Source organism: Colossoma macropomum, unplaced genomic scaffold (genome assembly GCF_904425465.1).
Source record: "Colossoma macropomum unplaced genomic scaffold, Colossoma_macropomum, whole genome shotgun sequence".
NCBI lineage: Eukaryota > Metazoa > Chordata > Actinopteri > Characiformes > Serrasalmidae > Colossoma > Colossoma macropomum.
The window spans coordinates 24,767,125-24,911,303 of NW_023494798.1; the positions used below are offsets into that span (position 1 = coordinate 24,767,125).

The 144,179-nt window shown below is 38.5% G+C and overlaps 3 protein-coding genes across 6 annotated transcripts; 1 reads left to right on the forward strand and 2 right to left on the reverse strand.

Moving 5' to 3' along the window:
• Positions 1 to 12,869: 12,869 nt before the first annotated feature.
• Positions 12,870 to 57,054, reverse strand: hipk3b (homeodomain interacting protein kinase 3b). The gene is given in 16 exon segments (XM_036584631.1): positions 12,870 to 17,253; positions 17,940 to 18,094; positions 20,557 to 20,789; positions 20,984 to 21,130; positions 21,589 to 21,918; positions 22,155 to 22,322; positions 22,476 to 22,600; positions 22,700 to 22,821; positions 22,937 to 23,051; positions 24,896 to 25,052; positions 26,001 to 26,185; positions 26,494 to 26,580; positions 26,692 to 26,811; positions 35,850 to 35,973; positions 55,827 to 56,436; positions 56,439 to 57,054. Coding segments are annotated over 16 exon segments (3,783 nt in total). The 3' UTR covers positions 12,870 to 16,764.
• An 11,400-nt stretch (positions 57,055 to 68,454) lies between these two features.
• Positions 68,455 to 74,233, forward strand: iqcg (IQ motif containing G). Its single transcript, XM_036584788.1, has 9 exons — positions 68,455 to 68,620; positions 69,414 to 69,616; positions 70,697 to 70,825; positions 70,931 to 71,012; positions 71,935 to 72,096; positions 72,212 to 72,286; positions 73,010 to 73,141; positions 73,832 to 73,933; positions 74,117 to 74,233. Exons 1-9 carry the CDS (start codon positions 68,492 to 68,494, stop codon positions 74,231 to 74,233), a joined length of 1,131 nt encoding a protein of 376 aa, XP_036440681.1. The 5' UTR covers positions 68,455 to 68,491.
• Positions 74,234 to 76,002: 1,769 nt separating this feature from the next.
• Positions 76,003 to 111,485, reverse strand: lrch3 (leucine-rich repeats and calponin homology (CH) domain containing 3). 4 transcript variants are annotated; one of them, XM_036584634.1, is made up of 22 exons: positions 111,211 to 111,485; positions 98,256 to 98,400; positions 96,346 to 96,472; positions 94,982 to 95,087; positions 94,470 to 94,606; positions 93,759 to 93,868; positions 92,818 to 92,911; positions 91,854 to 91,980; positions 91,619 to 91,761; positions 91,450 to 91,526; positions 91,110 to 91,158; positions 90,882 to 91,013; positions 88,531 to 88,578; positions 88,356 to 88,409; positions 86,689 to 86,769; positions 85,397 to 85,468; positions 85,057 to 85,090; positions 84,779 to 84,892; positions 82,489 to 82,595; positions 81,238 to 81,375; positions 81,033 to 81,110; positions 76,003 to 76,496 (listed from the first exon to the last, which is right to left on the reverse strand). In XM_036584634.1, exons 1-22 carry the CDS (start codon positions 111,452 to 111,454, stop codon positions 76,338 to 76,340), a joined length of 2,376 nt encoding a protein of 791 aa, XP_036440527.1. In that variant the 5' UTR covers positions 111,455 to 111,485; the 3' UTR covers positions 76,003 to 76,337. The 4 variants fall into 4 exon arrangements, with proteins under 4 accessions (XP_036440527.1, XP_036440526.1, XP_036440525.1 ...); XM_036584633.1 differs by lacking the exon at positions 76,003 to 76,496 and adding an exon at positions 79,861 to 80,482 and having other exon boundaries at positions 91,110 to 91,155; XM_036584632.1 differs by lacking the exon at positions 76,003 to 76,496 and adding an exon at positions 79,875 to 80,482.
• Positions 111,486 to 144,179: the final 32,694 nt, after the last annotated feature.

Here is a 144,179-nt window from a genome sequence, read left to right on the forward strand (position 1 = left end):
TAAATGGTTCTTTGCATGGTAAAATGGTTATTCAGATTGATGAAGAATGTGTGTATGTGATTCTATATAAAACCTTTTTGAGAATGGTTCTATATAGCACCAAAAAGCGCTCTCCATTGTTACAAGCTTGACATTGTAACAATAGCAGAACCCTTTTTGGTGCTATATATATATATATATATATTCTCCGTCAGTCTGAAGAACCATTTTATCATGCATTTATGCATGAAATGGTTCTATGTAGATGTCAAGGTTCTAAATAGAACCCTTCCCTTTGCTAAAGAACCTTTGAAGAACCACCTCTTTTAAGAGTGTACATCTACAACCATTCTTAACCATAACCATGGCCTTATCCATTAAATTAGCCCCAGTTGGTTTCAGATTAGGTGCATGGAACAATATAACACAGTTTACAATTGAACAGCAGCTGTGTGGTTTGAAATGACTGGTGCTTGTAGCAAAAACAGATCAGACGCTAGTGATCAATGTATTGGCGAGTCTGTAATCTATTCTGGGTTTGCTGATGAGTAGATGGGAGAGAATCAGCTGAAGTTCTAATGAACAGTCACATCAATCTGGAGAACCATTTTTCCATGCATTTAGGCACTAAATGGTTCTATATATAACTCATGGTTATATATAGGGTTGCTAAAGGCTAGTGTAGCTAACAAGGGCTTAACAAGAGATGGAAGCTTTCCCTCATCTTGCTCACCTGATTAAACTCATTAAAAAGAAATTCCACTTATTTTTCAACATTTCTGCCTAATTAAATGGTTAATATGTAAACGATCATTAAGAGTGGTTTAGTGCAAAAATGCTCTGTTCTAAAGAAACTTACCAAGTCTGAATTTTTCACAATGGTGGTGATTAGAACCAGGCGTCTGAAGAGTTTAATGAGTGTAATGCCTCTAAAAGCTACATCACATTTTTACACGAAATGGTTATGAATATGCTGCCAGATGCCTGAGACGTTTTACAATAGTTTTGAGATGAGATTTTGCCATAAAAATATTTAAAAATGTGTATTGTAAAATATTTTCAGGGCAGAGAGGCACATGGAGGGCACAGTAAGGCAAAATAATCCTCAAAGAAAATTAAGGTTTTCAGATTTACCACTATTTTATCATTGCATAAAACTCACACAAGTAGGCTCACTGGTCATTTTGGATAGTAAATAAAATCATCAAGACTTCTGGTTCCTATCACCAGTTGGTAAGTTTATCTACACTCTATAAGTGCATCATTTCACAACAAATCAGGCCTGGTGTCAGGAATAAATCATGAGTAGGCCATCCGAAAACTACTGGAGGTGGGGTGGTGGTGCTGTATACTTACAGGCCACAAAAAAGCTAAGGAGCCACATCTTGATTTGATTAGATTTTTTTATTGAACAATGCCTTTAAATGTCCCTCACTAGCAACGCTGGCAAGTCAGTATCACCTAATTTACAACAGCAGCAGAGTCTGAAAAACAAGCCATGTGCTGGTTTTAACAGTCTGTGGAAACTTCCAGCAGGCAGGAGGAGAACATCCAGTGGAAATGTGCAGTCTGGGATTATGTTGTACATCAATCTACTTTTGTTAGATTCTACCGCTTCTGACCTGAAGCACAGCACTGAGACGCGCCATTATACCATAAACTTTTTAAAGCCCTACTGCTTTGACACTCATGTCATCTCTTACTGACTGCAGCAAATCATGAGCGCGATGATGTGGACAGGCCCAGTGACAGGGCTAATTAGGTAAGAGGGTATTACCGAGAGGTCCTGACTGCATACACCTAATAAATGTTCATTACACAATGGCTTTCTTTAAGCATTATTATTACTGCAATGCAGTGGATAGTTACATAATCTAGCTGTATCATAACCTACAACTTTCGATTTTCAGAATTTTTTGTGTTCAAATGTACTGATTGTGCAGAGCTCTAATTATACACTAAACAGATTTATTTGGCTCAAATAAGTAAAAGTTCCCAAATACAAGTTTTTCAATACCTGCACCACCAGCCTAAAAATATCCTGAAAAGCCCTATAATTTACAAATGACATTAAAAAATCATTTGAGCATGGATGCATGTGCAATTACATTTGAAGGGAAGACTACTTTGCATGACTAAATAGAAACGCAAAGCTGAGGCGGCACAGATGGCACTGACCTCCTATGTCTGTCTGCCGGTGCGTGGATGTGCTAGCAAAAATGCCACAATTAGGGAAGCACTGATTGTGCATATTTTAAGGCAGATTTAAATTTTTTACAGCCAAGGTGGCTGATTTTTTTAGCCTCTTTTTTTTTTTTACCTGAAGCTCACATAGCAGCAGATGCGTCAGGAGACAGTGACCAGAGACAGCGGTGCCACTCAGCATCTTTGCTGTACTATATTAAATCCAGACCCAGACCACAAATCCATAATAGGAGGCATGTGGCTTGAAATTTACACAGAGAAAGGAGTCGATCTAAAGTCTTTAAGATAAACACACAATATCTAATGTCTGTTTTTACCTCAGCTAACTTTACTGGCTCATTCACATCTTATTTCACAAGTATGTGAAGCGTTAGCTGATACCTTCATAACTTCACTAAATGATGTTAGAAATTTTATTCCATTAAATTCATGAGTGGGACATAAAATGAGCTTGAGTTTGTTGTTTATCTGTGCTTTTCTGTGATGCTTATGTGCTATAGCTGTGCTTTGGAGTAAGCAGAAAATATCTAACCAAAATGTAAGACATGAGCTCAACACTTCACTCTGATGGAGTATAGAGCTCAAACAGCTCATGATTCTTATGAAAATGTATAACGTTAGAGACAAGCTAATTTGCATATCCAAAGTCTTAATTTACTATTAGATTTTTTTTTAACATTTTTGAATAGTTGAACATTCTGGCTCATCCTTAACTACCACATTTCCAGTACTTTCTTTTAGCCAAAGTAGCAATATAAACAATATTACTTGCTCTTTAATGGGCCAAACTGGCATTTTTCATTCATAAACCAAAAAAATCAGTTGCCTATTTCCATAACACAAGTCATATAAAGGGCTAAAAAAGTGGAAGTCAACAGGTTATTTAACGTTACAACGTTTGAGTACCTTTACCTGCCTTACATTATTTATAGAATTAAAAATGCACCACAGATTAGACAGAATAAAAATAATAAATTGGCCAGTTGTCAATTTGCACGTTTAAAGTATAAATCTTCCGATTTCCATTCTTGGCCGATTCCAATCGTGCATCCTATAGTCACAGGGTTTTTGTCCATGAGTGCACATTAATATGCGACCAGTATCCAGTATGTGTCTGGTCAGAATCTTTGTTATGTGCTGAATGTCGGTCATGATTTTTTGAGGGGTGTTGAGTGATGGTATGAAGACAGCTTGGAGGAACTAATCGTCTGTAGCCTATCTGGCATTTTGTTCTGACTAAAAGGCCTGCAGTCCTCACCTCCCACTCTCTGCATGCGCTGCCGCTGCTCTGTATAGATGTTGAGGAAAGCAGTGGGAGGGTAATCCTGGGCAGATGGTAGAGGATGCTAATTAAGGGCCAAGCTAGCACTAGCAGCTTCTCAGCCATTATGTTTATTACTTATGTTAGAGAGGCACAGAAGGGATAGCGCACTATGGCCGCAGTGGAACCCGACCTAAAAGTACACATGCAAATACAAGGCAGGAACTTTTGGATCTTTAAATATACTAAGAAAGTTAAACAGAAAAAGATGGTCATGTTCCTTAGATCAACTGCCACTTATGATTGGGGCTAAGCAAGATATCAAGAGTTAGAGAGCATGTCATCTGTATTTACATGTTTTAGAGAATACACTATGTATAAAGTTAGTCAGGTGTAGTCAAGTATTATTTCCTGGGACCTCCGCACAGAAATCAGGGACATCATATCAACTGTTTGTGGCTTTCCATTTAAAGGTATTCACATATAAGGGTTTGTATATCAATAAGGAGCTTATTTACAGTGTGATGCTTACATCTGTAGGTCCAAGTTTAGTTTATGGTTATGTTCCTTTAGTTATATAAAAACTTGAAATTAGGTTCCTTTTACTTTTGGACTTTCTTTTATAGATGTTGACCCTGATGATGTTAGAAAACATGTAGTAAAACTCCACTGATTTTTTTATTATTATATCTGCATTGCATTATTCAATGGTTGAGATGTAAGCAAAGTCATTCAGAGAAGTTTGATAAGAAACGATGTACTGCAGAGAAACTTACCGACCCAGATTTCTTTACAGTAGTGGTGATAGAAACCAGGGGTCATGATGTCTGCAACGCATATTTTGTCATTTTATTTACTATCCAAAATGAACAGTGAACTTACACGTGTCTTCTGAGTTTTATATGTCCTGATAATAATAATAAAAGTGTAGGTCTGAAAAGCAGACTATTCTGCCTTTCCACACAATGCGTGCACCCCTTTGTCATGAATGTATTTTAAAAATTATGCTTTTGTTTACACCTTAACAATTTAATTATGCTGACATCTGGAAGAATCGGTTGATTTCCCCTTTAAATTACATACATTACCACTGTTTACTTAATACATACATCATATTGCCCATCCCTAGACAGACGTGCAGATGCAGAATTCAAACCATGATGATGAAAACATTAAGTTCGAGATGACAATTAAAACAGCTTTAAAATGACCTGTGAATTTTATTAACTTCTAAAAATTCCAGGCTTATTATATTCTAAGGCTTATTATTCAGCGGAGGGACTTTAATGCAAACTGGCTGAGCAGACACCATAACAGAAACTAAAAATATGAGTAATGATTAATGATTAACCCTTTGAATGGCCAGGTCCTACCGGTGGGCCCAAAGTTTCATTACACACTTCTGTAACTTAAGTTATACAAGTGTTAAATGAAACTATGGGCCCACATTTGGGCCTAGCCATTTAAGGAGTTAATCATTACTCATTTACTTTCATTTTTGTTTCTGTTGTGGTCTCTGTCTGTTCTCTCCTTTAACACTAGAGAGCCCAGACTCTGAAATGGTAAAAGCTACACATACATGCAATTTTCTGAGCTACCAGTGATGCAGCACTGTGGAACACTGTAATCCACTCAGGGAAGAATGCGCAGCAGAAACTGACTGTGTGCGCCCGAACATGCAGACGCCTGGATGGTGTGCCCCTCACTGGTATCCAGCCAACCTTCATTCCCAAAAAGAACGCAGTCAGTTGTGCTTTCAAGGACCAGTGGCACAACTGAAAGTCATCAGTAGGGCTGACCTCTGCACTGCTGAGCTATTATTTGGTGCACTTGGAGATCAGGAATGCTGTTGTCAAAGCGGACAGGCAAGCAATTCAGGACCGTTAATGAGTAAAGAAGTAGTACATTTTTTCCTAAAGCATTTGGATTTTTGTGCTAAAGCAGATTAAAGTTTATGCAAAAAGGCATACTCAGGTGACTTTCTCCAGGAAGAGTACCATCCAAATAAATCTTCATTTATTTCATTTCCAGTGTAGATTCAGTGTAAAAAAAAAATATATTTTTCAGGAGACATTTCTGAGGAGATAAGATTTAAGATACTCCACTTGCATAAGGAAGGAGAAAGTCAAAGGGAAGTAAGTGAAAACACACAGTTTCCAAAACTGGAGTTCAAATAATTATTAAAAGATACAGAGAAAATGAAGCTCCTTACAACCATACAAGAACTGGCAGACCACCAAAACTGTCTCCATCAGATAAACAGTACTTAAAGCTTTCATCTCTGAGAGAGAGGAGAAAATCAAGCTCCACTCTTGCTTCAGATCTGAAAAAAAAAAATCCACAGGTGTTTCTGTCCGTCCTTCCACTGTGAGCACACAACTCAACGCTATGAGTCTGAAAGGATGTGTAGCTGTGAAAACTTCATTACAGAGAAAACAGACAAAAAGAAGGATATTTACAAATCAATCAAGCCGCTGGTGTTCTCAGAACAATGGATTGTCCACCCCAGCGTCCAGACCTCAGCATTACTGAATGTGTCTGGATTACTTGGACTGTGAGACGCAGAAAATGCTACCAATTTCTACGACTGATCTTAGGTGTGTAAAAACATCCCTGCACATTTCTCTGGAAAACTGAAATCAAGTCTCCTGAAAAGAATGGAAGGTGTGGTGAAAGCAAAGGATGGAAACACTAAATGTTGAAAAAAAATGATATTTAGTTGCTGAGGTGTCATTTTCTGTTTAATATACGTTTTCTGCTTTTTTCCATTGGCTAAAAAATTAATACCTTTTTTCTCAGTGAGAGAATGTGAAAAAATTTAGTAGCGTAGTAGTAATGTAAATGTACACAGCACTGTATGTAATGCAGTAAGGTAAAGTAAGATGCTCTTTTTATTGCCAAAGCTGCATATACTGATAATAAAAATTCACTTCTTACATATTATACTTAATAAAAAAGGCCTTTATTTCCAGGGCAAATCCATTTAGGAATGTTAAACAGGCTGAGAAAGAACAGAGGAAATGACCCACACATACAGCAGCAGCCAGTGATTTCATCAAGGTGCAGTCTCCCAAACAAAGAAAGGTGTATTCATTCAAGTTGCCTACAGAGTAAATTACAGATTACAAAATAGAAAGACAAATTATAAATCCACCAGAATAAATGAACAAAAAGACATCACAAAATGTCAAGTTTAACATGCAATGTGAAATTTGACAAAGCTTCCAAAAAACACCCAAAATCTACTCTACCTCATTCAATCCTGGGCACTGAGGACACTTAAACTTCCAAATCCAGAACGTTCCACCTTGCACTGTTAAAGACGAAAGATCACTCTCATCTGTCTCTTCGTAATATTTTGGCTTTAGATATTTTTTGTACAAATTGCATATTAGTGCTCTGTTATTTTTAGTTTGCTCTTAGTTATTATTTGTTTTAAACAAGGTTTTTAACAGTAGTTTTCTTGACTACTTCTAACAAACTACTGTCTTTAGGAAGAGACGGCTAAAAAAGCAGAGGTTCAAGAAATTTTTGAATGGGTCTAGAAGTGGAGCAGATGGAAAACCTATCACAGGACCTTGATATTTAACAAGGCCACAGCGTCTATACATATGTACAAGGACCTCCAGATTATTGTTGCCCTTGGTAAATCTGATTCAACAAAAAAGCAATGAAAAATTCTTTGCTGTTTTTCAGCATGATCTTGCCCTGAAAAGTCAGAAAAATGTATTCAGAAAAAAATTTCATTCATATTTGCCAATAATTCTGAAGGTCACTGTATGTACTCCAGTCCTCCACAACACCACCTAACTGCACTCTCTGTGAATGAACCCGATCAGTCTGGCTGCAGAGCTAAGCTGAAACAAAACCTGAAGATATTGCGGTACTTCAGTGAATTTAGCAGAGCATCCAAAATGTGGAGCAACCTTTCCACAAAAAAGGTCACTACACTTTAAATCCTCTGTGTGCTTTTGTTCCAGCCAATCAACGACATGTCTCATTCTAATGACAGGGCTGGTTAAGACTGATTCTGCAGTCCTTTGTGGAGAAGTCTAGAAACTGGTGACATGGAGGACAATAAGATTTAGGTATGAAGTTTAGTGCTGTAGCCATACAAATAAATCAAGTGTGTTTCAGTGGCTGAAATAACTAGCATACATCTCAATGCACACATTCTCTCAGTAAATGTATGAGACACATCAACAGCTTTTTTTTTTTTAGAGCTGCCACATAACATGAAGGAACACTGGTAAGAAAGCAGCTATCCATCAAGTTTTCTCCAGACTCAGCCCATTTCTAGCTGATCTCTAACAGCCCTCTCAGCACCATGACCCAGTTCTGCTTCTGCTGTGCCCTGCATACAGCTCTGCTGTTCTGGAAACACACCAGCACCATCTCCACCACGGTCTACATACACACTGCCTACATTTACGCCACTGAAAGCCTGTCTCAAAACTTTGGCCTTACAGATATTTTGACCTATATTGTGTCCAACTCATCAAACAAATTTCATGATCTTAGTGTAGTGTGGAAGTCTAATGATTTTTCAGCACTACAATATATGGTACACAGTTCAGTACTCTAATTTTCAATACTGTAACACAGGCAGAGGCAGAACCAGAACCAATAGAAATGCTCATTATTAGCTTGCTCACACTTACAGAGGCTGAGCCTATGCTTGGTGGCTAGCCTAACTGCTTGGGGAAACTTGCAGGATTCCACAAACTCCCTGTACATGGTAACAAACAATAATGGTCAAATCTTGCTTAGTAGACATATAAACAAACTTAGTAGTGCATACTGTTAACAATAACAGTTGGCAATTATGGCAAAATAGACAAGTAACTGGAGAACTAGAGAAGTCAAAAGGGGTACATGACAGACACCTGGTTGAATAATTAAAACTGAACCTAATGATTTCACAGATTTTAGTGACATTTTCCAATTTAAGTGACCAAATTCTCATTAACCAGTAATATTAGAAGATACATCTGTAAATATATTTTAAATATTTTATGCAACTATTCACACTTTGTATGCTGGTGTCAGACTAAGTGAGTATTTTAAAGAGAATTAGTTAAATATATATGTTTTACAAAATGTAGTATTTTGATATTTTATCTCATCACTAGGCTGCAAGTGTAAGCCATCATTTACTGATGCCATAGGGGTCCCTTATTCCCTTGCCTTGTATGGGTTAATGATGGGGCCAAGGTGGGCTACAAGTGGGGCCTTTATGGGCAGGATGGCCAGATAAGGACCATGCAGGACCCACACATAGACAGGAACGGGCAGCTTAAGTGGGGCCTGCAGCTGTAACCCAACTGGTGCCCACAACTGTAACTCAACGCATGCCCAGTTAAAACCCACATGGGGCCCACATGGACATGTTAAGTGGAAAGCATACTAATTTGATTTGAATGGACAGACATAAGTGTTCAATCCAATATGCATCGAGTGTTCAGATGACAAATGACAATATTTTGCCATAGCATCGTTTTGGTTTTGCGCAGTGATACTGCACTTGGTATTGTGACAACCCTAAAAGAGTCAGTGTACAGTTTCTTGAATGCTTAAAAGAATATCCATCAGTGATGGTCACTTGTCCACTCGCACAAGCCTCTGTCTCTCAAAGTGTGCATCCCTGCAAGGTTCAGTGCTTTCCCTGCTCTAACACACCTCACTCAGTGTTTCAGATGGAAAAGCCTTTTTTAAACCAAATCAGGCAAGTTAGACATTAACAGTGAACAGTCTTCCCTCCAGCCCTGAGACAGAGACCTATTGAGCGGTCTCACGTGCTATTTATATCTAGCTCACTGCATTTACGTATGTAAAAGCTACTGAGCTGCCACTCCACTCAGCAAGTCTATTCGAGCTGGAAGGACAAAGCAATGCTGCAGAATCTTTCTCTGCTCTGCGCACTCCCACGCTAGCAGTGAACAAGAACAGATCCAGAGCTGAACGCTTGAAGCATTTAGTCATTGCAGGCAAACACAGGAGATGATTCCTTAGAGTGTTTTGTGGATTTAGCTATAACTGACCATCAGTAGCCAACATAAGGGACAGACCATATTCATGTGGGACATAAATGTCACAGACACTCTTTTATTCAGTTTCCACCAAGAAAATGACTTTTAAAATTCAGTGAGCTTATTTACAGCATGTCATTTGGCTCTTTTAGAAATGATTCACTAGTAAGCATCATCTGAAATTGGAATAAAGAGTTTCTTTCAAAAAAGTGTGCCCACTACTAAACCGGCCCAATCCACATTCAACGCAAAGTACACACTTTAAAAGATGGTTCTGCAAGGTTTCTTCAGTGAAGGCAATGGTTCTATTTAGAACCATTTTATGCTTAAATGGTTCTTCAGATTAATGGGCAAAATGGGTTCCATATAGAACCTTTTTGAAAAAGGGTTCTGCTATTGTTAAGGTGTCAAGCTTGTAACAGTAGAATGCCATTTAGAACCATTTTCAAAATGATCAAAGGGTTCTTTGCATCACGAAAGGGTTCTTCACATTGATGGTGGATGTGCTGCAGATAGTTCCATATGGAACATTTTTGAAAAGCGTTCTACATAGCACCCAAATGGGTTCTGCTATTATTAACATGTCAAGTTTATAACAATAGAATGCTATACAGAACCAGTTATATCTAGAACCAGATACAACATATTCCCCATCAATCTGGAAAACCATTCCACCACGCAAAGAACCATAAGCATGGCAATGTTCTAAACAGAACACATGGTTCTCAATAGAACCATTGCCTTTACTAAAGAACCATCTTTTTCAAGTCTGTAGCAAAGTGACCAGAACCATATGGGGCATTTTTTCCTCCAGATAAACAGACACAAACAGAGATTACACCCCTGCGGTCACTCCTGCTGGAGCTGCCTGCGTCCCACGCTCCTCATAACTTTGCACAAACGGACCTCTGACTGCACTCAATTCAACGCAGCTATGTGATTAGGAAGGCTCGTGCTTACCCGTGGTGGCCCGCGCGCAGCCGTGCAGCAGCAGTAGCAGCAGCAGTGGAGGGGCTCCGGGGCTCCAGCAGCAGCGGCCGAACCCGGCTGGCTCCCCCCGCGCCCTCCTCACTCCGCCCGCCATGCGCGCTCCGCTCTCCGCTCACTCATGCTCTGCAGCAGCAGCAGCGAAAGAAAGAGGGTCCGAGCAGCACTGCAGCAACTGGACACGGCAAAGGGGCTTCAGCAGACCCTGATCAGCTCTGCGTCCTCATCACTGCTCTTGACACGCACACCGAGTTACTTTACACAGTCCTGCTTGGGATCTGACTTATTTTAACGCAGAGCGTTGAGAAATCAAGCAGCCTGTCTAACGTAACGCAATATGAGCATAAGAGCAGAGACCCGGCTCGTCTCTGCACCTGTGCTATTTAACAGAGAACCTGCGACCCCTTGTGGAGATCTTAGCAAACTGCATGCAAACTGCATCCTACATTGCAGGTCAGTGACAGAGTGGCATTAGAGCACGTTTTTTTTTCTGCTGCTGCCTGTAATAAGAGTGATTTAAGAACTGAGTTTAAACTCATTATTGTAGAGTCCACCAATTTAATTCTAAATTAAATTACTGATTTGACTTAACAAAGATCAACATAGATCTGTATTTATAAACGGTTTCATTTTCAATTTCTTGTTTTACTCTTTTAATATTCTCACACTTTGGCGATACATCTGTGCCAGGTGTTACCTATAGGGGTATAATGCCCACCAGCACTGGAACTATGTTCTCTGGAGTAACTGAGCTCCATCCAATACCTTTAGGATGAGTTGGAGTGATCCAGAATGAATCATCAACATCAGTAGCTGACCTCACTAGTGCTCTTGCTGAATGCAAGCAAACCCTCACAGAAATGTTCCAACATCTAGTGTAAAGCCTTGTCAGAGGAGTAGAGGCTGTTACTGCAGTAAGTGGGGGACAAGCTCCCTATTAAAAGGGAACTGTATTGATTTTTAATCATAATAGAGTTAAGATGTAAACAGTCATTCAGAGTCTTTTAGTACATGTTTAGAGTTTAATGCTTTTAAAAGCTACTTCACAAAGTTATGTGATTAGAAATGCTCTACCTGATGCCTGAGGCTCTGTTTAATGATAGTTTGGAGATAAAGTTTTGTCCTAAAGCATATTATAAAACCCAATGTGAGGTAAAATAGCACCTAAAGAAAACCTTCCAATTTACCAGTTACACCATCATCAGCATTACATATGACAATTTCTGTAGGTTCTGGTCATCTTGGATAATAAATGTCTATTTGAGGGAGACATCACAACCACTGCAAATAATTTAGTTGCAAGTTTCTGTACAATGAACCATTCACCTCAAACCACCCTGAATGACATGATCTCAATGACTGTATTATGCATACGGTTTTTGGAGAAAATCTCCTTTAACTTCTTTAAATGGCCAGGTCCCACTGACCGGCCCAAAGTTTCATTACATACTTCTATACCCTAAGAACAGGTCAGCCAGTTTGCACTGAAGTCCCTGAAGTCACTAAACCATAATACACCTTTGATTTCTGAAAAAACCTGAGCAGACATGTACATTGTATATAAATGAATAGCCTATTTTTAAACACATTAAAATGTTTAATCTTTTTTCTCTTAATATTTTCAAACTTTGCATACCGTGGCAAATCAAATCATTGCTGTCCAAAGAAAACCATGTATCTCCATTTTTGTTGATTTTTATTTATTCTACATCATTTCAATACACCAGCTGTCCTTTATGTTGTGTGTACATTTCATGATGAATGGACCAATAGAAATGCTCTAAAATCACTTGGAATAAAATCTCTTTACATAAACTTACATTGAAAGGTACAAGAGTTTTGCCTTCTCCTGTAAAGTTACTATTTTGGAGATAGTTGTTTTTCTTTGTAGGATTATTTTCTCTAGTCAATAAAGCACCTGAAATCGAGGAAGTGAGGGAGCAAAGACAGATATAGCTTGCCTAGTGTAATGCAACTTTCTGAGAAGACTAGACCAGTCTTTGCTTAATCTCTAGCAGAGAATTAGTGATCTGTTATGGAAAACATATAATAGCAAATAACATCTAGACTGCAGGTTAGTCGGCAAATGGCATTCATGTCTAAAAAACAGCATTAAAACAATCAACTGAGGCACCATTAATGTGTAGAGATGTCTGATTCTAACTTAGAAGAGCAGAGACCTTGTTCTCTCCAGTCTCATTCCACAGTGTGTAAATGAAATTAATTATATATTTACATGACTGAAATAATTTACTTTTAAGAGTAACCCTATAAACTGCTCTTGTAAACCTATTTAAACTATGCTTTTAGAAACGTACCTCTTCACACATGAAAATGGGAGACTGGCATGACAAAAGCAAGTCAGTAATGCTGTCCAGTCGACATGTGGTCAGTAAAACACAAGCTTATAAGAGACTGCAGCAATAGATTTTTTTAATTCAAAGTGAATCTTGACAATACACCATAAATTCTTATTTTGACACTCACCAAAATAGTCACCTGGAAAACCCGCTTAATGTGACAAAGTTGAGAAGGCTTGGTCACATCTAAATCACTGAGAACTAGAGAGGATACACTATCGCAAACTGTAAAGACATTACATCAGAGGGTTACATTTTCCCAGTCCTCATACTGTCAAATATTGCACAGTGCAGTTGCTACATGGCAAAACTAGTGTAGCATCAAATCAAAGAAGCAAATGAAACGAAAAAAAAAGGAAACAAAAAGCCACAAAATCTACACGCACTAAAACAGTGAGTAACAGTTTGAATTTAGTAATTGACTATGTGATGAGTAATTTAAACAAGGAGACCATAACTTGCAGTATGAGTTAACTTTGACAGATGGTGAAATCTGGAAATAAAACATATGCATTAGAGCTGAAGGCCCATCACACGCCATCATACTGAGAGGTGATTTCAGGATAAAACAGTAGCAATGTCAGATTAGTACAAAGACCCTGAATTAACTTGCTAAGAGAATATATTTCCAAAAAACCCATATAAAACAATAACAATGTGTATATATAATGAATAAAAACTGCAGTGCTCGTGGTTATTGTATGCTTTTATAAAAGAGTGCAGGAACTGGGAAAAAAAGAACTCATTTAGTAAGTGGATTAGGAGGAAAAACAAACAAAAAACAAAACAAAAAAAATGAGTACAGTCATTTCTGCAATAACACTGGACATATGTAGGCATATTTGCTGGTGAATGCCATTTCACAGGGATCGAAATACAACCTCACATCCGCACCAAGTGCTTTAGTTTGTTACAGCAACTATGAGGACAATCAGAATTAGGAAACGGCTTCATCTGAGCAAAGATGTATATTTGAAAGTGTGCGCACAATACATCTCGTACACCGTTGGATGGACACATTTACTGATAAAGAGCCAAAATAAGATTCTGTCTGAGACTTAGCACTGGCGGGCAAGGCTGCTGTAAGCATGTTGCGCTGTGGAAAATTTTAGCAGAGAAGCTGTAATTTTGAAGGTATTTTGATCCCTGGAATGGAAGGTTAAACTGCCATTTGTCTATTTGGCCTAGTCGATCTGCGTAATGGGTGCACGACTTGTTTTTGCAATGCGGTTTGTTTCATTACAAACTCTTCTCCTCAGTCAAGGCACGCGTACAGTGCTGGGAACACTGTCCTCAATAACATTAAGCAACATAGTACATGAACATGGGGATGAAATTCAATATGAGACAACTTTTACTTCCTCAGAGTGTTCATCACTCTTTGTAGTATAATTTCATTACAGATTAGAACATTGTTATCAGTTTTCATTACTTCACAGAAAGTTATCAGATCGTCATTGAAAAGGAATTAAAGCACTAGATTTTCCATAATATGTGGCAAATCACAGCCAGGGCTGGCCTGCATTCTAGCCAAGTGCTTAATGGCATGAGGTGAAGGGGCGGTTATTATTTCCCTTGACATTGCTGTTTAGTAGCAATAATACAGAAACAAACTGTCAAAAATCATCAAATGTTAATTTTCATTATAATTGAAAAAGTTAAATCAATTCTGCAAGCTATTACCTTACAAGTCAACATGATGCGGAAAAGTAAACACAGGAAAATTAAGTTACACCGATACATCCATTATTATGCAGTGATGAACCGGGACGATTAATGAAGTCAAATACTGATGCAAAAACAACACCAACCCACGAAACATGAACAAATGCAACTAATGTCCATTATCAGCAAATACAGTAGTTACAATGACACTCCAAACATGAAAGCAAAACCATTAAACCAAAACCACTTCTATTTCAGGTAATAAGAGAGAACTATACAAAAATACGAACGCAGATATGGACTAAGAAAAAAAAAAATCACCTAATTTCACAGCTATTTGAAGTGGCAATCATTATATAGCAGCTTATCTATGATACATTCAAGATAGATGATACGCCTTATTACTTGCTCAAAAAGCTAAAAACATAACCTAAGCCATATTTCAAATACAATTTTGAAATTTACCCCAAGACTATAATTACTACAGTATATGTGAGGTCTATGCAGGGAGAGTAGCTACCTTGCTCAGAAAATGAATTACAGTCTTTGGTGCTGCACAAGCAACTTCATTTTGAAAAGGAAAGGACAAAACAAAACAAAAAACACACGACTAGCAGAACAAACTAGAAAAAGGAGAATTATGCACAAAGCATATATATTTTCTCCCTGACGGAATGTATAAAATAAGCAGTCGACACCAATAAGCTTAAACAAATTACATAATACAGAAAAAAATAATAATAACATTAAAGTGTTTCACACATGCATAAATGAGAGGATTGCACACAATTAACTCACACCTTGTCAAGCTTCAGCACTAAATAGACTAGCTCTATTATATATACCGTATATATAGATTCATATATACCAAATACTGCATGGTCAGCTCAGGCTATGATGAATCCATACCATGAATCGAAGACCTATTTGCATTTTAGTCATCATCTAGTCAAAGCCATGCCCACCACATGTTCTACACATCTAGAAGAATTAAAAACAACCCAATCGATCAAACAAGAAAATAAAAACACAGACATTGGAAAATCAACAACTATTTAGATTGTATTGCAGTTTCATTAAACAGTACAAATACTGTTAGTAGTAAGAGTTTATACTAAATAGAAATTGATTATCAAACATTAAGCAGTATTCAACGCTTGCTCTTTGTACACTAGTTCATTCGGGGAAGGTAACAAAACAAAGAAAGAAAAAAAAAAAAAGAAACGAACAGCAAGCATTCGCAACCGCAAAGCATGCCGTCCTCCGATTAAGGAACGAAAACGTAACTGACTACTTCTCAGATGTACACTGGATTCAAAAATAAGCACTGCCATTTTGTGCAATGCATTACATCCATGCCAATTTATGCATGAAGAGCATACACCTGTGCGTATACATAATACATATACACACACAAAGAATGCATGGACTGATCTGAATTTCAAGTGCTGCAGTCCAGTACATTTATATATATATATTCATATATATATATATTCATATACAAGTAGTAACATGAACAACCTCAAATATTTAAGGCACTATGGCTGGGGACAAGTTCAAACAATGCAGCGAGTGTCATGACAGAAACATTAAGAGCAACATCTAGGCATCTCTCCGATCAACGTTTGCGGCTCATGCAAGAACACATGCAGCGTGAGTAACGACCACTTTTCTAATCGATTAAAAGTGACTGAACACTGAAAAAACACACCAGTGACACCAGGAGGAGTACAAATACTTCGCAGAACATCACAACGTAGACACATGTGCATGTGTTGGCCATGACCAGGATACGGGGGGGTGGCTTTACAAACGAAGATGTGTCTTGCACAAGTTTGAAGGCATTTATAAAAAAATAGATTGGGGGGAGGGGCTGTGCCACATTTTTGTTTTTGTTTTTTTCGGCACCTTATTATTTACCTGTTTTAAGGAGCACTCATTTCGAAAATCCGATGAGAAGGTGTACAAAATGTGCAAAACACACTGAAGTTATTTTAATCCATCCACTCTAATCCCATACTTGCTTTTTTTTATGCTTTCTTTGCCGACTTGCCCAAAACCTTCAAAACTTCCTTTTTTTAATATATTTTTAAAGCTCAAAGTTCAATTGCACCCAAGTTCACATGATTCAGAAAAATAGCTTGCTTTCTCTCTTGTGCCATGGCTTTGGGCATGAAAACCAGGTGGTTTGTGGTTCCTGTAAAGGGCACCGCTCTAGGCCTAAAGGCCAATGCTAGGGAACTGGCATAGGCAGGCTGCCCCCTCTGAGAAGCAGGCCTCAGATGTATGGGTACTGGCTGAGTTTGGTGGGGCTGAGGGGGAAGCCTGCATATGCGGGTGAGGCAATGTAGGAGTGTGGGGGAAAGAGGGGCTTGAACTGGCCCTGGGGGTGGAGGGTAGGTGACGGGAGCAGGCGGGGGTTGAGGCCCACGGCAACAGGGTGCACCATGTGGCCGGCTGGGTGGGATAGGCTGTACGCCGGCTGTAGGACGTGGCTCCGTGTGGCCCCAGGAGAGGCCAGGAGGTGGGCCATGGGGGTGGCCGTTACCAGAGGAGCAGAAGCAGGGTAGGAGAGCAGGGCGGGCTGGGCATGGGCGTGGGGGTGGACGCCTAGGTGCGGTGGAGGTGGGTGGGCCGTAGTGTGGGTGGGGCTGCCGTGTGGTAACGTAAAAGTGTGGCCATGTACTGTAGGGGGGATGAAGGCCTGAGGCCGGCGGTGGCTGTAGTTGCCGTTCCACTCCTGGTGGGAGGAGCTGTAATGCTGGACCTGAGGTGAGAGAACAGGAGCGCATTAAAACAACTATAATTCACTTCAGTGCTGTATGTAGGACCAGAGTCTGAGGAGGACATCTGGCCTCAGCAGCAAACTAGTTCCTTATTATTCTTCTAAATGTTGTTTTATTATGCACAGTCCTGATAGCTTGCTGCTTAAAAAAAAACAAAACAAAACAACAACACACAAACACTTATACATTATGGTGTTTGTGTATGACAAACTCAAACTGAACTACCATGGATTCTTGAAAAGACATATAAAGCCTTAAAATATATATATTTTTCTGGTTCGGACATCATAATGTCTGAAAATGTCTTATTTTTACTCTTATAAGTTTATTAAAATTATAGGATGATGCCTGAAGACCATGCTGAAAAGAGTCATTGCCTATATTCAAATTATTCTAAATATATCCAGCTGGCCCTGTGGTCAGAAACTAACTACCGCTAAAGGAATGACCATGCAAGGATCGTGCAATCTCATAAGGTATATCCATGTTTGATTTTAAATAAAAAAAACTCACTAATACATGCCATATTTGTGTGCTTTGCTGTGCAGTGGAAATCATTTCTTTTTCTTCACTGAGAACGTAAAAAGGTCGGTTAAAAAGCACAAATTTTATTTTGAAAACTGTGCTGCAACACTGGCCTGCCAGGTGGTAGCAGTAAAGAACTGACCTGTCCAAAAGTGGGCAGTGGCTGCTGTGGCTGTGGGGGGTGCTGGGGCTGGGATGCAGGTGTGATCTTCTGTTGCCGGTTCAGAAGCGACACAGAGTGGTGGAACTGTCTGTTGTGACCACTGCGGCCTTTGGACAGGCATGATGACTCTAGGACTGATAGTGGAGGATAAACAGTTACACAAGCTCTACATTTCTGTAAGCTGCATGCAGTGGCTTCCATGTTCAGGTATATACACTATACTTCATAGTAAATTTCTTCTTTAAAAAAATACAGAAAGAAAGAAATCAGAAGGAAAAAAGGGACCAACAAAAGACCGTCGTGATAGCAGATAAAAAAAAATATGCTGAAACAAACTAGCCCATGTGAGGATGTAATCGACCTCACTGTCGTCATTTCATTAAATCAAATTACGGCCAGACACTGCCCTATTTTATTAACCTGAGACAGTGGGAATGGGATTAGTGAAATGAGCATGGTGTATTAAAATAGAGATGCCAACCAGAATCTAAAAGAGTTGGTTGGGGGTTGGGGGGGTGGTGGTAGTGTTGGGGTGGGAGGAATGGCAACTAAGATCATTCTTATTTGAATTTGCAGGTCACACCAGCATCTAAAAATACATCATTCAAGACCAGAATAGCATGCACTGGCCTTTAAGTGTGGATCAGATGTGTGTCTGTTAAAAGCTGATATGTTGATCAGCAGATTGTTCTGTATGTAGAGGGCTTTTTCAACATGAAGAGAAAAAGAAAGGATTAGAAAAATGCAGAAAAAAAAAGAGTAGATCAGTGTCAGTAAACAGGAGTGCCTGCACTCCATTCTCCCTTTTTAGTCCTATTCAGATCCTCAATGTAGTATCTCTCTATAGCATCAAACAACATTGCTATCAATCTGGATACATGAAGGCTAACACACGGTACACCTTGAATCACAACATTTGGACTAAATTCAGTACTATGGGTATAAACAGCAAATTTCAATTGGTGCATAATGAATAACCTGATTAACTACCCATCATGAAACCCATCTTGTTTAAGATGAAAAATAGGGAATTTGCTGCACACTGTATCCAGTATGGTCATGCACTCTCAGAAAAAGGTACTAAATTGTCAATGGGGCAGTACCCCTCTTGTCACTGGGGTGGTATGCTCAAAGTCTTCAGTACCTCTTGTTAGGGGACATATTACACTGAAATGATATGTTTGTAAAGTGTATTGACTCTGTCTTCACTCCAGACTTTTCATTTTATTGTTCTGTTTTAAAATTTTACGTTATGAAAAGGTATAAATACATACTTTTCCATGTGAAAAAACATATTTAAGGTACAATTGGACACAGCGTCCTGTTTCAGTGTTCTAGAGCCAACTGTCTTCTTTTTTTGTTAATAAGGGCTTCTTGACAGCTACACATCTTTTTAGACCCATAGCATTGAGCTGATTTCTCACAGCTGAAGGATGGACAGAAATTGGATTTTTTCAGATCTGAAGCAAGAGTCAAGCTGGAGATTCTCTTGTCTCTCAAAGACGAAGTAATGTTTATCTGATGGTGACAGTTTTTTCGCTCTACCAGATCTTACGCAGCCGTTGTCCTGGATTATCTTATTTCTTGAAAAATGAATAACTTGTATATAATAGCTGATTTGAAATGAAATAAATTATAGGTGGTTTCTGACTTTTGGACAGCACTGTTAACACGTATAAGTCCAAATTTAGAACGATGCTACAGAAAAACAGAACAGGGCAGCCAAGAGTGTTTACAGAGAAAGGAAAACACTGCACACAGAATACCCAGTCAAAGGAGTGCGTGACTGGAGCTGCAGCCATAATCACCTGTACAAGCCTCTTTGACCTACTAAAGCTCTGTAATTCCAAGGCATGCGACCTGAAAACAGACATCAGCAGTGATTGCAAAGTTGACCTACTGCCAGTCCCCAATTATGCTGCTGACCTGGCAGGAATTAATCCATCACCATTTATTCCATGAGGTCAGGAATTAACACAACATCTTGTTATCAGGTGGATGTGGGGGTGTAAAATTGTATTAAAGCATAGCTGACTTTAATTGGTTCCACCAGTGTAAAACACAGATGACTGAACTGCACAAGCCTGGAAGATCAAGTTTGAGGTCGAGACTGAAAAGGTTATCAGCGACTTTAGCTACTTTCTGCAGAGTTCATTTCTATCCTAGAACTAGCACATCTAATCAAGGTCTTAAGATGCTGAGTAGATGGATAGGGTACGACAAATCAGTGTTGGAACCAAACTCTGCAGGAAGTTCGATCGCCAGGAGCAGGGCCAGTGATCTCTGCTCAGAGCTACAGTCTATTGTCTGAATCACTTTTTTAAAAGTTTTCCTTGTTAACTGTACATTTCTTAGATATATTCCACCTGCCTTTGAATTAAAACAATGTCAACCTGCCATTTTTTTTATTGGATCACTGACACCATACAGGGTGTCTTTCTCCATTGTTTACGGTTCTGTTCCAGGCTTTGTGCAGTTTTATTCTCTTTGAGGCTATTTAAAGGCAACCTCACCACGCTGTCACAAAAGATTACTTTTCCCCCATTTATAATGTATGTAAACTGATATGATCAGACAGAAAACCCTCTGTATTTACCTGTCCTGGCCAAGGGTTCATTGTTGTTCTGAACCCTCATGGGAGGCACCACCATGGTCCGTATGGGCGGTTTGCCCGATTGAGTCCCTGTGGTTACACGGGGTTTGCAGTTCTCGTTCCGGTCAGCAATGTAGCGACCCTCCAGAAAAGGACTGTCTGCTCGACCAGAGGAATCAGAGGCAGGCGAGCCGTCCACTGTGTCACAGCCACTCTCTTGTTCATCATCAGACATGCTGCATACAGACCAGTACAATCACACACATAGATCAAACACATGAGATCTGGAGTCAAATAAATTCACTCTCAGAATGAGCACCAAATAACACAAAATGCAACTTTTGCAGTGATCTTGTGAAAAGTAGTATGAGGAAAACATGTATAACACGTTTATTTTCTATTAAAAAAGGAGGTGTGGTTATGCATGTACCTGTTGGGCCTCTTGCAGGGTGAGGCACTGGACTGCAGCGAGGCTGAGGAGCTGGTACTGAGGCTGGAGTCAGGACTGCTAAGAGAACAGACACGCTCCATATTCAGAGTGCTCTGACAAGCCTCGCAATCCGGACTGCCTTTACACCTGCCACACATTCAGAAACAGTACTAGTCAAAACATTCAAATTACAAATAGTACTTTTACATAATTAATAATAAAAAAACAAACAAAAACAAATAATAATAATAATAATAATAAACATCAATTCATTTATTAAATTTCAAGTCAAAATGGTCATTAAGTACAATTTATTCAGCGCAAGGAAAAAAGCAGAAAACATATCTTGAACAGAAATCAACAGCTAAGTAATATATAACATTTTTTTTCAATATTTAGTGTGCACGGCTGTTAGGAGACTCTTTATCTTTATTTTTTAATTAACTGTTTTGAATTCCTATTTCCCTTTGATATTCTCTTCCTGAAAAAATGTATAACTTTTTCTTAATGGTCATTTTGACTGGAAATTAAACAACTGAAGGGTAGTCAGACTCCCACAGTACTACATAAAACAGTGCTTTGTATCTCAAAACCTGCATACTCACTCTAATGAGTGTCTCTGTGCTCTCTGCTCCTCTTCCTCATCTGTATCACTGCTGATGCTAATGACACTACTAGTTGGGCTTGGTGTGTCTGCTATCACAATGGCCTGCCTCTGCTTCTGCGAGACGCCCAGCTCATTTGGTTCCGGCTCTGCCTTACAACACACAGTTTCCTCCTCCTCCACTGCCCGTGATTCCGCCTCCACCACACACTCTGCTTCTGGACAGTGATCTTCTACTTCCTCCTCTTCCACTGTGTTTTTTCCAAGGTTAGCCATCTTTGGGGATTGGCAAGTGGAATTTTGGGTGTTGGTGTTGTGTAAGAAGTTACTCCTAAAACCAGGGGACAGCACTCTTGTGTTGAGGACAGGGCACACTTGTGAACTCACAATAAAAGGAAACCTATACCAGTCCATTTCGACAATTTTAAACCTTTTTTTTCCAGATCTAATTATTTACATTAGTAATCACAAAAAATATATACACATATGTATATGAATAAAGCCAATGGACAGGTTGGCAAAGATATTTGTATCCTTCCTCAGTTATACCTTAATGTGAAAACTAACCTGTTTCCACAGAGTTTATTTCTCTTGTTAGCAGCTGGCTGTGGCCACACCACATGAGCGATGCCTATGCTAATTGGCTGATGTGCTGACATGGTCATTTGGTTGGTTAGGAGTGGCTGGGGATGGGGGATAATGGAGCTGTAATGGTTACCATGGGGACGAACTTTGCTGTAGAACAAGAACAAGGAGAGAGTACAACATAATTCTGTTGTAAAACTACTACAGCTGGCAAAACTATGTTAAACTACTAAAAACTATGAAAAACAGGAGATCCAAAACACTAAACATTCAACGAATGACTGTCATGCAGCCTTCACTCACCCCCAGTCTGCCAGTCTCTGTGGGCCTGCCACAGAATCAGAAGCCAGTGTGGTTGCTGGGGGGGCCACTGGGGTCACCTGTTGCCAGGCAGGTACCAGGATCTGCTGGGCCCTATTAGACCAGGCCTGCTGCAAAGATGAAGAGTGAGACAAGTGGCACATTTAAGGCAACATGGAACAAAACAGCAGAATTGTCACTGCAATAGGTGTACAGAATGTGCATACCTGTGTGATGACCCCTGGTCTAATCTGTAGAGGCTGGATGGCAGGGGCCTGGGTCACGAGGGGCACTGCGTTCTCCATTCGTACAGAATAGCCTGCTGGCTTATTTGGATTTGGAGGGAGGCCTGTTAAACAAACAAACTGCTATAAACCACAGGGCACATACATTTACTGACAATGGATGGATGTACTTTCTTGGCAGACATAAAAGCAAGTTGGAGGCACTAAGGCACATTGTACCTTGTATGGTAGGGGGACAGAGAATCAGTGCTTGCTGAAAGGAGTCCCCAAACTGAGCACCTGTTTGCAGTGGGATCCCAGGATGCATAACAGAGGGAGCAGATGGGGCTAAAGGCTGCACAGCACACAAAGAGACAGAAGATACAATTCAGAGGAAAAATGCAATATTATTGGTGTGTTTCTTTCTTAACAGGTTTCACTTATGGACCAATCAATATATAATAAGAGAAATTCCACAGATTTTTTACAATTCCCCATAATTAAATATTTAGGGTGTAACCAAAGTCATTCAGAGTGGTTTGATGTGAAATGCTCTGTTCTAGTGTTCTACAGAGTTGGAATTGTTCACAGTGGAAGTGATAGGAACCCCACATCTAAAGAGTTTTAATGGCTGTAAAAGCTACCTCACTGAAAACTGATACTAAGACATTGCTTTTTGATAGTTTTGTGATAAGGTTTTGCCACTTTGGCATAAAACACATTTTTATAAATCCAATCATAGTGGAGAGGTATATGCAGGGAGCTGTTAGGCAAAACAGGCAAATAAGCACCCAAGGAAAAAAAACATCTTTTCTTAGCTTTACTGGTCATTCTGGATAGTAAATAAAATGGCAAAATTTCTGTCAGTGCATTTTTCTACAGTTAAGCATTTTGCATCAATCTACTCTAAATTACTTTGCATTTATCTTAATGATAGAAATATGCAGCAATTTTGGAGAAACTGGTGGACGTCCCAGTTCTAACATGTTACAAAGGCAGCATCAATGCAATACAATCAAATGACCCATAGGTGGCAATACTGCAATGCTAGATAATACTCATATGTAAGAACACAGATCAACACACAAAACACAGGCCCCTGGCTCAAAGTTCACTTAGACCAGTGCAACTCCAGAATAATCTGGGTTATTGAATTATGGCCATTATGCTTTGGCAGTCCAAACACGATCAAAAGGGCGCTCGCAGACATGGTAAGAACAAAGCTCCTTTTCACCTGTATGACCAGCTGACCAGCCTTTTCCATTTAAGTCTTAACTGGAACCAATTACAGTTTACAATCTACGCATGCAACAGTACTTTGGGCGGTCCATTCTGACGCACAGGGCCTGCACATGACCAAAACGTTCACCTGATAAACAAAATAATTGTATAAACTTCTAAAGCACCCGCACGCTATATGAAGAAGTAAATGAAATCAAATTTCCTCAAGGCTGTCTTATGAAATATTAACAATGTAGCCAAAATGGCATAAAAGCAAGCCCCATGTATGTGGGAGGTCAGCTCACTAAAGAGAGGTTTCTCTCTCTCTCTTTTTTTCTCCTTGGCAACCAAACGCTCTCCCCATGTTGCGCTGACGTCAGCTAGCGTTGCCATGACTATGACGCTGCCATGCAATAAGGTGACATTAGTGAGGTCTGTGAGAGAACAATGGTGTGGAGGTAAACAGGGCCATTTACATGAGAAGCAGGGACACAAATACACCCACTGACATCAGTGGAGTCCAAGCTGAGCCATCTCAACATAGCAACTACACAGGAACATGGAATAAACACTGCTAGCTCATTCTTTACATCACTCTCAGTGCTCGCAGCACAATGGCTTTTACAGAGAACCATATGTTGCATAAAGTCAAACCTAAAAGCAGAGCATGTTGTGACACTTCTAATTTGACTGTTTTGACAGCGAGTCACTGCTTGCGTTAAGCAAAACGCACATCACCCTCATGTTTCAGCAGAAGTTGATCTATGTTTACGACCACTGCATTTGCTAACCAAACACAGGCAAAAAGCGGCAGAGCTGCAACGAACTGCATAACAAGGCAGCTTAAAACGTAGGCAAGGGTGATGGCGCATGGAAAGCATTAAGACTTTGAATATCAAACACAACTGTGGCTGGTTACAATTCCACCACATGCACAGCATTAAAAAGTGTAATACACTGCAGTAGTGCTTGCCGTACTTGAGTGTGCACGCCGGCCATCTTGCTGAAGGGCACGGTCAGGTTGGGTGCCGAGGTGGTGACAGGCCTCACAAACGGAGCCTTGTTCCGGTTGATGGTGTCGTACGTGCCAGGACGTGACCGGCACACATCCATGATGTGGAAACATGATTTGACACTATAAAAAGTGAAAAGAAAAGTGATCCTTTAATGAGCTGAAAGATTTTTGTTTCAACTCACACACAACATTTCTGACATACAATTTAGCACACACTATTTAAAATTAAAAGAGTAAATAAAGAAAGACAAATACATGAAGCATGTAATTATATTAAATTATATACTGTTGTTCCAAAATTTTAAATCACTTGTAATCACCTTATTAACAACAATAATATACATACACAATAATGGCATATATAATTTGGATTTAAACAGTAAAAAATATATTAATTAATAATTTCACATTCAAGAGTTCTGCGAGCAAGACATTATTAAATGCTAATATGTGGTGATTGTTTATTTTTTTAATTATCGGCCTTGAGATAATTTCATCTTCAATTCTGAAATATGATGAATTCTAGACTTTAAATTTAATTCTTGACACAGTACAGCTTTATGAGTTGTTTAAGAATCATCCACAGTTCTGTTTGTCTTTCTAGAAACATCTAGAATTCATTTAGTTCATCAGCCTAAGGGTGTACAACTCCTACTAGTCCTGGAGGGCTGGTGTCCAGCTCAGTGTGGTGAGGATTTCTGGGTGTATTTGAGTAGGTGAACTACTGTGCCAGACACCGGGCTTCATGAACTGGTATGGCGCACTCCTGCTTTAACCATTTCCGAATGTAATAAGCTCACATCTGAGATATTTTTTTAAAAACAGAAAAAGTTATTTTTTACTGTATTTGTGTGTATTTGCATTTATTCAAATTATTATGTTTTTATAGCAAAACACACTGCAGAGATAAATGGTTTTAAACCTTAGATGCCTAAGACTTTTGCACAGTACTGTACAATATATAAATATTCATATATTAATTATAAATTAAACAATGAAATTTAACCTGGATCATTTGAAAGACCCATATTTTAGATGAATTTATATTTTGGAGTTTTAGATACTCACTGGTTGCTTTGGGGAAAGTCCAGCAAGTGCTGCATGGTGACAAAGGGATGGTTGAGGGCATCACTGGGGACTATTCTCTTCTCTGCATCTATTAACAACATCTTCTTCAGCAAGACCACAAACTCTCCACGGTCCACCTTCTCTGCCAACAAGTCACTGCCTTCCAGATTCATCACCAAGTTCACCTGGGAAGCAACAGGGAAATGAGTTACTTACCAAAATAAATGAATACAAATAATAAAAAAAAATAATAATAAAGTGTGCACATTTTAAAGACTTCTCAGGTGACTGATTTTAAAAAATAGCACAAAGCTTTATTGTTTGAATTGTGACAAAAGAACACTTTCAAAATTACATTATTATCAGTAAAAGCACCTTCCTGGCCAGCTTGCAAGATAAGCAAATTTACACTTCTTATGATGGGACTTTCCGCTTCAGTAAGACAACAAAGTTAAGTGTGCACGTGTGGTTAATATCGGGCGGCCATACGTACATGCGCTATATCATCCAAACAGCTGAATATGTACTTTCTGGCTTCTTTTGACTTCATCCCTGTTTCTGTCTCATGCTCCTCTGTTGACTGAAAAAAGACACAGAATAAACAGCCATCATATGCACTGATTGTTCTTCACAAGATGACACATCACAGCTGTGTGTCCTGGTCGAGTAACTGTGTGGGTCCAGGACTCACTTTCAGTCTCCATGCTGCATAAGGGGAATCTGACTCTCTGCAGAAGAAACGTGACGTCTTAGTCCCCACGTTCAACAAGTGCTCTCCTGGCAGCCCCTGCGTCTGGGAAATGTAGCGAATCTGAGAGAGAGAGAGAGAACGAGTGAACGAGCAAGACAGAGAGTGAGAGCGAGAGAGAGAAACAGAGAGCTAGGTTAACTCTTATTCACACACAAAAGTCATACTGTCATTGGAAGTTTTAATTAAGTGATTCTGGAGTATTTCTACTGCTCCATTCATCATGAACTTTTCACACGAAGTACAGCACAGCTGCCGTGTTCAAATGATGTAAACAAATAAAAACTGACAAAAAATGAAGATGTGTTTTTTTATTTATTTATTTATTTCTTTTTTCGGACATTGATGATTATGTTTGACTCACTGTAAAGGGGATTTCCACAAATTTTTCAAATTTCTGCACTATTCAAACAATGAGTGAAATGAAAAAAGTCATTCAGAGTGGTTTGATTTTTGGTTTGACCTTTTAGACTGACTTTAATTTCTTTACAATGGTTGTGGTGGAAACCATAGGTCTAAAATGCAAATATTATTTGCCACTGTATTTACTAATAGTGAACCAGTGAACCTACAAGTGTCTTCTGAGTTTTTCTATGTAATGTTGATAAAGATAGGCAGGCATCAGGCAACAGATTTAAAGTTATTTTGTGTCATAACTTTCTGTGAAGGAGATTTTCGAATTAAACTTCAGACATCTGGACATTTGGCGATTTCTCATTCACACTGACTTTAACCTCAACCCAATTCCTAATCCGAACCCTGATACTCATCTTAAACATAAGCCTAAAACAGATGATAAATCAAACAAGTTTCAGCAAAAAGTTTAACAATTTTAGTGTTTGTATACAATGTTTATGGGACCATCAGAATTAAAAATGGAATTAAATCCAATAAAATTCCCTTCTTTGCTTTAAGGAATTTTCAATGCAAATATTACATGAACTCATTTCGTAACATGAACCCATTTAGTAAAGGTATAATTTGTAATAGTCAATAAGCATACAGTGTCTACAGTGTGACAATCAGGAGTGATAATCACAGAACCCAGTAAATGTGTAGTTATTCTCTCCACAGGTGTCTGAAGGTGGTGACGTATGTGACTGGTACGTGCGTGTGTGTTTGTACGTGCGCATGAGAGAATTTGTGTGTCTAAGTGTGCCAGCCAGCGAGTGAGCCAGAGCAAGACCCTGACGTCAGCTGCACCCTGGTGTAAGGAGAAACATCTATTAGACACACAGTGTGACAGAAGAGCTCCAAAGGTAATGTGTTCTTTTTGGCATTTTGGGCCCCCTGGTCAGATGACCCTTTAACCTCTTCACTCTAGACCATTATCACTCATGCAGGGCTGCAGCAAACATGCCTTACAGTGATTAACTAATCTGTCTTTTTATTTTAGATAAAACAAATGACAACAACTATTGGTGGGTCAAATGATCTTTTTTTTTAACAAACTACATTTTAGTTTAGATTTATTTGTTTGCATTGAATTAAATGTTACTTCACAATATCTCTTTGCAGACTCAACACTGAACTCACTGAATAGTGCATTTAAACCGAGACCTATTATTACAGGACCCTACTGGGCCTGTTACTAAGAAACTGGAGTGCAGTCACTCTGATTTATTCAGTTTATTAATTTTCGAAACAGTACAATGGATTTTGGACAAATGAGAAGTATACACATCTAGTTTGATAACGATGTATTAGGTGGAATGGTAGTGCATTAAACTATATTTTGGTGTTGAAATATAGGTGCTATAAGGGTAATAAACTGATACCAGTAAGATACAAAAATACTCTTTAAGTACATTACATTAGAATTAGCTATCTACTGCTATCCTGGCTCAAGTGTGGTTCTTACTTTATACATATTAAACAAACACTTTGATTTCTTTGTATTTTTACATACTAATTGTTTCTACTGCCTCTCAACAGAACAAAGTCTGTTATTAATACTCTTTACAGTCAAAGAAATGACTTTACAGAAGTATTTCAGTTTTGACCTAAAGGGGAATTCCATTGATTTTTTCCCATTCCTGTGAAATTAAATCATTGGGACAAAACAAAGTCATTCAGAGTGATTTCATGTGAAATGCTCCGTTCTAGAGAAACTTACCAGCTCAGAACTGTTCACAGTGGCAGTGATAAGAACCAGACGTCTGAAGCATTTAATGCCTCTAAAAGCTCCTTCAGAGAAAGATATTACATGAAATGGTTACAGATACACTGCTTGATGCCTGAGGCACTGATTTATAAAAGTTTTAAGGCCAAAGATGTGTTCTTAAAATCTTCATGGCTGAGAGGTACATGTAGGACCTTGTAAGACAAAATAGTACCCAAGAAAACTTTACCATTATTACCATTACATATAAACTCAAGACACATGCAGATTCTCTGGTTGTTTTGAATACTAAATAAAATTGTAGACATGGTGACCCCTGGTTCCTATCACCACCACTGTAAAGAAAATCTGAGTTAGAACATTTCTGTATAGTGCACACATAAAACTCACATCAAACCACTCTGAATGACTTTGTTTACAAATTATGACCAAATTATAAAAAACAACACAAAAAAACCCTTAAAATGAACAGTTCAGTTAGCGCACCCTTACTGCACAGCACCCTCTGCAATAATGCAAACCTCTCTAATGTAGATCAACATAGCATCCACAAACTGCTCATTTTAAATTAGCATTCATGTGTCCAGTATATTTGAGATATGCGTTCACCTTACATACTTCAGCAGCTTGTAGTGTTTATAATTGCTTTTTATACACTTTGCGATCAGTTTTTGGGGAGTTACAGATAATTTTGCCTATAAACAATAAGCAATACAGCTTTTCACCAATGAAAATGTCTGAAATGGTTCCCTAATCACAAAACCCTACACTCGAAAATCCAGATCACTGTACAGAACACTATTACAGGGAACCGAATCCATGATGGATGGAAGTTGTGCATGAATCTTCAAACCAAACAATGCAATGCATTATAGGTGTCCTCTTGTCCACTAGGGTACATCGCTTGTACACTATTTATTGCGGTGCACTGTGAGACTGTTTGAATGCGCTAAATCTTCTTATGTTTTCAGACACCACTACAGCAGAATAGCAGAACCCCAAAATGGTGCACTATATAGTGAATAGGGCACAGTTTTGGACACAGCTCAAGACTGTTTGATTGGACCATCTCATGTTTACTGCAGGCCAAGCTGGCCACAACCACGAGGATTTTGCCAGATGCTTTCTGATTGGCTATCTGCATGTCTGTGTTCACATGTCCTTCAGAAAACAAGCAGTTACCTGCTCTACACGCTGTGATGTTTCTTTAAAGCATTTAGTAGCTAGTAAATGAGACATCTTTGTGTATTTGCCAGGGAATATCACTTTGTTTTCCGTGGGTGTTTTGCATAGCCCTGTTTTAAAAGTCATCTGACCCTACAGTCCACACTAAAACAATGGTCTGGGGTTGGTTATTCTGCCTATCAGTCAGGCCCTTTCCTGTCAAAGTAGACAGTCCTTCACCATGTTAAGCAATAATATGCACACAACTGCCCAACAATAGGCAGAAGTCAGGTTTGCAGGACCAGCGAGACTGCCGCTCTGGTAGGTAACATGTAAAGGTTACAACCCTTTGACAGACAGCAAGGAGACAACATGTACTGAGCATGAAGCAACTGTCCTGAACATGTGCAAAAAACTGTTCCAGACATCCATCAAACAAGACTTCTAATAGCCAGATGTTCTCCAGAGTAGTGAAGAAATTGCTTTTTTATTTTGAGAAGGCTGTGTTTGAGTGTTTTGTGCATTCTAGAAGCACAAAAATTCAATTAAAAAATGTTCCCTTCTGGTTTTGGGTAAAGCACAGTTCAAGTCTTCAGGTTCAAATGAGCAACAGCAGCATTTTACAGGAAAAACAAACCAAAATTGATCCAATACTCTGACCAAACTGACCAATGCACATGGTCATTTAGCAAAATAAACAGTTCTTCCACACCAACCAATCAGGGGCAACATTTTTGTGGCCTCACACAACGCCAATAGTTTAAGCAATTTCTTCAGATTATCAACTCAAAGAAGATGAACGTCACAAACATCCGTGCCTGGAAATACACAGCCAGCCAGCGAGTGGGAAACGGACGAGGCGGGAAGTGAGCAAGGCTTCCTGAGCTGAATGTTTTGATTGGCGCAATGCGTACACATTCAACAACGAGGAGCAAGGCCGGACAAGGGAGTTGATTCATCAACATTCCGATCTCTTACATCACCACGCTGTGAGTGAAAACTCTGCCTACAGGAATCAGCCATTCTAGTAAACAGTGCACGACATATGAAAGAGCACCAGCTCTGTGCACTGTATGTCAACAAAATGCACTGCCCTCTGAATCTCCGCCACAGTGTTTTCTACCATAATGGTACAATTACAATCACAGTGTACATGTTGTATTATATTCATGTGCTGTATAACTGATAATAAAGCTTCCTAAAAACATATTACGGCTATAGCATGTTACATTATATGTGAACAGTCACTTGCATTTCATCATGTCCCTGTAAACTTCATACAGCACCGTGCAGAAGTCAAAGACTACCCTTCATTTATTTAATTTCCAGTCAAAATGTACTGTTTAGTACAAGTTATTCATTTTTCAGTGTTAAGAAAGATTAAAAAGCAGAAAATATTTATTTAACGTAAAATTACAACAAAAAAAAAGGTAAATATGTAAACTAAGCATGATGTCAATTTTTTCAGTATTTAGTGTGTCTCCCTTTGCCTTTATTACAGCTTCCATTCTTCTGAGAAGACTTCTCATGATCCAAACAATCTCAAATACACATTCCACGATGTTGGGATCTGGGCTCTGGGGTGGACAGTCCAGCAGCTTTTTTATTTGAAATGTTCTTTTGACTTGACTTTCCTCTTCTTTATGCAAGTGCATTATCTTACAGCTAATCTATTCAAAAATAACTCCTGAAAGAACAACTTGTACTCATTATTTAAATGGTGGGGGCTCTGACTTTTGCACAGCACTGCAACGTCTCCTAACACAGGTATGTTATTAGCACAGTTCTTTTTGTTGCTGCTGCAACCGCAATTACATTCAGGATAAAAAGTCTTTTCCCTGTATCAATATCTTCATAGCTAGTTCTATTATTGCAGTTTTAAAGGCATGAAATGAATTTGTTTGTGATACCATGTAAAGCCTGCTTTGCATGTTTAAGTGACAGAAGCTAGAGGCTTGTTTTCATAGAAAGGTGTGTCAGTGAAGTAACTCCAGTATATAAGTATGATAGAGTCTGCTTGCAGGCCCAAACCTGTCCAGGAAGGGAGAAGAAACCACCAGACAGCAATGCCAGGCAGCACACGCCTCCAAATTCTCCCACATACCACATACACGTTCACCATATACCAACAGGCAACATCTTCAGAAGCTCATGCAGACACAAACACACAGTATAAACCATCAAATGCTTGTTTCCTTGTCCTCTGTTTGTCTATGATGACACATTCCTGTGGCCTAATAGCTGCTTACTGCACTGCTAAACCACTGCTGCAATGTTGAGTGAGGGTTCTACACTCAATATTAAAGCTGAGATGCTGCTGCTGGTGCAGTAGGCCGGGGTTCAGCTTCGCTATAAATACATTCTGCTGTGTGGTGTGGAACTGGACCCCCATGAAGGAGGAGCAAGTCAGAGGGGGTGCTAACTTGTAGGGGTGGGTAACGGCAGTCCCTCCCTGGCCAACAGTCTGACACTCCACACCTTCATAGGTCAGGGGCCCTGCTAGTAAGATAAGACTTCACGCATTAAATCAACACGTGATTACTAATGTGAGCTAAACACAACCAGGGAAATTGGGCTTTCAGTTTTGCGATGGGCAGGCTACAAAGACAATTTTAATTTAAGTGTCACCCAGCTAAAATATGAATAAAGATAGATTTCAACAGCCTAGATGAGCGTCTCAATGTCGATATCTTTGAAAAAGTGGATTTACATTTATAAACGCAAGCCCCATGTAGAGCAGAGTGCTAGAAACAATTACAGAAATGAACTAAGCCATCTTCAGACACACTTTTCAAGCAAATCTTCACTGTAAGAACAAAACTTCATATAGCGACAAAATGTATGTTAAGTTGAAACCCAATTTACCAACTAGCTACTCTAGAAAACAGACCAAAACAAGTATTTTTATTATCTAATTATATTTAACCATTTGTCTCAGTATTGCATTCTACTGAAACCTTGTATCTCCAAAATGGTAACTTTACAGGAAGATAAAAAAAAGTTCTTAACTTTATTGGACACTAAAAAAATTAATTAAAAGTAACTTCGGGCCATTTTCATTGGTCCCTTTGTTACAAAATCTTCAATATAAAGTGCAGCTGGTGCTTTAAAACAGTATAAAAAATGAAAAATGAAAAATCTGGATTACTAAAGATATGACAGCGATGATAAACTTTTTTAGGAATGTGGAGTTATCTACCCCAAAAGTACTAAACTGGGACAAGAGGTGGAGCAGAATGAATATGGCGCCTGGCATCAAAAATACCTAGACGTTCAGTCAGTGGTCTTAAGGGGGGCTTCATAGTATAATGCAGCTTGATATATGGGCATGGAGCAGGTGCTGTTCTGGATTGGCAGTGTTAAGACCTGATGGCTCCCCTTGGCATCCTTCAAAACCCCAACAGTCACACTGGTGGAGATCCATCACCCATCACCCATCGCCCAGCACCCACTTTTCTGCTCTCTTTCTCACTGGGCCACCCAGTCCTTCCAATGCAGGGGGGCTGCTAGAGCTAGTCTTTCCCAGCCTTGCCCGGAAACAGTGTTCTAATCTGGGCCTGTTGCTGCCCATCCCTCTCTCTCCCTCTCTCGCTCACACACTCATACCACGAGACACACACTGACACACAGAATGTCTCTCAAAGTCCCCAAAGAGTCTTCAGGGCCCCAGTTCTCAGCAGGAGAGAAGGAGTCACAAAGGAACTCACAGCAGAAAAGGCATTATGCTAATAGCAAATGCAGAAAATGTATGTACCACATACATACACTCCCTGACAAAACACAGATACACACCCCCATGATGAAGTCTTGGAGAGATGGCAGTACAAATTCTTCTGCAGACTGTTTGGGCTCGAGAGCACATACCACAGCTCAGTGCATAACAGATGACGTAGTGCAGAAGAACACAGAGATGTGTGAGAAATCACATCTGAGAGCAGACTTTCTGAAGGAAAGGCCACCAAGTTGAGTCTGACATACAGCAAGAAGCAGTGTGAGTCAAAAATCAGGGCTGTCACTGTAGACTGGATTAGTATTCAAGTATTTTAACAACTATTTTGACGTTTAACCGAGCAGTCAGAGGTCACACAATAAACATGAGCTTGACTGATCAATACCAAACCAAAACACTTTACTTGTAAACAGATAATGTAGAAAGTCTATAGAAAAGACTGCATTAAACAAATATACTTTGCCAGTATGTGTCTACATCTATATATAAATGGAAGTGCTCATACTATTTCTTACTGTAAGAGAAAGCAGAAGGAGCAGGGGTCGTCATTGTCTATTGCGTGCTGCCCCAGGCCACTACATTTGTGGCCACTAAAAAAAGCAGAGCCTGTTCACTTGACTTTTTTTTCCTTTTAACAAAACAAATCAAATCAGACAAGTTAAATTTTCAAACTTTCACAAGTTTCCACCATTAATAACAAAAACAACTACTTTTCACTCAAAGATCCAGAGCCTGTATGGTCAGACACAGAACTAAGAGCATCAAATTATTCCGCTGGAATTCATTCAGCTGTAGTGTTAATGTTAACACCACGATTAGTAATGTGACAACTTCTTTCTATTCTTTCTATAAGCTCCTCACAGTTCTTCTCGACCTATTGCTTTGGCTTGGTTAATAAAATATAGCTTTACTGTTAGTGACAGTGCTGACAATAAAAAAAAAAGAATTAAATGATGATTTCAAGGCGAAAAAAAAGAAAGTTCAGTGTGGAGTGGAAGAAAGAATTTGTGTGGCTCGATCCGGCTGAATATATTGTGAAAAATGAGGATTGCTTCACATTATTCCCTGGTTTTACTAGTACAATGAAAATATGGAGTGGATGTGGGGGACTCACAGCAACACTTGTTTTTGGTACTGAAGAATAATAAATTATGATAAATTGGCCTATATGCTACGTTTTTCTAGTATTTTATTGTTGCCCTGAGGTCTACTTCTAACAGGGGTGTCCAATCTTAACCGCAAAAGGCTGGTGTGGCTGCAGGTTTTTATTGCAACAAAGCAGGAGCATACTTGATTAGTTGTTTGAAGACTGAGACTGACTGATTAAAAGAGTGGAATCAGGTGTGCTCTGATTGTTTGAAACAAAATCCACATCAGCCCTTTGTGGATAAGACTGAACACTCCTAAACTTACAATATCTGAATGGGGTTATGTACCAGTCATAATTCATCTTCACCTGATCACTTCCAGCATCATGCCTTAGGCTGCTTTGGTTACTAAACCAGACAGACATATGTAAATAACTCCTCTTCTGATAACTGTCTTGTATTGTGTCTCACTGAAAAAGCAGTTTGTACTGAAACACACCTTATAACTTCAGTGTGAAAGGTCGGGGCTAAAATGCTGTAGGTGGAGTAGGTGAATGTGTGTAAATGATTTATTTTTTTGTGATGGGCTGTTTTTGCAACTTTCTAAATATGGAAGGTATGGACTGGGGAGTGATATATAAACTTCTTTTTTCTTTAAAAACGTGAGTGATGTGGGCCCTTTAATTGTAAATACAACATATTTACAACAAACGTTTCTATAATTCTGGCCACAAGATTCATTGGCTTGGTGGCCCAAGCGGCCAGTGCAAATTTTACCTCTGCCTACACCTGAACTGGAGAATTTGAAACGTGAATTAACAGCTAATCATTCCAGATTTATTAAAAAGGTAAAGTTTTAAAGTTTAAATGTAAATGTTTTTAACTGAGGAACTGTGAAGGCCCTAGTCCAAAGTTTCACTAGCATATTGTTGTTGTTAGAGGGAATGGAGGGGCAGCGCCAGTGAGGAGGCTAATCATCCGTGGGCTGAATAATTACCTGGTCATACTCCAGAGCCCCAGGGTAGAGGGGCCAGCCCAGGAAGAGCTCAGCTATCACACAGCCCAGCGACCACATGTCTATGGCTTCACAAAACGGCAGGCCCAGAATGATCTCCGGAGCCCTGTGGGGGAACAAACAAGAGGAACAAAGTTAGCCTTCCAAACATCCAGCCTCACAAGCACAACAACAACAACATTATTGTATGGCAACGAGACAGCACATGACATGGTAGGTGTGCTCCAGCGGGTTTAATGTAGTTTATTTCCACTGAACATGGTGGCATGACACAGCAGGGCTGTGGAGCACAACACAGAACAACGTCACTGTTGTATTCACAACAATGGCTGATTTACTTCGGCGTGACTCTACAGGCTCAATGGGTCAAGTGAAGCAGGGAACATGTTTAGAGGAAGGCAGAAGGACCTATGCTGTTTTAAGGTAGGACTGTTCTAGTAACATTAGAACTTGTGCCAAGGATTACCAAGGGCTACCATGGACAGTTGGACAGTTAGGTCTAACATTTATGCATAAGTGCAGTCACTGGCTGCTCCGAGGCAGGAAGCTCCGAGTGCTTAGTGCCAGATCACCGTGGTGATCCCGTTGAGCAGCATTACGGGTGTGCCACGTGACCCTGAGGGTGACGCAGCTCCACTCAGTGCTCATTTGAGTAAGTTGGCCTGACAGCTTGCTGTTACTCAGGTTACGCTGGTGTCTCGTTACAGCCGTAACAGCGGCTCTATATGGACCTCCTACGCAGCTCCATTAGCTGAAGAGGACGGCACCCTGAATTAGACTGAGAACACATGTGCACCGACACAAAGGATGAAACCCAGTAAGCCACAGCCTCCACTGTGTGGAAGGGAGAAGATAAAAGCGCAGCCCTCTTAGGTTTTAATAAATCCACATAACTGAGAGCCTGCTGCTGCGCACACACGTGGCCCACACTAGCTTCCAGCAGCTCCAGCAGCACAAGGGTGGGTTCCACAGCAACAACTATTCATCTGCTCCTCCTCTCAACAACAAGAGGGGGAATGTGTCATTTCTTAATATAAGGCAGTCTCTGGAGTAAGCAGTGAAAATGTCATCAGCCAGGAGTAATTACCAACAATGATGTCATGAGAGTCCACTGGGGCATTTTACATAAAAATAATAATAATGAATAAATAAAGTGAACATCTGAATCAAGTTTGGCTTTACAATGTTTATTTGGGATTTTAATAAACATTTAATGGAGTTTGAAACAATCCTCATAATCTAACAGAGCATAAAACAAAGCAGTAAATACATTAGGCAAGAACTAATATAATACAACAAATATTTCACTTCAAAGTTTCCTGACATCATCAAACCGAGCCTAAGCAAAGGAGTTGATGTAGCAACCATAATCAGACCGATAGTAAACACACAGCACGGGTGAAGGCCAGGAAGGTGTCACATTCCTGTTTTCTGGTGCTGTACTGTACTGTCCCTCACATTCTGAACATCACAGCGAAAGTTTCTCAAACAGAAAAACACACTGGGAGAGCCCTTGGGTATGAGGGACAGCAGAACACAGCAGCCTTCCCCTCTGACCTTTTTCAGAGTGATTTAGATAAGTTCTGTCCCAAGGACCAACTTATAAGTCTCAGATTCTAGAGTCAGTAAATATTTAGTCTCCAAACTGTATAAATGAATAAAACCCATGTAGTACATTTCTACCATTAATATCATTAGCAGCAACAGCAACATATCCAGTTTTACTGTGGTTTATTTCTCTAATAATCATGCTAAGTACTTCATACTTGACAAGATTTTTTTTTATTAACAGTTAAAGAGCTAAGCAGTCTCTCTTACGCCGTCAAAATACATACAAATATAATCAAAGCAATCAAAGAGACTGTGAAAAAGTGAACATCAGGTTGTGTTCTGTGATGAACCGACAGAACAAAAAATCTCTCATGTGGAGCAAATGTATTTTTGCGATTAATAAATCTGAAAACAAGCCGTCTGTGGCTGTTAGATGCATGAAAGTAATTCGATTTGTATAATTAACTTTAGGTTTCCCATTAATGTGTAGTGTGTAAGGTCCAAAATGAGCCCTGATATGTTTTGCTTCAGATCATTCTACGAGAGTGAGAGGTAGATCTCACCACCAGTCGTTGTGCTTTTTAAACTCTTCCAAACACAGAAAGGCTTTCCCTAACAAAACATTTGGCACTAAGATTTTTAATAGTAATATTTTTTAATAAGATTACATCAGTTATTTAAAACAAAAAAGACAATGTATATCTACAATAACAGTAGCTTTAGACTACTTAACATGGCTATGCTTTAGCAGTTTTATTATTTTAAGAAGCAATTTTCAGGCTGTTAAACACAATTTTTTAAACCTATAGCAAGAACTACCAAATTATACCACAAAGTACTGAACTACACTAATTTAGCTTGCAGGTTTCTGATCAGAAAGTATGTTTATTTTCTCCAATTAAAGCAGGCGCTGCAGGTAGTGCGGTGTTACAAAATAAGCTGCCGTGCTTATTTTAAAATAGCAAGACTAATTTAATAGAAAAATCTGAATGCAACAATGCAAATCAATGACGTTAACTGAGCAGAACCTAGGTGGATTTCCCATATCCCAGCATTTTACAGCTATAAAACTCCAAAAACTGCAGAGAAAAACATTATCTACACTATATCATAGGGGTTGACACCTACGCTAACTAGAGTATGCTTGCACATACAAAGAATGAACATTTCCGCCCAATGCCTGTCAAATAATACAGGATATAAATCTCGTTTGTCCTCTATATATCAGCGTGTTCTCCTCATGCTTTAAACTGAAAGAGAAAGAGAATAGAGGGGACAGTCAGAGTAAAAGAGAAACAGAGCCAAAAGAAAAGAAGCCCCCTCTATTTAATTTCCCGGAGAATTCCAAGGACAATCCCTCTGTCGCTCAAACACTGAACCAGCTCATTTAGTGCAGCAGGGACGAGACAATCTGCTGTATTTTTGTGGAAAATAACAGATCGCACCTACCACTTCTTTTGGAAAGGATTACAACAAGCTTTTTCCTTCAACACAACACAATTCAATGCAAGTCAAAATAAAATTATTCCACTTGAAGTATGTGTTCAATGAATTCTCTGAGCAAAAGCAAAAAATGTACTGCCTTTTGAATGAACATGAATTATTACATTTGAATATTTCACTTTGATCCATGGAGTCATCCTCCACTGCCATGTTTACTTAATAGAACACCAGCCATGATATATTTTCCACCATCACCAAGCTGGAGATATACAACACAACAGTCCCAGCAAAGCAGGGATTTAAAGTTCTCCAAGCACACAGCGAATGCTTTTCTGGAGCTGAAGTCCACTAATATAGGCAACGTCTCTCAGTATAGCCTGTTTGACTATTGACATTCATCTACCTTTAGGCGTCAATGGGGAATTCCAACCAATATTTTTTTTCGTTTTTCCCTTTACTGCCTTTCATCTACTGTTAGCAAAACCAAACTGCTTCATGCACTATGCAATTAACACTTCTTTCTACCAAAGCAAAGTCACCAATACAACTGAACTTCTGACTCGCTGGATGATGCAGCTGATGAGTCAACAGTAGACAGTAAAATTCCCTGTGTTTGTAAAGTAGGTTACTTAGAAATTCAAATGTACAAAATGAATCAAGAAAATGAAATGACATCCTTTTGAATTTCCCTTTAGGAAATCACTAAGTGGAGGCACACTTAAGCAGTTTATGTCACTAATGCCAACCAAAGTTTACTTCTATAGAGACTTGTTTTTCAGATTTTGCAAGAAGGAAAGTATTCTTTTATGCACTTGGATCAAGGCTATTAGAACAAGTACAGTCATTCCTAATTAAAACAGGCCATGAACCACCAACAGTCAATGATTCACCTTAATTTAAGTCCTAACAGAGACATGTCCAGTCTTGTCACACCAAGCACCTCTATACCATTGCATTTTACAGTCAAAATAAGGCTATAGCACAGAAGTCTTTCAACCTGCTTAGGGGTCAATCCATGTGAAATGACCAAAGGCCGCCAAACTCACTCTAAGATTTGCTTAAAATAATGTCACCATGCCATATAAGAGTGTTCAAAATTTTTTTACCCTCTTTAGTTTTTTGAGACAGACAAAGAGGCTTTAAAGCACAAACATGGACTAAATTTGTCTTAATGAGCCCATATATACTACTTTTACTGCATTTAATTTTTTTTCTCCTGAAATTCACTTACGACACTCGTGTACCACAAAGAGTCTTACATGACCATTTTCTATCCTCTCTTTATCCCTAATTAAACAAGCTTTAAAGACTGGCTGCCCTGCATTGTGCGTCATTCAGAAAGCGTTCCAGGTCGAAACACTCCTTATAACTTCAGTGTGGGTGTGCTGAGCTAAACTGATGTAGGCTGAATCCTAGATATATTTAAATGCAATGACTCATAAAAATCATTTTAAATGGGCTGTTTCTGGAGCATCATTACCATGTACGCACTCTAGAATGAACTGTATGTCTTGAAACTTTTACCACGTTTACACACCACATCAAATTTTATTTTAAATAAGTGATGAAGTTTTTCATGATATGAGCACATTAAAACGAGTGCTATAAAAAGGCACATATGTTGACAAGTCATTAAATTTGTGGTATTGGTGTAATCAATATTGTTATGTTAAAATATTGTTTTAAGGTGAGTTTAACTACCAAAACAGAAGACACAGATGTGCACATTTGCTATTGCATGGCTTCCAAACACAGCAAACATTATCTGTGCACTGGAGCTGCTTTGGTCTTAGCTTTTGGGAACTTTGACACTGAACTTTGACATTGAACTTTGACATTGAACTTTGACATTGAACTTTGACATTATTTCCTTAAAATATTAAGCATATCTGATGGTCAGAGATGGTCAGTCAGGAACTTTTTCTGAAATCTGGCAAGTTTAGGGAGATTTGCTATTATAACGTACAGAACACTGGCATGGAACCTGCAAAGCTTAAGAAAAGAGATTTACTGAGAATTCAAAAAGTTCATATTTCAAATTAAATAACTCAGTGCCAGCGAAATTCCTGGATCTGACTGAGATTTACAGCCCTGATAGCCTCGCAGAACCAGCTTAAATACAGCCCTGTACAGATTCCACCCTTGCCACACAAAGGTAACATAGCCTTTGAGGCAATGATATGTTTACCCAGCGGTACAACCATTGCTGTGTGAAGCCTTGTGTGTTGGTGCTGTATTACAGACAGGTTGGTACTGGATCAGGTTCAGATGTTGCTTTGGCACGTACTCCAAGACGGGAATTTCCTCCATGTCTGATCTTTTTCAAGTTGAGAAAACAAAAGTTACATAAACAGCGTACACTCATAGACATGGGTAAGAAAAACACATGTTGTTGCATAAGCAACATAATACAGCTACAGGTCAGAATATAAACAAGCTCTCACATCAGATTTAGGCAAAACATTAAGCAGCAAAGACACAGCAACATGTAAACAGTTTTCAAATGTTATTTGATTGAAAAATATTTAAAATAAGTGTAAAATACCGTACGCAAAATTCTGCAAGACTGGTGTCAAAGTAAGTGGCAAAATACACTCTTCCTGCTGCCAGCGTGAGCTTAAACAAGCATACAGAAACAAAGTGCTGAGCATGGCACTGGCACACTACAGCGTTCAAAATGAGCACAGGCAATTTGCCCAGACAGGGGATGGAAATGCCCTCTATCACAGACCACTAATCTAATGTAAGACTATCCCTCTGTACTAGGCACCAAAAACATGTGGACAAATGGAGATAACTGTACTTTTGTGATCAGACACTTTGCAGTGATGTTTGCTCATCCTCTTTGTCTTCTGGTAATATTAACGAGATGTTCTTCGCCTCCCATATAAGTATAAACGGTCCTGCAACATAACTTACTGTCAAACTACTTTCAGAACAAATAGAAAATAATGGCTGATAGTAATAGAGGAAAAAACTCATCGTAGTGAACTTGTGTATTCTTTCAAAGACACTTCATTAGAGTCATTTTGATCATTCGAATTTCTGTCTCAGAAGATTTGGAAAGAAAAGAAAGAATACCTTTTCTTTCACTGCAGATTTTAGCTACAATTGAATGGAGAAAAACTCTTGCTCATTAATGATTCCTTTTGTCTGATCTATTCCTTCTGATTGATCTATGATCATACTTTCCACTGCATGGTTGTTTCCAAAATTATATATTTGTAAGCAATAATATGGCATACGCAGGGCTGGGCGATATGATTATACGTGTAACACCACAATACTTAGGAACATTTTCTCGATATGCATCATGCATCACAATATTTTTTTTTTTCCCTGAAGTTTGATAACTGAGAAGAGACAAAAAAAGAATCCACATAAAAAAAAAAACAACTACTATCAAAACCTTATGAATTCAATGGATTTTTCATCAACATTTCACATAATGCACTGCATTAAATCCAATTCACAGGATTATCTATGCTCTGTAATGAAACATGCACTTGGTGCATAAATGTGTTTTTAAATGGTTTCTCTGCTTGTATTATCATGATTATATAGACTGAGGTTTGTAACAAATGTGTTACCATCGCTTTACCAGCTTTCTTAGCACATCCAAAAAAAGTGATTCCTGGATTACTACATAGCAGCTTAGTTAGGCACATCACAAATCAGCTTGATCACAGTCCAGTCAGCGAGGTTGTTCATATCTGAGCAGGTAAACCTGTGCATTTGTGTGTGAAGCTGTTAGCTTAAGCTACTTTTAATTCATGTCCTTATTAGCATCAGACTGATGTTATCTTACCGAGAAGGCTAACCCACCAGCAGCAGTTCTGGCTCACTCATGAAGCACTGAGGCAAGTTTAGAGGATAAATACACAATTCTAAGCAACCGAATCAGTGACTGGTGCCAGAGCGACATAATTTTTCTGATTATTAAAGTTCGAGTGGAAGCTTATTACTCTTGTTCTGCTTCGTCTAATCTACTCAAACATACAGATGGAGTCTGTAACGGAGACAGCGTACACTAGCTGTGTTCCAAGGCCTAGGCCGCAGTCGAGGTAGTGCGGGTCCTTGGTAGAACTGTCCTATGAAGACTTAGTAGCCTACTGGTCTCACAAATGGAACAGTCCTAACGAGGCTGCGTGTGAAAGAACTGGTGAGAGAAAATGGAGACTGCTGCATTGCGCCTGTTGCTTTTTCATTTCTTCACAGAAATGGAGATGTTCTTATGTAGTACTATAAATATACAAATACTTCTAAATAAAATATGATATATGGATGAATCATTTTGCACTTTATAATGTAACGAAGATGAATTCAAGTACATGAATAACTTACATTGTAACTGTAAGAACTGGGGGTAACCAAAGGCCTGGAAGGATATGTACTTGTAATCACTCAGAACGTAGGTTGCATTTCTAGGCTGTATATGAAGGGTCTTTCATTGTGGAACGGCCTGCTACGACATAGCGGCCAAGAAATGCAGCCTAGGCTTTGGAGGGCAGCTAGTGTAGTGGGGGAAGGGGCAGGGTATTAGAAAAAGGGCAGTGAGGGGGCCATTAAAATGTGCACAATCGTGCATATTCATAGATCTTCCCATTTTTAAAAGAGTGTAAAGGGTTACAGGGTGTACAGCTCACATTATACAATGTACCAGAAGACAGGGAATCATTTAACTTCACAGACAACAGTATCTAACTGATGATACAACAAGGTCAGCATGATGTAGCATGAAAAATCTAACGACTGTATTAGCTGCTGAAAAGCAAGAGATGCTATGCACACACTTCCTGCTGGTAACCCAAGGTTTATAGTACACCAGCATGCAGTTATGTTCTTTTCCCTCTATTGTTCTACAAATTGCTCTGGAATTCTATGTGACAACACTGCAGGAAGTATAACGAGACAAAAAGCAATAAAGAACGGATCCCGCGGATTGAAGTCAATGAGAGCTTCCCTAGCTGACTTGTGGGAAGGAAAAGAAGGGGTTCATCACCCTCTGCTCACATCTGTTTTGCTGATATCCAACAGAGGAGGAAACATCAAGTTCAAAGCAGTTAACCGGAGGAACAAAGTGCCACCTTCCATTTTGGGGTGATCAAAGTAACCGGTCAACTAGATTTTGCAGTCAACTACCTCATTATATGTGAATACTAGTATTTTTAAAAACATGTTTTGAGATCAGATTCTCCAAGATACTCTCAGTTTCTACTGCAGTAAAATTTCCTAACAGCCTTACTGAATAGCTTTAGTGGAAACCATAGCAATTCATAGAAAGTAATTCAACAAGATTAACAGATATAAAGAAAACTGGACTCTTTACAATCGTGCAAGACCTGGCAGACCCCCAAAACTGTCACCATCAGATGAACAGAACCTTTTTTTTTTTTTAGAGAGAGGTGAAAATAAACTCTACTCTTGCTTAAAATCTGAGAAAATCCACAGGTGTTTCTGTTCATCCTTCCACTGTGAGGAGATAACTCAATGGTATGAGTCTGAAAGGATGTGTAAGTGTCAAGAAGCTGTTATTGAGGAAAAGCAAAAACAAAGAAAATTAATCAAAGAAGCTGCTAATCTACTCAGTCCAGACGTCAACACCACTCAATCTGTCTGGGGTATTTGAATCGTGAGAAGCAGAAAATTGAACCAAATTCTAAGACTGAACTTCAGAGGTGTAGCAAGACCAAGTCTCCTGAAAAGACTGCAAGTCATAATAAAGGCAAAGGGGTAGTTTTTGGGGCTTCAGTTTAATTTTCTGTTAAACATGTTATCTGCTTTTTCCTCCAAAACTATGAAAATGACTAACTTAGTGGCCATTTTGACTAGAAATTAAAAAAAGACACAGTAGTGTATATTTTTATGATACACTGCAACTGAATAATTAGCCTACTTGATATAGCTGCCTTTGTCTTTTTGCAAAAGTCTGAAGGAAGATAATGCTATTTCTAAATGTAAGCAAAAACTAAGGATGTTGAAACCTCAAGAGAGAAACTACCACTTCCGTTTTTCTTCTGAAAGCCAGCAAAGTGACAAGAGACCGTCTCTTACTGCCTGCTGTCTAAAATCACAGACTGTTGAGCAAAACTGTGACATCAGCTGTTCAAAAAAAGTCCCCACAACATTCTGTTCTAGTTCCACAGAGAATAGGAACCCAAGCTCACGCACACGTGTACACAATGACCAACAGAGTGTAGTGGACTCCTTTCAACCATTCCTTTCTACTTCCCGCTTTCCATACCACATCCACACCCTTATATTATCCTCTAAGTCTAGAGCATTAAAGTAACTCAGCCTCTCTCTCCTCAATATGGAACTCATTTTACCAAACTAAATCGTATATACACAAGCAAAGCAAAAGCATTCACACAGCATCTGTGGCATGACAAGAAATTACTAGGTAAATGGTAATCTCAATCACTTATTTCCAATTAAAAAAAATAATAATAATAAAAAATAAAGGGTCCCCTTTACGCATGTGAGCCAAAAGCATTCAACTTACAGAAATACTTACAGAGAGACAGATATTTCCCTTTAAAGCAGTTTTATATTTGGTTTGAACAGATTTTAGGGTCCAAGCCATAAAAACACAAGCATAGACAAGAGCATAGATCACCACCTTAACTATGCATTTATGAAGCGCAGTGAGATTAAGAGTTAAATCTCTAAAGATGATAGCTGGTAATGCTATCTACATCATAATGTTTAGATCACTGAAATGCTGAGCTTTCAAATGACTAATCAGGTTATTGGCATTGAAAGTCTTTAGTGTGGTTCTGCTGTAATGTACCTCAGCTATCTCAGGATGCTGTCTTCTGCTGAAACTGACAGTCTCTCACACCACTGACAGTTTCAATCTGCAGTATCAGATTGTGACTATACATATGACTATATAAGTGTCAGGATATGTTCAGGCAAAAATGTGGCACCGAATTACAACCCGTAATTAACAGCTGTCATTCCAATATTGGACTGATAAAAGTAATTACATTTTCCCCATTCATCTGCAAATAATAAATAATATAAACATGCTCATATATGCAAAAGCAAGTCACGTCTGAATATTTGTTTTCTAGGTATTTAGACTTAAAGTACGTTGCTTACCAAACCAAAAGGTCAACGTGTATGAAATCTGAGACCCCACATCTATTATAAATAGAGGCTACGTGGCCCATCATGTGTGCGCCACTGGCTGCAATTTGCTGTGTTTTGCTTGGACCCTTGATGAACATTAACTACAATGTAACATGCAGACAGCCGCTAGGCTCTCACAGCAGTTACAATATCCCATTAACAAAATCAATTTCAGACAAAAACAAAGTGGACAGTTGACTGTATTGGATGTGAACAATAATAAATTTCACATTAACATTTTGGTCACTGCTTAAAAGCTATTAAAGAAAGAAATGTGAATATGCGAAAAAGAAACCACTTTACCACTCAAAAACATCAGTAAGAAGATCTCATTTCTGACTGGTCTATGAAAATAATATAATGTATCTGCGAGTTGTCTAAATAATGACTGTGAACTGCTGTTGTACTGTGAAGGGATTCTCTGTCTGAATTCAATGGACACTCCTTCCACCCACCAAAATAAGAGACTCCTAAAATGTACACATTTCATGTGAATGACAAATCCATCCTTTAAAGTCACGAGCACCAAATAAAAGCTGATATTTCTAATGAGAGCACTGGTTAAATTACTTTGCAGCAACGATAAAAGCTGTCATGAAATTAGGAATTAATAAAAGTAAAGAAAAAAAAATTATTTCTTTATACAGAACAAATTGCAATAATACACTGTACACACTGAAATACGTTTTTACCAAATAAATTAAATTTAAACACCTTTTTGGCTGTGAGTTGGTTGCTCCTGAACTGATTCGCTGTTTATTTTCCATGCATCCATTTTCTCACGAGTGCGAGCCTTGTGAACCTCAGTGCTAAATTTTGTCAGCAACATAAGTGGGTGATTCCAGCACGTTTAAAAGAATGAAAGAATAGGTCGAATAAATTACAGAGTAAATCTAAATCAGGGAAACGTAGGATAAAATCTGTTAAAAGTATATATACAAAACTGAAACCAGACACAAAAGCCCACACAAATTTGGAAAATGATGACCGAACCAGATGTAAGCAGTTGGGTCTTGTTGGATTGACAAATATTTCACGCTGATATTAAATGCATGGCTCATTCTTGAAAAGAACCCAAGTGTCACCAGATCATCCATATAAATTGTTTTAATTGTCTGATTCTTCTGTGCTCCACCAACTCAAGCCTAACTTTTAAAGTACAGCATCACAACCAACTCTGACATGGTGTTTAGTATTTGCGCAAGGCCACAGTCTTAAAAGCCATATAAAAAGGTTATATGAGTTCAGGCTATGGACACCCCTCTTTGGACCAAGAGGCTTTCAACAGTTACTACCTGGCTTTGAGACTGACCACACTCGACCATATGCATTATTGATGTTTATGAACACAGCAACGTGGCTGCTCAAGCTTGTTTTAACATGCCTTATCAGGTAGTGACGTTATGGAACTAGGCAATGAGTCAATTCTCTTGGCTAGAACAGACAGCATTTGTTCAAAGTGTCTCTAAACAAACATCAAAACATGAAAAACATGCCTCAGAATCCATGAATCATCAAACCTTACTTGTTGGATGCAACATTAAGGCAACCTCACATTTACATATGAGTAGGACAGCACGTCACACAAATACAAATATACCATTGTTTCAGTGTCTTATATCGGGCGAATGGACAGAGCAGCAAACAAAACAATCTGAAAGACAAATGTCTATTTTAGATTGCAAAATGAATTTGCCTTTTTACCCTTGTAAGACATAATTCGATTAGCTGTGTTTACTCTGTCGCCAACACAGGCAAGTTAAACGCAGGCTCTGATAAATGATTGATGAGGCTGGCTTTCAATCTGAAAGTAGTACATGAGCAACAGAGACAGCAGTCGCTTGGTCATACCATAGGCAAATGATCAAGAAAACCCACAGCACTACCTCGTTTCAATAAAATGAGTTTCTCAAAACATACACAGACACACCAATACAAGGCTTTTTTTTTTCTTTAAGAGCACAAGCAATTTATTTGTCAGCATCAACCCCAAGACTGCTTTAAGCTCTTGCAGATTATTATATAAAAAGGGCTTAATAAATAGAATACAATGAATACCTGCCACTAGTAAAATGAATAAGCTCAGAGATGCATTCAATTAGCTACACAAATCCAGCACCAATAACAAACAGACTCAATAACAGCAAACTAAACATTAGGAACGCACCAATATGGGAACTGCGACACCCAGTATATTTCCATGTACATATCTACTGACATTCAAACATTTTTTGAACGTAGAAACTGGTACAAGATATGCTTGGATTAGCATTACAAAGAAAAACACATTTCCATAGGGTTATGAATGCAGTAAAATTAATTAAAACTGCTGAGATTTTAGAAGAGTAGCCTAGCATTACCTAAACGATCTGCTCTACAGTAACTACATCACTAAGTATTGGTAAAATCTGAGGCTGATTTCATCGTGCATCCCTGCTAAACATACTTGTTGGATCTGAAGTTTCAATTTCATAAAACATCACTGAACAGGACTGCCCTTCCACTTGACAAAATTCAAAGGGGGTGACAGTGCACCCCTCCCGCCCCCTTTGCTGCATGCTATCTATATTCCATCTTCTAAAAGCAACAAAACAGCTGACTATGTAAGACGGTGACCTTGAACGAGTGCTGGTGCAATCTCTCTAGCATTTCATCCTGCCTTATTTCACTCCAACTGCCAGTGCACTTCACCATCTATAGAAGTCAAACTGTGCTGGCTATCCTCCCATCAGCTAATTTTAGGCAGCGCACTCCAGCCCTCCCCCCAACCCCCCTGTGTGTTTGGGTACTACTCTCACTGGAGAAGCTGCAACAGCAGCAGGCAGAGATCACTATCATGTCACATGGCGAGGTCTGAATGTAGGGGAGAAGGACCCCCCTACAAAAGTTGGAGGGCTTTTCTAAACTTCAGAGAACAGCAGGAAGAATCTCCAGATGTCCACGTAGTCCTTATTTTTAAGGGGTAACGAAGCGTGCCACATGCTTTCTTAGGACACAAAAAGACAAACGTCAGAATATTCTCACGAAATCACTGCCCAAATACTTCACTGATGAACTTTAGACAAAAGTCAATACCACAGTCCTTTTTACGCACAAAACTCAAGTAGTGAATTTTATTAATTATGGTTCTTTGATGTCTTAAGGAAAAGATCATATTTTACATTATTTAACGAGGGTAATGAAATGAATAAGGAGCCTCAATGAAGAGTAACTTGTGTCAGTATTCAGCTAACAGCTTCACACCCAACTTCCCAAAATTAAACTCCCCTGTAAGCCATGCTATTTACAGCAACTTTTACCAGAATTCTGAGATGGCCAACAAAAGTTCTTTCACATCTGAACAATTCTGGAACTGTTCTAAAAGTGAAAGGATTAATGCCATGTCACAGTGAAAATAAAAGAGCCACACACAACGACTATAGTCACAGAAATGAAATGAAAGTTTGCAGCCTGAGCAATGAGATTTACCACAGTTCTACAATTTACCATCTGAACCACAGAAAATTCTGAGGGAAGGAGAAAATGACACTTAGGCAACTGTTTAAACTGTAGAAACTCATATCCTAGGAATAAGCACAAAAGGGTGCAAACCTGAACAGCTTTAATAAGGATATACATTTTTAGTAAGTCTGTTTTTTGTCTTCCCTGACACAACTGTCTTCTGATGTTTGTCACTACCAATTCTCACCTGCTGGAGTTCCTCCATGATACATGAAGCCAATCACTGCATCTTTTCAAGCTACTGTTCAAAGTAGTAAGGCAGTTGAATGTGCTTGAGTAAATCTGATCAGTAGGGGTGGGCAATGTGGCAAAAATCTAACATCACAATACTTAGTTACAATATTTAGTAAATATATTTAGTTTCTTATGAGTTTCAAAAGTTGATAAGTTGGACAAGGCAAAAAAGACACTATCAAAAACTATGAAAACAATTTGTATTCAACTCTTCACATACCACACTGACTAATTCTGCTCTCCTTGCAATAAAACATGTTGGTCTATGTTCTTTAAGTACTAACGATATCCACATTTACTCAGAAACACATATTATGATGCAATGTGATGTAATGTAGCAAGAGAACAATAGTCATTTTGACCACCCCTACTACTCAGTTCTGTACACATTACCTAACAAATAGCCATCATTAGACTGGCTAAGCCTTTCCACCAAATCAAAACATCACCTGCCACATTTAAAATAAAGTAATATTAACTTGGAAAATAAATCAATAAATCAGCAAATCCTAGTTACTTGTGTGTGATGCTTTTCACAGCACGCTTTCAGCAGAGATTATACACAAGCAAGAACTGTGGCAGATTTTAGGGTTTACGCATCATTTTTATCATTTACAATCAAAAAAGTTACACAAGAACCCAATAAGATACTTGCACTGATTTCTCAGATAACTCTGGAAATATCAGATACTTTTAGATCATTTTCTCCCTACATATCACAAGTCATTTCAACCAGGGTTACCTGCTGTGGGTTAGTAAATATTTCCTCTACATCTAGGAAGCAGCCTTTAGTTTAAAGTGGGAAGATTACATGTAAGTTTGCTGTCACATGTAATCATTTCTTTTCATCTACCTTGCAAATTGTCTTTTTTAAAAGAATGCTTTTATATCTTTAAGCTGTCACTGCTCTTACTGATGTAGCTACAGCTCTGACATTTTGTCTGTGACTGCAAAACTGCACCAAAAGATGTCTAAAATTGTACAGTCTCCCCCAGGATGGAGTGAACGAGTTGAAGGGGTGAAGTGTGGCTACAGTCCACCGGGAGGCAGGGGTCGGGGAAGAGTCTTCACAAGAACATTTTAGAATATGAGCATTGTACCAAACAAAATTAAAGCTTCTCAGATAGCTCATAACAATGATCCAAAATGTGACGTCAACTGAAATAAATGTTTGAGGTCAACTATGAGCAAATAGCATCACAGCAGTATTTTTTATTAAATGAATACAGTCAAAACTGATGTTTGTGAGCATAATAGCTGCATCAAGGCCAATTAAAAGCTGAAAACAGGGAGGAAAAAAAAAGTCAATATGTCCCTAAGAGAGGGCTCAGTAAGGACATCCGCTCTGGAGCTCGGGGGGCCGCTGTAAACATTCTCACAGGACTGAGACGCTCATCAAGATGGAACGATAAACACTAAAGTGGGCCATTCCTGACGATTATGTAACAGATGTCCATTTTCTGAACTAAAACACAGACCAGCCACCTATGTTCAGCTGCCAAGGTTAACTCTCTGTGATTTTTTTCCATCTGTAAGTACAACAGTTACGGCTACTAATAAACAGACACGCACCCTGGCATTCAACATGTATAATGTAACACTTAACAAAGAGGGAGAAAGACATGGACAGAGAGGCAAAAGTATACTAAACAAGCAGATACAGAACGAGCATAATAATAAACCGAAATCTGAAAAATGTTTGGAATCTGAAAATAATGTAAAGAAATATTTGGAAGCTGAAAGCCAAAATGTTTCACTTGAACTTTGCTTATCATCATTCACTGAAGTTCTTCTCTCTCCTCCCAAAAATGATTGACTTCTTTTCTGCAAGTCCTATTGTGCTAGGCCTGTTTTCAGAACACTGCTTCCTTTCCCATACTAAAAGGCCATGAAAGGCTTACCCCCTGCCAGACGCATAGTTTTACTGGGCTGGTATGTAGCTCCTGAATAGACAGGATGTTTGCCATAGGTGACATTTCCTTGCCAGCAATTCCACAAGGACTTAAAAGATATCTGACCTGATTAAAAAGGGAGATGACTGGTTTCAAGACTTAAGAACATAAAGATGATGAAGAGATAAAATATGTCGGGATAAAAGTTTTACAGTTAAAGTCAAATGGCCGTTATCAAAAAAACGAGTTTGATGTAGTGTTGTTAAAATTCACTCCTCAGTCCATACAGGCTATATGTACAAACTAACCTGTTTTGCATTCATTACTTCTGTGATGCTATGAAAGCCCAAACATTTAAATATACCCATTAAGCCTACAGCAGTTTAACCCCACCCATTCATGCTGAGGTTATAATGAGTGTCATCTTCCACTGCTTCGGTGCTTTCTGAATAGACACAATATAAAGGCAGCCAATTAGAACAGATGACATATACATATAGTGTATTAAAGGAACAAAAACAGATGTTTTAGTAATAAAGAGAGGTTGGAAAATGAATTATGATTATTATTATTTTTTTTAATATCCCCCTCCCTCCTTTTACACATCGGAAAGGGCAGCAGGCATTTAAAAAATCTGTAATTATTTTTTTAATGACAAAATTGGAGAAATGAAGTCGTGTCCTGACAGCGACAATTTTAACCATGTGTTTATATGCGTTATATAGGCTGGCATTCAAAAGTTTGAAATTACAGTTCAAACGTTTGGGGTCGCTATTTTTAATTTAACAAAAACAAATGTTGCAGATAAAATTATGGCATGATATTATTATAATGCAACTATTCAAGTAAATAGTAGGAAGCTATGGAAAAACAAGAAATTAAGTTATAATTAACACCTTGAATGCCTCATATTTGAAACATGGCAATCAAAATCTCAGGCAGATAACATCAAGGAATTCCAATACATAAATATTTACAGTATATTATTTAATTTTTTTTTCCCCAAAGAAATTGAAATACTGAATAAACATGCTTTCTGGTGCCAAGCCTACACTATATAAGCTAAATTTGAATAAAATAACATCAATTATTAATATGGCAGGCGATTCCAAACTTTTGACTTGTATCTTTACACTCTGAAGAGTGACTAGGCTTCGGATTGTCTTACAGTTAAACTTGATAATTCTAATATAAATTCTCATTGTAGGATAGTGCCTGTCTAATGCACACAAGGTAGATAATCTAATAAATCACACAGTGTGGATGGCAGTACTGCACTGTCATTAGCTCTTTTCACGTAGCACTCTTAGCATGTCAACATTATCTTCATGCCACCATTTACAGATGCATGCTGTGATAAGGCAACTAAACTGCAAAATAGTACAGTTCTGGCAGCATTTGGCAGGCAAGGAAATGCACATCAAGATTACATCTCATGTTAACCAGCAAAAAGCATCAAAAGAAAGAAAACATGAAAAATTACAGACTCACGTAGACTTATTCTTACATAAGAACAGGATTATGTGGAAAGTTTTATGTGTGCTGAACATTCCAGTGGTGAAAAAGTGTCTATTCATGCCAAAGTCCTATCGCACAGATTTTCTGCCTGAAAACTTGGCTGCTTTTGAGAAATGCAGACTTCATATCTGTGAAAATTCACTCATTATTCAAGTCGGTACTGAGAAGTATCTTGTGCATCCTATGTTGATCTGTTCAAAGTTTCTGTTGCTTAAGGGCAGCATATAATCACACTTCACCAGCCCTATTCACCATGAAGCCTCTTCATTTCCACAAACACGCCGGCACACCCACTAAATTGTAATCCATGTATCTACCTCCGAGCATTAGCTTTTTAAGATAAATTATGATAGCAACCTTTCAAAGCTTTCAGACAAGTTAATAGCACACTACTAAAAAAAGGAATGGGCACCTAGGTTGGAGAAACGTACGTTAAGAAATTTAGAGAAATTGAGATTCAAATAATTGAAAAATAAAGATGCAAAATAACTGATAAATTAGTAACTAGTAAACTTTCAAAATAAGCCGACAGAGAAAACCCTCAAATTTATGAAAACTTTGTCATCTTAGAGTATGGGGAAGTGCATCAGGCTGAAAATGAAAGCAGACCACATACTCCAACATACACTGTTGTCTACATTTATTCTACCAGAAAGACTTGTTAAGAATTAGGGAGGCATCACAATTTCAGCCACCATCACCTAAAAAGGTCAAAAATGCTATTTTTCGTTTCTAGCCAAAAGAGAAAATTGGCTGAAAATTTTTAAAAATAACAAAGGATTAAACTGTCTGCAAAAAATGTACCTATCGTTTGAAAGGTAATGAAAATGAGAAATAGTGATTAAAAATCCTGTTTGTTTCCGTCACTTTCTTGTGCCCATCAGCACAGATGTGGTCAAACAGCTTGAGCAGCAGCAGATAAACAGTGATACGTATGTCATGTGGAGCTTTTCTTAGTTTTTATGAGACAGACAAGCCATTTATAATCAGCGTTTGTGTTAAGTATCAAGAGAAGGCACAACACCCAAACACTTCAAAAAATCCATTACAGGTTTGATACTGCTTTATAGACATCCTGCTCACTACACAGAACACAGCACAAAAACAGAAACCAAAGGGAAAGTTCTCAAAACCCCCAGTTTTTAAAATGACAAACAAATCCACAAACGACAGTAGAAAGAAGTGCAAAGATTAACTAAAAATGATGGAATTCGTGATTCATGGCCTGACAATTCAGAGCAATTCTTGGATGCTCAGCCATTCTGTTACCAAGAACATTGAATTTCATGGCACATACTATATCCTACACTCTTAAAAAAGATGGTTCACTCAAAGAACTCTTTGCAGGATCAAAGGGCTCTTTGCATCGTGAAAAGGTTCTTCAGATTGATAGAGATTCTTCTGGAAATGGTTCTATATAAAATCTTTTTGAAAAAGGTTTGACACAGCACCAAAAAGGGTTCTCCTATTGTTATTGTCAACTGGTAACAATAGAAGAACCCTTTTTGGTGCTATACAGAACCCTTTTCCAAAAGGTTCTACACGGAACATATAAAGTTCCTTCTCCATCAATCTGAAGAATTCTTTCATAATGCAATGAACCCTTTAATACTGTAATAATCTTAGTAAGTTTATTATGTAAATTATTTTTATTATCCCTTTTTTTTGGTTTTCGGTTTCAGTTTTCAGCCAAGTAAGTTTCAGTTTCAGCCAAGAATATTCATTACAGTGTATCGCTATTATTAAACGCTAATTGCTAACCACCATAAATTCACACGTAAATGTGTTCAGCAACTGTCTACAGAACAACCTGGAAGGGCAAAAGGCTAATCATTCCAGACAGCTCAAGTTGTTAGTATTAGAGCTGACTGGAATGTAAACATTCATACTACAGAGGTCCTGAGACAACACCCTGCTTTTCCTGTATAATACGATATGGGGATTTAGATGTGTATGATGCACAACAGCATACTTACTAGGCACTCTGAAGAGCAGCATTCTGAAAAATCCTAAATTATAAAATACTTTTATTTTCTTTTAGTTTTCCTTAACACAACACAATGGGTTAAGCATTATGCAATCCTCTGCTATAAATACGTCATTGCTGAATGAAGTGGTGTTTGGTTTCAGCACAAAGGGATACGAAACACAGCACATGAGCGGTCAGCTATTATTTGAAAACTGTGGTGCCAACGGCTGAGGGCCACCTTTAGTTGGCAACAATTTATTATGGGAGCCCAATTTTAAATGCCTAGCTTGACCACCAGACTTTGACACGTTATTTAGGGCAAGGCTTAGACGTATCAGGAAGGACCTAAATAAATAAATGAATAAATGAATAAATAAACTCAAGTGTTGCACAGCAAATCTTGCAAAGTGGTAAGCGGCTATTACTCTGACTGTTGAGTTGTTTACATTGAAAAATGCACCAATTTGATCCAGGTGTCAAACAAGTGTCCCAGAACACTGCCAACCATTGAATTTTAAGGCATTATCACAGAGATGAGGAATAAATCTGATCCCGAAGGGCCAGAGCCCAGCATAAGTTAAGTTCCTCAAACAAACTGAACTGCCAGGTTATTATATAGGTATGTATATAGGTATCAACAAACTGTAGACTGGAGTTAAGAAAACATGAAAAATATACATAAAACCATTAATTGTACTAGTCTTACACACATACCTGTAGTACCGTGACTGGAGGTACGTGGAGCAAACTGCTTTGGAGACATGGCTGGCTGAGCCAAAGTCTATGACCTTCACCCGGTACGGCTGTCGCACAGGGTCCACAAGCATGATGTTTTCAGGCTTCAGATCAGCATGAATCAGACCCATCGCTTTCAACTTCTTCAGTGCTGTAGCAACCTGCTGAAGAATGGGCCGTATCACCTTCAGGGGCAGCGGGCTGAATTTGTTTTGCTTGAGGAAGTCATAAAGGTTCTGCTCAAGCATCTCAAACACAAGGCAGGTATGGTTACGGTGCTGGAAGCACTCGAAAGCCCGCACCAGGTTATGCTCGTCCGCATTCTCTCCGCTGAGACGGGCTAAGATGCCCACTTCGATCTGGCCCTGCCGTGCATACGATGGGTGATTTTTCAGGATCTTTACGGCCACCACCTCACTGGTGCCTCGTTTCCAGCATTTGACCACTTGGCCAAAGGTACCGCGGCCAAGGAAGTCCAGCACCTCGTAGGTATTCTTCATTGAACAGAGAACCTCGTGCTGCACCAGCTGGTAGTCACCGTCCCCACTGCCGTTCCACCACCCTGTTTTACAGGCCCTCCTCCTACCGCTGCTGGGACCGCCACCGGCGGGTTCCCCACATTTGCTTGCAACATTGCGGGTAACATGGACAGGTCCTCTACTATCTGCATGGCGCTTCCCACGTTCTCCAGCTCCTCGCTCTTACGTTTCAGCCCGCATCGCTGGGAACTGTCCGCCAAGTTAAAATTACAGGTGTCTTCTCCCTTCCCCTCGTCAGCCCCTCCACCACCCTCTCCTCCTCCTCCCCCTCTACTTCCACTGTCCTCACCCCTGACCCCTCCAGCTGCCCCTGAAGCTCCACTGCTGCTCTTCCTGCCTTTTTCCGGATCTTCCGGCTCTTTTCCTTGTAACAGAACACCTCTTTCTTTACGAGGTGCTGCTGCACTGGTCGTTTGTCGCTGTACACCTCGTACGGCGACAGTCTGCACTGGAAAGTCCTGCCAGCGGTGTCGGCCAGCTGCAAAGTCTCGTGTCTTGTACGTCGGCTGTGCAATGCCAAGGGTTCTACCATTCAAAAAAGTCAGTGGGAAGGCCCTGTCATGGTAAACACAGTTGTTGGGTTCGACTTTGAGTTTCTTCACACTGCAAAAGGCACTTGTCTGAGTTTGATAAACATGTGGTGGGTAGACCAAAACTTGTGAGGCCATACCTGTAAAGAAGAAAAACAAAACAATTAGCATTTATGCAAGTTTTGTGGTAACCAAGAACAATCAAAGGAAACCTTGTCTGTCAACTTAGAGGGACAAAACTACACCATAACTGACCAATAGAATCATGTGCTCCAGTTATGGGTGCCCAACCTCTTCTTTAACTTTAACAACCAATGTTTGAGCATTACAGGGTAAAAATGACTTTTGGTTGAAAATCAGCAGTACATGCTGTATTTCCTTGGATTAGACACCTGGCAAACCAACCCTCCCATCTCCCACAGATCTCTATCACACAGGGATGGAGCAAAAACTCCACTCGCAAATCCTCTACAGTCAAAATATTTGGATTTTGGATGTCCACTTTAACTGAAGCGTGGGACTGGGACTCATAGGCCTAGTACACTAACCTTTTACACATCTTCCAGCAACTGATCCAGCTTCTTCTATTTTTTATAACTAGCACATAGAGAAAAGTCATGAATCACAACCCTACTGGATTATCACTACAGAAATAATACAAAGAGAAAGGAGCAAGATAGCGGTGTGTATAATTCACCTCATGTCTGTTCACTTCAGGAAAGCCTGCCAATTTCCACTGCAATTGGCTGATATGCAAAGTTATGGTTCTGGCTTGTCTCATTTATATGAAATGTTGACATACTTTCAGATGACATGAAGGTCCAAGCTTAAACTCTCTTAAAACCCAAAACCTTTATACTGTTTTAACTGCATAAAGAGTAGAGATATTTAAGAAATTGTCCTGGTAACAGGCCCAATAGGAGGAGGCGGCAAAAGACAAAGTTTACCTTATTCAAAACAAACTAACAAAGTAGGTGCAAATGCTCTAAGAAAAACATTTCAGCTTCAGATGCTCAGCCCACACGTATCCCACAACTAATCTGTCTTCTGATCAAACTGCTTTACCCGTAAAAGTAGGCTCTTCTTGGTCACATTAAGTGACAAAATGCACTGAAAGGCCAGAGACCATGTACACTGTATACTGTAAATGTACATGCCTCACCATTTTAAAATAAATTAACAAATTTTGTTCACGTTAACACTACAAACTGAACTCTAAAGTAGAGCAGTAGTTCAGATGACATTCAGGATCAAAAGTTGTACTAAGCTAGTAAAGCCATATTTGCCCTGTCACTATACTTATGTTACATTCCCTTTTTGAAAACTTAAACTCTTGAGTAAAATATCAGTTGTGTGAAAATAAGTAAACTGTTGTATACTATCAATATTTACAGTGTTCTGTGATGTACTCAAGATGCTATAATATCTAATCTCAAAAAAGGAGGTTCACTGAGATTCAGAGCAGGCGTAGGCTTTCATTCTTTTGCTGAAACTTTCGCAAAGCCTGGCTTTCGTCAACTATTCCCCGGAGAAAGCATGTGGTCTGATAACTAGTCTCTCCGTTATCCCTAACCTACTTGGAAAGGAGAGATTATGTTACTTAAAACTGCAGACATGTCAATCCTCTTGAGTCTGAGACTGACCAACACAACATTACTCAGCCAAGATGGGGGTTAAAAATAGGACTTTGGTATCAAATCATCAAATTATTCCTCCACTGTTTGATCAGATCTGACTTCTGATGCTCCACCTCACCTTATACGGTTAATGACAGGTGTCTTAAAAGAAAAAGACACCTAAAAAGAAATTTTGGCTTAGTAGTCAGTACAGAATATGCAACATAAATGACAGCAGTAAGTTCGTGCAATTATTGCAGTATTATTTTGTTGAATAATTAAACACATGACGGCTGTATTTAAGCATTTCATATCATGCTCTGTTCAAAACCCACTTAAAACATACCGTCTATGCTGAATACTTTATTAAATGTTATGATGTAGTGTTTATACGTAACATCGTGTTTAGCTTTAGCAATCTATAACCGACACATTCTTCTTGAAATACCATACTATGAACAGCACTCCTAAAATAGCCACGCTATCCAGAACCGAATGCTCAGAGATAAAGCTTCAAGTTTTAGCCCTTTCATTTAGCTAAGCTTACTAAAGGGGCAGCTGCAGAGTCTGCTATTATTACTGCATGACATGTAACCTGATATTGCCCATCTGAGAGCATTACTCCTTCAGCGAGGTCAAACTGACTACCCAAAGTTCTTTTACCTGGCACTGTTAAAAAAAACGTGTTTATGGACGACCTTTCATCTGACCTAATGCTGAAAAAAAACACCTGTCAAGCAATCAGATGTTTCCATGATGAAGCAATGCCGTGCAGACAGACAGAAGGCCGAGGCGAGCCGACCTCGGTTGCAAAATAAATACGCAAATGATAAAACTCACTAGGCATGACCTGCTAAGAGTTCAGTGCATAGCAAGGATCAGACTTGGGCCTATTCCAGTGAAGAAATCCTCTTCAAATGGATTTACTCTAGTTCTGTCACTTCCCACTGACTGATCTGACATCTATGCAAATGTTCCACATTTTAACAGCAGAAAACAACAAGGTGACCCAGGTCAAGGTTCAGTTAGAATGAAACTGTAGATCCAGCACTGAGGCTCAATCCATGCGTGAAAATGTCCGGTTTTCTAGGAATCAGTAACATGAGCCTCACTGCATGCATGTTTAAAGAGGTTTTTTTTTAAAGGAAAATGCTCTACTGCACTTGAAGATTGAAAACAATTTTTCATGACAATCTGGTGGGCCTTCACCTCAAAATTGTCTGACTGTAATTACTTTATGTTTCTGCAAATAATCTGAGCTGATATGATTTCATTTTTACAAATGATGTGAATTGGGCATCTTATCTGTTGGATTTAGGCAAAGGAATGCAAGTCAAAAAACAGAAACTATATTGGCATCAGATGAAAACAACCAAGAAAACAACTAAAAAAAGAAAGAAAACTAAGTTCTGACTGATTAGAAGGCAGCGATGAGTAATGTTTGTTTATTTGATGTTTGTCAACCACTCTAGAGAGCAGCGGTGAGTAATGTTAGGTAATTTGATGTCTTTACTCACCCCTTATGGTCTAAGGCGCTTAGTGTTTGTTTATTTGACGTTTGTTAACACATTTAGAGGAATGAGTAATACTTGTTTGTTTGAGGTTTGTTAATAACTTTATAACTCAGCAGTGAGTACAGTGTGATTATTTGAGGTTTATTAATAACATCAAGTCAAGTCATAGTTTATTTATATAGTGTGTCTTCAGCTGGAAGTATTTACAGCTATGAACCAAGAGTTAATCAAGCAGTCTGTCCACTTTAGGTTCGTACTTTAACAGTTGCACACAATGAACATAAAAAAATACATTGCTAATCACTTTTTTTAATGGCACCTAATGACCAACTAAAAGTAATCGTGACAGGCCTACTATCTTGTCTTTTTTTCAGTTTACATCAATAATTCCAAAGACTTCCAGTGGTCCTTAAGCAATGCTGGATGATGTTAATGACAGCCAGAATGTTTGTCTGTAGCATGATTTGCATTTGCCTCAAAGCCAAATCATTGAGAGATGGAAATGGGAAAAAATCTGTTTCATATATTAAAAGTGAAGGTCTTCCTGGCATGGCCTGCGCCTATTCAGATAGAAAAATTATGGAAAAAATAAGAAAAATAAGAAAAAATAAAATTCGGAAATACTTTTGAAAAAAGTTTACAAAACTGTGTGAGTAATGTTTGTTTATTTGATGTCTGTTATCACATTTAGAGGGCAGCAGTGAGTGATGTTGGTTTATTTGAGGTCTGGTAATAACACCTTTTTAAGTCAGCAGGGCATAAAGTTTGATTATTTGATGTTTGTCAATGTTTATTTGTATAGCGCTTTCCACAATAGATGTTGACACAAAGCAGTGGAATTCCTTTTTGTTTATGATCTACATCTCAATTTCATTAATTACCACTTCATTAAACCAATTAGTTTAGACACTTTACACATTATTTGTTTCAAATCCAGTCCCTGAGGAGGGTTAATATCTTCTAATATATATTCAGAGCTATGCCAATGCATTTCAGGATGGCAACACACTCGTCTCCTTTAGCACTTAACAAAAACACATGGGTGCAGTTGCATCTTTGCTGTTGTAAAATTCCTGACTGTGGCTTCACAGCAATGGCAATTCTAGCAAAATGTTTTAGGACTTTTTTAACTTCAAACTAGCCATGCTAAACAACATTCAAGGCACTTCAGTCTGTTTCAGCACACATAAAGCATGGAACAGCCCTATTCCTTTCAAGGGGGGAGAACATCACATGCTCATTCAGTTTGTCTTGTGAGTTTTGTGCACGAGTGAGTAGGTCTAAACTGAATCAGTCTTAATGGTAACAATAAAGCAGTGCGGGGTCACTGGCCTAAAAAACAGAGAAGCCTCTATGTCAACAGACTAGTGGATCATGTTCACGAGACACCAGTAAAAAGCATGCAGGCATGTTCAGTTGACTCTAATGGAAAAGCATCACAATAGCCCATTGCAAGAGAGTCTAATGAGTAAATAGAATCTGCAACGGTCCAAACAAATGGCTTGTCCTTACCAAGTGATGAACGACCTAAGCTAAGAGTTAAAACCAGGCGGTCAGTGAAAAGACTGGGGACAGCAAATCTGGTGGCTCACAGTGTATTTCACATATACAAAACATGTCACTGGTACAAAATAACTGAACTGTCCCCATCCAACCAATCATGTAATGACAAAAAAGAAAATCTACTTGCTGACTGTCTACTTTGCAAATCCTTCCAAGCTTCATGCCATGGCAAAAGTGGCACTGTTAGGCTACAAAACAGGATATGCTTCTCTTACATAAGAGACCAAAGGTGCTCTTGAAGCACTAAGGGATATTAGCACATCCAGCAAAGATGCAAAAATGTGAAAATATGAGCATTTTCGGACTCCGAGAGCCAAAAACTAAGACTAAATAACAGTAAAGCCAATCGCAGAATAGAGCCTACTTTGTTTTAGCAACATGTGTTTCTGTTTCGGTACAGGGGAGGGGCTGAACTTCAGCCTGTGAGGCAACCACTGTAAACCACCAGAGCCAACAAACTGAGCAGCAAGTAAGCAAAAGAATGCACGGCCATAAAGCAAGACGACTCTTGAAACTGGCATGTTTTGCTAAGCATGTGTACGCAGAAGCACAGAGCTACTGGATCATTTCTAAAAGAATGAAGCATTAAATATACAGCTGAGATGGTTTAGGAGACCAACAGATCCAGGCCCATAACTACGTACCCACTGCAGTCCTATAGAGTTAATTATGCTTCAATAAAACATGCATTGTAGTCACAGCCACAGCTATTTTGATCCACACGCCTGTGCGCTCGGTTCTGCTAAAATAGCAGACATGCTATCGTGTGACTCCTGCTGAACTTCCCCTCCCAGTGAATGAGTCCATTCTTCAGAACAAACAGAGCTCTATAATGTTGTGGATGTATGTGCGTGTGGGGGGTTAACTGTGCTTTAAATCTGTGCTAGAAACGCAAACAAAGTTCCAGAAACATAATGTCAGCGGGTAGGTCAAAAGTTAATCCATACTTCCTTTTTAATTATCCGAGATGTTTCCCTCGGCCGTTTCATGATATAATAGTTTAGCTATCACTTCAGGAATAAATAAGAGAAGAGTGGACCTGGAATCCAGAGAGACTTCAAGACAATCCAGAGAGACCTCCACACTTGGGGAGGGTTAGTTCAAGCCTTCCTACAATACTTTAATAACAGACTCCTTACCTAATATATTGTCCAAAGCAAACATATTTCACTGACTTTCATCAGCCACTGGCTTTTCTGTAGCTTCATGTACGATCCAAGATGCCGTATATCGTCTATATCTGTCTACCAGCAATGGTGTCACATAGCGATCCAGATTTTTTGTTTTAAATATATACTTAAAGAACAAAGACTAGGTGTTAGGTCCTCCAGACTGCTAAAAGCACAGTTGAAAATTAAATCTAAATGGTCAGTTTCCTTTATGTTAATGTGATTCGGGTCTAGTTAGCATTTACAACACTGAGTCTCTTTAATGCAAAGCAGTCTGATCAAATCAAGCTACATCAGGGTTGTGAGATACTCTTAGCACAGAGTAGCAACATTCAGGAAGCACAGGCATATTTTTCATGTCAACTTCAAAATGTCTTAAATATCTAAAATGAGCATGTAATCTGTTATTTGTCTTGTTATATAATAGTCTGTGGTGCATCACTGTATCCCTGAGCCTCGTCAGCTTTACAGATTTTACAATTTTGCATTCCTTATGTTTTCGCACATCAGTGACGTCTCACTACAATACCCAGCATGCATTATGCAAATGTGTCGGACAACAGTTTGTCACCTACAATAAAGAAATTCTGACTGCTAGCTGATTTTTAGGTTAATAGATACAGATGTGATGTTTGCCTTCCTAGCAGTAAAGGTAGCTATCTGGCTTTCGTCTACATTAGTCAGCTCGCTGGGGGAAAAACAACAACAACAACAACAACAACAATAACAATAACAAAAAAACCCAAAGATTCCTCCCACCTTCGAGATCATTCATCATCAGAAGGGGGGTTTCTAGCCCTACACGAGAAAAATCTCACCCTAAAAAAGTACTGCAGCACCGCTGTAGGAAGCAAGCAGGCATGTTTAGAGCAGACTTAGTAACGGCTAAATTTTTCATTTTGGCTGGACTGCCCCTTCAACTGTATTTTCTGGAGGAGGTTCCCCTTTTTAATGTTGGTTCCTCTCAGTGTTTCTTCCTCATAGGGAGTTTCTCCTGACACTCAGCTGTGTTCCTCAACTTGCTCATAAGGGGCTGGACCTGGATTTCTGGGGAAAAAGTGTTTTGGGACAAACAAATAAAAACACTGTACAAATAAAACTGAACTGAACTGCAATGAAATCCTCTAATCCAAGCGGACTGTTTACATTACTGTGTCGCCACGTTATGGAGTTTGTGACAGTTTTGCTTCTTGGTGCAGCAGCTAAATAAGTGTTAAGGCAGTCCTCCTCTCACACTTCAGAGGTTTGATAGTACACTTTAATATCACTGACACATGATGAGTATGTTAGCTACTCTGTCTTCGTGCTTGGTCAGGGTTTCGAGCTTCGCATATAGGTTAGGTTAACTCGCAACTTCCCGTGTGAAGTTGTCGCCAACAGCTGTCTATTACTCTGAGAAGCCAAATATCACAAGCAAGACAACTAAAAATGACATCTTTGACACATAAGTGAGCCAGTCAGCCATTTAGCGGAGTGGACGGTGCTCTGTAACATCAGACTTGAAGCAAAAACAGTGGCTAAAAATACAGCCAGCTGCTGTTTTCATGTCGACAGCTCCCCGACCATGCTAGCCAGCTACCAAGCTGAAGTCAGCTTCTTATCCGCCAGCTTCTCGCTCGAATTCCCCCTTTCCACCTTAAATGGTGCAGCAGTTACATTCTGGACTCTGAGGTCAAGTCCAGTCAAGCCCGGGGAGGCCAGGTCCCGGTCCAAACGGGAAAACCTCGAACCAGAAGCCAACTTCAGCCTCGTTAGCCAGCTAACGTTAACCAGCTACATGGCAAGTTTTGCTCGCTGCGAGCGCAGCTAACGAGGACACGGACGGAGGAAGCCGAAAGCCGAAACCCCTCACCTTCACATAGAGTAAGAGTTGGTAGGATCCGATTCTTCTCCGAACATTTTATACACTTATTAATGTACTCATGCCGTGGACATCTGTTCGCGCTGCTGCCATCTTGTCCTGGACAACTGGAGAGGAGACGTCGCTCTCGACAAAACCACCACCTCCTCCTCCTCCTCCCACATGTTAAACTTCAAAATAACTCACGAACACAGCGCACTCAGGGAGGCCGAACTGTGTCCCGGACATCGCAATGCAGTCAGCCTACTGATTGGTACGGTCAGTTGGGCGCTGGAGCCCATTTTTCACTCGGGTACCGCGCTCCCCTCCTTCGTCCCTGTCGCTCCCTCCAGACTCTCATCTGCGGGAGAAATGTTTTGGGCTTATGACATGGAGCCAGACATAGACAAACGACCCGAGAACTATCGATCCACAGAACAGCGGCAGCGTTCCAATCTGCGCACGCGTGTTCTAACTAGGATGTCTAGCTAGTGCGGACTATTCCGGCCGCCACGTCGGCTTTTAGGACATAGCATACCAGCTTCTCTGTAATATTCTGGACGGCTAATTAAAACGTGTTAAAAGTACATTATTGTAAAAGGTGGTTCTTTAAGGGTTCTTAGTAAGGCAATGGTTCTATTTAGAAACATGAGTTCTATATAGAACCATTTGCATGCTTAAATTCTTTGGAGAATGTGTTGTATATGGTTCTATATAGCACCAAAAAAAGGTTTTGCTATTGTTACAATGGCAAGATGCCTAATGCATTTTTATCTATTTTTTTTTTTAATCACTGCACCGGAGAAGTAGCCTGACAGTGCTTTGTTATACTGTACAAACATGTATTTGTATATTTACAATAAAGTTGAGTTGGATTAAATTGAAATTAATTGAATTTGTAACTATAGAAGAACGCTTTTTTGTAAGTAAGATGTAAATCAGGCATATATTTTAAATTATATGTACATATATATAGTGTTCAAATATGTATCAAATAATGGTCATTTATGCATAACATGGATCATACATATATGGTTGAATTCATCTCAGTATAGGCATAATTGTTACTATAACTAATTTCTGTTTTTTGAATATTAAATTATTTACATGCATCAGGGAACAATATTTCAATGTATTTCATGTTCTAATGATTTTATTGCATAGTTTACTATGACCACATTTTTAGAGTTTAGTTATATAGCAAAAAAGAAGATGCATACAAACCTTATATTATATAACATTCAGTTAGCATGTATGAGTAATATATGCCATTCATATCTGACATGAAACACTCCACTCAAGAGAAACAGAGCCAGAACTGTTCACAGCAGTGATGATAGGAACCAGACGTCTGAAGCATTGAATGTCTCTAAAAACTCTCTCACAAGTTATGCGATGACTGAGACACCATTTTACAACAGTTATGTGATAATATATTAACTGTTCATGGCAGGTTGTTGTATGTTAAAACGCTACACAAAGAAATTGGATTTTATTTCAAATAATCACTCTTTTACTATAATCAACATCACATATAAAACGCAGAAGACACACGAAGGTTCACTTGACATTTAGTAAAACAGTTATGAGGTCAATGTACTTTCCAACTGCAGCTGGTTTAACTGTACTGATGTTGCATTCATAACAGCTGTGAACTCACTTTCCAACCTACTTTCCACCTCAAAGCATCCACACAGCCAACGGTTTGAGGTCAGACAAACAAACAAAAAAAAAAGGAATTAAGCTCATAGAATGTAGCACTTGATTGGCTGCTGTGTGCACATATTAAGCTCTTATATATGTAAAGAAACTCAAAACATGTTACTCTTTGTCCACAGGCGCCGGTGATGCAATGTCACAGCATTGCAACTTGGAGAAGTCAGAGTTCTGTAGAAATTCTAAAAATCAGACTTTCCAAGTGGGAATTAGGAGTTGGATGGCCATTCAAGTGGATTTTTCCTTCGTGGAAATTGGAAACTTCCCAGTTCCCAGATGGCCATTAATCCAGCATGAGCACAGGATAACTGAGAAATTTATACTTGCTAAAATGTTCCAATACAGAATGCATGTATGGCAATTGGAACACAGCCCTCTTCTGCTTCCTTTTTTAAAACTCAAAGATTTAATTATATTATAACATAAATTCTTGAACTTACGCATGTTTATGTCTGTCAGTTGTAAATGTAGTAGCCTTCAACCTATTCACTATACGGATTTGCCAATATGAAAAATAAATACAACAATAAATAAGTTGCCTCGTACATAAGTAAAATTAAATGATGTATATAAGATATCTTTGGGTTTTGTTTGTGTTTTTACCTACTAATAGTTTTTTTGAACATATGTATTCCTCAGTTTATTTACTAATGTATTAATTTGCTAAGTTTTTTTATTAATGTTCTTTATACGTTCACTTCAGTCATATTTAAATCCATTGTAGAAAACACTGATTTAATTAATTAAATTACATTTACATAAATGTTGCATGTGAGAACATTAATTGAGAATTGGACAGTCTTTTTCTGTGCACTCACAGAAACTCAGATGAGGACAGTATGTGTCACATATAATGTGTCACATATAATGTCAACGTTCTGGTATAAACACAACTGTACGATCCACGTGATCCACCTGTTCTCGTTAATAATCAGTGAGGTCAGTTCTGAAAACTGCCTATTATGTCATCTAGCTGAGTATTTTATCGATAAGCTCTGTGCTCGTTGAAAATGGTCTGTTTCTTCTTTGCCGTCTCCACTCTACCTCCCTCTGCTGGTGGATAAAGGAATTACTGCTAGACTAGCTCAGAAAAACGTTCTGACAGCGCTTTAATTAGCGACACTAAAGGCCCAGGACTGGATGAAAAAACATTTACTGGCATTACAAATGATCGTAACCCCATGAACCCTAACTGTATTACTGACTCGCTGATCCTAAGACTCCAGTAATGTACTGTAGTAAGAGTTATTCAGCAGACTTATTATGCAGTATTGTAAATTATTTACTAGTCACTATGAAACTAATGCACGCTGTGTAGGTCTGAGAGTGAGTGAAGTGTGTGAATCTTAAAGTAGCTAAATTCACTAATATGTAGGCGTATCTTGATACTTTTGGACATATATTATTTATATACGTGACCTGCGGTGAGGTCTGATCCCATCTCAAATATTATATGGACAGAATTAACTGCATACACACATAGAAACACAGACAGACCTCCCAGCTGAAACTTTAAACCCCTGAAATGGCTCTGAATAAGGCTGTAAAGATCTAGTACGTGTTAGAACAGGCCAAAATAACGTTTTCTATAACTCTGTAAACCTGTCAGGCTCAAAGCCTACCGCTTCTGTTTTATTCTATCGCCATTTACACATATATATTTCTGTTGCTACTACTGTTATGCAAAGCATAGTCCTGACATTCTGACTCTCAAAGACGGGGCAACAGTCAGTGGATATCGAACACAAAGTATGTTTTGACTTATCAAATAATCACGTATTACCCCAAAATATTTTTTTCTAAATTTTTCCAAGTCTAAATTGGAAATAAATCGAAAACTTAAAAATAATTTAAAAAAAAAACTTCTAATAAATCTTACGTCAATCTGTAGTCTTGGCATTCTCCTGCCAGACACAGAGATGGGGAGAACATCGGTGATATTTCCTCGAAAAGGCCACAGAAGCGTAAAGAAAGCGCAAATAAATAAATAAATAAATAAATAAATAAAATAATAAATAAGCAAGCTTAAACCGCCTTGCGTGACGTAGCTCCGCCGTGCTTACGTATGACGTTGTCGTGCTACCATGGTAACGGATGTAAACGGAACAGCGCGCTGCCTGTGCCGTTCCGAGTCGTGTAACTACGTCTATATTTGCGATGTCAGCCCAGCTAACAGGAGCGGACTTACTGCGAGTTTCCGTGGTGCTGCGGGCCTGCGCGGACCAGCTGGCGGTGTTGGGCCACATCATGCCAGACACGTACAGGAGCCGCCCAGAGGCCGAGATGGTTTGTATGTGGTTAGGTGTAATAAGGATCACCGGCACACGGTCCAAATCCGCAGCAGCATAAGAGGAAAAGCACGACGGGAAACTTCTGAATCAGTGGCGTTAAAAGGGACATTCCACCAATTTTTCAAAATTATTTAGTCCTTGAGATGTGCAGTTATTCAGCTGTTTGACGTGAAACGGTTCATTGTAGAGAAACTCTCTGATGTCTTTAGAGTGGTGGTGACAGGACCCAGGGGTCACGATGTCTACAACACAAATATATAAATATTTTCTATTCAAAACCACCAGCGTGCCCACACATGCCCCATGGGTTTTAATATATAATGTTGATAATAGCCATAAATCTGAAAAAAATAAGTTATCTTTGTGGACTATTTTGCTTTACAACGCCCTACGTGTACAGCTGCGCCATGAATGGGTTAAAATAAATGAATTGGAATATGTTTTAAGCCAAAACGTTTTTACAAAACTATCATAAAAGTGTCAAGACATCAGGCAGCATTAACATTTCATGTAATAACTTTCTGTGAAGGAGCTTTTAGAAATGGGCGTCTGCTTCCTCACACCAAACCACTCTGAGTGGCTTTGTTTATGTCATTTAATTATGCAGAATTTTTGAAAAATCAGTGGAGTTCCCCTTTAAACCTACTGACACATTAGCAGAGCTGTAAGGATTCCTTTGGCCTAATGTGGTGCCTGTATCAGTTTACTCTGTGGCCATGTTAAATTCTATTTTCCACTATTACAACAGCACACCAGCTTCCCCTGTCTCTTACCTGTGTGTTGAGCAGGTAGTGGAAGGAGACATTGGTGTGGTCATGGAGCAACAGAGGGCCGCTGAGCATCACCTGAAGACTGCCCGAGGAGGTCAGGCGGAGGGTGCTGACCTGTCTGAGGCTGTGCAAGAGCTGCACAGGTCACACAGAGAACTAAACCGCACCCTGGAGGAAAGCCCTCTGTCCCGAGACAACCTGGCCAAGCTGCAGAGAGACAGGTGCAGCTAACATTTCTTCTTACTCTTAAACTCTTAGAAAAGTCTATTTCTATATATTTTTTAAACATGTGTCAAGTAATATATTTCCATGTGTTTGACATATGTAAATATTAAAAATCGACACTATTACATCTGTTCCATCTACATATGTGCATATAATTATTCAAAAACGGCACAGTTAAATATTTAGCAACTATATTTAAAAACTATACTTTAAAAATGTTTTATGAAGGAAAACATGTCTGCCTCACCACAGAGAAGAATAACTTTGCAAGGAACCATTTAAGCACTTAATTTTTTTTTTTTGTGGTCACGTTAATAGTCTTATGCAAAAGTTTGTGCACCACCGGTCAAAATATGTTCTGTTAATTTTCTAAGTGGAAATTAACACATCCTCTACAGAGAACACACGCCTGCACACTGTAATGCACAATTTCTATATATTTGCTGAACTTAACATGTTGGAAAAATATGAAACTTTAAATGTGGCCTGTTAAAAATTTATGGCACATATATTTTTTTATTTTTTCCCCAATATGTTAAACTCAGTAAATAAATAGAAATTGTGCACTAAAATGTACATACTTTAGGCCATATTTTATTGTGTTTACTTATTTTCATTTTGAAGACCAACAAAACATTTTGTTGACCATTTGACCATTGCCTGTACTATAAACCTCTTGGGTGTACATAGATTGGTTTAGCTCAGAAAAATACAAATCATATTTCAAAACAACTGCAAAGTAGCATGTCCTTGTGCAATATTTTAGAACGCATTGCAGCTGAGCTATAAACAATATTTATACAAACAGAATGCACCCACATGCCAAATTTTGATCACTGACACTGGATTTTAGGAAAGATGGCAAACAATATACTCTCAGAAATGGCAGAGGGGCGTACTGACCACACAGTTTAAAATTTCAATCCATAATTTTAAGCTAAAGATACTATATTGATTGCAATCACAATCACACTCTTATGTATGGCTAAGATTGCTTGAACAAAGTGGGGTTTTTATGTCTGGAAGCACCTTGATGATTCAGGGACCTTATGATAAAATAAAAACCCTGCTTGCAGGCAGTTTGTGGCCCAGGTGATCATGGACGTGTTGGCCGAGCTACAGAAGAAAGGCACCTTTCACAGTCTGCAACAGGCAGTGGAGGAGGAGAAGAAAAGAAAGGCTCATCTGCAGGACATAATCATCAGGTCTAGACATGAACACCAACAAACTATTATTTACAGCAAAGCACTGAGCAGTAAGTTATGCTGTAATGCACTACACACACATAAACAGTGCTCCATGTGCTGCAGGGAAGAGGAGGGTCGCCTCAAGACGAAAGCGCTACAGAGACAATTGGTTGACGTCCAAAAAGAAAAAACACAGGAGCTTCAGGTAATTACAGATTTTTACAGATCACATGTATAATTACATAATGGTTCGGTCGTCATTAAACATCTTGCGGTGTTTGGGGGAAAAAAAAACAAACAAAAAAAAACATCAGCCTTGCTGAGTCAGCATGAAAGTTATCTCTAACATAGCTTTAAATATTCAGTAACATTTCTGTTCAAGTAAAATCTTAAATTATTCAAAATGATGTACAACAAACTACTGTTGGCCAAAGTGCTGTGTAATAATTCTTGAGCAAAATAAAGCTAAAATTGAAAAAAAGTAAAAAAGAACACTGTGAGCAATGAAAACGAGCATTACATTAACCTATCAAGTCTTATTTCTTTTGCCAATGTCTCATGAATGGCTTCATTCTTTTTACAATTACATCAGAGGAGATCACAAAGAAGAATTTCTGTTAGCTAGACAACTTTATTTTCCATATAATGGAAAGTTGAATTTTCCTTCCTTATTCATTTATTTATTTTAAAAAAAAAGTTTGATGCAGTACGTAAAAGTTAACATTTCACATTATACCCTTCATACCCCAACTTATATATGAAAACTAAACAGCAAAAAAGGCTCACTATGAATTAAATGTGTTTGTGAGGTCACAAAAACCAACCCATTTACATATAAGCACGTATTCATTGACATATCTGTCTTAAAAATGCAAGAAAAAGTAAGAAAGGGGCCTTTTAAACCCAAAGTCAAGCCTGTCTGAAGGGACAATAAGGGACAATTCTATTGGACAGCCCTCGTTAGGTTTAAGTTATCCAGTTTACTGATTTGTTAAAGAACCATGCGTATAATTTTTTAATCTAATGGGTTTCACCAATCCTCATTTGCCAAAACCCATCATGCAGACTGTCTGGACCTGGTTCTTTTAAATCCAGGTGGTAATATTTACCTGTTTGTTTCCATCTAGAGGCGTGAGGAAAGTACAGCACACTTGAAGGATCAGTTGCAGGAGCTGAAAGAGAGGACAAGCCTGAAAAAGAAGTATGTGAAGAGCAGCGCTGAACTGCTGGTCTATGAGGGACGGAAACTTTACACTCAGAAGGAAAATGAGATGGAGGATGAGATAAGAGTATGTGTTTACACTTTCCTACCATTTTATACTGTCTTCAATAATACATATTCATCTGTGATCTTTCAATTGCCCTCAGGACTAATGCTATTTAAGACTGTGCTTGTTCTATTAGTTGTTACAGGAGAAGCTGGATGAAGAGACGAGGGTTCACACGGAGATGGTATCTTTCCTTAAAGACAATCAAACGGTGAGTGATATAATCCAGAAATTATACTGACACAAAATTATTTAAATATAAATCCAGGTGTAAGTCAACCCCTCATGCTGATACTGACCCGAACCTAATGTTGACTAGAGCTTGACATATTTGTGCGAACCCAACTGCTCACGTCTGGTTCAGATGTCTTTTCTCAAAAATGTGCCAGACTCGGGTCAGCTTCAAATTTCACGTTCAGATTTACTCTGCATTTGTTCTTGCTTGTGAGAAACAGTATCTTGGCCAAAAATGTAGTTTTGTTATATAAACCATGTTCTGTGACCAGAAAGAGTTTGAGGAATAAACAGAGACAGCTTACTTCTGGACAGCTGTTTAATATAATATTTTATTAATTTTTGATCTGTGATATTATTATGTCTGTTATTATCACTACAGTAATTTAACCAGGACTACTGTTAAAAACATGAGGTTTTATTCAGCATTTTGGGTGATGGATTGGCCAGTTTGGGGTCTGTTTTGGACAGAATTTGTTTGAGCTCAGGCTAATTTCGTACTCAAAAGTTGATGAGGCACTTTGGAGTTGGGTCAGGTTCAGACAGAATATTGACAGACTCAGGTTGGGTTTGGACACTAGAACTCATGTGGTTTGGGTAAAGTCAAAAGCAGGAAATTTTCAAGCTGATCAACGCATTTGAACCATGTGGCTTTTTTAATACTAAGTAGTATCTGTTCTGCTATTGTCTGTGCCTCAAGAGTTTGGGAGAAAAGCTGGAGTACTGGATGGAGCGTTATGAGAAGGATACGGAGGACAAGCAGCAAGAACTTAATACTTTAAAAATCAACAAGACCAACAACCTGGCACAGTTACAGGACCTAGCTAAAAAGGTTAGGCATTCATTTTGCACCTTTTTTATCTTCCTCAGTAACATACATTGTTGTGCAGTCAAAGACCACCCTTTATTTATGTAATTTCCAGTCAAAATGACTATTATGTACAAGTTACTCAGTTTTCAGGACATATAAACTATTAAATAATCAACTTGCATAATGAAAATAATAGATCAAAAAAGATTTCCATAAAGAGAGAATGGGACACCTAACAGCCCACCAAAACTGTTAACATCAAATAAGTCAAGCTCCACTCTTGCTTCAGGTCTGAAAAAATCCAGTAACACTTGACTTGAAGAGTGTCTACATAGCACATTCATGACATCTTACATAAACACTACATAACATGTTCATGAACTCTTAAATCAACATTCATATAGTATACATAGTTTACATGATATTAATATGGACTACTGTGTCATTTTTGCCTAGATATATTTTTCAAAATAAAAGACCCCATTTTTATTTTTGAAAAACAATATTGTTTGCAGTCCAATTTATTTCCGGACAGCCAAAATAAAAATGACCTTGCTTTGCCCCTTTGGACAGAAAGTGCTTTCTTTTTAATTATTAATTTTTTCTTAAGCATTTGTATTTTACACTGGCTGTTTTGGCTAAAGATTAAATAAATGAAGGGTAGTCTTTGACTCTAGAACAGTACTATAACATTTAATTTATGGATTTTAGTATAGAGAGACAGAGCAGGTCATCATTGAGGACCGATTGGAGAAGGAGAATCTGCGCAAGCAACTGGAGAAAGATCAGCTGGAGAGGGATGCAGCAACTAAGGTGAACTTTTGGCCTGACTTTTCTTCTCCAAGGCCATTTTTTTTGTTTGTAGGGATTCTAAAAATATGGACTGTCCACCCTACAGAAAAGATGAAAAACATGTTCCAGGCATAGCAGCCTTGCCCAAAATTTTAACCTTGTTTGATGGAGCGTACCAACATTTATTCTTTTTCTCCATTGCAGATTCAGTCATGGTGGAGGGGAAGTCTGGTTAGGAAAGGCCTTGGTGCCTACAAGAAGAGCAAGAAACCCAAAACTAAAGAGAGCAAAAAAGGAAAAGGAAAAGGAAAGAAGAAGTGATGTGTATTCTTAAAGCAAGTTATGATGGCTGTAAAGGATTCCTCAATGGAGCAAAAAAAAATATATATATATCGCAACATGGCCGAAATGGGAACTTTATTAATCCATTTTATAATAAATCCAAATGTTCATACCAGAAAATACTTTAATATTTACCTAACTTTATAAAATAACAGTAAACTTTTGATGGGACAACTGTTGAGAAAAAAATGCTTCTTAAAAGGGGAGAGGGAGAAAAGAATACACAGGTTTGGGGGTCTAAGAAGTCCACACTGTGAATATGAAGTACGTTTAGGAGTTACTCTTATGTGGGCAGCAGTACATACTTGTAAACGTATGGAATGTATTAATTTACTGTACAGACACGCAGGAGAAAATCCTGCAGAACGGTCAACATAATTTCTGCTGGGGAATACCCTAGTCAAAATAAAAAAAGAAAATCCTTAAAAAAAAATGCAAAAACATTTATAATATATTTAAAATCACTTTTAACTTCCCTTTTTAAAACTCAAGTCTCTAAAAAAGCAAGTTAAAATATAAAATAAAAAAAATCTGTCTGCATATTTTCTTTCAAACTTTTAAATCCTTTATGAAATGTGGGCAAGCATTGGTGCACTGACCTAAACGCTGTGTTATTCACCAAGAAGTGAAAATTACAGTGCCAGCTCTCCCACCCATAAGAATATTCACTTAACACCAGCCAAAATAACCATCACCAAGTAAATTTTTACATTCTACAAGTATTAAAGCACTGAACACCCCAGTTACCCTGCCAAGGTGCAGTGGTGCATCTATACTCATGCTACTGAATGAGTCTTTACTCAGCAGTGAGGACAGCCTTCTGAAAACATACTGCTGGGTGCGAGTATGTGCATGCCTGGCACAAACATATAGCTTCTGAGAGAGGACAAAATATGAGGTTTCCTGATGACAGACACAGACAAGCAAGCCATGCAAAGGTGGCTAAACCACCACAGTCCTGTTGATAGGCAACAGGACAGCCTTTGCGTGCACCCCTACTCTACACCCCCCAATTCACCTAATATCACATGCATGCATGACCTGTTAAGAATAACAACAATAAAGTAACATTTGCAAGCCCTCTCTAGAGTCAAATCGTTACTATGAGCACTGGTTGGTGCTCGGAACAGAACAGACAGGCATAGACAGTGCCTGCAAAGAAAAAAAAACAAAAAAAAACAAAAGGCTGTAGAAGTGTTTCAATCTTTAACAGTGTTTACATCTCTAGCCCCCTATAAGTTCATACACGAATAGTGCTTTGCTGTATCACTTTAACATACTATATTAAACAGTTTTATAAAGTTTGCATTACAAACCAAGTTATTCTTTACCAGCACTGCATCTACTTTAAGTGTCCATACCCTGTGGCTACATACGTACATTTCTTGTCAAATGTGCTGTGCAACATGCACGTGTTTGCCTTAACTGAGGATCACTGTCCCACTATTGAGGTGCAGCTTTTAACTTTGCCCCATAAGTTATTCTAATGCCTATAATTAGTGTAATTTATTTTAACTGTCTATTTGACCCAAATGTGGCGCTATCTTGTAAGCTGAGATAGAGCCAACTTGTGTCACCATGGCAACCGAAACTTCAACGCTCACCCTGATTGATATCTGACATGCCTCAGTCAGTCATGATCACTAAAAATAATTATAATTATAATTATAATAATATAATAATAATAATAATAATAATAATATGGTGCAAATATAACCATTAATGAGAGATAATCATGTGATAAAAATAATATTATCTATCTATAATGAATCTCACGTTTGCTGGTTGTGTGTGTGCAGCGTTTGGATGTCAGTGACTTTCCTCTTCTCTTTTCTCACTGCAACCTTTCTTCTTCCTTCAGCTGTGAAGGCTCAGCCGGTGCTGTGGTTTCCTTACAGAGCGGGTGGGTGGCGACCAGTGATGGGGAGTGGACAGTTTGTCAGGAAAAATACAGGAAGCCTCTCTAGGTCTCAGTCTCTACAGTCCATAAAGCACGAGAGGAACAAATAGAGTCTGTGTGGGCAAAAGTGGGAGAAGAATCCTTGCCTGTATCTGCTCCCCAGTCTGTGCAGGTATGGCTGTCCTACATGGTGAGTGTGGAAGCAGTGCTGGGGTTAGCTGGGGCCGTGCTGGGTGAGGGAGAGTTTTTTGGGGGGGCTAGATCCAGAAGAGCACGCACAGTCCCGGCCACCTGAGGCAAACCTTTCTCCTCCAGGATGTGGAGGGGCAGACACAGCTGGGACTGAGGCCATGTGCGCACACACAGAGACGTAAGACAGGGACAAACAAACAGAGACACAGAGATGGGGGTGGGGTACAAACAAAATTGGAGAGAGGAAAAGGGCATGTCAATGAAGAAACAAATAATGAAAAATCACCACAACTTAAAAATAATAATGGCATTTTCAAAATGGTAAACTTAATAAAATGAAGACGTCAAACTCAAGAGCATAACTTAAAGCTGGAGTGAAAGATTAATGGCAAATCAAAGCCATGATCTTAAGGAAAACTGGGAGGAAGAGAAAATAGAGGGACAGCAGTGAGGGAGGTATGGGTGAAGAAGAGATTTTTTTTAAACATTTCACATGAAATAAGAGCACCTAGGGGTATGCATAACGTGCGCCAGTCTCAAATGGAACCTAATAACTAGAGCTGGGTATCAATTTTTCAATACCAATATGATACCTTGATTTCAATACCAATTCCTGAATTACATATAAAACATATTACAAACTTACAAACTGAAAACAGCAGTGGCTTAAAGGGGAATCCTACGATTTCAAAAATTCTGTATTATTCAACCATTGCAATGTGGACAAAGTCATTCAGAGTGATCTGATGGAAAATGGTGCACTGTAGAGTAACATAATGACTTTTCTTTTAACAGTGGTGGTGATAGGAACCAGGAGTCATTATGTCTACAATGCAAACACAGCCATTTTGTTTCCTATCCAAAACGATCAGTCGATCTACATGTCTGAGTTTTTGTACACTATCTATCCAAAAGTATTCAGACACCTCATCTGGTTAATGACTTCAGCAACTTTAAGGTGCATCCACTACTGACACAGGTGTTCAATTGTGTACACACAGCTTGTATATATGCTCTGGAGCATCTGCACATGAGCCTAAGGTCACCATGCCCAATGCCAAGCCTTGTGTGATGGAGCCCTATCCCATACCTTTGGCACGAGCTTGAATGGTGTGCGTGATCGAGAACATTAGCACCTGATCTCACTAATACTCTTGTGACTGAATGCAATCAAATCCTCACAGCAATGTTCCAAATCTAGAGGAACACCTTGCCAGAAGAAAAGAGGCTTTTACTACAGCAAAGGTGGGACAGATACCCCATTAATACCCTTGATTTCAGTGTGCACAGGAGTGGGAGAAAAGGCAAGAAGCAGAGTGAAGAACAAGGACAGCAATCATATTATTGTTTCACGTCAGTGATTTTATTGTAAAAGTTGTGGGAGAGTCATTAGAAAAAAAGTTTATAGGAAAGTTAGGCAACAGGATAAATACAAACACAAACACAGAAATACTGACAGGAGTTTCAACCACTCTACCTAATCATACTTTCTCAGATCATCAGTACAGACATACTGCACCATTCAGTTTCTCTCATGCGCTTCTCACAGAAAGTCATCATCTGCATTCCTAAAGCTGTCTTCTAACTAGCTACTTAATTTTGCAGCATCACTGAGAATGTTTTCTACTTATGGGACTTTCTTCAAAAAATAGAATACAAAAGTCCTCAATGTATCAACTCTAAGAACTTGCATGGCATGTACAGTAGATTAGGAAACCCTGCTTGGCAAAACAGCTGAACAGAGATGTCTAGCTATGGCCCATGATTGTATAATCATCTGCTTAGATGGCAAAGAAATGCACAATACATAAATCACACCACGCTAGGTCAGGAGTGACAGTAGTATTTCTCTATGAGCTCAGCAAACCAGCTCTTTGGAAGAAATTATTGCAGACAGATACTGTGTCTAGCTTAGTGGTGAGGAGGGCCACTAGGTTCAGAAAAGAGACCACCTTATCTGGTCAACAAACATATGGCTATGTTGTTTACATGGTTAAATGCTTTCTATTTACATCTTGAATTCCTTGAAATATGCCGAAGGAAAAAAATAAGAAATAAATAAACATACAGACATACAGACAAACACAGATGCAGTAAGGCACAAAGGGACAGACAAGGGAAGTCTTAGATTTGGTGACCAAAAACAAACTACAATCCTCGATTCCAAAAGTGTTGGGACAGTATGTGAAATGTAAATAAAAACAAAAAGCAGAGATTCATTAATTCACTTAGTCATATTTAAAACAGTACAAAGACAAGACATTTAGTATTTTACCTTATCAAGTTTTTTTTTCCCCAAATAAAAATATACGTAAATATTTGTAAATATTCACTCATTCAGAAATTAATGCAGACAACCTCTTCCAAAAAAGTTGGAACTGGGGGCAGTTGAGACTAGGAAAACTGAAATGTTCACAAAACATCTTAAACAAATCATGCTTGGGCATAAAAGAAGCATCCAGGAAAGGCCTAGTCCTTTATGAGCAAGGATGAGTAGAAGCTCACTACTTTGTAAAAAAGAAGTGTCAGTGAATAATCCAACAGTTTAAGAACAAGTAAAAATTACAAGAATTTTAGGTATTTCACCCTCTAGGGTGCATAATACTTTGAAAAGATTCAGGGAATCTGGAGAAATCTCTGTGAGTAAAGGTCAAGGCCAAAAACCAAAACTGAGTGCCTGTGCCCTTCGATATTTCAGACAGCACTGCATTAAAAACCAGCATGCCTCTGTGATGGATATCACCACACTGGCTCAAGAATACTTTAAAAAAAACATTTTTACTAAACACTATTCATCCCTGCATCCACAAATGCATCCACCAACTTCTGAAATGGACTGATGCACTGTGGAAACGTGTACTGTGAAACAACCTTTCACATTGTGGAAATAACAGATGTGTTCTCTGGGCCCATTAATAAAAGGGCCATCTATACTGCTACCAGTGTAAAGTTCAAAAGCCAGGGTCTGTTATTGTATGTGGGTGTAGGAGTGGCTACAGCAGGGGTGCACAACTCCAGCCATGGGGGTTTGGTGTCCAGCATAGTTTGGTGATTTATCTGCTCAAAACACACTTGATTCAAATCCTGTTAATTGCCAGGTTAGCGAATGTGTTTGAGTAGAAATACCAAACTGTGCTGGACACCGGCCCAGAGTTGTGCACCTTGCCGAAAGATAAATACACATTTTGGAACATCATGCTGCCTTCTAGACAACATCTTTTTCAGGGACCTCCATGCATATTTCAACATGACAACGCTAAGCCACATTCTACATGTTACAACAGCAAGCTGTGTAATCATAGAGTGCAGGTGGTACACTGACCTGCCAATTAGGTAATGTAACACAGTACTAAATACGCTCCTGTCTCAACTTTTTTGAAATAAATTGCATTCAATTTGGAATGAGCATACATTTACCAAAAAAACAAACAAAAAAAAACCCAACAGATTTTTACTAATCCCTGCTTTCTGTTTTTATTAGCATTGAGGTTTGTAAAATATAATAATAATAATTAATAATAATTATTAATAATAATAATAATAATAATAATAATAATAGAAGAAGAAGGGCTTTGCCTTGTCCTTCTCACAAAGAGCTCAATTTGTCCTTGCAACAGACCTATATAAAAACCCCTCTTTCAAACAATGGGGCAACGTAGAAATATGTAAGCACAGCTGGTGACACACATTTAGCTAGCAGGCAGCATCCAAAAGCAGGCTTGTTCCTCATTCTTAAGGCTGAGAGGTAGCATTCTCTCTCTCTGTTGTGCTTCGTCACTGAGTTCTGCAACCTGCTGTTCAGAATACTGTGTCGTACATTTCGTGCAATTTCTTAAGTGTATTCAGATATTAATACGCATAAGCTGACAAGGTCAGGTGTGCTTTACAAACTGGTCACAAATAATAATCACTTGCACACTGTTGTTCAGATTAAGTGCAATTTAAATGCGGGGCACCAGGTGGCAGTAGAGGACGCAGAGCAGGGACATAACTGACAGGTAGAAGAGGGCAAAACCAGCCAGCTGGGAAGGAGGCGAGGGCCGCAGAGGAGGTGCCAGAGAAAGCAAAGCTTCGAGAAGCCTGTATAAGTGCAGCACCTCCCCCTCCAAAACATCAGCAACTGAGCACAGGCATCCCTTCCCCAAGTCCAAAACAAGCAGCAGAGCACAAACGCAACACGCACACAGACAGGAAGGAGTGGGCGGTAAAAAGGTGAATTTGTGGGCAGATAAAAGAGCAAAATAAGGAATGAGTTAAAAATGCAGCATGGTTTGAGACAGAGGGGATAAAAGAGGGAGAGAAAGAGAAAGTTACTGGTATTAGTGGTATAAGAGCTGGAAAATGTAAATAAGAAGCATTAGGCTAAAGAACGAGAGGTTAACAAAGCTTGAGCAAGTTCCTATTAGGGCTGTCACAATTAATAGATTCAAACTTGATTATTTGACTAAAAAAAACAAAGACATTGAGCAGTTATGTTATTTTTCATTGTTTGACTTTGTTTAAAAAAATCTTTATCAAAATTACCAAGTCACCAAATCACCAAAATTATCAGTAGATTATGCCATCACTAATGTAAGCAACAGTGACACTTTGAGTCCCTGTAGGTTTGAGATGGCCATAGACCTATGCAATAAACTCAGTCAATATCAAATTAATAATTTTATTGGGAATAGATTTTCAGCTTACCTGAGGGACCCCAATTCTGCGACACGCCTCCAAAAAGTTTTCCACATTCCGCCGACACTTCGCCATTGTCAGTTTGGGCTTAAAGGTAAAAGGCAGCTATGAAATATCCACCCACACATAAGTAAACTACTTAAAAAAAATACACACACACACACACACACACACACACACACACACACACACACACACACACACTTTCACTCACCACTGCAGGTGAGGGCACATGGATGCTGGGTACTGATCGAGGCCGGACATGATTGGCCAGGTGACACAGCACAACACCGTCCGTCAGGGCTGCCCCCAGGTCACTGGGCAAGGATACTTTCAGCCGAGATTCGATATTCTATATAAGAGTCATGACAGACACTAGTTAAATCATATATACACACACAGATACACAGACTCACACAGACACAGATGTGCCAAAAGTCATTGGACAGGAACTAGTATCATGTAGGACCCCCTCTAGCCCCATGAAAGGCAGCAACTTGACGTGGGATCAATTCTACAAGTGGACAGAAGACGTCTGGAGGGATGTTAAGCCATGCCATTTGAATAGCCACCCAAAGCTCCGTAGTGTTTGTAGGTGCAGGATCTCGGATGTGAATGGACCTCTCCACCACATCCCATAAATGCTCGATGGTCCATGGCTTCATGGGGTCTGCGGCACACGCAAACCCTACCAGCAGCCACATGTTGTCTAGGGTCCAGGTAGCAACCTCAAGAGCCCAAGTGAGACACTGTGTTGTGTGTTAACAGAGGCACTCTGGTGGGTCTTCTGCTCCCATATCCCATGGAAGCTAAAGAACGTTACACTGGCCTGCAGGATACGTGTGTGGCATCTCCTGCATTGAAAGTGGATGTCATTTCTGCCAGAGTCAATTTTCTGTTCGCATGATCATTTAGTACTTGTGGGTGGCCTTTTGTGCTGACCACTGTGGGTGGTAATGCCGTCTATGACATATTCCCGGTATACACATGACACTGTGGACCCAAGAATGTTAAATGCCTGTACAACTTTGGAAATGGAATGTCCCAGCCGCCTGGCACCCACTGTCATGCCTCGCTTGAACGGTGATAATTTATGTCGCCTTGCCATGAACACGCTGACCGGTGTTTAAGCTCACTCACAAGATAATACCTTACAACTTATACAGGTGTTCCCAAGCCGTTTCCTGAGGTAACTCTGCAATCCCATGACTTTTGGCATGTCACTCTCACACACACAGACACACACAGACACACTTTCAAAAACTGAAAAACAACAAACATGGAGATACAAGGTTTTCTTTCGACAGCAGCAACATACATACTATATATATATATATATATATATATATATATATTATATATAATATATATATATGTATGTATGTATGTATGTATACACACACATACATATATAGAGAGAGTGAAAGAGAGCAAGAGAAAAAGTGAATACTATATGATGAAGAACCTTTCTCAGCTGTTCGACTAGTTCAGCCTCCTCTCCTGTGGGACCTGAAGCTGGAGATGGTGTGGCAGTCACATCTTCAGGTTCTGGCCTCCCAGCCCTTGATTCTCCTACATATGCAAACACATATACAAATTACACATAAATTATATTAGTCGCCCCCCCACCAATTTGACCAATCAGTGACAGTGTTGAACATCAGTCAGTCAGTGTTCATCAGCTTCTGTCAGTCCTCTAACTGTATTTATTACTTTTTTATAGTACTGTGCAAAAGTGAGACCCTCCTGTCTTTCACTGAACTTCGTCTAAACAGACCAAAAATACAAAATAAAAAACACCCAACATATGTAACAGAAAACTGCATAAAAGCCTCAAAGAAAAGGTGGTAACACTTTCTATGAATGTCACGTTTGTAAGCATCTATAAACACATGTTATAATGCATTCATATGGCCTTATAAACATGATTATAAACATTTACAAAAATGAATTACACTTTATAGCCATGTTTATTATACATTATGAATTGTTAATATAATGCATTATAGGTAGTGTCAATAACATGTTATACTGTCAGTGCCAATTAAGTCAGTACCAGCTTGGAGAGCGTAAAGACAAATACCAAGCTAATGGTGGTGTACACTGACTTTCCCATGTTAGGTAAAACACTGATGGCAGCACTAGTGTAAAACCTGACATTTAAAGCCTGTAATGTGCTTTATTGGGTATGTTTTAGTGTTTCAGTAAATCCTTTCAGTAAATACTTTAACTTGAAGCCTCACTCTTAACACTGGAGGAGGCTTTAATACAGTACGCTTCACTTTACTTAAAGCGGACAAATACAACTTACGAGCTCTTATAATTTGTTATGATCAGTACTTATAATGTATTATGTTAACAAATCATAATGCATAATAAGCATGGCTATAACGTGTAATGCATTTTTTTATAATATTTATAGCCATGTTTATAATGCCTTATGAATGCATTAACATGTTATGTTTATAGATGCTTACAAAGGTGACATTCATAGAAAGTGTTACCAAAAAAGTATCAGTATTTAATGTGATTTTGTGCAACTACTGCCACTTGAATTCCATCCTTCCAATCCTAACACCAACCAGTCACATCTGTACCCTCCCAAAAAAAGGTGTTTTCAAAAGAGTCACTGACATTATGTTCCCCTTCAAAGAGACACTAACATTCATACAAGTAACTACCCAAACTCACCTTAGCTGTCTTGCAAATATCTCATGTGCATCTAAATGGCTAAAATATACATTTCTGAGATAAGTAATAACAATCAACTTGCATAAGGAGGGGAAAGCTACACAGTCTCCAAAACTGGAGTTCAAAAATTACTGAACGATTTAGAGAAAAACTCCTAACAACCGTTCAAGACCCGGTAGACCACCAAAACTGGCACCATTCATAACATGTTATAATGCATGTATTTAAAGCCTTCTTTTCTGAAAGATAGGAAAAAATCAAGTTGCACTCTTGCTTCTGATCTGAAAAAATTCTAAAGTGTTTCTGTTCACTGTGAGAAGATAACTCAATGCCATGAGTCTGAAAGGACGTGTAGCTGTCAAAAAGCCTTTACTGAGAAAAGGAAACAGACACAAAGACAAAAGTTTGCAGTGGAACACCAAACCTTGACATCTGAAATATGGAGTAAGGTTTTATGGACTTGTGAGTCTGAATCTGTCATTGGTATTACTTAGATTACAGCAGAAAATGCAACCAACTTCTAAGAATGAACTGATGGTGTGAAATCTTCCTGAAGATTTGTCTAAAAACTAAAAGAAAGTCTTCAGAAAGGAATAGAAGCTGTAGGACAAAATGTGGACACATTTTCTGTTAAAACATACGCTTTTAGCTTTATTCCTCAAACTGAAAAACTGAAGCTGAAATCTGAAACTAGTCCTATTTTCACTTATTATTATATATTTCACAATTATAGTTAGGTTATGAAATTACTTTGCACCTTACTAAGAAAATAGTTGCTAAATTACACATTCAAAATATCTGACTAATAAGAACTATGAAACACATTTGTCATTCATGGAACTGTCAGCATAAAAAAAAATACCTGGTAAACTTCAGTGAAAAGAGCATGCAAAATGCCACACAACGGGGTGTTTATTTGCCTATATATTGCCGTGCATTACTTCCCAGCGCAAAACGCTGAAGCACAGTTGAGGTCCCACATGCTTGTTAAAAGTGGTGCTGAACTGTGACAAGCAAACACTTTCTCTGAACTCTGTATGCCAGCATACAGGCATAATGTGTACCTCGTTTTTTCTCCTCTCTTTGGCTGAGACGGAAAAGGAAACTCTCGGGACGCTGAGTGGCTCCGCGGCAGGAGGGCGGGGCAGCAGGGCCGGGGTAAGTAGGTGATTGGAGGGCTGTGTGTGATATGCAGTACAGGATGAGAAATGATCTTGGTGTATGGAGATGTGGAACAGCTTTGAGAACTGTGATGGGAGTCACGGGTAGGGGAGGATGTGCATGCAAAAAAAAAATAAAAAAAAAATAAAAAAATAAAATAAAATTACACACAAGGCCTTACCTGTGGGGGAGAGAGAGGCACGATCTTCCCCTTGCTGCGGTTTCACAGTAGCAGGCCAAACAGGATGAGAAAGGAAGTTTAGATAAAACAGAAATACAAATTTAAATTTAGCTGACCACATTACATACGTTTGCTTCGTGGTAAGTAAGCAGTCTAAAAAAAGTGATGTGCTAGGTTGAATAACTTCCACCAGCACAATTCAAGAGCTCACAACAGAAAAACTTGGTTCAATTAGGAAGACACTTTTGGATATGTTTGAGCAGAGGACTAAACGAGGACGCTTCTTAATCTTAGAGCTCAGAGATGCTTTCAGCAAACAGGGACATGCAGAGTGGTGTACCTGCAATAAACAGGAGGGGGCAGTGTCTATGGGTGGAGAGACACACCCATCCGCTGGTTTACCCGTGACAGACTGTCAGAGCGCAGAAAGAAAGACAAGAATACAACAGACGAGTGATGAAGACAGGCAAGTCAGAAGAGAAGGAAAAAAAATGCATTCAAGCTGCAAAATAACAGAAAAAGGTACAAGAAAAAGGGGGGAGGCATAAACAAGTAAGAAAAGGTACAAACACGAAAAAAAAAAATAAGGAAGGTGAAGCTAAATGTCTGCAAGACAGCTACTATGTTATTGGTGTAAAAAAAAAAAAAAAGAGAGACTAGTCTTGGGACAGTAACAATTTCCAGGACTAGTAAAAATTTATTCACCAGAAAGATACAGTACTTACTATTTAAAATACTGCTGGCACTATGATATCCTGAATAAAAAACAATACAGCTTTCTCCACCTGCCTGCTAAATTAATTCCTTACACACTAATACTCTACTTTAGTCTCCTACTAGCAGTGAGCAAAAACATACTACGAAACTAAGACATTTTTACGATACATGATGTCACTCTTTTTATTCTTACATAAGTTGGAACAGAAAAGCAATGCCACATTTTTAAATACTATTAAAAACATCCATACTATGATTTGTGCAGTCCAAAAACATTTCTACATTACTGCGCTACACTAAATCCAATTAACCAGGCCTAATTCTACTCTTTGTAATCAAATATGCAGTTGGTAAGTGTTTACACATTTTAAAAGTAGAAAAGCATATTATACATTAAATCACAACGTCACAATAAGAATAAATACTGTTAAACTGCCCAGCCCTGCCCCAGTGAGGATTCTGTTCTACAGGACTACTGTCCAAAAGTGATCTTCCAGTTTAGATATTATCACAAAAGCACAGCAGAGCAATAGTACAGCTGTTCACACTGCCAGGGAGACGGGAGCATAGGCAACAAACGTGTGCATAACTAGTGCTACATGAAGCTAAAAATGGGTCACCCAGTTGCATCTCACAACCTCTCTTCTCTCTGTTCAAGGGTTAGTGTGGTTTTGAGAATTTCCTACTGGCCCAAGCGTAACACAGACAACTAGCATGCAACAAAGAGTTAGAAAAAAGTGTACACACATGCATGACCACACTGTTCTGGCTAGTCTAGCAGTGTTTGTATAGTGGGTAGTGTTTATTCAGGTGCATGTTTACAAAATGAAGTGATTCAGAAAAAGAAATAAAATAAAAATTTAGCATGAATGTCTGTGCACAAAAGTGTATCTGATGTCCATTAAAATCTTTCACCTGTTTGGAAGGACCTGGCCTCTTCTTTATAGTGTTGGTGTCTATGTCTATTTCAAAGACCATTAAGGGCTCGAAATCACTCTGACATAGACCAGCAAAGCCAGACCGAACAAGAGAGAGGCAGTGACAGAGAGAGAGAGAGAGAGAGAGAGAGAGAGAGAGAGAGAGAGAGAGAGAGAGAGAAGAGAGAAAGAGAGAAAGAGACAGAGAGACAGAGAGACAGAGAGACAGATTTGGGGAGAGGGGACAGGGAAAGGGAAAAAAGGGCACAGCAGAAGAAAAGCTTTGAGGCGGGAACACAATGAAGCATTTGCAGAAGGTAGCAGATCTATTCTAGAAGAAGGTTAGCATGTTAGCACAAAGAGATCATCATGGGGAGACAGAAAGGACTGGCAGTATAATACAGATAGGGTACCATCAAAATGGAGCATAACTATGAACCATTCACTGATTTTTTAGCGACATACAGTGAGCCCCAAAGTATCTGGACACTTTAACCACTGATAAATGTTCAAGAGGTTCCTTAGATTACTTCATAAAATGCTTAACAAAATTATATTTGTTTCAGGAAAAAAAAATTGAGCACATCACACTGATGGTAGATTCTTGGTGTGGAGACATGCAGAACTGCACTATGGTCTACTATTAGGAAAGAGGTGGAACAGTCTGCGTCACTTGCGTCAGAGAGCTTGGGTTCACTGACTGAATCATGAAATTTTAGATGCAAGCTGTAATGGGTTGTTTTTGCAGATTAGTGTCCATATTTGGACCATTTGGCATGGGTAATGAACGGTACATTTAGAAACAATGTTTACATATATCACTTCCCTTATTTCAAGAAAGCAGTGGAAAGTTGGTTTTCCACTTTATGGGCCTTTAAATACATTTATGGCACAAATGTCCAAATATTTTTGGGGTCACAACAGCTTGTCACTGTTAGATTAGCAAAAGTCTTTGTTATGAATGGAGAAAGGTACCAAATTTGAAATATTTACAGCTAATTAAAACAGGTATCGACTACTGCAGAAAAAGCAGAAACAATTCAGTATTAAAGTTCAATCCATATATCAATATACTGACACATACACTGGTATTTTATTTTCAATAGCTTTTCGTTTTTTAACATATAATTCAGCAAGAACACACTTCAGCAAATATGTCGATCAGGATTTGCCTTAAAAACGCTGTTTCTATATCTGACTACAGGCAAACACCAGGTGATGACACTGTACACTGTGTAATGCTATGACAGCACAAGACAGTAACAAGGTAGTTTTCCAGGTTTCCAAGAGAATTACAATTCAAAGTACTCCACTACCAGTACGCACTAACGCATATAACACAAAATGAGCCATGTCTGGACATGTAAGGGTGTGTGAATGTGTGTGCGCGCATGCAAAAAGCAGCATAAACCAATCTTAGAACTGTTGCTTAACATTCTGCGTTCTTGGCACTGACTCCTTTCCTGACTCATTTCCTTAATACTCATCCCTCATTAAGACTGGATCACTTGTTTCTAAGGTTTACAAAATGAAAGGAACAAGACAACAGGACTGTAGAAAACATCCAGAAGTTGATCAATGCGGAAATAAACAAGTGAATACCATTTGTTGATGACAGACTGACAAGGAAGTGGGTAGTTTCTATTCATGCTGATAGGCTCTTACCATAAAGAGGGCGGAGTCATCTGTGTGAGTAGAGCGTCTGGAGGGGTACAGGGTCTGAGGGGGAGTGCCAGGACAGGGGTAAACCAACAGACAAAGACAGACACAGGGAGGTATGGAGGAATGTTTGGGTAGCTGGGGAGGGTACTGCATGAACATGAGGTTGAAAAAGACTCACCTCACTGTCTGTAGGACTGAGTTTAGTGGGACTCTGAGTTGACTTATGCTGAAAGGTCAAAAAGAAAACAGGTTGTGCAAGAGCATGACAAAACACCTGTATATCTAGCTGGTATGCACCATTGTGGTTTATTCTAGAAGAATGCAGTGAGGTGAAAACAAGGGCAAAACTTCTGCTTTTGTTATTTAATATAATTCCAGTGCATATATTCATTTCAAATTAACACAGTGTCTTTTGTACCTATACATTTGAAAAAAGTATGCATTCATAAGTATAAACAAAAGACATGTTCAAAAAACAAAATTGATAGGGAAAAAAATATTCAGATACTATTTAAAATATAAGGGCGATAAAAATAAATCAAGTTTCAGATATTAATTCTGCTGCTACAGAATAAAAAAAAATATTGTGCAAATTGCACCTGGAGACATAAAACATACAGCAATTAGCAAAATTTCATGCAGAAAAAGGCACTTGATGAAAGTGGAGCAGGGCTGGGCGATATGGCCAAAAATGTTATCAAAATAAAAATTTTTATATCAGTTGATACTGATAATTATCACGATTTAGTGTAAAGGCTGATTTTTGCTGAGTGAAACCGAACAGTTAACTGTGGTTTTGAACTATTCTTTACAATCAGAGCATGACAAACACTTGCCAAACTGAGAAATATTTCACAAATCTTTCATGGGATAGTGAGAGAAAGTTTCCCAGGTTAGCTGTTTTTACTAGCAGGTTAAAGCAGCACTCTCACACGCACAGCACGGCTGCGCTTTTTGTAATATTCATGATTTAAAAAGAAAATAGATCATTTTTAGCTCCCTGGTAACAAATGCCAGGCTATCTGGTTACATGTGCTAAAATCATCAGCTTGCTACAGACAGCAAACATTAGCTGGCTCGGTACGTCAATGCTGGATCACACCAGCTTAATCCTACTGCTCCTACACACATCCATGTCAGAGCATATCACAGTATTCAGACACAAGCTAGCAGACATTTGGATTTCTCTATTCTGTCGTGGTAGTTTGAGGGGTGGAAGAACCACAATATATATGACACTCGCTGTGTGGAACCCCATGTTTCAAACGTTTACATTTAAATATATTTGGTGACCCATTTTAGTCCCCACTCCCTCCCCTGTTAAATCATGTCAGAAAACTCTGAAGTGTGCCCTCTCATGCTGACAGTAATATCACTTTTCTTGCATTAGAAAATGCCACCAGGGATGTCACAAAAATGCAGAAGTGTGAAAACGGTCTGAAAAATAATTATTGTTGTTTCATCGCCCAACCCTAAGGTGGAGGAACTTCATAAAGTTCTCAGGGATAATATTATTAAACAACACTTGAATGGAAAATGGTACAGAGCAATAGCAAAGACCTTTAACATCAAATTATTTGAAATAATGTACTCCAGTCAGATGAAACAAAAACACAACTCTCTGGCAATAATTCAGCTCTTCATCTCTGGAGAAAGAGGGGTTGCATGTATGATCCCAAGAACACCATACCGATAGTGAAGGAGGGACGGAGAATCATTCTGTAATGAGGCGGCTTGTTTGCAAACTTCTGGCATTTCATGTCATCAAAGTAAACATGAATAGAACAAAGTACTGAGAAATATTAGAAGAGAATTTTGAACTCATCGACCAAGGAAGTGTCTGAATACCTGATTCCTTTCACTGTGATTGTTTAACGTAAACATTTATTACCAGGGGTGTAAAAATGCATCATGACATGGTAATATCGCTATGCAATGTAAACAGAGTAGATGCAGCAATGATTGTGGAGAACAGACATTCTATTAATTATGCCATCTAATGCAACCGCAATGTTTGAACACCAACTCATCAACAACCAGCATCAATCAATAACTCACTCCTTTTGCTTTCCAGCCCCAGTGTCATTAGTAAGTAGTGCAACAACATGATTACAGTCATTATATTTCTTCATTTAGATTTGGTTTAAAGTACCGTGAGAATACCAAATTGTGAATCTAGTATTGTGAATCAAATTGAACTGTTGGCTGAGGTTACATCCCCTAGTATCTATCTGTGCTTAATTCTGGTGGAATTAATTCATGAATATTACACACACTCGGTATCTAACAGCATGGTTTAAATTCTTCTTTTTTGTTCGATGCACTCTGTATCTACCTATGTGGTGCTTCCAAGAGAGGGAATAACTAATTAATATTATATCCACTCTGTATCCAAGAGCATGGTTTATTCCAGTGAAATGATTTATTAACATTACATCTGTTCAGTATATACCAGTGTGGTTTACTGGAATAATTCATCAACGTGCAATATGTGCCTCTACATGCAAGTATGCATGCATGTTTGCATACCTTAACATAACCTCTTACGGCGTCTCTCTGTGCGGTTCTTGCTTTCTGCCTCTCCTCTTCGTACCGCTGTGCTGCAAGCTGAGCTTCCCTCCGCATGCGCTCCAACCCCACTCCAGAGCCTGATACTGCCCGCTAACACACACAAACACAAAGACAAACATGGTTCAGAGTTTTAAAACATGTACAAATTACCATACATTTACTTTAGACTGCCAATGAGAAAATTACCTGGCTGTGAGAAGGGGATGACAATGTACTGACTGTATCTGTTACACTTCTGTAAAGAACACAGTCCTTATTAATAAACTCATCACAAGTAAGATGCTGTATTTCTTGTAACTGAAGTTGTTTAATATCATTCTTACACAGCTGCAATGATTCTTTACCTAATTCTTAACCTTTAAGCTGACTTGCATAAAGTGTCTAGCTAATTTGTTTAACATACTTAAGAACTAAATACTATACAACATTGAAATACTACACAAAAGGGTTAAAATAATTCTTTCACAGTGTACACTTCTACATGTGTAAGCTGCACTTTTGAGTCTGCATTTACACATGTATCTACCGGTTGTGTGAAGAGCCATAGCGTCTTGAATCATCGATTCTTGCATCTCTAGGGTAACTGGCCTTGACTGGAGACCCCTAGAATACCAGAATTAAAATTACTGCACAACTTAGGCAGAAAAAAAAGAACAGAAAAAACAGAACAGCACACAAAGATGTAGAACACACACCTCTCTGGAGATTCGTCTTTCAATATATGCCATAAACTGTGAGCTGAGACTGACTGGTTCTCCTCCTCTGCTTCGCACCTCCTCTTCATCCTCCTCCCCTGTACAGCTGTCAATAAAGTCTATCTGCTCAAGCTCTGACTCCACTAAGACAAAAAAGAGAGATGATAAAGTTATCAATGAGAAATAATGACAGAAAAGAGAGGTGTTTTTTTCCCCCTGTGCCTTTTCTTCTTACATGTTCCGTTGGCCAGGAGTGACCCCGTCCTGTGCTCATCTCGTTCCCTCTCTCGTTCTCTCCTTTGTCTTTGCTCTTTGGTTAGTTCTGCCACCCTCAGTGGAAGGTCTGACAACTCATCAGAGGGCTGTAGGAAGCGATATGAAAAGAAGGGAAATATTAACTGAGCAATTAGCACTTACTGAGGGTAAAGATGACCTGGCCAGGCTGACTACAGCTGCTTAGTAGGTGTTTCTCCTAGAAAAGGGGTGAGCTACTGTTTGAGTAGAAAATTTCAAAGGGTATACACTAAGGGTATACGCTAAGGTAAATCAAGTCTAAAACCAAAGAAAAAACAATTAAAGTTAAATATTTTTCATGTACGCATTTGTTTAATGTCAACTCAGATGCTACAGAATCTGGCATTTGACATCAGCTTCCCCGTCCCCATTACAAAACCTGTGGAGTGAGCTAAAGAGGAGCATCCAAAAGAACAGACCTACACCCTGAAGGATCTAAAGAGATTCTGTACTGGGCTCTGTATTCTCCAATCTCATCAATCATCATAAGATAGGACTCATTGCTTTTATGTGTACTAAATTGGGTGCCAATAATTGTGACACAAGTGGCTCTTTTTTAACCCATCTTTATAAAGCATGCCAAAACTTGTTGATGGTGAAATTAACCTAATAAAATCTAACATCAATAGCTGTTAATAATTATTTATTTTATAGTAAATACAAATAAGGATCTTGACTGCCCACAGCTCTCACACAACAAGTACATGCATGATTATTCGCTAGGAGAGTTTAAAATACAAATATAACAATAAAATCCTCGCAGAGAGCAGGCAGGAAAGCTACATACTTGCTCTCACCAAAAAACGATGTCCTCTCCATTTCTCATCACCATCAATGGGCACATATCCTAACTGTTCTGGTAATGCAATGTTTGCATTCAAATGCAGGGGAAATCTGGGACTCACTTCATTGCCTGACCATCGTTTGTCTCCGCTGTCCACACTGTTAAACCCAGAGTCCAGAGCTCCGTATGGTCGGCCTGGATACAGCTCATCCACACTACGACACACATTCAGGTTGAAAGTACTCAGGTTAGACAGTGAGTAGTAGTTATGCACTGAAATCCAATAATTTTGATGTATATATATTTGTTAGTGTCCACACAGATGCAAGCATACACATTTATAAAACAATCAGGAGTAGATCCATATGGATTAGTATAACAGATTAATGTATCATTTGTTTGTAGACCTTTACAAATGCAGTAAATAAATAAAATGCGTATAATTAATAATTTTACAACTACTTGTAATACCTAAATGAGTTTTGATATCATTGTGCATCCCTCCTGAGTACAGTGTCTTGTGCAAGGAATTTCTGAAATGTGTCTGAAATGGGCAAGTGCATATGTTACCCAATCCCCTAAAAGAAGTTCTATCAGCAAGCAAGATATTCACAAGAAACTATCCCCAACCACTCTTTGACACAGACACTTACATACACATTAACATTTAGTTTGAACATTACTATCATTTAGGAAGAGAAGATGCTTTATCAATGCCACTCAGCTGACAAGCTTACTCACGAAGAGGTTTACTTCAATGCTACTTGCATTATTTCAGATGTACTGGAACATATCAACACCTACATTGCACTTATCTGCTTGTATCAAACCTACGCATGCCAGAACATGACTTCTTGCATCAGAGTCTGCTAGCAGAGCAGGTTTATGGAAAGAACTGAAAAAACTGCCGCCAGCTGCTTTTCAAAGCATCAGAAAACTGAGAACTTAAGGAGCCTCATTTCTCTGGATTTATATTTACAATAAAAAGACATATCTGAATTGCTTGCAAGTAGAACGATGAGCTTGTTTATACAGCATGTTAATGGTGTATGATTTTCTTACCAAGAACCAAAGCCAAGGGGCCTCCTGTCATAGTCAGGAAGGTCTGGAGCTATTTTACATGCTTCCATGTTCAGGTACTTGAATATGTGGATCTTCCCCTTGATACAGATCTAGAAGTGCACACACAGACAAAACATGCCTTTCATTATGGAACACTACTTTGAAAAAGAAAAAAAGTATGAAGACTGGAGAATATTATGCCTTTAAAGATTTTTAGACAGGCACAAAATATAAAGAAATGTGTATAAAGTCTAAACAAATGTGTGTAATAACTTGCTATCGATGTGACAATCATATATAGTTGTATGCAAAAGTCTGAAAACACCCTGGTCAAGTTGCATGTTTTATTGATTTTCTGTGTGAAAATAAAGTTAACACATCCTCTACAAGGAACAACTAAGAAACTGCATTTTCCTACACGTTTTTATTTAGTGCTGAGTTTAACATGATGGAAAAAAACATATCAAATGTGCAGTAACTTTTGCACATTATGTTTTATTTTTCTCTCTCAATATCTTTAATTGAGCCAAAAAAAATAGGAAAAAACAGTTATTGTGTATTAAAATGTACAGAAGTGTGTTCTTTGCAAAGGATGTGTACTTGCTTTCATTTCTAAAATCAAAGAATTGTATACCGGGGTGTCCAAATGTCTGCAAACAACTGTAAACTTGCTTTTTCATAACATTGCTGTGTGGTGTGCTTGTTAGTGACCTGTGCAGGAGGACTCTGAAGGGGATTGTTGTCCAGCACAATGCTTTGGAGGTGGCGGAGGTTGCGGTAACATACTGGAATCAAAGTCACTTTATTACAGGAAAAATCCAAACGTACTAGTGGCAGCTCGGCCAACTCTGCAACATCAGCAACAAAACAGGCAGAACATACATTTAAAAAAACATTACATATTCAAATGATCACTTCATAGAGGGCGTCACTGTTGCATATGTGTGTGCAAAGGTGTAAGTATGAAGACTCTGACCGATAACTTAAAAAAGGTTCATGTGGTTTGAGAATTGGAAGTAAAGTGATCAAGGTGATTTATGTGGATGATACCGAGCACAGCTGCACCACGTATATACTTGAGATCTCACCAGGAGGCATGTGTGGGGTGTGTGGGTTAGGCAAATGCTGAGATGATCATGTGTGTACTTGTTGTGTGAAAGAGCTGTGGGCTATCAAGATGCTTTATGTGTATGAACATGGATAAGAAACTTGTGGACCCTAACCAGGAGGCAGGCGAACAAGGTGGTTTCGGCGAATGTTCAGGTCTCGCAGAGCTTCAAGCTGGCCGACCTGAGAAGGCAGAGTCTGGATCTCATTACAGCTCACATCCTAGAGAGGAAAGATGCGGTATGTGAGAAAGAGTGAAGAAAACAGAAGAAAAAACAGACAACCATAACAAAGAAAATGTAAGATTTACAGCCAACATAAAATGCACATTTTTAATAAGCCAATAAACTGTCAGTTTCATAGTTCCAAATATTATGGCCTTTGCATGCGCAAAGCAAATAAATGTCACAAAAATACAAAATATTCAAACACTCAGATCAAAACTACACAGAAGGTTGACAATTTTTTTGGGATATTTTGTGATGTTCCCACTGTGAAAGGAAAACAGAAACAGGCAGAATGTTTTTAAGAGTTAAAAGATACTCTTTTCTCCTTAAAAAATTGGGCAAACTGGGTACTTCCTATTTTGGAAAAGTGAAAGGATCACTAAGAGCTTCACTGCTTTATTCAGGATCTGAAACTTCATAAGTACTACATTTAACTCTGACATCTGCAGCCCATGTTTGAGCTGCTTTTGGAGATGTCAACACCATCTGTGACAAAGCAGTATCCTTTTGGTGTTTATCAAAAAGTTCCACTCTCTGGAATACATATGATCTGTCAGCTTGGTTGTTGGCATGTCAACAAAAGAGATGACAATGACTGGTCAGTGAGTTCATGATGCCTGCGAAAGTTTGCAAAATTGAAAACAGAGAGCAAAAAAATGAATGTTGCACTTCGAACTTTTGATTATGTGCAAGATATTGTCAGTTGAACAACAAAATTTCTAAATAAATCACAAAAATAAATTACGCTTGGTGTTTAAAGGCCTTAACTTCCAAGCATCAACAATGTCACTTGCTAGCCCAGTGCTTTTGAAAATGCAAAAACCTCAATACCTGCTCATTTCTTTTCTGTACAGTAAATAAATGACACAACTTAGCCTTGCTATTGAAATAGTAAGCAGGTCACTCTCAGTCCTTCAGAGCTGAATTGTTCTGGTGTTTGTCATTTTTTGTCGACCACTGAAAGGTGTGTCATCAATTTCAGACTTCGGGGTAAAATTTGTATTTGGACACTGTGTGTGCTTGGGGCGGACTCCAAAGTGCTGAAGTGAACTTGTCGGAAGTTCCAATAACCTGCAGCCTTAAAAACCCAAGCAGTTTTAATGACCCAAAGCCTTCAAAATCCAAATAGAAATTAACCTTGAGAGAATAAAAACGGTAAAAAATTAAATAAATAAATAAATAAATAAATAAATAAATAAATAAATAAATAAAAAATTATGTGCAAGACCATTTTGTCTCATGCTAGTACTCACCAGCTCAGTAAGCTGTCGGAGCTGGCCGAGCTCTTCGGGCAAGGATACTAATTTATTGTTGCAAGCAATCAGCACTTTCAGGGGCAGACTACACACATGAGCAGGCAGGGTGGACAGCTGGTTCCGACTGTGGAAAGCATGATAAAGGAAGGGGGAAGTAACACAATTTAGTGGAATGTTGAACTGCAACCTCTTTCACATGAAGAACATGCAACACTGCAGTGTTAACTCTGGTGGCTTCTGCTTTTCACATATCAATGTCAGTTATTTTGCATTATTAACCGTGTTTGCAGGCTACCCAAATTGCTCTTGATAACCTATATCCTAAGCACACAAGCACTGGGTATATTCGTTTCTTTTGCTCTATTTTGCATGATTTACATATACACTGTAGAAATGCTGCAAATGTTACTAGGATAAGAATTTGTTTTGAGAATTTGAATCCTTATGCCCTATTCAAACAAGGAAGTACTGAGGAAGTACTGTCCTATTATTTTAGTGATTTCTGACAAGATACGCGACTAATCAAGCACTTTTTACAAGTCTTACTGTGAATTACCTTCTGCAATTTGCTCAATGCATACCTTCACTGGTAAATGTAGTCATGTTCGCATCAAATCTGAGGCATTCTTGATGCTATACAGCACTCAATTATGTTGGAATGATCTATAGCTCTGTTCATCATCAAAAGTTTCTTAAGGTTTACAGCTGGACTTTTTAAACACCTCAGTGTCATTGCTGGACTGAGGATAGGCCACCAACCAAAAATATCCAGCCAACAGTGTCCTGCGGGCAGTGTCCTGTGACCACTGATAAAGGACTACATAACTAATACAAACTGTGCAGCAGCAGATGAGCTTTCATCCCTGACTTTACATCTACAAGGTAGACCAACAAAATAAGAATAATAGAGTGGACAGTAAGTAAACATGTTTAAAAACATGTGATCCACTTGTACCAGCGCAACACACAATAAGAAGTCACCACCATATCAATGTCACTGCAGTGCTGAGAATGATTCACAACCCAAATAATACCTGCTCTGTGGTGGCCCTTCTGGAGTCCTGACCTTTGAAGAACAGGGTAAAGGGGGGGCTAACAAATTATGCAGAGAAACAGATGGACTGTAGTCTGTAATTGTAGAACTATTAAGTGCCCCAACATGGTAAATGAAGCTGATTTGTATTGTACTCGGTAAGAGCAGGAGCAACTTCCAAAAGTGTGTAAAGATCATCTTAATTGGTAGTTCAGTGTGATGCTCACACAACCATCTTTGGGTCAAGATGCTTTTGGGGAAACCCTGACTAGAATGTTTGGAACACTGGGCTGCTGGGCTTCCATATTTCTCTGACACTCGCATCGTAAATAACAATCTAAACGAACATTAACTCAGACTGTAGTTGACTGCACAGCCAGAGCTGAGAGAAAAGCCTTGTTCAGTCATTCAGTCTCCTGTTAGCCTGTTTAACAGTGCGTGTTTGTTGTTAACTGGCTTATTTGTGGTATACCAGTGCAACTATTACTTTAGGAAGAATTCCAACTGGTATATCACTCACTATTATTGCCTTAAAATTAAATACAGGCATTGGTTGGTTGGCTGGTATAATGTAGTGGGTAACACCTTTGACCTCCAAGCTGCAGACCGCAGTTCAGTCTCCTGTCTGGGCAATTGCTCCACGCTACACCAATAAGAGTCCTTGGGTAAGACTCCTAACACTACCTTCACCTACCTCTGTTAAGTGATCAAATTGTAGGTTTGCCAAACGTAACAGTCTGCCAAACGTAACAGATTACAGATTTTGTAGTCAACAACGTATGTATTACTGGTCAGTAAGACAATTTAATGTATTTTAAGTCAGTAAGTTATTTTTTTATGTGCGTTTTCATATGTGCATGTGTGCTCATTTTACCTGATGTTCAGGTACGTAAGGGCCTGTAGATTAATCAAACTTTCTGGCAGCGAGCGCAGGCAGTTCTGGTATAAATTCAGATTCTCCAGTGACACAAACATGCACACCTCCACTGGCAGCTCCGACAACCTGTTCCGGGACAGGTCTACAAAAGAGCAGAGAGAGCAAAGACAGAAAGTAGGATCAGATGATACAAGAAGGAAGTTATGCATAACACACATGATCCCCACCTGTCTCTTGTTCTGCTTATTAAAGTGTGCATTATGTGTTCTCAGCCCTCTGCCTTTGTTCCATGACTGCTTTACTGACTACAGTCTCCAGAGCTCAGGAAGACAGCACTGAATTCATAACCTCTTCAGGCTAAAGCAGCCATCTCGTCTCTTCTGCCAGAGGTCAGGTTAGTGGGCTGATACCACACATGTCCTGCAGATGTTCTCTCACTGGCAGTGGTGGAAAGTCCCTGAGTCAGTGCCAGAGAGCATCGATGTGTCAGGCCACAGGTGTAATTAAAGTGCACTGGCCTGAACACTGGACAGCAAGAGAACACACCAGGCCCATTTATTTTCAAAGATGTCTACACAAATGGTGCATAATTCAGCTCCAAAATTAGGGCTGAAAATGTTATTGTTTTATACTGAACTCACAATTGGAAAGGGCTGCAATTTGAATTATATGCCACATCTAATTATATGTTTATAAGTGGGAAATTTAACCTAACAACACAGAGCTTGTAAACTGGCAGTCTGGCACACTACATTCAGCACTTCCTCAAATTGCTCAGCCTTAACCAAAACAGCTCTTAAACCTGACAAACCTCACCGGTTTAATTCTAAAAACAACTCTAATTAAAAAACTCAAACATTCTAAACGAGTGAAGGCAGACATAAACTGGCTCTGTGTAACAACAGGCCTTTTAACAGCACCATATCTAACGATCGGATGCATCAAAAAAGGGGTTGGGGCCTTCATAATTGGAGCCTTAGACACGTGCCCAACACTTTTTTTTTTATAAATGACCACAGTGTAATCTTTGTGCATGCATACACAAACTGAAACTAGCAACAGACCCTGAGAAAATAAAACACACATTCGACATAGGCTGTGTAGCCATAGAGAGAGGAAAAAAAAATACATGTATAACACATTTACTTATAATACATAGAGCATTCTGAATGTCATTTGTAACAGCATTAATGCATTGGTGGTTATACATTTTGGGGAATTTTATTTAAAAAAAAAAACCTTCTGTGATGACATTTTGAATAAATGGGCCAGTATGTAGCAGAATATAAAAGGATAGCACTGTGACCATTACCGTAAGCTGTGAATGTGCTTAGATTAATAACTGAGCTCTACAAGCATGAAACAAAGCATGGGGAAAGAGTAGCAGTAGTGACAGTGGTGGAACCAGTGCTACTCTGCATGTCTGTGCAAAAAAATAAAAACATCTGTTTAATCAAATTGAAGTGACAATATTTTTTCAGTGTCCATGACGACAATATCATGTGTACTGACTATAACGGTACACCTTATTACTGAATATCAGCATGTCTATTTATACAGTAAACTCTGAATAGTAAATATAGACATCTATTACATACCACAGTGTGTGTGTCACTAAAAACAAACATACCACAGTGTACTTCACTAAAACCAACCGGAAGCATGATCTCGTGCTTACCAGTCCAACAGAAAACACCACGGCATGATGAGTTTAAGGAAAAAGCTTGTTTTTGTTTTCTATAAATTTTTTGACAAAAGAAAATCTACATTTCAAAGGCTTATAAATGTATAAAATGCTTCAACAGACTAGTGAGATATGACAATCCTCGTGATATGTTCTTATTACTGTACTCTTACAAAATAGGTATTTTGATCCAGCTACAGAGAATAAACAGCCACCTGAAATCAAATCAGTCTACCACAATCCAAATATATTCCTGTCAGAGTTAGATTTCAAGAAGGTATTTTAAGGGAGAAATAAATAAATAAAATCAGACCATAGCAAATGACCGCGGTGCCAGTACATTACGTACATTAACCTCTAATGCAAATTGCATTAAATCAGTATAGATGGTGTGATGAAATCTATACTGATACATAGTTGTTAGTGTTTAGGTCTGTTCTGTCCCCAGCACAAACGCAACCATACAAAAAACACCCAGGATGGCTAAACTAGGGTCCTTGCACACAGTAAGATAAAACCAGAGATGTTTCTTCTCTTCTTCACATGAAAGGGTCCGCGGCTCTTCTCAACTACAGATTTTGCCCAAGCCTAATAATAGCACAACGCTACATAGCTACATTATCAGGCCCCTAAACAGAACAGTGGAAGAACAAAACAACTTTTAGAAACACTAGGCCCACAGGCTGCAGCTATGACAGCGGCTTTATTCATGCATGTGTTTGAATGTTCAGCTGTTGGAGCTATGCTTTAAGAGAATGAAATAAAAACGGAGAATATCTCCACACTGTACCCAATTTATAACACAATGTTTCACTGAAATGCCTGGCGTGACAAAGAGCTTCTGTTGAGTCTCAGCTCTGTGTGGTTCACTGGCGCTCCATCCATTTGTACATTTGGTATTTCAAATCCTGCTGGAAACCGTTCAAACTGCACAGAATTTAGCGTTAAAATATATAATTATTGTGATCAGTTATGTCACATTTTGCTTTTCTAAGTGTCATAGGTATAGTCTGTATTTCTATAACACTGAACAACTGCAAGCATCATAAAAAGTCAGATTAAGAACAATTATAAAGACCCTGTCAACAGCCAGAAGCTAACAGCTGTCACTACAGCTGCCATAACAACAGCCACAACAACAGCCACAACAACAAGTGTATATTACTTGCATAAGAAGCATTCTATGTAAGTCTCACTGGGCCAGCTCTCATAGTGAGAATATCTGGAGACAACCATGAGAAACTCTGGGCTAAATGTGGGTGTAGACACAGACTCATTAGGGTGGGAACAGACTGAGTGTAACATTTCTAAAACAATCCAACACCTCAAAAAGCAGAGCTTTGGTGCACTTGTCAACGTTGTGTACAACCCTGCGAGACTAGACTGTATAATGTTTGTTTAGTAAAAAGTAGCTGACTGATGGCAGTAAATCATGCTATTATCTTCCATTCTTAATCTGTTTTTGCCTACTCCCCCCTCCTGTTCTTTTCTTAAAAAGTTTGGTATGGTAACATGTGCAACATGTAGTGCTTTGTTCACAAACCTCAGAAAAACAAAATATTGTGTATTGTGAAAACATCAAGTATTACACTGCATTGCTGTATTATCTTCTAGACCATGTTTTACCTCTGTAATGAAGGCATGAAACTGCATGAACTGAATTCAATGCAAGCCTCAACTGGAATCTCTCTGTCCTTGGCTGTGACATTTGTACAGTGAAGGGTATATGTGATCATGCATTCCATCTGAGCTTGAACAGTCATTAAAGTGTTTGTTTGTTTGTTTGTACAGGCAATAGATTGTATGATGCTTGTCTAGTTTTTGTGCGATGATATGGCAGCAGAGGATGATTTGTGTTTACTATGATGGCTTTTCCAGCCCGCTTGGATCTATATTTATAGCTGTGCAGCTGTGTCGAGATCCGGCAGGACAGGAAGCACTGCTGACTGCAATGTCTGCTCAGAACTCTACCTCAAATCAGTCCAGGCAAACTAACCCAGCACACCAGAGACCTCATTTACACCTGATCGTTTCATGAGACATGAGTATCAGGATTATATCCAGACAGAGATGTTTCACATCAGAATGCAGGTGTAAACACACTCAACATGCATTTAAAACTATTTTAAATCTGATCACTCCAACCACTTCAGTAGGACGCATTTTAGCCAGATGTTGTACAAGTGTAAACACATTTATATTTAGTGGTGACAGACCCTCTTTCTGATGTTCAACATATGGGGAAAAATGCCAATTGGTCTGCTACCACTAAATAGTGGCATCAGTTTAGCTCTTAACAAGAGTTTCTTCTCCAAGCTCAATTCAGTAGACTTCAGCAGTCCACGCTAATCAAAATAAAGTGCCAGTTGGTTGATCTTCACTTAACCTTGTCATTATTCACCCTCTTGCTACTTTACATTATATGTTTTAATGCTCGTGGCCCGTGACCACAGTAACTAATACAGAAAGCTTATAACTCTACACACCTGCCTTCTTTATCAGCTGCCAGTGTAATGAAATAAATGACAGCATGCAAAATTGTGATTTTGTGACTAAGAAATCTAGCCTGAAATTGTTGGGTGATGTTAGCTGCATTTCTGACTGTGGGGTAGTAGAGCGATTTAGTAGTCTGAGCATGATAGCCTACCTTTAGATGCTTAAGTAGTTTCAAGTTAAGAAGTTTCAATAAAAAAAAGCTAATTTTAAAGCTCAGAAGGTTTAAAAGAAAAATATCAAATCTGTCTCAGCTAATACTGAATCAAAAAAAATATCAATATCTTCTCAGTATTGAAAAGAAAATGTGGCACTGTGCCATCTCTAACTACACACTCAATACATGTGTTTACTTGTCCTTCATTTCATTCTGTTAAATTCTGCAGTGCTAACAGCATGTGACAAGATACAACTGACATGCTGCCTTTACACATGTACCCAAAAAAACAAAAAGGCACCAAATGACGCAATGCTTCACTGCTGAGAGGCACAATTGAAAAGGAGCTCAGAAGGGGCCTCTCAAAGCAACAAGGCTTTTGCTTCTTTGCTTCCGTCCAATCCTTCTTTTCCCCTTCCTCTCCTGTGATGTAAGCGTTTGGCTTTGGGTAGTGTCTTAGCTGATGGCTACACAGCACCCCCCACCCCATAACCATGCGCTCCAATTCCTCAGAGCACACAGACAAGAGTCATCAGTTCAGGGCCCTGGGCAAAAGAACAGCAGGCACACTAACTGGAGTAAAATTCAGAGTTTTTTTCCTCAACAAAATAAATCACTTTCAAAACTCCCATAAAAACAACTTAGACACTGGGCTGAACAGGAGTTATGTCCCTAAGCCTGACAATGAGGCATATGTATAAATCAAAACAGAGAAATATCAGAATCTGTGGAGCACTCAGCTGACCCACAGACAGACAATAGTTTAAATCAGTGACTCAGTTCCAGCCCTGCAGGACATTTGATCTGTACAGTTAAGTGCTTTCCTGGTTCAACACATCTGTCTCTATTAATGAGCTAATTAGCAAGCACTATGTGAAAAAAATTCAGTTTTCACCTCTTGTTCCCATTGTTGGCTCTACATCTAATCATTTTAAACACAATAGTATAGTTTTATTGAAATTGTAAATATCCTTTGTTCCACATGTTCCCAAACATCAAGAAATGTTTTAAATTGCTCAAGCCACATATGTACAAAGGGATATTATAATCGTCCTTTACTTATCATACAGAATCTTGTTTTTGGGTGACACAGGACTGTTTATTTTTTTCATACCTTCCAATTTTTTGGAAGGTATGAAACTTGAATGTCATCAAAACAGTTCAAATGGCACCATGCAAAATTACTCACTCTGTTGAATTTTTAAGTGAAAATGAGTTAACATGTATTCCAAAAGGAACAAACTTAAATATGGAATTTTTCTGCTAATTTTAGTGCACAATTTATTTATTTGCAGAGTTTAACATATTTGGCGGGGGGGGACAAAATATAAAATGTGCTATAACTTTTGTTTTCAAAGTACACTTTCTGCTTTCTTTTTTTATTTTTCCAATATGTTAAACAATAACATTAATAACTTGTGGTCTAATAAAGTGTCTCTGTAGAGGATGTGCGAACTTATTTCTCAAAATGAACAAAACGTAATTTGACCAGCAGCACCCAAACTTCTGAATAGGACGTTATAAACAGAGCTATGAATATACAAAATGACAGCACTTTAGATAGTAGCGTTTTTCCTTATCATATCAAATTTAGTTGTAGGAATGGTTGAAACAAGGAAAAGTCTGCACAAACTGGCACTTCAGACGAGAAAGAAAAAAGGTACAGGGAACGACAAATCTTTAGATGATGTAAGACTTTTAGTACCTTAAATGTGTTGTAGGACAATTATCTTGTAGACTGGCTTTTCATTTAGAAATACCAGCATGTCAACATGCTTGAGGGCTAAACACATGGGAAAGAGACACAGTAATGGAGTCACCCGCATGCTCCCCACGGCAGTCAAAGGCATGCAATTTTTCAGGTTATTAAAATACTCACTGTTCCGTAACACTATTCACACACTGATTCGTCAGTTTCTTTTCTGTACTTTCAACAACTTAGACTCTGCTGTTTTTTGTTTTTTTTTGTCACAGCGTTAATAGGTCCTCTCGTGACAAGCAGCATGCATCAAAACAAGGCAATCCCTGTGTGCAAGAGGAACATCACTACCCCACTCCCTCCTTCCCTCTCCAGCTCTCTCATTCCACTTCATCTTCACTGATCTCTCTCTCACAACACTCCAGGCACAATGAACACCATGTTCAATTATCTGATTTCACTATGAAACTAGTCATCATTTAATTTTTAATATTTCTAACTTCACTATCCTATGTTAAGGGAAAATAACCAGAGATGTGTTTTTTTTTTAACACCAGTGTGTTCAACCTCACTGTACTACATTACAAGGGTGTAACAATTCACAACACTCATAATTCGGCTCTATTCGGTTCCAAACGTTTTACGCTACAGCAAAAAGAAGTGTGTGAAATGTGCCTTACATTAATAAAGTTAGTGCATTTTCAGTTTATGATAGCATTCAACATTAAGAGTACAATATTTGAGACTTTAGAATGGCAAAGCGAAAGTTTGCCTGATCCCTTCAGTCTGGTTTCTCAGCACCGTTGAGACACTAAAGAACTGTGCTTTACTTTTGCCCCGAGGAAACACATTAGCCACAATACTGCAATGCAATACATTTCAATATTATACAATGCTATACGATACACTGCATTGTTACACCCAGGGAAGATTAGGCTCATTATTCTCCTAAAATGAGATGACAATTAGAAAAGAACAAGTTAAAGTGGAAAGCCCTATTTGAGCTGGATTAGTTTTAGCTGGGGACGTGCAGTAATTTGAGTGATTATCAATGAGATCCATGATTTTAATCCAGTATGAATCTGCAATGGTCATCATTTTTACAAGTCTTCTAAGTAATAATACCTGAGCAGAATACCTTCTATAATTTGCCAGTCCCAGAGCTCCCTCAGTAATAGCAGTCCTGTTCAAATCAACATTACAGTAATGTAACAACAAAACCAGGTAATAGAAAACAGCAACCCTATTTTTTCCAACCTGAAGACCATTTTAACAGCTAATTAAAGCTTGATTTGACCCAATTTCTTTATTCTCAAGTTGATGACAAGACTACTGAAATCCACAATGATTTTGATGGCCAAATTACATGGAGTAGGAAAATGTCTTAAAAGTAACTCTCGCAAAGCAATGCAATGTCTGTCTTCTTATGCTGTATTTATTAAACTGAATGAACCCACTTTACTAGCCTAATGCTAGTTTGTATGCCAATTAGCCTCACACTGTGTTATTGTTCAGAAGTCCAGCGCATGTCGCATAATGCTGACGTAAACGTCCGGGCAATGATGTTTCGACCCTATTTGGGGAAATTTGGGGAAATTACACACATCCTTTATCCTATACGAATCAGCCAGTCAAATCTTGCACACATTACATGCCTTGAATTTCTCTGGTAAAACTGATCCTGATCGAATAGGGCTATAGTCTATAATCAGCACTTTAACCACAACACTCATCTGATCATCTCAAATCCAAAGAACTAGTGTCCCATGTACTTTCAGAGTGTAATCACTACTTTTTACTATTCCCTGTTTGCATGCAGGCCAGCACAAGCATAACCTAACCTTAACATAAAACGCCCCCTTTGTGATACTTCAATTTATCCACATGAATTTCCTGGGGGTTTTTTTTCTCCCCTTCTATTAATGTTTATTTGTAACAAAACATTTAAAACGAGGGATATCTTTTCCTCTCTGTGAAGGTGCAGCCCTTTCGCGTTTGTTTAGGTGAAAGAAAAGCTATCATCATATGTGTGGTACAATAGAAAAAGACATAAAACGTCACTAAAGAACAATGTGCAAGCCAGTGGACCAATTTACATGTTTACATGTTCAAATCAATCTCAAAAAGGCTTGCCAATAATGGTCTGGAACATGTTTTACTCAGATTAAGCTTAAGTTAGGTTAGGTTGGGCCAATATGACTATAATTTCTCATTATCTTGATAAATTATGTGACTATGCTTTTCTAAGCATATCATGGACATCGTCAGTACTTACAGAACACTGACTGCATGTTTTATTACAAATGCAGGAGAATTAGTCCTGTTTCATTGGATTAAGTACAGTACAGTCTGTGAAACACATTAATTTTATGAATAAAAATTAATTGTAGTTGTGGTTTTATTATAGTATTTTTATATGTGGCACTACATTTTCTATTCTGTCTGTTCTAATTCATCAAAGCTCAAAAAAAAACAAAAAAAACAATAAAGTGATGCATACTATGTATCATGAAGTCTCAAAATATTGTGATAATGTTTTTGCCATATCTCCAGCCTTAGCTTAAGTTAACCAAGACCATAGATGAACCATGACAAATAAAATGTACTGTTTACATCAAAAATCAAGAACAAATTAATTTAAGAACATTCAGAATTGTTTTTAGAGTCTTTTACTGTTTTGTTTTAATGGGTTAGCACCTTCATACATTTCAGAATGCCTGACAGAATATATTCCAGATCAGGTCTTTAGATCAGTTGCTGCTTTACTGAATGTTCCCAGAATGAAGCATAAAAAGACTGGTGAACGTTATTATTGTTATTATTATTGTTATTATTATTTTAATCATCATCATCATCAAATACAGGTTTAACTAGCAGTTTAAGATAAACTAAAAGCCTGAGTTAGACTAGTACCGAACCACTGATCTGTGTGTAAACACAAAGTTATTGAAATGCCTGGAAGTTCAGCCTCTTGTTCAGTCTCTGTCTCCTGCACTGTTCAAACATCACTGACTCTCAACTACTGTCTAGAAAAGGCTCAGCTCACATGTCGTCCAGCAAAAATGTAGCAATACACAATCTAAGCTGTAATTTACTAACCATAACAAATGCACTGCACCAAGAACCCTAACTATTTTAAGGCACAGGACACCACAAGTGCTTTAAAACTCCTAACCTACACATTTCTCTAAATGCCATTCTCTTCTACGACAATTCCCATCCAGTCCTCCATCTAACTCTCCACAGCACTCAGACAATCAATATTGACCCAGAAAGTCTCACACCAGGATACCATGTGTACATTAACTGTGAACTGATTCAGGAACAGTGAAATGCCAGCAGCATTTGCAATGCAGTCCTTTTTCCAAAATCACAGACATCAGTACAACAAAGCAAGTGTCGTAAGATCTGTGCATGAACGGAAAAGGCTAGAACTCAAACAGACATCTTTGTGTTATCTTCAACAAAGTGCTATTCTGCAGTGCATAAGGCCAATTCACCACAGCTAATGCCCGCCCCATAACTTGCCAGAATCAACATCAGCAATTAGGTAACAGGAAGTAGAAAACAATGATGAATCCACAATGTTTTATGATGCCAAATTTCTGCACTAATCCTAATTTGACAGTCAAAAATTTAAAAGTATTTTTTTTTATTTAAAGCGTTTTAATTCATTTTATTTTTACTGTTAGTGCTACTCTTAATTCTGATCACAGGGCAAGTAAGGACATCAACAATTCTAACTAAATTCAACCCTTTTACCTGTTAATGATGCCATGAATTACACAGAGCACTCTGCCCACTCATTTCTAAGGAGTTTCATGGTAAATCAGTCTCACTTCATGTTTAAAAATACCACTTCTCAAATTACATCAAGCACAAACTAAGCCGAACGCAAAGAACAGTGATGACTCAAGTACACTTTGACATCACCAGTTGCTAAAATAGATAGAAGAGCAAGCCTACGACAGCCAGCAGACTAGTACTCAAGACAAATGTTAACAGCTGTGTTGTGTCTCTCTGTGCCTCAGTAAAATACTTGAAGGATTTCATTGCAAAATGCTGCATATCTATTTGTAACAATTTTTAACACAAGTTTTAGGAAGAATATAACAGCTGATGTATAACAGAAAACATTTTTGGAAAATAATGAAAACACAGCATTGATTGAAATCCCAAAAACACATCCCTGAGGGTGGTCTACATCGCATTTGGAACAAAACCCCTCACTTCTATCATGACACTTGGCAGGTTTTTTTTTTTTAATAGCAAACACCATCAAAACTGTAAACCATAACTGCTTTCATGCCATTTAAGAGAAACACCAGGGCCCATATTCATGAATATTCAAGGTATTTATAAAGCTTCTCAAAGAAGGAGTGCTGATCTAGAATCAGATTCCTCCCTTATTTATGGTTACCTTACTGACTGGAACAGATCCCAGATCAGCACTCCTACCCTCATAAGTTCTACGAAAATCAGCCCAGGTCCCATCAGTTCATAAGGTCTAATTCAGTGTAATATGAAATGGCATAGATTGACTCCAGATCAGCAATCTTACTTAAGTTTGATAAAGATGGGCCCTAATCCATTATATATTGGAGAATTAAAATGGTTTAAAAGAGCAATACCACCTTGGAGGCATTCAGCTCTGCTACCATAAAATGCCCAGATCAATTTGATTATGGGCAACTATCCACATACTATTATTCACCCATGGTTTCCTTGCAGAAAATACAGTAACTCAATAAGTAATGTAATGTGATGTGATTCTAAACTTCGCCTCTGGCAACCGAATGATAATATGAAAACAAGCCCACACACATTTTCTATTTCCTTGTAGCATTCTATAACATGACACCTTCCAACCTCTCTTTGCTTTTTCTCCTAAATTTACTCTGTATTCTACCTTAGCTTAGGGCTCGATGAATCAGTCTGAAGGGCAAATTACCAGACTATGGGCAATCAAACTTTCTGCAAAGAAGGGCCACACAGAGACATGACATAGAGCCATACACTAAAATATCTAAATTTAAAGGGGAATTTCATTGATTCTGAACTAAATTAAGCAGTAAACAGTCATTAAAAGTGGCTTGGAATGAGAAACTTAAAGTTGCAATGAGCTGCCTAAGACCCAAAACATAGTTTCACTATAGTTTTGCAATAAGGTTTTAGTTTAAATACATTTTTTAAAATATATGCAATGGTTTGCAAAAAATACTTTAAGAAAGCTTTACCACTACTTTACCATCATCACCACTCATAAAAACTCAGAAGACATGTAGGCTCACTGGTCATTTTGATAGCAAAGAAAACAACTATACATTTGCATTGTGCACACTGGGTGTTCTGGTTCCTGTTATCACCATTATAAATAAATCTGTTCCATTTTTATATAATGTATGATTTCACATCAGCCCACTCTGAATTACTTTTACATCTCAAGGACTAGACTGCTAATCTTTCTTAAAGAATCGGCATAAACCTTCTATAAAAAACTCTGCAATATGAACTAGACTCTACAGTGTCTATACTGTTTATGTGGTGAAAAACAACTTGTTTGTTGACTTTGAAGTTATATCAGGCAAAATTAGGTTTGAAGATGTTAGACACACTCGTTCCTTGTAAGAAAAGAAACAGTATACCCTAGGTTCTGTTTAAAAGCTTGGCATTGTAACAACAGAAGAACCCTTTTTGGTGCTATACAGAAACATTTACATAAAGTTTCTATATAGAACCATTTCACAACACATTCTCCAGCAATCTGAAGAACCATTTCACCATGAAAATAACCGTTTAAGCATGAAATGGTTCTGCACAGAACCCATGGTCCTAAATAGAATCAGTCCCTGTACTAAAGAAATGTTGAAGAAACATCTTCATACATATGAGGTGCGAAAACGTGTTGCATCAATGCGAAATACTTAACGTTAAGCCAAATCCAGAACTGCCCGTCAAACAGGGCCCAAACACCCAAAACCTCTCCCTTCGCAAAGCCGACAGACACGTTAAACATCGTGGTGTCGCTTAGTTTGACAGGCTCGGACATGAGCTGCTGTAAACGCCAGAGCTGCGTTAGCTTAGCTTCGCTTCGCGTATCTTGATTCGTTAGCTAGTTGGGCTAGTCAGTTAGCTAATATTTTAAAGATAATTATCTAAGATAATTGTGCTCCACCTTTACAAAGCTCCGTTAGCCTGATAACTCAGCTGACCTTAGACTGAGCGACAAAACAAAGTTAGTTTAGACAGATTTTCCCCACGAGAACAAGACAGTCAAATCATTTGGCTGGAGCTAATACTGGCCACAGCCTAAAACGTCACTCCTTTAGCTCCCATTAAGGGCAAATAAAGTACACACTTCAGCAAAGCACTCGTGTTTAACAGTTCAACACAAATTAACAGACAGAAACCTAGACAGATAAACAGGGAGACAAACAGACAGATGTAACCAAGCATAAGGTGACAGGTGGTCAAAAACAGGGACACCATTTTTCCCATTATTTCTGTGAAGAGGTCTGCCACACTAAAAACGGATTTATTCAATAAACAACGTAGCTAACCTATACGTTTTAGACTTCAGACTACTAGCTAAGTCTTCCTATTTCGTAAAAATGTTACCAACGCATCCCTCACATTTAGGCTACATCTCGGACTGTCCAGCGTTTAATTGAATATTTTTCAAATAAAGTTGTGGTGCTAACGTTACACACCGTTAGCTAGCTCGGTCGGTCGGTCGGCTACATCGTCACTTCAGACTGGCGTAAACAAAACATTAGCGGCCACTGAGACAACTATTAGGGGAACTTACGGTCCACAAAGTCCAAATAAAACAGCTCAACAAAAATAAGCAGCAGTTTGGCGACCTATCTAGCGAGTTTACCACCAACCCAGGAGCCTCGGCCGGGAAAAGTGGTCTTACCGGCCCGGGTCGTGTCGGTTAGGTCGTGGTTGGCGGCGCTCCGCGGAAACTCCTTCAGCTTCCTGCCGCTGAGATTCAGGCACCCGGTGGCCGCGGCCTCGTCAAGAGCTCGGTCCAGCGACCGATTCCAAGACGCGGGTCCCGGTGCAGATAAGCCGTTGGCGGCGGCCCCTGCCGCACCGGGATTACCGACAGCGAAAGTGGGCACGGTGCTTTCCGCAGAGAGCAACACCGAGGCCGCCATTACACAGCAAACTCCCACTAATCCTCCCCGCCTGTCCCACCGGTCACTAAAGCGCTAGTGCGCAGGCGCGGGGGAGCATATAGGTCCAACCACTCTTCCCGCAAATGGGATTCCTGTGGAAAGCCGTTTTCACTATGAATTTGTAATTTTTATATAAAAGATTTACTTTGATCAAATGAAATTATATTAGTAGTAGCAGTAATAGTAGTAAAATTTAATTCTAATGTCGAATTCAACATTTACTAGTATTCTACTACTATACATTTACTACACATTTACTATGTACGGAAGTCCGGAGGCCATGAGCTTTTGCTGTGATTTTCTGAACTGTTATCTTGAGATAACAAGATGAGTTACTCGTTATTTCAAGAAAACAATTTTGTTATCTTGAGATAACAGATAATTAACTTGTTATCTTAAAATAACAATCCCAAAAATGATTACTACCTTGTGGCCTCTCTGGACTTCTATAGAAATGCACTGATCAGTCATAACATCAAAACCACCTGCTTGTTTTAAACTCATTGTCCATTTTATCAGCTCCACTTACCACATAGATGTGCTTTGTAGTTCTACAGTTACTGTAGTCCATCTGTTGCTCTGCATATTTTGTTTGCCCCTTTTTGCCCTTTTTCTTCAGAACCCCCACAGGACCACCACAGAACAAGTATTATTTGGGTGGCGGATCATACTCAGTGCTGTAGGGACACTGACATGGTGGTGTTGTGTTAGTGTGTGTTGTGCTCATACGAGTGGATCAGACACAGCAGTGCTGCTGGAGTTTTTAAACACCTCAGTGTCACTGCTGGACTAAGAATAGTCCACCAACCAAAAATATCCAGCCAACAGTGTCCTGTGGGCAGCGTCCTGTGACCACTGATGAAGGACTAGAGGATGACCAACACAAACTGTGCAGCAACAGATGAGCTATCGTCTCTGACTTTACAAGGTAGGAGTATCTAATAGAGCGGACAGTGAGCGGACACAGTGTTTAAAAACTCCAGCAGCACTGCTGTGTCTGATCCACTCATACCAGCACAACACACACTAACACAACACCACCATGTCAGTGTCACTGCAGTGCTGAGAATGATCCACCACCCAAACAATACCTGTTCTGTGGTGGTGTTCTGGGGGTCCTGACCAATGAAGAACAGAGGCCGAACGAAGTATGCAGAACAGCAGATGGACTACAGTCTATAATTGTAGAACTACAAAGTGCACCTACATGGTAAGTGGAGCTGATTAAAAATGGGCAATGAGTACAGAAACAAGGAGGTGGTTTTAATGTTATGGCTTATAAGTGTGTATTTTTGCAAGACAGCACTAACTAGAAAGAATTCATGGTTTTTCCCAGTTGATGAATTGCATAGATTCCCACCTGTTAGAGCTTCCTAAAAATCCAAAGACAGTGAATTTGCTGAACTCTGTAAGCCTAAATAGATAACAGCAAATTCATAATGATGTTAATGATATTCATACTCTTGAACTGCTAGCCCCAAGATCATCATTCTAGTGCTGATTTATCGTCTCTGCTCTTTTTCTCCTTATCTACACAATCATCATTTTAACATCAGTCATTTCAAAGCAATCATTCTTTCTTTTGTTTAGCTCTGACTATCTCTAACTTCCCCACCCAGCTCATCCCTTTGTCCATCTCTTCATCTGTCACTGCCCAGCTTCTGTTTACCCCATGAAGCCTTGATATGGGCATCATCCGCTGCAGATTTGGGTCAGGCCTTCTTCTTGGCCTATCTAGATTTAAATAGCTCATTCTGCAACATTTCCTGCTGACTAGCCTGGCTCATTTCACTGGGGAGGAGTTCCCAAAGTTCATCAGTGAAAAACAAAGAAGCATAAATAAAACATTATAGTTTGATCTTCTTGCAAGAAGAGAAACTATCCAGTTTTTTATAATCACAAGATCAACTATTTCACTTAGTTCCTCACATCTAGCAGAGCATTATTCAACTAGCCTACTTCTGTCAATTCTGATTCCATTTCTAAAGCCATTTCTATTCACCCCAATAATCTAATAATAGACCACATACTCCTGAATATAAAATAAAGAGCAACAAGTCCCCCAGACAAATTGAGTTCTGTACGTCTGCGCTGATTAAAGTTAATTCCAGTAGGTAATCTGGCGATTAGCTACAGGCCTGCTTTTGTGATTTATGCTGACTGACATCAACCCCACATTCTTAGATCTTCCTTTCATGCTTCACCCTGTTCATACTCACTGGATAATAAATCAGTGCTAAGGATGCAAACGACAAATGTAATCCACATCTTTGTAATTCAGCTACTGATATCCTCTCTGATCCGGATTTACGTTCTCAGTGAAACTCAGAGGGGTGATGTCTGCTGCCACTGATGTGCACGTATGTAAAAACTCTACATGGGGTTTAACTCCACTCTTTGTATAATTCAATCATTAAAATGTAAACAAAGTCATCCAGAGTGGTTAATCTGAAATGCACCATTTTAGAGACCGAGTCAGAATTATTCAGTGTTGTTGATAGGATCCAGACGTCTAAAGATGTCTACTTAAAGGGGAATTCCACCGATTTTTAAACATTTTTGAATAATGACATTATAAGGATATAAACACAGTAATTCCGAGTGGTTTGATGTAAAATGCTCTATTCTAGAGAAACTTGCAAAGTCAGAACTGTTCACAGTGCTGGTGATAGGAACCAGATGTCTGAAGAGTTTAATGCTTCCAAAAGCTCCCTGACTGAAAGTTATTACATGAAATGGTTATGAATAGGATGCCTGATGTCTGTGACATGTTTTATGATAGCTCTGGGATAGTTTTGGCCTAAAATGTATTTTTTTAAATATATTCATGGTGGAGAGATACATGCAGGGAGTTGCAAGAAAAAACAATCCCCAAGGAGAACTTTTCAGATTTGCCACTATTTTAAGATCATCAGTATTACATAAAAAACTCAGAAGACACGTGTAGGTTCACTGGTGGTTTTGCATAAAAAATAAAATGGCTGTATTTGTGCTGTAGACATCACAAACCCTGGTTCCTGTCACCACCACTGTAAAGAAATCAGAGTCCGTATGTTTCTCTATGATGATTTTATTGTGCTGAATTTTGAAAATCTGTGGAATTCCCCTTTCAATGTGACTAAAATCTCCAGGATATGGGCCTTTAATGTTTCTAAAAGCTACCTTGCAGAAAGCTATTACGTTATATTGTTCTGAATATGTTGCTTGACTCTTCAAACACTGTTTCATATTAGTTTTGAGATTAAGTTTTAAACTAAAATATAGTTTTAAAGTACATACCCAGCAGAAACCTTTTTTTTATTTACTCTAATGCTTTACCATTATCAACATCACATGTAAAACTAGAAGATGTAGACTTTGCGACCCCACCACTGTACAGAAATCACATTCAGCAGGTTTCTCTATAATGCACCATTTAACGGCAAACTACTCTGCAAGACCTTGTTTACATCTCAATTACTGAGTAATGCACAGTATTTTAAAAATCTGTAAAGGTTCCCTTTAATTGCATGACTTAGTACCTCAGATGTTAATGCCAGAGTTAAGACCTGTCAACATCATTTTATATATGTATGTAATTTGGAGTTTTCCTGGTTGAATGTCGAAGACTGAAACTTTTCTCTCCATAATTTCCCAAAATCTCACTGTGAGTCAAAATTGGCTTTTTACAAATAATGCAAACATAAACACACTTTTAAGACAAATGGTTCGTCCCGTCCTTTATTGTGTGCTATCGCTTTCAAAGCTTTGTTTGTTTTAGCAACGTAACAGGTTAGCAACGTAACAGGTCCTTCTACTATTTTTCAGTTTTATTCTGAAAGTTCAGCAGTGTGCTCCCACTTTGTTGTTTGATTGTGATTTTAAGTAAGTTTCTCTAAGCAACTGGCTAAGAGATGAAGGAAATGACTGGAGGACACAGTTCTACTGTTTATATAGTTAGGTTTTGGACTCTTGTCAAGTCATTACCACTTAAAGTGAAAAGAGATAGTCTGGCATGACACACATTTCTCTCAGCAGAGGGCACTAAAGTAACACAGAGTCAGCGTTCTGATTTTGCATAGTTTTACTATTTGCTGTAGGGGTCACTATTGTCACGTTTTGTGCTCTCTCTCTCTCTCGCTCTCTCTCTCTCTCTCTCTCTCGCTCTCTCTCTCGCTCTCTCTCTCTCTCTCTCTCTCTCTCTCTCTCTCTCTCGCTCTCTCTCTCTCTCTCTCTCTCTCTCTCTCTCTCTCTCTCTCTCTCTATCTCTCACTCTCTCTCGGGCTGGGTCCAAAACCACATACTACCATGTTATATGTACTGTACTAATGAATGCATTCCTAACGGTAGTGTATTATCTTGGCATATTATTTAGTATGGTAGTATTCAGTTTGGATGGAGCTTATCTCTCACACACACGCATACAGAGATGTGGGGGTCAGATAAATATATATAGAATATAAGTATATAATATGTAATATAAGAATATGTATAAGTAGAATCTCCTAAATATTTACATAGATTTTTTAGTATTTCGTATGTCCTTCTTGCTTTCATGACAGTGTCCACTCGAGCTGGTGTGGTTTCCACAACTTTACACAACAAAAACCTCTGATGAGTAGATTAAATACACCATTACATGGTCTGAACATGAGCTTCAGTGGAAGAGATAAGACTAAAGGAACACCTGATCTTATTTTCCAAAGGTGTCAACATGATTTAGTGTCAGATTTGCACTGAATTTAAATTTGAGAATCTTAAATATTTCTTCTTTGTTTTACTTGTCATAACATTTCCTTGTTTAAAATCTATAAATATTTAAATGAAAAAAAAACAAAAATTAATAGAGTTTTGGACCCCACTAAGTGTACACATACAGTTGTATCCAGAAGTTTGAAGACTCCTGGTCAAATGACATGAAAATGCATTAACACATCCTCTACAGAAAACATAAATATAGAAAAACTTTATTTAATTGCAGAGTTTAACGTAAAAATAAATAATAAAATATAACTTGTGCTATAACTTTTGCACAGGCCACGTTTTATGTCTTTCCCCAATAGGTTAAATTCAACAAATAAACAGTAACTGTGCATAAAATTTGCAGAAGCGTGTTCTCTGTAGAGGACATATTGGCTTATTTTCACTTAGAAAATTGCCTGAACATTTAATTTGATTTGATGATCTCACTCCCTGCTCTAAAATGCAGGAGTGTGGCTAAAATAAGGCTCCACCTCTAGACTTTACCATACGGTACAGTTTTAGGTCACGTTAGTGACATACAACATGGGACAGCATTTTTAAATAAAGTTTTTTGTTCAAAAATTACAGTTAAGTCTAAATCTTTCAACTTCACTTTCAAAGAAATAAAAAATAATAATGATTAAAATATTGTTTTCCTAAGTTGAAATTTAAGGGTTAGGGGTTGGTACCTTACAAAAAACCTCCATTCAAACTGCAATCTGGTATCCAGAAGAAACATAACTGGGATAACTGTTTTAAACAGTAAAATCTCTCACCCTCCCTGTGTGTTAATGCCTCACAGTTCTGTGTTCTGTGTTCAGTCACTCAATTAAATTTCTCAAAAAGTGGCAGATTCCCAGGAAAAGTATACTTTACCAAAGCTGGCATTGGCTGTGTTACAAGATAGATAAAATCGTAGGCAGCCATCCAATAATACCTGAAATTACAGTCATTGAGTGTGGCTAATTTAATAATTTGTGCACCATATCACAACAATTTTTAAGATTAAGCCACCATCAGTGTGCACAGGCTTCCAAACCTGAGATACCTCCCATCACAACAAGCTGTTTGATTTTGAACATTATGTATATAATGTGGAGAGTATGATATTTTTGCATTAATGTAAATTACTGTAGCTGCATGACCTTGCGATGACAATCCCTACAACAAAATACAGTATATCAAATTATAATATGGGTAAGTCAAGCCTGAGGCAGTTGACTGCAAGAGGGAATTTCCAAAGAGCACTGCCATTTCAAGCATATACAGTAGGGAGAAAGAGAGAGACAGAGACAAAAAAGGCGGAACAGGGCACATCCAGAATCCGAAACATGCAGATAAGGTCAGAAACACAATAAAGCCAACAACTTGGAAAACCACAAAAATGAAAACCTTTATAATTCTGAAGAATTGAAGAAAGACATTGCAGCCAAACAAATGCAAACAGGTGCTACTTATACAGACACTGATTACAGCCTGACATGTAACAGGTGCGGGTGATTATTAGCAACTACAGACAGTTGTGGGTGGGCGATGACAGGTGTCTGAAGCCGGAGCCAAAATGGAGCAGTTCAGAACATTGCGGAACTATCTAGGACACTGAGGAAGCTCCAAGGGAGGACCAGGGAAGAGATGGGACAAAAAGTGAGGGCAGTGGGCCAGGACAGGATCTCAGTCCAAGACTCCTAAGTCTGATTCTAGAATACCACAGCCATATTTCAGTGTTTCTGTGCTGATCATCTAATCAATGAGCCCTTCCTAAGTGTAATAAGCAGGGAAAACACTAAAATGTACAGGGTAGGGGTGCTCCACCCAAGCAACAAGTTAGTTGCCATGTCTGTTGTTGGTTTGTCATGTTTTTATCTTTTTAATGTATGTCATTTTTCTTTTGTGCCTGAGGTCATCAGGTGGATCAGTGACCATTCCCGTTTGACCTAGTTACAATACATTGTTCGCATGTAGAACATTTATTAAAGGACTGGGTTACACTTTACTTGAACCCTGCTACAGAACACTGACATAACCATGCCATGAACATGTCACGAAAGATGTCATATTCTTTCATGATATGACAAATTATGTCCAGCAATATAACAATGTCATGTTACCATTACTGAAAATTTATACCACAAGGTTTGACGTCATGATGGCAAACAGTACTTTTCGATACATAAAGCAAAAATTTGTATGTGTAATAAGCTGCCATGACATCAAACATTATGGCAGTTATGGGTAATGTTAACATGATACTTATACTAATGAACTGCTGCTAATCTGCTATGTCAACTCATTACAACATATGACATCTTGATTTTTTGCATTCCTTTACAATAAAAACATATATAAGTTTAACTTGCATAACTTTTCTTCTTTTTTTAATAAAAAATCACTGATTTTCAATGTAGTCTCAGCCTTTTTGACCCCACCATACACATTTACTTTGTTTATTTCCTCCTTTTTGATTTTTGCTTAGGGACATTTTTGTCAATTAGGGACACGTTTGTTAATTGTCACTTTAAATAGAGCTTTATTATTATTATTATTATTATTATTATTATTATTATTATTCAGTTCAGTTTAGTTTACTTCAATACAATTCCAGGACAGGGTTGGAAACCACTGGTCCAACCACTGGAACATGAAACGAGGCAGCCCACCAGACCTCCTAGTGCAGGCTTACAGGTACCAAATTGGGCCAGAGATAGGAACAGGCAAGTCCACAGGACTGGTGCGCTAAGGAGGAGTGGGGATCAGCATCAGAGACTGGAGGGGCATGGTCAGTGATGGAGATGAGTGCAGGGTGAGCAACAGCAAAGTCTAGGGAGTAGAATGTCAGTCATATTAAAAACTGACATAATAACAACAACAACAACAACAACAACAACAACAACAATAATAATAATAATAATTATTATTATTTTTATTATTATTATTATTATTGTTGTTGTAATTTTGCATCATATGAAAACAAGTTGCCCTTTACATAGTATACACATACAATAATGCAAAGGCCAGTGGAAATCTTGTTACATTTATGTTCATTAAAGGTAAGAACATCTTTGGAAATTCAAGGTTTTTTTATGAAAGTGACAAGGAGTTTCAGTGTCAGCGGTCTAAAGAGCAGAGACTTCTATATTGACTCTGCATGAGAAGATACAAAAGAATAAAACTGAAGGGAAGTTGAAGAGAGAAATATTTAATTAATACTTCTTCCTGGGCAAGAAGTTCTGTCAATGACAAGCAAGGTTTGGTCAGCAGCAAGGCCACAGTGTTTGGGCACCAAGAAGCAGTATTGTAGGCTGTGGTATGGTGACATCTTTCAGATTTACAGGAGATGTTACAGAATCTGGCGGTCATTCAGTGGACAGGCAGTGGAGTCATTTAGGATGCATGGAAGTGATTTTGAGTTTAACCCATGAAACTTTTCAGCTCCTCACCCTTGTAACTACACTGTAAAAAAGTGTTTTCACTGGCAAAGTAGTGCATAATTTAATGGTAAATACCTGTTTTTTAAGGTTAAATACAAGAAAGACTAAGACATTAAATGACATTAAACATTGCATAATGCTAATGAATGTTTAAGTCAACATTTATAAAACAGACCTGTTTTAAATGATATTCCTATGGACTACTATGTCATTTTATTGAGATCCTCATTTTTTTATTTTGAAAAAGTATATTATTTTCAGTAAAACACCTCATTTCTGGACAGCCAAAATGATATGTTTGGTCATTAAGTGGTTTAACAGTCAGGCACATTTTAACATTTTGATTTATTTTTAATTGTCTGTTTTTACTTAAGCATTTATTGCTTCGCGTGTCACTTTACTACATGGACAGTAAATTACTCATAAATATTCTTAGGAACAATCATTCGCTTTAATCTTAGCATGATAATGTGCCTAAGTGTCAAAGCACTTAATGATCAAAGTGGTAAAGCAAGGTCATTCTTCTTTTGGCTGTCCAGAAATTAGGTGTTTTACTGAAAAAAAATATAGTTTTTCAAATTAAAAAATGCAAACTTTTATTTTGAAAAACGTCTCTCAGTAAAATGCAAACATATATGCTTTTAAATGTTTAAACGTTCATGAATAGTACAGAATAATAAGCCTTAAGGTTAATAACTGACTTTTAAGCCTAGAGTTTAAGGAGGTTAAATTGTTCTGAAACTCCATCTAATCCCTTTATTTTTTCTTCAGGATAACATGTCAGCACCCAGTTGGAGATTTTACTGTTTGCGCTTCCCCAAAATTGACAATTGCCATTTTAATGAGGCCAAAGAGAGTCAGTATGGCTTTTACATTTATCATTCATTGGATGTACAGGGTGAGAGCAAAGTTCATAGCCAGAGGTTTGACAGGATTATTGTCCTCCACGGTAGTAGGATCACAACTTGAAGGGAGTGAGATGACATTGACAGCTTGTTTGAACTCATTCACACTCTCTAAATAATAGACCAGTCTAGGCTCACTTTCTTGCTGGAAATGAGTCTGCTTGTCATGGACTGCAGTAGTTGTAGGTTGACCAAGGCTCCTGACCCCAGCACATTTTTTATTCAGTAAGGTTATTTGTGTGACTGGGGATTTGAGGTCACTTTGGGACTGGAAAAAAAAGAGAAAAAAACTGAAAAAGTGTTGACAACAATGTCAGTTAGAACTTAGAAAGCCTATTCCTGCAAGAAAACAATAGACTTGTCAGAATGGCTTTAGAGCTCAAAGCCAGAGACGCACAAGAGCTTCAGACTGTGCTATGAGTCATACAATTAAGACCCTTAAGACCCTTATTTAAATTTAACTTGAAGGCATTGCTGAGGTTGAATTAGATCATGACTAAGATGACGTAACAAAAACACTGCACAAAAAAAATGCATGTATTACACTGTATAAATTGTTGTCACAGTGTAAGACACGATGTTATGGTATCATGCAATATTTAACATTTTTTGCATGAAAGATGACTCTGACTCACCGCCATGCCTGACCATTTTACATTGTCACCACCACTCTACATTTTTCGCATTGCTTCTCTATTTAGTGACACGTTTTCTTGCTGCTGTGGGCAATGCAGCGGAGAATGCAATGGCATGCTGAGATTAGATTATGCGCACAACAGTGAATGAACACCAACAACTCCTGTGTAATTGTTCACATCAGGCTTGTGTTACTAATGCTAAAAGATAGTGCTGTTTACTAGCTGTCACTACCAAGCGTTCGTGGAAGCGCAGCATTGGCATAGCCAGCATATCAGTAGCGGTGTGCTATCAACAGCTGTGCGGGAGAGCTTTGAGGGTGGATGGCTGGCATATCGGTACGGACCTGACTGTATTGATCCTGAGGTCTCCCTGTTGGATTTGTTGTTTCTGTGGCCTGGCTGACCGTGACACCACACTGAGACAGAGGGCGAGAGGGAGGGAGGGAGTGAGGGGGCGCATTTCAGTGACATTTCAGTGTATATAATGAGTTAAAACCCCTCATGCCTAATTATTTGTTCATATTTTGTCGGACATAGTCTGCCAGCATAAACAGTTTTAAAGTGCCCATATCATGGAAAATGTACATTTCACACCTTTTTGCAATAAAAGACTCTGAAGCTGTATTTGAACATTGTTCTAAAATGTAGCATTCACTTCCCACTCCATGCAGCCCATATGGGGAACTGCCTGTTTTGACTTCCTTGTTTTGTGATGTCACTAAAACCAGCACATTTACATACAGTGACAAGAAAAAGTATGTGCACCCTTTGACATTACTTACATTTATATATAAAGTTGCCTTAAAATATGGTCTAGTCTTCAATGGAGTTACAATAAAGAAAAAACACAATCTGTTTAAACTAATAACACAAAAATGTATTGATCTTGTCCATATTGTTCTTGCCTATCATCACCTAAACATTCACAGTATAGGTTGGAAAAAGTATGGGAACTCGTAGGCTAATAACAAAAGCTAATTGGAGACAGGAGTTAGCAAACCTGGAGCCTAATCAGTGAAATGAGATTAAAGTTGTGAGTTAGAGCCACTTTGACTTATAAAAGCCACACAAACATTTTGAGTTTTCTATTCAATAGCAGCATCTGCTGATGTGTACATCTCAGAAAACCTACAATCAATAACTGTTGATTTGCATAAAGCTGGAAAGGGGCACAAAGTAATCTCAGATCAAATTGTTTATCAGTCTAAAGTCTATAAATGGAGATGATGTAGTACTGTGTCTACACTACCTAAAAGAAAACGGTGCCCAGTATCAATAACTGTTGATTTGCATAAAGCTGGAAAGGGCTTGCCAAAAAGCACCTTGACCCTACAAGATGATACTGGAAAAATGTGTTTTGGACTGATGAAACTAGGGTTGAATTGTTGGGCATGAACACACTGCAATAAGTATGGCGCAAAGAGAGTACAGCATACCAACATGAAAAACATCATCCCAAACAGTGAAGCATGGTGGAGGGAGCATCTTGATTTGGGGCTGCTTTGCTGGGACTAATCACCATCATTGAGGGAAAAATGAATTCTCAAGTTTATCATGGTATCCTACCAAGATTATGTCAGGGTGGCTGTCTGTCAGCTGAAGCTGAGTAGAAGCTGGGCGATGCAGCAGGACAATGACCCTAAATAACAAAGCAAGGTACTACAGAATGGGTTAAATAAATTTTGAACTGTCCCAGCCAGAGCCAAGGCCTTAACCCAATAGAGATGCTGTGGAAAGAAGTCAGCAGAGCCGTTCACACCAGACATTCAAGGAATATGGATGAGCCATTGCTCATCTTGAGCTATATACTCCTCTTGAATGTTGTGCAGGTCTGATCCACAGCTACTAGAAGTGCTTGCTTGCTTGAGGTTATTGCTGCCAAAGGAGGTTCAACCTCCTACACAATGAAGACGTGAAAGATTATAATTATTCATGCGTATAATTATTTATTAGCTTTAGCACATTGTGTTCACCTATACTTGTGACCTAGATGAAGAACAGGTCATATTTTATAACCAATGAATGAAGAAAACAATGTAATACCAAATGATTCACATTCTTTTCTTAGCACAGTGTGTCTACCTATTAAGTCTACAGCAGTTTAGCTTTGCTCATTCATGTTAAAACTATAAAGAGTGTCTCAGCCTTTCAGAGGCACAATATAGGGCATGCAATCAAAGCAAAGATCATTTGCCTACATCATACTTAAAGGCACAGTAACAAAAATGGCTTGTTTCATTCTAAGGCGTAAGGAGAGGTTGGAAAATGGTCATGTAAAAAAGAATAATGACTGTTTTTGGTGCATAAAGCCACACAAAGATAACTAGACTTCAGGGAAAACAGAGCAAGAAAAAGTACGAAAAATATTAGATACAGGCAGTTTAAGAAGAAATAAAATCAAAAGTCTGCATAACCAAAGCTAATTAAAGGTTAGATCTTCTTAAATATGTAAAATATTTATCCGTTGGCCTTGCTCTGCATATTTCTGAGGATTTGAAATGAAAAGTTTGCCATTCTGAACTAACCTCATGTCACACTCATTTTTTTTGTTTCCATGGCAACAAGAGCCCATGGGTACACAATGTTCACAACTTCGGTGCAACAAGCCATGACAATGTTGGAAGTCCTTAACTGCTATATGATTCAGAGCAGTGGCTATGCAACTTCAATTATTAGACTGTTCATGACCTTCCTCTAAGGATGGTACAAACCTGTCCCATATTATCAGTTCAAGTGATGAGGTTGTTGTGCTTCCTCTGTACTGAGGTACAAAGTGTGTGGAAAGCATCAGCTCCAATAATAAGAAGCTAAATCACAAGGAAATAAATGACAAAGGGATCATATCACTGTCATATAAACATCTTATAAATCCATTTGTTGTGGTTTTTATTAACACCATGTGAAAACACCAGCTGCTCTTGATATTCTGTCAACATTTCATGATGTATGGTCTATTAGGAATGAGCCAAAATTACTTGGAATAAATCACATTTCGTATAAAAGTCTAGAATGTTTCCAGTGAAGTTACTGTTTTAGAAATATGAGGTTTATGTGCTGTATGGCTTAGAAATAGAGCGCACAAACATGAACAGACAGAATGGTAAAATACTATAGTTTTGCACAGTAGATTTCATAACTGAAATACTGTTTTAAATGTCATTCAAAACAACCATTATGTACAAGTTAACTAAATATATCACATTTTAGTATTTAGTGTGTCCATTTTTATTATGGTTTCCATTCTTTTCAGGATGCTTGCTTTCAGTTTTCTAAAGAAACCTGCAGGGATATTTTTCCACACCTCCAAAGTTCAGTCTTGGAAGTTGGTTGTATTTTCTGCTTCTCACAATCCAAATAATCCCAAACACATACAGCGATGCTGAGGTCTGGACTGTGGGGAGTCCAGTCCATTGTTCTGAGAATACCAGCAGCTATTTTTGTTTCCCCACAATGGCTTCTTAACAGCTACACATCCTTTCGGACCCATAGTGTTGAGGTGTCTTCTCACAGCGGAAGGATGGACAGAATGTCTGGGGAATTTTCAGATCAGAAGCAAGAGTGGAGCTTGATTTTCTCCTCTCTATCAAAGATGAAAGCTTTAGGTTTTATTAATCTAATAGTGGCTATTTTGTCTGGAAATTAAATAAATGAAAGGTGGTCTCAGACTTTTGCACAGTACTGTAGCTCTCATCTTAATAACTTCTGATCTATCACACAAACACAGATCAGGTAACTACACCCTCTTCCCACCACTGCAGTCCTTAATGAGCTAAGAACCAGTATGAACCACCATCCACTTCTATCTCATCACTTGACCTCTAAAGGAAACTCCATCCCTCATCCCGTATTCCTTTTCAAACTCATTTTTCAAAGCATGTATCATTACCTGCCTCATTCTGGGTAAAGCAGAGAGATTTTTCTCTGAGGCCGTAAGTCTTGGCAAAAAGTGCCGTACAAAATTATATAGGATATGAACGATATATATGCAACTTCAATTATTAGACTATTCATGACCTTCCTCCGAGGTTTATATAACCTATGTCATAATATCAGTGCTTTTGGTGAAGCTGCTGTACAGGAAGCTAAAAAAAGGCATGGCAAATATATTTATAATTTAATATAAACTGCCTTACATAGGCACTGAAATGTAAAAAGAGGTAATAAGAAAAGCACAGATGATGTATAGGAAATTTAGATCAAATAAATTAAATATATTTGTACTTTTTAAAAAAGATTAAATAAATAAAAGAAATAAATACCCTTATACAAGTGTGTATATATATATATATATATATATATATATATATATATATATATATATATATATATATATTCTGCTGCTTCTAGTCTTTTGTGTACATAAAGAATTAAAAGGAACATAAATTAATGCTTTTTTAACGTATTCCCTGTTCAAGGGAGTTTCAGAAGAAAGTGTATATTTTAATTTACTTCCAATGCTTAGACTAAAAGTGGATTTAATATTACAATATAAACAAAATGATCGGTTTATGCTGCAGTCAAATTGTCCATGTGCTTAGTTTGCCATTATGTCATGCCAAGAAAACACTCAGTAGAGTGAAGCAATAACGCTACACTTACCTACACTAAAATATTCAGATATTTTGGGTTAATTATATTTCAGAGATGTGAAATGTTTGTATAATTTGACATATTGTGATAAAAATGTGCTTCTGTGCTAATAGTCATACTTTCCAGATTTAATTCATGCCTATCAAGTCAAAATAGGTGAAGTAGATAAAGAAATGTGCCTCATTTGATAGTGGGAAAGTGGCTTGAAGGGATTACGGCTTATTGCCTTGCATGGGGTCTTCCAGTCATAAGAGAGCTGTGTAGCTCTGCTGAACTAAGATGGTGGTTTTTCACATAATCCCTTCTGCTCCGAGTCTGCTCTCCAGAGGCACTACATCCACTGAATGCATTATTGGTCCTTGCTTTCAACATCAGCGCTCAAATCTCTGATTAAACCACTATATGCCATGCAACTGGCTTTCATCTTATGCTCTTCTTTACTTACACTGGGAGGTAGTCCAAGCACCCCAAAATACTGCTGGTATTCAGGGACTAGCAGTATTAAGCGCATGCCTTTTTACGCTTGTAGTTAAGTGAAGTACATGTCAAATATAAAAAAAAATTTTAGAAGAGATTTGCAAGTAAAGTCCATAAAACAGGAAATTCAAAAGTTCTTCAGGACCCTCAGTTATTTACTTGATTTGTGTCTATGTAAATGTGTTTCTATCAGGGATGTGGGAAGTGGGAGGGCTGAGGGGAATGCAGCATTCCCCAGATTTCAGGGTTATTTAACTGTGACCGCTTAAAATGCTGAACTTTAATATAATTTAAGCCTAGTAAAGGCCTATGTGTGCTTGCTTTAGGGTGGAGTTTGCATTTTTATTGTAGATTTTATTGTTTTTTTCCAAAATTTACTGTTTAAATTAATGCTACATAATGCTACATAATAATCCCTTACCAACCGTTGGCCGCTTTGGGCATATTACTAAAATACAAGCAAATTCGGAGAAAATGTCCAGAGTAAATGAGTATGACAAATTGTGTCATATGAAATATTGTTTTTTTACATAATATTGCTGTCAGGACAAAACCTTTTTTTACTTTTTATTTTTTTTCCAGTAACTCCCATTCAGAGATATGAAGGTTGTTTTCTTCTTCTGTAAAGCCAGTTTTTTGGAGATGTAAAGTTTTGTCCCAAAAACAATGAAAAAAATCAACGTTTTGAACATATTAGTTTCTTTCAGCCCTCATATTTTCCACTTAATGTGCATTTGAGAATTGAATCTCGGCATGTAGCTTGGCTATGGGTGACATACTGTAATCAGTTACTGTGGCACATCTCAACAATCTGATTGGCTGATTTACATAACGTTTACCCAGAACGTGAGAGAGCAGAGTGGGCAGGATGTGCATTCACGGTTTATGTTGTCTTTTTTGACACACTATAGCACATAATGACACATTCTGTTTGATGTAAATTGTCCCAAAAATTGAAATAAAAACAAAAACACAAATGCAAGTCATTGTGCATGACATCACTGTATACATCACATTATTGCTGCTTAAAATTTCAGCAGCCCCAGTAACTCCCCTTCCTATGTCCCTGCTTGCTATGTGATTGTGTCATGGACTCATACATTCATCTTCCATACTTTTAGACATTGTGAACTCAAATGGCTTTTCACTCAGCCTAATGGAATTGCAAATTTTTCCTTTTTTCTGAGTTGAAGTTAAACATATTCAGTGTTCATTTTGACTAAGTATTTGTCAATGACCATTTATTTCATGGCGACAACAAAAATGGCGTCAAAATCTCTGTTCATTATGCCTTGACAAGTAAAAACAAGACAACACAGCTGGCTCTCATCGGGCAGACAACCGAGATCACAGTAGCCATCTCAAAGCATTGATTGTTTTCCTTTTTAGCCAATAATTTACATGCATAAATCTACAAATGTGAGTACAAATTCTAACTGCCTCCATGCATCTTTCTCATTGGATGATTTTTTCCCGCTGGGTGCATGTCTGTGCAAATGCCAGCTTCCAGTATAACTAATGTGAGCAAGTTAACCTTGTCAGAGCTTGCTAATAAATAGCTAGCTTAAAAAAGACATACTAATCTATTAGCTGGTCTCTCAAATGATGAGAGCCTAATCTTCACCAGTGGCATGTCAGGTGGGCACATTTCTCTTCTATCTACACCGAAAGAAAGACTGATTGTATTGTTCCCAGTGAGTGCCATGTGGATTCAAGATTGGCAGAAAAAACAGAACCGGTTTGAAAAGACCCCATGAAGGCATCATTCCACAGTGTCTGCTAAGGTAAATATGAATTATGTATGTTGATTGATTAAATAACATTTGGCAAACATAGCATTGTATGTCATAGTGACTGCTCTGGCTTTGGAAGCAGTGACACTCAGACATTTATTTTTATATGATACAGCAAGTCAGTAACACATTCTCAGTCTAGATGACTAAACACATAGTTCAAGGTATGCTTAATTCTCATGGAATTTTTATAGCCAGTAGAGATATCCTTCACCAGTATCATAAAACTGTCTGAGAAAATTATGACTGAAACATTACCTAAAAGTTCCACTTACTAAATCTTGACTAAAACAAAACAAAAAAGACTAAAATGTGACTTGAAACCAGTTACAGTTTTCAGTAAATGACTAATTTTAACTAAATTTAAAATTCTTGTCAAAATTAATACTATATTCAGAATGTTCATTTACAGTCTTTAATTTAGAATTAGACTGAATTATGTTTAATGACACACATTCACCGAAACATTTGACAGTATTTTAAAAGTGTGAACTTGAGACTTGTCCAAATGCCTACATGAGCCAGTCAGGGTCGGTTCTATGGGTTATTCAGGAAAAAGGAGGATATTCATGTGAATAAATAACCTTAAATAGCAAACAAATCAAATCAAGAGTACCTTTACTTGAACTAATTTATGCTGATACTAATTAAACTATTCCGTGCTGAAACAGAAAGGTGTCCCCATCTCAGTATCGAAAATACAGTCAAGTCTAGATTAAACAAATTAGCCAAATACATGTAAGTTTAAATGTGAAACTGGAAATTACGACTTCATCTGAAAATCTGACAACAAAGTTGTATCATTATAATTGAATATTTCAGAATCAAGTCAGTGACAAAAAGATATACAAAAAGAGACACTCACACTGAAGATGCTGAAAAACGGAAGTGTATAATATAGTAATATAGTATATTGAAAGCATTCAGTAGCAGTAGCTTCATTTCAAATAAAAAAAAGCCTTGTTTTATTTTAGTGGTGTCAAAAAACATGAATAATAATGATTAGTACAACTAATTTGTAAACATTTTTGAATTTACCTATCTTGACCCTTTTGTAAGGGTCTGTACAAAACCATTTGTAGTTCCAGCCTGAAGCCCAGCTGCGTGTCTGCTGTATGTTGCTATGACTCTGTTTCCAGCTACAGCAATGGTGAATTTGTTCATCACTAAAGCATACTGGGTCTGAAGTATTATTTACTAAATACATTGCTGATGCCTGCAATAACAATGATTTAGCAGGTTATATTGGACAGTGTTCATGGGAGAACTATGGATTAATCAACAAGCAGCAAACTAACAAAAACAACAGTAAAGTGGAAAACTCCTGTTTGACTTAAAACAACCCTATTTTATTTATGATATAGTGGTTAAAAAGTGCAAGAACATTCAACAAACTGGAACTTTTGTGTTGAGAGTTCAGAAAAGTATTGAATGCCTTTATTAAAGGATTTTTCAAAAGAAAGACAAAAAAATGCCATAAATGTATGATACAGTAGCCAAAACAAAGTCATGTATTAAAATTTTGGAAAGTTGTAGTGAATTGTACAAAAGTCAGTGCAATAACACTCACCAAACTGAGCCTTTAGTGATGGGATTGCACTAAAGTGCCATTTAAAATTCATATCCGCCAAAAAGTTTCTCATTTGAAGGAGAATTCCACAATTTTTAAAGAATCTGCATAATTTAATCATAAAAAACGTGCTTTAGTGTGGTTTGATGTGATATGCTCCAGTCTAGAGGAACTTACCTAGTCAGAATTATTCACAGTGGTGGTGACAGGAACTAGACATCCGAAGAGTTTAATGCCTCTAAAAGCTTGTTCATATAAAGTTATTAACAGAAGTGGATATGCTATGCTGCTTGATGTCATTGTTTTACAATAGTTTAAAAATACTACTATTTTATCATTATCAGCATTGCATATAAAACGTGTTAGCTCACTGGTCATTTTGAATACTAAATAAAATATGTTTGTATTGTGGACCGTCATGACCCCTGGTTCCTATCACCACTGTAAAGAATTCCAAGTCAGTACATTTTTCTATAGCAAAGCATTTCACACCAAACTACTCTGAATGACATCTCAACATTTTTATTATGGTGAAATTTTGAATTCCCCTTTAGTTTCTTGTTTGGGGCCAAAAAGAATCCACCACATCATTGTGCCTGCATATAGACCTGAGCTGTTCTGCCAGCGTTTGGAACAGACACCCACAGACCAGCTCTTATCACGGATGCTCTTTCAAAGTGAACGTGCATATCTCTTTGTCTCAGTCGTCATTAAACATGCCCTTTCTCGTCCTCTCTCTCTCTTTCTCTCTCTCTCTGTTACTCTCACACTTCTTCTTCTCTAACTCCCTCACTGTGAAGCACAGTGTTGAAAGCCTGTCATTGTCTTGTGCCGAACATCTTTAATGGAACCCTGCAGCGGCTTCAAAGGGGAATGGAAACCTTCATATCCCCTGTAATCCCTTCGCCAGAGTTTCAAGCAGCCCAGGGTATATTGGAAAAGCATCAGTAAACTGAACTCGGCTACCTATCGATAGGAAAATCTCTCTTAAAAAGGCATCGTGTGGTTTAATTTCCTCCCTGGAATGCAGTACAACACTGAAAAGTAATGCTAACACCTTGATGTTCTTGTATGCATGCTATCTTTTCATTGTGTGCTATCGCTAATTCACTCCTTTGTCAGTCTTTAAGCTTGAGGCACAGACTGTTCCATCGATTCCAGCTTACTTGCTCCCTGCTCTCACACCGGATGAGCACAATCAATCACACGCCATATGATCTGGAAAGAAACACTTAACATTGACAGAAGAACGGAAGCATGTGGAGTGGACTTTGGAGGACGCTGCGATAAACCAAACCATCACATTTTATTTTCAAATTAAATGTTTCATTACGGACGTTGCCCTCACCATCACAATTTCTCAAAATACATCCTCGGTTACCATGGTAACCACTGTCTGAGTAGGCTAATGGCTTTTCGGAGTCGTGTCATAGTGGTTGCTCTCTCCAGTAATCCCACTGATCTTACTGGCACTGTGCCTATCGATTGGCATGTCAGACTTACAGGCGAACTCAAGCCAACGGTAAATCTATAGGCAAAGCCTTTGTCTGCCAAATGGTATAAAGCCTGGGGAGCGAACAGCTGACAAGAAATCATTACGATTAACAAATTAAATAATTAATAATGGGCTAAAGCATAAACATTCAAAAATGGAACCGGTGGCTTCCCATCTATCGGCTTTTCTTGCAAATAAACTTAGCGTAAGCAGAAGCCTGCTGAGATTTAGAACGTCTGGCAGTATCTCAGCTCGCTTGTTTCTATTTTCGACTTTTCTTTTACCGCATAGGTCCCTTGAAGTTAAACGCCTTGCAAAGGAAACTTTCCAAGCAAGACTTGGAAATATTCCCAAGTTAACCATTATGATTTTGTGTTTGCAGCTGAAAAAAAAAGAAAGACAAAAGAAAAGGTGAGGAACGGATCTCATTAAAGTTTGGAGTCTGTGAGTTACTTTATTTTACTTCCCTTGTTATACTGCAAAGCTTGTAGTTCTGCTGCCTAAGACTAAAGTATTGAGCCTTCAAGCTACAATTTGTATGTTAATATGTTATGCTTTGGTTAACTAAGTCAAGCACTCATTAGACCTTCTTATCGCTTATTAGCTTGCTGTGCTCAGTGATAAGGAATGCTGTAGCCTCCTGTAACAATACGGACTGACGACAGCTACATGCCGCGATCCCCCCTTCAGCTGTGCTCGAGGTTAAGTTTGCTTTCCCCCCCTCCCTGTTCCTGGAGCTGGAGGCTGACACGCTTTTGTGACCCGCAGCGTGTTCTCCTCTAAGTCCGGCTGATGATAGTGTTTTGCCTGCAGCGTCCGTGGAGCTGTGAGCTTTTAACCTCGCTGAACGTCAGCAAACGCATCCCTCTGTCTGTCACAGAGTGGAGGGCACTGAGGGAAAACAGCTTCATCAGTTTAATTACAGTCCTCCAAGGCCTGCGGTTGATCCTGAGGACTGGCTTTGCACATAAATTAATGATAACTCTCCCCACGGATGTTGCTCAGGCAGAGATGTTAGGTGACTGAATCTGTAAGTGCGCTATGCTCCCTCACTTGTCAAACTACAGTGCAACTTGTAGTGACAGATAAGGCAGAAATATTGCAAGCTTTTGTCGAATTTCCAATATCAGCTCACCTTGGAACACTGTACATATGCGTACATATCCATAATTAAATGTTTGCTGTAGATTTAACATGTGGATGTAAAGGTGAGGTGTACACTGTGTACAGTTACTGCTTAAATACAGTACATGAACAATCTTTGCACTGCAGTTCATCTGCACTTCTTGATCGGTTGCATTACTATTCATGAATCTGTACCTGAGCATCCACACAGCTCTACAGCAGCTTTCTTTGCGGTAATGTCAAGGTTCTTAAAGGGAATTGTTTTGTTTGCTCTTACCCAAGATGTGGTCAATCAACCTAGGCAGGTTTGGTGTCTGATGTTTGCCTCTTTAGCTGTGTGCTGGAGCTATTAGGCTAGTGTAGCAATAATGGAAACTCATGAGCATTGTGCAAACTGCAGGCCTACATCATCACACACTTGGGTCAATGTTGTGAAAGGATGATCCAGCCAAAATTAAAAATGTAACCATAGCTATATATGTAGTAAACATGCCTACCCACATTTCTGTCAAACCAATCAGGCTGAAGTGCTATGGCAATGACTATAACAATGCAGAACTAAAGAGTATTGTATAATATGTCAAAATAACAGTCGCATGCAAAAGTTTTAAAATTCCGAATCAAACTGCATGTTTTTTTATTTTCTAAGTGAAAATAAAAACACATCCCCTACAGAGAACACACTGAAATATGGCATTTTTCTGCATATTTTAGTTCATATTTATTTGCTAAGTTTAACATATTGGAAAACAATAAAACATAAAATATAAATGTGCCATAACATTTGCACAGGTCACATTCTATTTTTATTTATTTTCCAATATGTTATATTTAGCAAATGAATAGCAATTGTACAATAAAATGTGCAGATGTGTGTTCTCTGTAGAGGGTGCGTTAACTTATTTTCACTTAGATAAACAAAAAAATATGTTATTTGACTCAAAGCACCCACACTTTTGCATACAACTGTATTAAATGCTAGGCCATAATGCCCCTTTAAGTAATCTCTAATAAGCATTCTGACAAAAGAACAGATCAAATTCAGGCTTTGAGATGACCGCTGCTGCAGTTTTAGCAATGTAGTAGTTTCCTACAGTTTTTTGTGCAGGCACACACTTCACAGGGTGCTAATTGGTGGGTTATAAACTTCCATTGCTCGTTAACTACATTAGCCTCATAGCTCCAGTGAACAAATAAAGAAGCAAGCTTCAGACGCCAAACATATCTTGACTAATTGACTTCATCCAGGGTAAGTGGAAAACTGAGAGAATTTTATTTTTCACCAGACTTTTCCTTTAAGTAGCTTTTTGTCGTGCACTTCTCTCCTCTACTTTAATGGCACTAAATTAGCCCTGAATCAAGCATAAGGCAAAAATGTCTCAATTTATTGGCCTAAGGATGAAGATAGCAATAGCTCCACAGATGGAAATTGTAAGTCTGTGTGTAAGAGTAGACTTTGTGCTGACCTGGAACTGTAATTTCATTTGTAGTCTCTCCTTCACCTCAGTTCATACAGAGTTCTTGACTGAAAAATTGTGATGGTAAACAACATAATGGCTCTGTCACTTTCAGAGAAATGTCGGGCTGATTTTTTCACCCAGTTGGTGTGCTCCTCTCAGACACTGAGTGTTAAAATTTGATTCTGGATGTCAAAGCTTTCGTCATGAAAACACAAAACAAAACACTTCCTGCTATTCCCACATTGTGGAGAGTTTTTTTTAACACTCTGGGGTGTTATGACATTTCTAACATCCAGATCAACTCTGTCATGGAGCGCAATTATGATGATATTAGGTACAAATAAGTTGTACAGAGAAAGACAACAGGTAGTGGATTTTCCTGGAGTTTCAAATAATGGGATTTAACTGCATATAAATTATATTATCATATAAATATATATAAGTAAGTTAATACATCTTTGTACAGGTGTCATTTTTAATGAATTGTTTTTTGTGATGTTCCAAAAATCACAGCCTAAAGCAAATGAACCCCACCCATGAACCCCACCCATGAAGTTATAAATAGTGTTTCAGCTTGGACTGTTTTTTAATGGAAGCGCAAGACAGCAGCAAGTCCTGAAATAGGCTATGTAACATGATATTAACAGTTAAAATCATTTTTCCCCACCCAATAATTCATGGTGATATAATCAAAATTCAGAAAACATTTTAGAGGTGAGGCAAAAGTCATTACATGTTTATGTAAAAACCCTTTAATTGAATTTAATTGAAAATAGTACAAAAAACAACATATTAAATGATGAAACTGAGAAATTTGATGTCAGTAACATGTTTTAAAAAAGTTGGGACAGGGCATATTTACCACCTCTGTAAGCATTTAGGAACTAAAGGAGCCCAACTGCTGTAATTTTGAAAGTATAATGTTCTCCCGTTCTTGCTTTATATAGGATTTCAGCTGCTCAACAGTTCAGGGTCTCATTTGTCATATGTCTTGTAATGCACCAAATGTTTTCAATGGGTTACAGGTCTGGACTGCAGACAGTTCAGACCTGCACATGTACTCTTTTAATATGGAGCAATGCTGTTATAATACATGCAGAATGTGGTTTGGCATCGCCTTGCTGAAATAAGCAAGACCTTCCCTGAAAAAGACGTCATCTGGATGGCAGTATATGTTGCCAAAACATGTATATATCATTCAGCACTAATGGTCGATGCATAATGAACTGTTTTTACAGACAGTGGTTTTCAGAAGTGTTTCTGAGCAGTGCTGCCTGAGGGCTTGAAGATCACGGCCAGCCAGTACTGGTTTTCAGGCATGTCCATTGCATATAGAGATTTCTCTGGATTCTCAGAATCGTTTAATGACATTATGTACGTAGATGACAAAGTCAACAAGTTCTGTGCTATTTTACATTGAGTAATTTTATATACATTTTATATTAAATGAAGAAGAAGTGTGAGTTCACTGGACACTTTGGATAGTAAATAAAATGGCTATATTTGTAGACATTGAAAGCCCTGGATCCTATCACCACTACTGTAAAGAAATCTGAGTCATTGTGTTCACACCACACACTACTGTTCAAAATGTGATACAGAAAAGTGTTTAGAACCGAACAGTTGGATTCACAGATTAATCGTGTTTACATTTGTAAACACTCACAATGCACAATGATTGCTTGGTTTTAGACATGCAGCAAAAACTCTAGAGGAAAATGAATGGATTCTCCCTCTCCTTCTTTCCAGTAGGTTATATTATCATAATACCATGAAATCTGGACTGCCATAGGGTAATATGTCGAACATGGAAAATGGCAGCTCACATTGATTTTACCCTGCATCTTATTACATACTTCAAATTGTCTCGTGGGATGGGGTGGTATAGAAGGCATTGTTTTATTTCAGTGTGGCTTAACCTTTTCAGTAATATTGTTCATCATGGATCCCGAAAGCTGAACAATGTGTCTTACAGAGAAAATTTCATATTGAACAGCTATCAAGACAACAACATACATCAGTCTCATTCCCAGGTGAACTGGGATTTAACATCAGTGTTGAGAAAGTTGCTCACACAGCAGAATGCAGAGAGAGAAGAATTACACAAAATAGAAAGTGGTCTATTCATTTTGAGAAATCATCAATATGCTGTCCTTGGACCCCACTATATTTCACATTATCAGCATCGGCACTGCAGAGGTCATGAACTGAAAATGAAACACTCCAAAGTCATCTGTCATTCACAGTCAATCTCAGCTCTAATGCCCGTGTCCTTGATAAGTAGTTTAATTGCCCCATACATATTCCCTCATGCAATTCAGAGTCATATGCTCCATTAATGCCCTTCTTATGTAGCACGTCTAACTGTGGCCAATCTCAATATTTAGGAGACTTTTCTGTGAAATGAACAACAAATGACTATGGCGGCAGAAGATCTGATGTACTAAGCCTTTTGCCCTAGATTCAGACGTGAATTGGACACATTCTGCCCTTGTGTTATGTAGAAAATGAGCCTAATCATGCAATTTATCGACTGTGTGCATATGCAGGGATGGTATCACGCCTCCCAAAGTGGTGAGACAAAAATTTATTTGTCCTAAAAGAAAAAAAAAAAAGAAAAACTGACAAATAACTATAATATAACACCATGTCCCTATAAACATACTAAACGGTGTAACTGTTTGTTTTGACCCTGCAGGTTCACCAAAGTCTGTAAATTATAAAGGAGGAGACTTTTGAGCCAAAAGCTACAAACTATTTATGTGAATTGTCCGTTTTTTACCAATGATTTCAAAAACATATTTAGTTTCCATTCAATTTCAAGTTCAAAGGACTCTCCCCATTCAAAGAGATAAGACTGTACTCGTATGGGTGGCAAAAACTGCTCTCTTTTATAATGTCTCTGGTTCAGCTCAGATAACAAACTTTCCTTGCTAACATGTCAAAAGAACATTAAATCTATTGCAAGATGGCAGTAAGAAATATGGAAAGTGACATTTGGTAAATGTCACAGTCTGGCCCTCTGTTTTGCGCGTTCACGTCTAGGGTTAGGGTGTCCCGATTTTAGTTGAGATAGAGGGGTAGGGCGAAGTTTTAGGGCTATGGGAGGCAAATCCAGCCAAAAAAGAAATTAAAATTAAAACAATAAAATGTAAGTTCAAACCTCTTTTTGCTATTTCTTTTTCCAAACATCTGCGCAAATATCCTGCCAAAATTTAAAATGAAATGAAATGCCTACATTTGCAATTTCATTTTTCACATGAGCACGAGCCATTTGTGACAAAAATAAAAATAAATGTAAAACAGCTATTTGTCATTTCATTTTAGTCGCTATTCTGGGTTTTTCATGGCCAAATCTAAAATGAAAAAGCTAATAGAGGAAAAGAAAATCCAAGCTTCACTTTGGCTTTGGCTTTCCTTCATGAAATGCAGAATACGTGTCAAAACTAAAATCAAAATGCAGTGTTCACGTTCTTATTTCTTTTTCACAGCAATCGGCTGCATATCTGACAAAATGAAAATGAAAATGCAAAATGGATAAAACAGCAAAGTGACAGTTTGTGATTCAGTTTTCGGCGTGGACGCGCTTCAAGTGTCAGAATGAAAAGGCAAATGCAAATGAACATCAGCGCCACCTGCTGGACATTTACTTTACATTTTCCACTTTTTGTTTTTGTTTTCAAACTGACCAACATGAACGCACCATTCCTCAAGCTAAACGACTTCGAGTCTTGAGAAAAACCATCGTCATGACTCAGATCTGGTGAAACTGAACGTCAGAACAAACAGAAAAAATGGCCTCAGAGAAAAAGTATCAGACCAAACGCAAGCCTGGTCGAGCACATACTGGTTGGTATAACTTAGAAAACTATTATGTATCTATACATATACCTATGGTGTTTGTGCTGACGTTCAGAAAGAAACCCACAAGTGTGAGTATTTTCTCTGTTAAAAATTACGATAATCATTGTATTATCTTAGTTTAATGTTGTTTCAATGTATTATGATCTTTTTCTTCATAACAATCATAAAAAATCACTAATGGCATGCTAATGACTCAGTAGCTAGCTAGCTAACTTTCCTGTTCTACCTTAAATAGTCCAGCAGTATTGACGCCTGAAGCGCCAGAATATAACTGCTACAACATTTAAGGTGGAACGGGAAGATTTGACAAGAAGCTGGTGAATAGCTGATTTCAGCTTCGTATCACCAAAGACTTAGAGGTGGGCGATAATAAATAATTGTCTTATACCCCCTGTTTAAAAGCATACAATGCCCTAAATGTAACTTAAACCCAGCAGTGAGGTTGCTGAACTTTTCCCTTCTCTGCTACCACTGAAGACGGGCCGAGTCGCCTACAGAGGACCACTAGTAGCCTGTTAATGAAGCAAGTAATTTGAGGGTTGTCCCATTTCGAAGGGCAAGATTTCAACCACTACCCCTTGTAACTCAGTTCCAAGGGGTTAGAGTGACACTCGAAAACAAGGGGTAAGGGTAAAAAGAAGAAATGGGATTGGACCAAAGTGCATTAGTTTGTGCACTGCAGCAGACATTTACCAGGTTAATGAGCAACAGTCCTCTCACTAAAAGGTCCCACCCTCTAATCTGAAATGGAGATTTTAATCAGTTCTGTGACTGAGTGTGACTCTCTGTCTGTTCTTGCCTACAGGTCAGAGGCTCATGTAGTTTGGGTAGAGTGGAGAATTTTTTTTCAGTGTAAGTGTCCTGAACTCAATCACAAAGTGGTGGGGCGTTGCCCCAGTACTTTGAAAAGTGGTGGGTCAAATATGCACTCAACCCCTTGGTTCCAGCAGGCATGTGAATATGCATTTGAGAGAGGGCTGTGCAAAACATGAGAGGATCATGCAAAAAATGGGTGGAGATATCACACTTGTGGTTACATATTCTAAAGTTTGAGCAATTTGCTGCAGCTGGTTTTCTCCTCAGTTTTTAAAAAAACAGGTGTAAATTTGCATGTAAATCTTATGCACAGATCTAATCCTAAAATTACCATACGTCAAAATTCACACTTTAAACAGTCATAAACCATGCCAATCACAAATAAGCACTTAGTAGGTGAGGCTTCACATAATTTGCATGATAAGCTGCAGTCTAACATAAATTCAGGCACGTTGTGGGTGCATGTTGTGGTTGAATTAACTCACATTTTGAACTGAGCTTGTGCTGGTACATATATCTGGCCCAGAGATGTTTCATAGCAAAACAACATTGCCTTGCTTTTAGCACCATGCAGACAATAAACAATATAAAACTGGCATAGGATAGGGTAGCAGTATTGTCTGTTTCAAAGTACTCAGATAGAGAGAGATTTTTACCTCCATATTATACAAGAAATCAAACATAACAAGGAATAAAAAAGTAAAAACCTGTACAGTAGAAAAAAGCAACTCCCATTGCATCGTGCTTATAAGGTACTTGAAGGACTGAGCTGCTTCTTCAGATGTGGTTCCTAAAAGCCTTTCACTTTGAGCTCCTCTTGACTCCTGCTTGAAATTCTACCACATCGTATCACCTTTAATCCCACACAGAAGTGACACCAAAAGAATATCATTACAACTTTTTTTTTTAGGTGAAATTTCAGAATTTGCTTCTTCAAGTGTAGTTTTTCTACCCAGTGAATGTGCACTACATCTAACAGTTTGGTATGAACGGGATCATGAACAGAAGGGAGGAATAAAATGAACAGAAATATAGAAAAACAACTTTTAAAACGGACCGAAGACTTCTCAGGGAAGCTATAGAAACCCAGAACTTGTCAACCGAGGTAAATAATTCATATGACTCAGTTAGAGGAAAGAGGGAACTTGAAGAAGTGAGTGGGTTCTGAGTTTATTCTGAAACCATACAGATGGTGCTATGACAGAGCATTCAGAGACTCCTTTCCAGTGTGGAAAAAAACAAAAGATCCCTGACGAGAAGCATGGATCAATTATTGTCACTTTACGCAGAGGAATGAGAATTGTACTTCTTTGTGCGTCACTGTGGAAACAGCATTAGAATTTCAATTCTTGAGCTTATTAAAATGGTTTAGTTAGAGGTCTAACCGCAAGGAAATGTATAAAGGGACAGTTTTCTGCATCATGTAAAATGTACGGATTAGATAATTAGGTGCATTTTCTTTGCTTTTTTCATTATTAGTCATTCTAGGTCTCTATCTCATCATGAAGCCACTAATCATGCCAATCTGCAAGGGTGAAGGCTCAAACACACATTCCCTTGATGCACGCAAAGTCTTTCTGAGCTGCTGGGCATGCTGCATCGATGAGCCACTCAGCATGGCTGGGGAGAACTCTAACTGCCTGATTCTGTGACTTACAGACAGCAAGATCAGCTAGCATTTCACGAATATCAATACAGGAAAGAGAAACTCTGTCATCCTTCCCACCAAATGAGACAATGGACTGTTGTATTCTTGTGGAGTCCAGCCACACATGGTGAAGAAATACCACTGAGACTATAACTCAGCTCCCAGTCTCAGTAGGGCACTCTGAGTTCTGCAAGGGTGTCTAGTGACATAAAATTTCATCTTCAGAATTGGACAGAGTGGAATCTAAGGAAGCCCATTTCTGCCACTTCCATACCAGAAAATATCTCATAATTATGACTCAGTATCTCATAATTATGGCTTAGTATCCCATAATAATGAGAAAGTTTCTCATATTTATGACTTATGATTTCATTATAATGACTTATTAGCTCATAATAATTGAAAAAAGTACAATTTTGAAAGTAAGTCATAATTATGAGATACTAAATCATAGTTCTGAGATATTATCTGGAATGGTCACCAGCAAACTCAGTATATTATGTTGGGTTTTGCATGCTGGTCTGCTGGTCAGCAGCAATGAAAGTTGTCATGCTGATCACCACCAAAACCAGCATATGTTTTGTTTTGGATGCTGGTATGCTGGTCAACCAACATGACCATGTTAAGTAACCAGATAAACCAGCACCAAAACAGCATAAGCCAGCTTAGAATGGCGTGGAATTCCTGCTGATCTGTGCTAGAGTTTTCAGCAGGGTGTGATGAGATGCTCTGTCATAATTATGAGATACTAAGTCATAGTTATGGGAAGGTTTCTCATTATTATGACTTATTGAATGGTTAGTTTTTTCAGTGGCAGAAACAGACCTCCATTGGAATCTGATTGGGTTTAGTGACTCCTATCACTTGAAGGTCAGTAGAAAGTCCACCTATACAACTGTCCAGAGTGTCTATCCTTCAAAGAAGCCCATGCTTCAGTGTTAGCTTTAGCTTCAACTAAGACATATGTTTGCTAGCTTGTGGTTTAAAAGTCAGTTAAAAGATCGCTGCAACTATGTACAATACAAGCTCGCAAAGTCAGCTAGTTTGTCAGAAAAAAAAAGATTTATATTTGTTAAGAAAACTCATGGCAGTTTATATCAGAAATAATTTGTTTCCTGAAGATATAATTACAGAGTTGAAAGATTAGATCTGTTATCTACTCATTCATACAGCTGAACGTATGTGCAACAAATGGCTGATACCTGAACGGACAGTAGGAGTTTTAGTTTCAGTGAAAATACAGTCAGGTAGTTTACAGAAGTGATATTGTTCAGAGTGTGCTCATGATGTGTATATGTGATTCACTAAGAAAACTGGATGACATTCCTCTATTTCATATATGTTGTTTATACATAACTCACACTACAGAACTGAGGAGGCAGCACACAACACACTAATCACTTATTATCTCCCCTTTTCAGGGGTCCAACACTAGGGATATAAACTTGATATCGAAGAAAACAGATTTGAAGTTGTCTTTTCAAAAGTAAATTGAATTGGATTTATTTATTTGAACCGGTTAGCAAATAGCATTAATTCTGTTTGAATTCACACCTTATTATATAAACAGCTGTGATTTGCAAAGAAAAAAAACAGACCTACATCTTTCAAGAAGGAGCTGGGGCTGAGGACTGGCACCAGCCCCTGCAGAAACTGGCAGAAACTGTTCAAAATGTGACAGTATTTTGTGCCTGCTTTAAAGCTACACACATGTAAAAGTGGCCCAAATCCAACCTTTTTCTTCATATGTAACACAGATTTATTTTTGTGTGACAGTGTAAACAGCAAGAAACACATTCAGTGCATTCCATTCTGGAGGCAGCTGGCTAACTAGTCAGTGTCTTCAAAGGTATCTCTCTGGTTGGACTGCATTTTAACCAAAATAGAGCCTTAGTAGGCATTGCATTCAGGACAGTCCTTCAGAACCATCAAACGCCATAACTCTTACTGTGCTGTACACGACACATCTACTTACTCTGAGTCATTCTGCACTCATAAGCTTACACTTACCTTCAACTGTAAAGGTGGATAACTTCAGTGTATTAGGATACATCCCAAATTTGCAGCAGCTGTTTTCCTTGCAGTGTGAAGAACAAGCTGCTTTAAATAGTTGTATCTGGTGTTATATAACCACCCCAATATTACAGGGAATCTTGACGCCTTTCAATTCACTCACTGTCCTCCTCCACCTTAAAGAACATGCTTTCTTTTTAACACACAAAGGAGAAAACTGCTTATAATTTTGTGTGAAATGCACCCAGGATCACAGACAATCAGCTAACATGACAAATATGCATTTCGCTGATTTAGGTGCACAGAGTGTAAAATTTCTCTCTCAACATTCACCTGCACTGATGTGACTGTGATAGGCATAACAAAGCAAGACAAAACAGAGCTGGCACAAATAAATATTCTCTGATAATTATGAAAAAAAATTTTTTTTAGAACTTTTACATCATCCAAGCATTTTCATTGTTCTGGGACAACATCAGACTGTTCCCACTGTGTTTTTACCCACATGTGCAGGAAAAGTGAGCTGAGCGTTCATGGTTCTATTTAGAATCATTGTCTTTATTAAAGAACCACAATGAGTTACAAATGCAGCCCATCAGGTAATGTTAGACTAGCAAACTGTGTACATTTAACCATGCAATCAATGTTTATCAAACTGAAGTGATTGAACTCTTGGCTATTGAACAGTATTATGGGATTGTCTTTATTAAGAAGGATACATGCGACACTGCCTTCAAATAACATACCTTAGAAGACCATTGACTTAAGCTGCCTTCCCAATAGGACAGCGTTTGTCTCAGGATGCTGCCTACTTAAAAAGTCTGCCTTCTGAATGGACCGCGCCAACTGAGTCTGCCCGTTTTGGCAAAGAGTTTGCACCCCTTTGCTAGCACTCTTCTTCACGGCATGTAAATGAAAAAAAAACTGAGCTTACTTTTTCTGTTTGATCAGCTTTCACAATTAAAACAAGCATAGAAATTCACCCTTTTTTAGTCTTTGAACATTGCTGACTGTGGTCTGGCTTAGGGTCTGCTGTTTGTCCTACAAATTTAAAGCAGTAGTGGTCTTTTGAATTCGCATGAAAGAAGTCTTTTAGTCATAAGGGAATATAGAGGACAGCTGTGTTTGTTGGATGAGTGTACAAGATAAATCAGTGTTCTTTAGCATATGCGGATCAGTTCAAGATGTCAGATATAGACCACGTTAAAAAGAAAATGTGAACAACCAAACAGCAAAATCAGATTTGTGCAGTAAAACAGATCAGGGCCACTTTTACCTGAAGTCTGGATGAAGTCTTGGTAGCATGAGGGTAAATATGAGAAGTGCCATTTCATATTAAATAAAGGTACGTAAACAGGGTTTATGTGTGTTATCATCCACTGCATCCCTGAGGGTCCAAATAAGCTCCAGTCTGTGCTATAAAACAAGAGGCAGCCCTTCACTTGGCTAATATACCGGAGATGTGCACATTTTTACCTGAACTCTGTAAGCGGATTTAGAGTGCCAGTCCTATGACCTGCTGTACCACAGAGTTTCATGTTTTTCTTGCCCTACAGCTCACTAAGTTCAACTCATGAAGGGCCTGATAATCATCTGGATGCTTCAGCAAGATGTGCTATGTGGAACTGCACAGATCAGTGCTTCTCTAGGACTCACTGTCAAAACTCCTAGTCTAAAGGTTTCAGGAGTGACATGAGTCTGAATAATAATGTCATTTAACACCATTTCTGTCACCAATTACAGGAAAGAAAAGGGTACATTAAGAGAGCTTAAAGAAAAAATGCTTTACTTGAATAATAATATATGTTGAAAGATATGTTCCTCACAATAGTATACTGAGGATGACACTTGGATCCTTTACTGGATAGAATCGATATGGTACAATGAACACTAAAAGACCCCACAGTGCTGTGTTTATCAGACTGCCACAGGCCTGAAAGACCTGATATCCTCCTTTTGTGAAAAAAGCTTGATTTTCATTCAAAGATCTGTCATGGTCACTTTAGGATCTCATCCACTCCCTCTCCATTCTACTGCACTACTAGAGCTCACCGCCTCCTATTCAGTAATGCTCCCTGACAAAAAGAAAGCAAGATTCTTCCTCCTAAAGCCTCTCGGATATCAAAATTCAGGAAGGAGCCGTTTTATAAATCATTCATT

Excerpts from the sequence above, each read along its gene's own strand:
- lrch3 (XM_036584632.1), bottom strand. The coding sequence starts at position 111,454 with ATGGCGGCCTCGGTGTTGCTCTCTGCGGAAAGCACCGTGCCCACTTTC. Across the intron at positions 95,088-96,345 it reads TCCGACAGCTTACTGAGCTG|GATGTGAGCTGTAATGAGAT; the intron begins GTGAGTACTAGC and ends TTTCCTCTCTAG. Across the intron at positions 85,469-86,688 it reads GGCCAGGTCCTTCCAAACAG|TCTGTCACGGGTAAACCAGC; the intron begins GTGAAAGATTTT and ends GCGCTCTGACAG.
- iqcg (XM_036584788.1), top strand. The coding sequence starts at position 68,492 with ATGTCAGCCCAGCTAACAGGAGCGGACTTACTGCGAGTTTCCGTGGTG. Across the intron at positions 70,826-70,930 it reads CTGCAGGACATAATCATCAG|GGAAGAGGAGGGTCGCCTCA; the intron begins GTCTAGACATGA and ends CATGTGCTGCAG. Across the intron at positions 73,934-74,116 it reads AGAGGGATGCAGCAACTAAG|ATTCAGTCATGGTGGAGGGG; the intron begins GTGAACTTTTGG and ends TCTCCATTGCAG.